The sequence below is a fragment of the Oryx dammah genome, unplaced genomic scaffold, assembly GCF_014754425.2.
Source record: "Oryx dammah isolate SB20612 unplaced genomic scaffold, SCBI_Odam_1.1 HiC_scaffold_6, whole genome shotgun sequence".
NCBI classification, from domain to species: domain Eukaryota; kingdom Metazoa; phylum Chordata; class Mammalia; order Artiodactyla; family Bovidae; genus Oryx; species Oryx dammah.
In genome coordinates, this window is record NW_024070190.1 from 30,634,932 (window position 1) to 30,779,110 (window position 144,179).

The window sequence follows — 144,179 nt, forward strand, 5'->3', positions numbered from 1 at the left end:
CCACCCAGAGATTGAACCTGCATCTCCTATGTCTCTGCATTGCAGCCAGATTCTTTCCCGCTGAGCTACTGGGTCAGCCAGTGGAGGTTTACCTCCACTCTAATGTTTGACCATTCAGAGGGAATTCATGTCTTTTCTACCCCACAAAGTATCTGCCTCTTCATTTTAACTAAGCAAGGATGACGATGTGGGTGGTCTTATGTAGACTTGATATGAAGTATCCTTTTTGGGCAACCAAATGATAATTGATAGGGATAGGTAAGAAGTTTCAGCTTCATAGTTCTGATAATGTCATGTAAATTTTTAGGATTGTTGTCACATTTGGGAAAACCCCAATAAGGTTATTTGTATGACTTTAAAGTGTTCAGGGCACATCAGTTTTCTTTAAACTGATGACATTCTAACCAGTTCGTTATGGATATCCTAATTAAATTCTGCCCCCCCAAAACCCACTTACTTACTTTTATTGGTTAAGCATTGATAAGCACTAAATCTTTAATTAAAAATTTATACATCCAAAAATTGGAAGAATTTCTCACTGTTTAGTGTCTGACCCTGTACCTTTGTTTTATAGTGCTGGGCGGGTCAGAACAATGGGTGGTACGAGTATTCTTGGATGCCACTCCTACAATGGGACAGCTGAAAATAGCTTAACTATACATGGGAGTGACTGTAAATTACAGAAATAAATCCCACTAAACTCAAACCAAATGTATTCTAGCTGAAGTTCCCTTCACTTAAATTATAAAAATGCCTTCTAGCCACTCCAACACTAGACAAGGGGAAGTGTGACGGAGGGAGATCAGTGAGAAAAGAATTAGCAGTCTAAAGATTGCAGTTTAAATTTTTTACTTTCACAAATTTTACAAAAGTATAAGACTGTGCGAGCATATTGCTAAGTCCCTTCCAGGGTCTTGGAAAGGGCTACTGCAAATGAAGTCCCCCTAAAGCTGAGACTTCTTAGCTTCACTAAATCTGCCTCAAGGTCTGGAGCCATTTTATTTACAGGGTAAATTGCAGTTTTCAGGATTTTCTGCTCTATATAGGGCCAGTGGATACCACTGATTATAGCTTTACTTGAGACCAAGATTTAAGGAAAAGATCTTTGCCTTGCCCTTAAGGTCAAAGGGCTCCCTGCTTTTTGTTTAGACTAGTGGTTCTCAAACTCTTTGATCTCATAACCACTTCATACTCCTAAAAAGTACTGAGAACTCCAAAATGCTTTTATGTGGATGTCTATCAAAATTGACTATTTCAGCAGTTAAAACAAACATGCAAAATATTTGTTTATTTAATTCATTTAAAAACAACAATAATAAAGTGGTTACATGTTAATGGGAGACCTGGGCTTCCCTGGTGGCTCAGAGGTTAAAGCGTCTGACTCCAATGCAGGAGACCTGGGTTCGATCCCTGAGTCGGGAAGATACCCTGGAGAAGGAAATGGCAACCCACTCCAGTATTCTTGCCTGGAGAATCTCATGGACAGAGGAGCCTGGTAGGCTACAGTCCATGGGGTCGCAAAGAGTTGGACACGACTGAGCGACTTCACTTTCACTTGGGTTGGATCCTTGGGTTGGGAAGATACGCTGGAGAAGGGAAAGGCTACCCACTCCAGTATTCTGGTCTGGAGAATTCCATGGACTGTATAGTCCATGGGGTTGCAAAAAGTTGGACACGACTGAGTAACTTTCACTTTCACTACATGTTAACAGGGTTTCCACCCACTCCAGTGTTCTTGCCTGGAGAATCCCAGGGACTGGGGAGCCTGGTGGGCTGCCGTCTATGGGGTCACACAGAGTCGGACACGACTGAAGTGACTTAGCAGCTAACAGGGTTTCCAGGTGGTGCAACCCACCTGCCAGTGCAGGAGACAGGGATTCGATCCCTGGGTCAGTAAGATCCCCTGAAGGAGGGCATGGCATCCCACTCCAGTATTCTTACCTGGAGAATTCTATGGACAGAGAAGACTGGCAGGCTACAGTCCATACAGGTTCAGAGTCAGACATGACTCAAGCAACTTAGCATGTACATGTTAAAATACTTTTAAACAAAAAATAACTGTTTTCCAGAGCAAAAAGAGTTAGTGAGAAGAGTGGCATTACTTTACATTTCTGCAGATCTCTTTAAATATCTGACCTAATAGAAGATTCTCATTCTTCTGTGTGCACTCTGTTGCAATATCCCAGGACATGTAGTCTCTGGAAAACTCCACTGTACTTTCATTAGAGTGAAACAGGCAAATAAACTTTTACTATGAAGTGATTTTTTTCCTGTGAATTCCCTGACCACACTCTGAGAACCACTGATTAGTGGTTCACTATATTTTTCACTGTATTTCCTTTGGGTTGCCTAATGTTCCCTAAGGACCGTGTCTATGATTATTTCTGTATCTGTATAATCAACCCCACCTCCTAGATAAGAGTTAAATTTTAATTATTGCTGTGCCGTTTATCATTCATGGAAAACTTTAGAAACAATTTTTAATGACTAACAAGTCTTAGAGAAGTCTTTTTTCCTTTCACTGACAAGGGAAAAAATATTTCTTTCATTGTCTGCTTCCAGATATTTAAGACTTCTTTTAGGAATATAATAGCTAAGGGAAATGTTAAACGAAGACCAGACACAAGCCTGGGTTCCTTATATACTACAACACCATCTAATAATTACCAAGTCCTTTCTGTGTGCTGCTGCTGCTGCTGCTAAGTCGCTTCAGTCGTGTCCGACTCTGTGCGACCCCATAGACGGCAGCCCACCAGGCTCCCCGGTCCCTGGGATTCTCCAGGCAAGAACACTGGAGAGGGTTGCCATTTCCTTCTCCAATGCATGAAAGTGAAAAGTGAAGCGAAGTCGCTCAGTCATGTCCAACCCTTAGCGACCCCATGGACTGCAGCCTTCCAGGCTCCTCCATCCATGGGATTTGCCAGGCAAGAGTACTGGAGTGGGGTGCCATTGCCTTCTCCGTTCTGTGTGCTAAGCATGTTCTAAGTGCTTTACATACATCATCTCATTTAATCCTCACAACTACGAGGTAGGTACTATGAGGTACCTATTTGTCATTCTCATTTTGCAGGAAACTGAGATACAGAGACGGAGAAGCCTGGCGGGCTGCCGTCTATGGGGTCCGCACAGAGTCGGACACGACTGAAGCGACTTAGCAGCAGCAGCAGCAGCAGCAGAGATACAGAGAGATCAATGACCGAGCCAGAAATTGAACCCAGAAAATCTCCAGAGCGCGCAGTCCGTTATCTGTTAAGTATAAAGATGTGCGATGGAACAAGATACACATAAAATGAGTGTAGGTGACGGAGGTAGGTAGGTAAAGCAAACAGCCTCAGGGCCAAGACACCAAGACAGAATATACTGTTATTTTCCACCCGATACTTATTCTTTTCTGCTTTATTTTCTACGCTTCCATGTTCCTCTTCTGACATTTAAGACATTTCCTCGCTGGTGGTTTCGTCGCTCAGGCCTGATTGAGGGGCTGATCCCAAAATTCAGGCTCTAAACAACCTGTTGAAAGAAGCAGCGCAAATCCCAGGTAACCATGGAGACGGTGGCGTGGTGAGAGCCCCGCGCAGGCGCGTTACATCCCAGGCCCGCCCGCCGGTCCCTCCTCTCGGCCTCAGACTCCACAGGCTGGTGAGGAGTCCTGGGCGTGGGCCGTGGGCCACGGGCAAGGGCGGAGAGGGCCGGGGCTGGGCGCCTGCGCAGACGCCAGGCCGCTGGTGTGATCGAGCTCACGTAGCGAGGGTTGCAGTCGCCTCCTCCTCAGCGCAGCCGTCGCAGTCTGGAGGTTATAAAAGGGCTAACTGGCTCCCTCTGCTGCCCAGTCGCGCCGCCAGCGGGCTGAGGGAAAGGAGTAGGTAGCCGGCCGTGTGCAGGAGACCGGGTACTGAAGAACGCGCAGCTCTCGCGTGCCACTTCCCAGGTGAGACATTCACCCGACCTTGGGGACTGAGGCTGCAGTCCTTGGGCAGCCGTGGCCTTTCTCGATGGCTCTGCTGGTCTGGTCCCTGCCCCCTCTCGTGGTATGGCGGGGGGGCGGTGCTCCCCAGTTTACTACTGTTGCCTCAGTATCTTCTTTGGAGACTCGCCCTGAGCCCCGTTTCCCCTGGGAGCCCCAGAGGCCCTTTAGCAGTCCTCCGTGCTCCCCTTTCCACCGCCTCGCAGGTTGGCGCCCCCGACCGCTGGGGCTGCGGCAGCCTCAGTCTCCGCCCCGGGGACCAGCACTTTCTTGAATATTCCTTCCTGGGGAGGAATCACCCTGTTGAGTTTTCCAAGCGCCTCGCCTACGTGGGTCCCTCCCGTCAAAGCTGAGAGGTATGCAAGGGTTTTCGGCCTCCACAGCCGGAGATGGTTAGCATGTGGCAATAGAGAGCGGTTTTTAAAGCTTAGACCCGAGGCTGAAGCGCTCGGGCATTTTTATTCTGCCGGAGTCGTGGGTCTGGGAAGCGGACCTACCCGGGAAAGTTCAGGTTTAACTCATCTGTTGCGCGCCGCGGGCTGATTGAGCAGCTGGAGGTAGGTAGCCCCGGGCGGCGACTTTCGGGCAGCTAGGTTGAGGAAGTCGGCTGTCAGATCCTCCAGTGAACTGGGAAGCTAGTCTTCTTCCTTCCTTCTTCTGCCACAAAAATTTTTAAAGACACATGAGCTTCTCCCATCCCCCTCTCTTTCTCTCAGCCGAGTTTGCAGCTTTTAAAAGTCCACATCAGTAAATCAAATTCGGTGGCTGTGTGAGAAGTTTGAGTTGAGTTACATGGATGGCCCGCAGCTGCATGTTTTTAAGGGGGCGGGGGGAATGGTTTCATAAGACCATTTCTCCTAAATAATCGAATGTATTAAATGCAGTCAGGTCGTAGACACTAACAACATAGGCGTTCCGGATAGAATGGACAGGACTTGGAATTTTGCACTGTTTGCTTTAAGAAAGGGATGAAGCAGAAGCTGGATCTCCTTTTAGGAAATTGATCTAAAAGGCCAAAGAGGCTTGCCAGTTTCAACTTAACTGTTTCTGGTTTCTCTTGAGAGCTGTGGCTCTTGGACTTTCCCTTGGAATGCACTCTGAAGGAATGGAATAGCCACTACTGAGTGGGGGAAGGGAAAAGACGTGGCAGCAGTGTTCTTTCATCAACTTTTGCCTCTTCTTTTTTTTTAATAGGTTCTGGCAAGAAACGTATTTCCCCTTTTAGAGTTATATGTAGCTTATGAATGAGGCTAGTCTTTTCCTTAAAATAATCTGATGAAATATTCAAGTCTTCATAGCGGGAATACTGGAATTTATGAAACACTTAAAAGGGATTTTTCTGATCAAATATCTATGGAAAAAATGGATATGATAAGCAAGAAATATTTAAGAAGCTGAAAGTGAACAACCTTGAATATCCCTTGATTTAAAATTTAGACATTCAGTGATTTTTTTTTTTAAACTTTGACTTTTAGCCTGTGAATGTAATTCCTAATCTTAACGATGAACTTCATATTTTACCTTCCCCCCACCCCCCGTGGGAAGCGTAAGTTTTATTACTTACCTTAAAACTTTTTTGTTTATTTATTTTTGGCTGTGCTGGCTCTCCCTTTCTGCCCATGGGCTTTCTTTAATTGTGGTGAGCAGGGACTACTCTCTAGTTGCCTGCACAGTCTTTTTATAGCGGTGGCTTCTCTTGGAGAGCACAGTGCTTTGCAGGGGTTTAAGTAGTTTGGCACATGGGCTTAGTTACTCCTCCACATGTGAGATATTTCCAGACCAGGGATCAAACCCAGGTCCCCTGCATTGGTAATCGGATTCTTAACTACTGGACCACCAGGGAAGTCCTTTTATTTAGCTTTGAAAGTCCTGTCAGTTTTGGTTTTAGTACATTATGCCTTAAGTCCTGTCAGTATTTTAGATGTCTGATGGCAAATGATTCTTATAGATTTAACATAGTTACTAAGAAAAGGACTACTTTGTGTCTTTAGGTGAAGAATGCTATTTCCTTTGATACCTTACAATGAGTTTTATTTTGAAGTACTGAAAATGAAGGATTTTGGTAAGCGGATAATTGTATTTGCCATTTTGGTAATTAAAATAGTGAAAAAAGTGAAAATGTACTTTTAATTATTGCAGAAAAAATTAGTGTAAAAGACTAATGAAAAAAAAGCTGTGTATTACCAGAGTAGTGCAGGTTGTTGCAGGTGAATCTTGGCTTTTTGGTAAGGAGATGTTAACCTTTTCTATTACCTCAGAGTGGGTTGTATACTGACAAGCAGTATCTTTCATAGGGCAGATAGGTTTGAGCTCCAGCTTTTATTCCATGGATGCAGCCTAAAGCTTGTGAGCCTTCACTTCTGTGAACAGAATGCCTTATTTTACTTAGCAGTTATCAACTGGGAGAAATATAGTTACATCACTTAGATTTGAAGTGTCCCTGTTTGATTCATAGTAGTAGTTCTCAACCTATTTTGTGGTCGTGAAGTCCATTGGAAATCTGATAGAAGGTGTGGACTTTGGGTCTGAAAATGCAAGTACACATATTAGTGTGGAATTTTAATCACCATTTACAGAAATTCTCTCCCTCCGTAAGTGCATCTGTAAATTCTAAAAACCCTAACCCTGCTAAGAACTAAAAAGTAAAGAGAGATACGAAATAAAGGCACCTAGGTATCTTGAGGCAGGATTTCTTGAGTATTTTTGAAAATAGATCTAGGCTTTATGTCTAACTGGCCTTGACTGTATAGATTACCCTAGTAAACTTTGGCTAAAAGAGTTTTTAGGGCTTCCTGGATGGCTCAACGGTAAAGAATCCGACTGCAGTAAGGAGACAAGGGTTCATTTCCTGGGTTGGGAATGATCCCCTGGAGGAGGAAATGGCAACTCGCTCCAGTATTCTTGCCTGAGAAATTCCCTGGACAGAGGAGCCTGGTGGGCTAGTCCGAAGGGTCACGAAAAGTCTGACATGACTGAACAACTGTGCAGAGAAGAATTTTTAACAAAGTGAATAAGTTGGTTGGAAAATTGTTGAATTGCTTAATTGCCTGGGTAATTATACATCATATTGGCCTCCCCTCACCCCCTTACATATTGTAACATATCTTTGGTTCTGCTCTAAAAGTGGGAAATGCTTGAAGGTAAAGAAAAATAAATTGCGTAGACCCTTGGCATTACATTTTATTGCTCTTCTTACAGTGAGATCTTGAATCTTTTTAAAAAATATTTGTGTATTTGGCTGCACCAGGCCATTGTGCCATGCAAACTCTTGGTTGTGGTATGTGGGATCTAGTTCCCTGACCACAGATGGAACCCAGTGGGCCTCCTGCATTGGGAGCTTGGAGTCTTAGCCACTGGACCACCAGGGAAGTCCTAAGATCTTGAATCTTACATTATAAGGTACAAATGTGTGTGTGTGTGTGTGTGTGTATAGTAAATGAATATATGAGACAAGCCAAATAAAGTGGGTATGTGGTTTTGTGAAAGCTTCATTAGTTAAAGCTTCGTTTATGTTTCTACCCAATGAAATTTATTTGTATAAATTAAAGCTATTCTCTCATTAGTTTTTTCTAGCCAAATAATTGTGCTTCAGTAAAAACTAATGAAACTCAAAGGATTTCATTACGTTTACTCCAACAGTTTTGAACTTGATATAATGAAAAACATTCCTTTTCCTGATGTTGTTTGGATGATCAGTGTGACTATTAGTGCATTTGGTTGTGTATTGACAAAAGCAATATAGTGTAGAGATTTATGTTTCTTACATAGTTGTCATCAGTGAATGAGTACTCTCTTGGACTTCTTAAACTTCCTGCTTAGTGTTTTATATAAATGTCCATGTTTTGGTTTGCATATTTTTCATTTAAATAGTGATGTTGTATCAAGTTAATATACTGTCTTTTTTTCTTGCTGGGCACTTGAGCTATTTCTTCATTGTAAATATTGTGAAGAAAAGCCTGAAATTTAGTGGTTTATTTTATCTACCTGTTTAGCAAAACCTTAACTAGTTTTCTTTCTACCTGTACTTTTTTTATTTTGGAAAAGAAACACAGTAAAAATTCTTATACCAGTCATTTTTTCTTCCCACTAAGAATTTTCTAGGGGATTGAATTGGGCTTTTTTAATCAGATTAAAGATTTTTAATCAATCTGATAACAATTAAAGGACTTTCAGTTCAGTCATTAATTGGGCTTTTAAAATCAGATTAAAGATTTTTAATCAATCTGATAACAATTAAAGGACTTTCAGTTCAGTCATTCAGTCGTGTCCGACTGTTTGAGACCCCTCATATAGTATGTATTTCTTGTGGTCGGGGGAGGATGTCTGGCTTCTTAAACTCAGTATTAGTGCTTTGAAATTCATCCATATTGTTATGTGTTTGTGTCTTTTTATTGTTGGGTAATATTATATTGTATAGATACACTGTAAAACTTTGTTTTTGTCCATGTTCTAATTGAGGTTTTTAGCTTTTAACTATTATAAATAAAGCTACTATGAGCATTCACATATAAGTCTTTGGAGGAATATATACTTTCTTTTCTCTGACATAAATGTCTAAGAGTAGAATAGCTGTATATGCGATAGGGAAATATTTTTTCCCAGACTGTGGCTTGTTTTAATTCTTTTAACAGTGTGTTTCAAAGGGCAGCAACCGGCTCTAGTCACGGACAGAATGTCTGTGCAGAAAATCTTTTTCTGTGCAGAAAGATTTTTTTAAAAAAACTCTAAAAAAAAAAAAAAAACCTCTATATCTAATAAGTGAATTCTGCAAGGTTAAAGGATAGAAGGTCAATATATAACAATCAGTTGTATTTCTATATAATAACAAAGGACAATTGGAAATAAAAAATTTTAAGTACCATCTCAATAGCACCAAAACTTATAAAATATTTAGTATTAGCTTTACAAGACATGTGCAAGATTTGTATAATGAAAATTACAAGACACTAATGGAAGAAACCAAAGAAGACCTACATAAGTGGAGAGAGATACCATATTCATGTATTGGAAGAGTTAATGTACTTCCCTGGTAGCTCAGACGGTAAAGCGTCTGCCTACAATGCGGGAGACCTAGGTTCGATCCCTGAGTCAGGATGATTCCCTGGAGAAGGAAATGGCAACCCACTCCAGTATTCATGCCTGGAAAATGCCATGGACGGAGGAGCCTGGTAGGCTACAGTCCATGGGGTCACAAAGAGTTGGACACAACTGAGTGACTTCACTTGGAAGAGTTAATATTGTTAAGACAACCATTTGTCCTGAGCTCATCTAATAGAGTCGGTGCAATTCCAGCCAGATCTCAGGAGGAGAGGATTTCCTATAGAAAGTAACAAGCTGATTCTAAAATTGATATGGGAAAACAACGAAACTAGAAAAAGGTAAAACAATTTTGAAAAAGACAAAAAAGTTGAAAAACTCATGATTTCAACTTATTGTATTACTGCAATACTCAAGAGTAAAGATAGAGAAAAGACAAACTTACAGATCAATGGAACAAAATAGAGAATTCAGACATGCAAAATGGTCAGTTTGTTTTGATGAGGGTATTAAGGCAATTCAGTAGAGAAAGGATAATCTGGAATAGTTGGATGTTTATATATAAAAAAACTCTGTCTTATTTGAGCATCTAATATCCTCTGTTGGACACTGGGCAGCCCCTTGCTGTATAAATGTTGGAACAGATGACAGAAAGGTGCCAATGGATATGCAATAGGAAATAAGGTTTACTCACCGAGTCAACTGCAAAAGGATTCCTTAAGGAGAGGTCTTAGGTTTAGTCCAGAATGAAGCAAAAGTGAAGTAGGGTGGTTGATTTAATTTTCATTGTGACTGGTAGTGTGATAGTTCCCATGTGTGGGATTTTCATGGTTTTAGCTTCCCTTTGATAGTGGAGAGAATGGCCAGGCTTTCATACTAACTTATCCAGATGTGGGGCAAAGGGAAAGGAAAGTGGGCTTTAAGGCAGTTAGCTTTCAAACATCAAAACAGACAATTTTTCTTTATTGTAGCCTCAGTGCAAAAATTCCCCATAGTCTATGCAAAAACTGGTTCAAGATGGTTCATAGATCTCAAAATAAGACCTAAAGCTAGACAATAACTTGAAGAAAATATAAGACAATCTTTTGGACCTTAGATTGAGCAGAGTTTTTTTTTTTTAATTTTAAGCAAAAAGACACCAAAAGCATGATCCATAAATGAATAAATCAGTACTATGTTCAACTTCATCAAAATTAAGAACTTATGCTGTTTAAAAGAGTGTTATGAGAGTGAGAAGACAAGTCACAGACTGGGAGTTAATATTCTCCTATCACATATCTAACAAAAAACTTGTATCCAGGATATCTACAGAAAAAAATTCAATAGTAAGTGAACAACCTAATTAAAAATTTGACAGAGGATTTGAGTAGAAACTTTACCAAAAAAGGAATATGGATAGCAAGTAAATATACCAAAAGATATTAAACATCATTGATAATTGAAGAATTATAAGTTAAAACCACAATAAGAAACCAGTAGTGAGAAAATTAAGACATTAAGAAAAATGAAGGAAGAAGGGAAAAATAAAAAAACAATACCACATGCTGATGACACCATGGGGCATTTGGAGCTTTCATTTGTTGACACGGGCAATGAAAACAGTATAGCGACGTTAACATTTGGCAGTTTTTTATGAAGGTAAACATATATATAGTTGGGCTTCTCTGGTGGCTTAACCGGTAAAGAATCTGCCTGCAATATGGGAGATTAGGTTCGATCTCTGGGTTAGGAAGATCCCCTGGAGAAGGGAATGGCACTCCAGTATTCTTGCCTGCAAAATCTCATGCACAGAAGAGCCTGTCAGGCTACAGTCCATGGGATTGCAAAAGAGTTGGCCATGACTTAGCGACTAAACCACCACCACCATATATGCTTACTGTAGAACCTAGCATTCCTACTCCCAGATTTACCTAGTGAAATGAGAGTTTATGTCGATTTTTAAAAATAATTTTATTCATTGATTTTATTTTTGGCTGTGCTGGGTCTTTGCTTTGGGCAGGCTTACTCTGGTTGCTGTGAGCAGGGGCTACCCTCTAGTTGCCATGTGTGGTTTTCTTATTGCTGTGGCTTCTCTTGTTTAGTTGCTCTGCAGCAGGTTTGATCTCGGACTAGGGATCAGACCTCTGCCCCCTACATTGGCAGGCAGATTTTTATCCACTGTACCACCAAGGAAGTTCTTGATTTCTTTTTTTTTTCAATAGCTTTATTGAGATATAACTCACATACCATATAATTTACCTCTTAAAGTATACAATTCAGTGGATTTTAATACATCTACAGAGTTGTGTAACCATTATGACAGTTTTAATCCTTTTTAAAATAAATATCTCCAAAAAGAAACCCTAGATCTATTGGCAGTCACTCTCCTCTCTTTCCCCCAGCTCTAGACAATCACTGATATGCTTTTTACGTCTGTAGATTTTTTTCATGTAACATAATGTTTTCGAGGTTTATTTGTGTTGTAGCAGTATCAGTACTTCATTTCCTTTTATGGGCAAATAAGATTCCTAGGTATGGTTAAATCAAATTTTTTTTATTCAGTCATCATTTGGGTTGTTTCCACCTATTTGCAATTATTAACAATGCTGCTATGGACATTTCTGTACAAATATTTCTGTGGATATGTGCTTTCATTTGGTTTGGGTATAGACATAGTAGTGGAATTGTTGCGTCATATGGTAACTCCATGTTTAACTTTTTTAGGAACTGAAAAGTTCCTAAAACTTTTTAAGGAAAACTGTTTCCCAAAGTAGCTACACCATTTTACATTCCTATCAGCAATGTATGAGTATTCCAGTTTCTTCACATCCTTGTCAATACTTACTCTTTTTATTACTATAGCTATCCTAGGGGCTGTGAAGTGGTATTTCATTTACATTTCCAAAATGACGTAACAGAACCTTGTGTGCACCAGGGCCTGGGAGAAAGGAGCAGTGACCCCACAGGACACTGACCCAGACTTGCCTGGGAGTGTCCAGGAGGCTCCAGCCAAGGCGTGGGTCAATGGTGGCCTGCTGCAGGGTTGGGGGCACTGAGTGTAGCAGTACACACATGGGATCTTTTGAGGGAGGTCACCATTATCTTCATTACCTCCACCATAGTTTGGCCCCAGGTAGATAGCAGGGAGGGAACACAGCTCTACCCAGCAACAGAAAATTGTTAAAGATTTACTGAGCATAACCCCACCCATCAGAACAAGACCCAGTTTCCCCTTCAGTCTCTCCCATCAGGAAACTTCCATAAGCCTCTTATCCTTCTCCATCAGTGGGCAGACAGGTTGAAAACCACAATCATAGAAACCTAACCAATCTGATCACCTGGACCACAGCCTTGTCTAACTCAATGAAACTATGAGCCATGCTGTATAGGGCCACCCAAGACGGACGGGTCATGGTGGAGAGTTCTGATAAAATGTGGTCCACTGGAGAAGGGAATGGCAAACCACTTCAGTATTCTTGCCTTGAGAACCCCATGAACAGTATGAAAAGGCAAAAAGATAGGACACTGAAAGATGAACTCCCCAGGTCGGTAGGTGTCCAATATGCTACTGGAGATCAGTGGAGAAATAATTCCAGGAGGAATGAAGAGACGGAGCCAAAGCAAAAACAACACCCAGTTGTGGATGTGACTGGTGATAGAAACAAAGTCCAATTCTATAAAGAGCAATATTGCATAGGAACCTGGAATGTTAGGTCCATGAATCAAGGCAAATTGGAAGTGGTCAACAGGAGATGGCAAGAGTGAATATCGGCATTTTAGGAATTAGCGAACTAAAATGGACTGGAATGGGTGCATTTAACTCAGATGACCATTATATTGACTACTGTGGGCAAGAATCCCTTAGAAGAAATGGAGTAGCCATCATAGTCAACAAAAGAGTCCGAATACAGTACTTGGGTGCAATCTCAAAAATGACAGAATGATCCCTGTTTGCTTCCCTTGCAAACCATTCAGTATCACAGTAATCCAAGTCTGTTACCCAACCAGTAATGCTGAAGAAGCTGAAGTTGAATGGTTCTGTGAAGACCTACAAGACCTTCTGGAACTAACACCCCCCAAAAATGTCCTTTTCATTATTGGGGACTGGAATGCAAAAGTAGGAAGTCAAGAGATACCTGGAGTAACAGGCAAATTAGGTTTTGGAGTACAGAATTAAGCAGGGCACAGGCTAATAAGAGTTTTTCTAAAAAGAATGCACTGGTCATAGCAAACACCCTCTTCCAGCAACACAAGAGAAGACTCTACACATGGACATCACCAGATGGCCAACACCGAAATCAGATTGATTATATTCTTTGCAGCCAAAGATGGAGAAGCTCTATACAGTCAGCAAAATCAAGACCAGGAGCTGACTGTGTCTCAAATCATGAACTCCTTATTGCCAAATTCAGACTTAAATTGAAGAAAGTAGGAAAAACCACTAGATCATTCAGGTATGGCCAAAATCAAAACCTTTATGATTATACAGTGGAAGTGACAAATAGATTCAAGGGATTAGATCTGATAGACAAGAGTGCCTGAAGAACTATGGACAGAGGTTCATGACATTGTACAGGAGACAGGGATCAAGACCATCCCCAAGAAAAAGAAATGCAAAAAAGCAAAATGGCTATCTGAGGAGGCCTCACAAAGAGCTGTGAAAAGAAGAGGATTGAAAAGCAAAGGAGAAAAGGAAAGATATACCTATTTGAATGCAGAGTTCCAAAAAATAGCAAGGAGAGATAAGAAAGCCTTCCTCAATGATCAGTGCAAAGAAATAGAGGAAAACAATAGAATGGGAAAGACTAGAGATCTCTTCAAGAAAATTAGAGATACCAAGGGAACATTTCATGCAAAGATGGGCTCAATAAAGGACAGAAATGGTATGGACCTAACAGAAGCAGAGATATTAAGAAGAGGTGGCAAGAATACACAGAAGAACTGTACAAAAAAGATCTTCACGACTCATACAATCGCGATGATGTGATCACTCACCTAGAGATAGAAATCCTGGAATGCAAAGTCAAGTGGGCCTTAGGAAGCATCACTATGAACAAAGCTAGTGGAGGTGATGGAATTCCAGTTGGGCTATTTCCAGTCCTAAAAGATGATGCTGAAAGTGCTGCCCTCAATATGCCAGCAAATTTGGAAAACTCAGCAGTGGCCACATGACTGGAAAAGGTCAGTTTTCATTCCAATCCCAAAGAAAGGCAATATCAAAGAATGCTCAAACTATGGCATAATTGCACTCATCTCACATGCTAGCAAAGTAATGCTCAAAATTCTCCAAGCCAGGCTTCAGCAATACGTGAACTGTGAACTTCCAGATGTTCAAGCTGGTTTTAGAAAAGGCAGAGGAACCAGATATCAAATTGCCAACATCTGTTGGATCATCAAAAAGGCAAGAAAGATCCAGAAAAATATCTACTTCTGCTTTATTGACTGTGCCTTTGACTGTGTGGATCACAACAAACTGTGGAAAATTCTGGAAGAGATGGGAATACCAGACCACCTGACCTGCCTCCTGAGAAATCTGTATGCAGATCAGGAAGCAACAATTAGAACTGGACATTGAACGACAGACTGGTTCCAAATTGGGAAAGGAGTATGTAATGGCTGTATATTGTCACCCTGCTTATTTAACTTATATGTAGAGTACATCATGAGCAACACTGGGCTGGATGAAGCACAAGCTGGAATCAAGATTCCTGGGAGAAATATCAATAACCTCAGCTATGCAGATGACACCACCCTTATGGCAGAAAGTGAAGAGGAACTAAAGAGCCTCTTGATGAAAATGAAAGAGGAGAGTGAAAAAATTGGCTTAAAGCTCAGCATTCAGAAAACTAAGATCATGGCATCTGGTTCCATCACTTCATGACAAATAGATGGGGAAACAGTGACAGACTTGATTTTTGGGGGCTCCAAAATCACTGCAGATGGTGACTGCAGCCATGAAATTAAAAGACACTTACTCTTTGGAAGAAAAGTTATGACCAACCTAGACAGCACATTAAAAAGCAGAGACATTACTTTGCCAACAAAGGTCCGTCTAGTCAAGGCTATGGTTTTTCCAGTAGTTATGTATGGATGTGAGAGTTGGACTGTAAAGAAAGCTGAGCACAGAAGAATTGATGCTTTTGAACTGTGGTATTGGAGAAGACTCTTGAGAGTCCCTTGGACTGCAAGGAGATCCAACCAGTCCATCCTAAAGGAGATCAGTCCTGAGTATTCATTAGAAGGACTGATGCTGAAGCTGAAACTCCAATACTTTGGCCACCTGATGCGAAGAACTGAGTCATCTGAAAAGACCCTGATGCTGGGAAAGATTGAAGGCAGGAGGAGAAGGGGACAACAGAGGATGAGATGTTTGGATGGCATCACCGACTCAATGGATGTGAGTTTGAGTAAACTCCGGGAGTTGGTGATGAACAGGGAGGCCTGGCGTGCTGCAGTCCATAGGGTCGCAAAGAGTCAGACATGACTAAGCAACTGAATCACTAGTGATGTTGAGTTTTTTCATGTACTTATTGGCCATTTGTAGCTTCTTTGGAGAAATGTCTCTTCATATCCTTTTCTCATTTACAAAGTGGATTATTTTTCTATTGTTCAGTTCTAAGAATACTGTGCTTCCCTCATAGCTCAATTGGTAAAGAATCTGCCTGTAATTCAGGAGACCTGGGTTCAATTCCTGGGTTGGGAAGATTCCCTGAAGAAGGAAATGGCAATCCACTCCAGTATTCTTGCCTGGAGAATCCCATGGACAGAGGATCCTGGCAGGCTATAGTCCATGGGGTCGCAATGAGTCGGACACGACTTAGCGACTAAACCAACCAACCAAACTAAACTTTTGTTAGAGATATGATTTTTAATTTTTTTTTTTTTACCATTCTTTTGGTTGTCTTTTCAGTTTCCTGAAAGATGAAAGTTTTAAATTTTGATGAAGTCCAATTTAATTTTTTCCTTGGCTTCTTGTGCTTTTTATGTGTCAAATCTAAGAAATTATTTTCTAGATATTAATGTTTAAGTGCTTAATCAAGCACTTACCCCTGTTTTTTTCCCCAAGAGGTTTGTAGTTTTAGATTTCAAGATAATCTTGGATACATTTTGAGTTAATTTTAGGGTCAGTATAAAGTTTTCTTAAGTTTATTCCCAGGTAATTAACATATTGGTTGCTGTTGCTTCCGGTGGTTGGTTCTTGTTTCTATGGAAAGGTCTTTTTCTAAAGGGAATGCTGCTTTTTTGTAAATGATAATTTTTAAGTAGTAGTAGCTTGCTTTAAAAAAAAAATCACGACAACCCAGAGGGATAGGGTGGGAGGGATTTGGGGGGGGGTTCAGGATGGGGGGACACGTGTCCCCATGACTGATTCATGTCAATGTATGGCAAAAATCAGAATATTTTAAAGTAATTATCCTCCAATTAAAATAATTTAAAAAATCAATCTTTAAGGAAGTTTCATTGAAAGTACTTCTTTTGGAATAGTTTGCTTTACCACATGTTGCTTGTTGTTGTTTTACTGGCTATGTCATGTCTGACTCTTTTGCAACCCCATGGAGTATAGCCCACCAGTCTCCCCTGTCCATGGGATTTCCTAGGCAAGAATACTAGAGTGGATTGCCATTTCCTCCTCCAGCGGATCTTTCTGACTCTGGGATCAAACCCAGTCTCCAGCATTGGCAGGTGGATTCTTTACCACTGAGCTACCTGGGAAGCCCACATATTCCTTGTTTAAGTTGAATAAATCTAAAATGTGTATTGTACAAGATTTTATTTTCCACTTGTATCCTAAGGGTGGCAAAGACACTGCAGTTGCCTTATCAGGATTTTTTCTGTAAATCAAATATACATACAATTTGTTTTTGAGCAGAAGGGATTGATGGTGGTATTATGCCCTAAGTAGAAGTATGGAGTTGCTCATTTGAATTTTACTGACCCAATGATTTGACTTGATCTTTTCACTTCAGTGCTACTTTGACTTCATTTGTTAGCTTGCATATTTGTTTATTTATAGAAATACAAATTTTCTCTTAAAAGTGTTTATTAAAATGCAGAAATTGTGTAGAGAGAATTAAATTGTGATTCCCTCTCAGAGAGTTAACATTTTTTGAATTTTTTAAATTACTGTATAAAATTTTAAGCTTTTTACATGTATATCCAAGTATATTCTTTAAACTTAGAAATTAGGCTTTAAACTTTCTCATGTTTATATTTAACACTCTTTAAACTAGAAAACAAACTTAAAGTTTAAAGTTTAAAGAAAGTTTAAAGAATTGCTGTTTTATATTATTGCTGTTTTTAATATCCTAATCAATATTTATTGACACTCATGAAACACATAGTTTCATTAATAAAGAGAAGATACTGCAAATTCGTCAGATGAGAAATATATATACTATGTTAATTTTTGGAAATACCAGCATTTTTACAAGCCACAAGGACAGCATGTATAATTTAATGTTTACTTCTTTTACTTCTTTCCTTCCACTGTCTCTGTCCACTTTTTTCTCCCACTCAGATTCCTACATTATAAACCCTGTGCGTCCGTTTGCTAGTCGATTGGGCTTCTTGGTCCTTCTCACTGCCTTAGCCCAGGGTTGAGGTTGCCTGGGTTTCCCACAGTTCTCCAAGTCACCTCTTTTTCCACGTCCTTTGAGACACTCTTGGCAACAAATCCATTTATTCTTGTGCTCTTGCCCCACATCCAAAAGTAACATTTCTTAAGAGTCTTCTAGGTGTCAGGCATTGTTCAAGGCACTTTCATCTGAAGTACTGCTGATTTTTTATTATTAGCTGGTGGTCAAGTTTGGCTGCATAGTAGATATCATACCTTTTTGCTTATTCTGCTTCCCTTTAAAGGGACCGCCAAATAAAAGTCAACATTGCTAATGAAATTTTACTAAATTGCAGGACTCCTAGTCTCACGTATGGTAATTTTTGTTTTTTTTCCTGTTCTGAGAAAAAGAATCGTGATACTTTATCCTATATTGGGCAATGTATGCATTGCTAACTAAAGTGTTTGAAATAATTGAGAGGTATATTATACAATTTAAAAAACACAGTTTAAAAATCATTGAAGAAGGGTACCATTTTAATTATAAATAAGATTTTTTTCTTTCTCAAACTTTTCCCTCAGCCTACAATTATTATTAAAATGTTTCTAGTTTAGGGGAACTTGACTTTCTTAGAAATAGAAACTTTAAATATTGAGCTTAACTTCGATTTTGAATCCAGTTTAAATATTTTTTAAATGGATTAAAATCATATTTATTCTTAAACTTTGTATCTCACATATATTCATTGAATTTCTAAAGTTAAGAAAAACATTTAAAAGATCATTGAAAAATATTGCTCTTTGGTGCTAGGGAATAGAGAGTAGTAAATACATGAGAATTATTTACCTTTTTTAGTTTGCCTTAAAGAAGTAGGGTTGATGAGTGAAAGTGTGTATGTGTGTGTATGTATATATATATATATTTTTAAATTTAGTTTTTTAGATCTGATGTTAGATCTTATTTGTCACTCTTGAAACACCTCATTTCTGACTGGACTCAGAAGTTCTCAGGACAGCCTCCATCTCTTGGTAATCTGTTATTGCCATTTTTCTTTGGCTTCCTGCATTCTCTTGGCCAAAAGTTTAGCATATTCTGCAGCCTCTTCCTTATTTTTCTTAGTACACTGTTTCTTCAGAGCAATAGGCCAGCATTTGTGTTGCAGAATACGTGGAGTAACATGACGCTGAATCTTGGGTGCTTTGGTAGTGGGTTTCTTACCTTCTTTGTTTAAGGGCTTTCTCACAATATATTGGTGGACATCTTCTTCTTTAGAGAGGAGAAAAAGTATATTAATTAGGACTCTGGGTTAAACAGAAATCTTAACTCATACTAGTCCATAATGGAATTTAAGAATTGTGGCGATAGGAAGTTGTCTTAGCAACAGAGGTCAGGAGTATGATTAAATTTCCAGAATAATAGGAACATCAGCATGTTTTCTTCTGTCTCTTGTCTGTCTTCCTCTCTGTGTGTGTGCCTCATTTTTAAATCTTTCTAGATAAGCTTCATTCACTTGGTTCCTAACTTTTCCCAAGCTTTATTTATAAAATAGTTCAGACATTCAAAGAGTGCCTGCCACCTCTTTTCTCAGTTTCATTTTCAAATTTTCTGACAAAAAACTTTGAATGGCCACTTGGTCAGGGAGAAGTAACATGACTGGTAAAATTATGGGAATGAATTAAAGGTGAACTGGGGCAGTTAAAAATTGTCCCCTTCTAAAGGGGGCAATTTCCAGAAGAAAGAGTAGGGAAGATTGAGGTGCCATGTAGGGAAAAACAAGTGTGTGTTTTTGAAATGATCTTACCTTCAGATTACTTCTGACAGGGACGACTGAGCTTTGGAAGAACCTTTGAAAGACAGCCTACATAGCACTTTCAGTTAAGGGCAGTATCTTGGTTTAGAGGTTCTCTCCAGTCATATCCTAAACTGCTATTCCATTGGAATGATGCCAAAGACTGGGGTTCACTGCTCAAATCTAGAAAATTGTGGCAAAGAGGCTAGAATGACTTCTGGGTTTTTCATTGAAAAGTTGGTCATACCATTGAAGCGCTCATCCCAGATTTTATGTATGTACCAGAGATGCAGCTCACTCTCTTTGGGAGCAGAAGTATGACTGGGATTCTTAGAGTTAAGTTAAAGCAAATGGCAACTGGCAGAGCGATTACAGGGCAGAACAGAAATATAACTGGTTCTATTAGCAATCACTCTTAGTTGTCTTGGAAAATCCATCCTGCTTATATGAAAGAGACATTCTGTCTAGATGTATATACCACGTTGCAGTGGCCTGAATTAGCAGCTTGAATGTGTGTTGATATTTTGTGCTGACCATAAAACCTGTCAGAAAGATTAAAGTCTAACACAGATGTCAGGAAAACCAACAGTTGAGTATGGAATTTGTATGAGGAAAAATAATCTTAAAGTTGGAACCCTCTAAAAGAGGGTTTGGAACAAGTTGTGGAAGATGTGGAGAGACTGTTAGAAGGAGCCCTGTAAAAAGTTTTTCATGTCAGAGAAAGATTAGAATATCAAGCATTCTTTAGTTTGCCTAATTTTTGAGTGATTTGTTTGGGAAAGACAGACTTGTTAATGTTGCATTTTTTTTCTTGGAAGAAAAATGTTAGATGAAAAGGCTAATAGAATTATTTGCCAGATGCCCTGTTCTAGTAATCCACTGAATAACAAACATATACAATTCAGTGAATCCTGATAACTCAGAGTCATATTTACAATGTAGTAGAACTGTTTTAAAATCTGTTCCCAGGTTTGGTTTATCTGTGAGTATGTGGGACTGGACTTTCCTAGAAGAAGGACAGTAGGAAAGTTTTAGATAAACAGTACACTTTGCATTTTATTTTTGTCCAGGTCTACCAGAGAATATGTTTCCCAGGTTTTTGTTTCTTTATAGTTTTTAAAATATTTAAAATTGAAAAATTTTTTAAATTTAAGAATATTCATGCATTTCAAACATTATATGTAATATATATATATAGATTATTTATAGATTAATAGACACTCATGAAACTGCCATCCAAATAAGAACCAAAATATTATGAGTAACTTACCCATACTGTTTTAGTAATAAATTTTATTCCTGTATAAATTTGTCTTTGTATCTGCCTCTTCCTTGTCTTTCTTTTCCTCCTTTCTCCCTTCTCTTCTTTTCCGTCTTTCTTTCACTGTGTCTTCTCTCGGATCTGAGATTTACCTTCTTTTGAAGAAGATTGCATCCTCTTTAACCCATTTGAATTCTATTTCAAGCTTGTTTGAGGATTTAGAACAGAAGGCATTTATCTTACTGTTTTTGATAAAACCGTAATGTCTTTTGGGATGCTTTACTCTTAGTTGTACATAATGATTGCTTTGCATGCTGCTAACTGAACAAAGGTGGTAATAAATGGAAGTGAGACATCGTAAGTAAAGAAACCATTATGTTTTAAAAACCTGTGATTGATAAGGATATGCTTGTCTATAAACATGCCACTTAAGGTTTCTAAAGAATGTGCATGAGGCATAGTATTCATACAGATCAGAGAAACCATTCCCTAGAGTAATTAGAAATTCTGTGACATGTTCTAAAAAATAGAGGTAAAATATATTTTAAAGGCAGAGAGCACCTTGTGTATGATTTCAAGAGGTAGTCATATCCTGTGGTTCTCAAAGTGTGATCACCAGAGCAGCAGCAGCATCACCTGAGAACTTGCATATGTGATCTAGGTACTTTGACCTTTGGGTGAGCTGATTCAGCTACAGTTTAGAACCACTGCTCTATACTCTATCTTCATTTCTATTAACTAGTTTAGGTTGGGATGGTAATTTGGAGTAATGCTGTGAGAGGGTCTGAATTTTCTATTGCAAGTGACAGAAATCCAACTTAAATTAGTTTAAGAAAAAGGGAATTTACAGGCTCCCTCAGCTGAGTTGGAAGATTATTGGGGAAGTTCACAGGTTCAGAGCAGAGACTATAAGAATCAGGGCCATGGAGCTTGTAAAACTGCTTGTTTCTGCATAACTTTGTCATTTTTGTAGATTAGGTTCCTATGTATGCTTGTCAGGTGGCACAGATGGTAACAGGCAGCTCCAAATTCACGTCCTCTGAGTGTAGCAATTCCAGAAAGAGCTGCTTTTTATCATTTCACAAGCCCACTCTTCAACAGTTAAATTCATAGGAATGAGGGTCAATGACTGGCTTAGCCTGGGTCATATGTCTATTTCTGGGAGAAAGGAGAATAGAACAGTGTGCCACTACATTGTCAGGAGTGGCACACTTTGGGTTGCTTTCAAATAAGCTTAACAGTCTTTGAAGCACAGCAAGAAATCTAGAGGATTATAGAGTTAGAAAATGGGACATACGTCAACATGTTAGCTACTTTTCTGTGTTAGAGTGTGGTTAACCATTTCATTAAAGGCTTACGGTGCCACAATATGGAAGTTGATGTTTTAGGTTTTTTATTTTGTATAGAGTTAATTTTCGTCATTATAAAAGCAAATATAATTAGAGAAATGCAAATCAAAACATTCCATTCCAGTGGAATGGCATTCCATTCTTTTTCATGACTGAGTGGTATGCTGTTTTCTATAGGTACCACATCATCTTTACCACAGAGAGCTACCATCTCACACTGAATGGCCATCATTAAAAAGTCTACACATGGAAAATGCTGCAGAGAGTGTATGGAAAAGCGAACCCTTCTACACTGGTGGCAGGAATGCTGGTTGGTATAGCCACTGTGAAATACAGTGTGGCAGTTCCTCAGAAAACTAAAAATAGAACTGCCATATGATCCAGCAATCCCACTCCTGGGCATATACCCAGACAAAACTATAGTTCCAAAAGATACATGCACCCCTGTGTTCATAGCAGCATCACTCACAATAGCCAAAACAGAGAAACATCCTAAATGTTCGTTGACGAATGGATCAAGGTGATGTGGTACCTATATAAAATAGCATACCACTTAGTCATGAAAAAAAATGGAATGCCATTTGTAGCAACATGGATGCAACTAGAGATTATCATACTGTGAAGTAACTCAGAAAGAGAAAGACAAATATCCTATGATATCACTTATATGTGGAATCTTAAAATATGGCACTAGTAAACCTGTCTACAACACAGAAAAAGACTCACGGAACAAACTTGTGGCTGCCGAGGGGGAAGGGTGTGGAGGGAGAGAAAAACGGGGAGTTTGGGATCCACAGATGTAAACCGTTATATATGGGATGCATAAACAACATGGTCCTACTCTGGAGCAGGCTACTATATATACAGGGAACTATATTCAATATCCTGTGATAAACCATGATGGAAAAGAATATTTTAAAAAAAAAGAATGTATGTATATACCTGAGTCACTTTGCTGTGCAGCAGAGACTTGCACATTGTAAAACAACTATATTCAATAAAACAATTAAATCATAAAAACCTATTACATGAGAGTATAAAAGTAAATATACCCTGTGTTGTTTAGTTGCTAAGTCGTGTCCTACTCTTATGCTAGCTCATGGACAGTGGACCACCAGGCTCCTCTGTCTGTGGGATTTCCCAGGCAAAAATACTGGAGTGGGTTGCCATTTCCTTCTCCAGGAATCTTCCTGATCAAACTTGTGTCTCCTGTACTGGCAGGTGGGTTCTTTACCAATGAACCACCAGGGATGCCCAAACCCTTGACATCTGGAAAATACTGAAAAATAGGAAGAAAAAAAAATCACGTAATGTTCTGCTCTCCAGAGACAACTACATTTTGGTGAATTTCCTCTGCGTTTTTTCTTGAAAAATTATGATCGTATCATAATGTTGTTTTTTCTTTGTTTTGATTAGTATTTATTTATAACTTTCTATCAGAGTATAGTAGAAACTTGATCTTCTTCTTCAGTATAGATTCCACCAGAGTTGTATACTGTTTATTTTTTTTAAGACTTAATTTTTTAGAACAGTTTTAGCTTCATAACAAAATTAAGAGGATGGTATGGAAATGTTCCATGTACTCCCTGGCTCCCAATATGTGTAGCCCCCCACCAGAATGGCATATTTTTTTAAAATTAATGAATCTACATTGACACATCATAATTGCCCAAAGGCCACAGTTTAACGCTACCCCTTCACTCTTAGTGTTGTAAATTCTGTGAAATTGAACAAATGTATAATGATATGTATTCATCATTATGATATTACACAGTATTTTCACTGCCCTAAAAATCCTCTGTGCTCCGTTTGTTCATCCCCCCTCTTCTTCTACCAACTACTAATCTTTTTATTCTCTTCATAGTTTTACCTCTTCCAGAATATTATATAGTTGGAATTATACAGTATATAGCCTTTTTAGATTGACTTCTTTCACTTAGTAATATTTTTAATTCCTCCATGTTTTTTAATGGCTTGATAGCTCATTTCTTTTTTAGCATTGAATAATAGTCCATTGCCTAGATGTATCACAGTTTTCTGTTCAGCTACTAAAGGACATCTTGGTTGCTTCCAAGTTTTGCCCATTATAAATAAACTTGCTATAAATATCCATGTGCAGGCTTTTGTGGACATAAATTTTCAACTCCTTTGAGTAAATACTAAACATGATTGCTGGATCATATGGTAAGAGTGTATTTAATTTTTTAAGAAATTGTCAAACTGTCTTCCAAAGTGACTGTACCATTTTGCAATCCCACCAGCAATGAATGTTGTAGGATTGATGTTAATTTTTAAATCTTGTTTTTCATCTGAATTTATGAGTAAGGAATATGTTTATTTTAAGTTTCTTGACATATAGCACTATCATTAGGTATTTTAAATTTAGTTGTTAAATTTGTTTAATTGTTCGTTTGATAGGTAAAAACTGGCTATTTTATTTCAACTTCTTGTGTCCTTGATTACTGATGAGTGAGTTTTTGTTTTGATGGATTTCGTTAACTATAGTTTCTCTTTTGTGGCTTTCTGTGTTCTTAACCCACTTATTGGGCTTCCCTGGTGGCCCAGATGGTAAAGAATCTGCCTGCAATGCAGGAGACCTGAGTTTAATCTCTGGGTTGGGAAGATCCTCTCGGTAAGGGAACAGCTTACCCACTCCAGTATTGTGGCCTGGAGAATTCCATGGACAGAGGAGCCTGGTGGGCTACAGTCTATGGGGTCACAAAGAGTTAGATGCGACTGAGTGACTTTCACTTTCAGCCCACCTATCGGTTGATGCCTTGGGTTTTTTTTATTGATTGGCAGGAGTTCCTTAAATGAGCTCTGTTTTCTTTAGTTTTCTAGTTTATAGTTTAGTTTTTATAAAACAATATATAAACCTAAATTATTTTGTGTATTTTAATTCTATCTGGCTTTTGATAGATTGTCTTATTTTTAAGTTTAAAAATTCTTTTTTCAGAGGTCCAGTAACTTTTGTTGTTTTGTCTTTTGTTATTAAGACTCTATCTCATCTAGAATAAAGAAATTTTCAAGCTTTTGGGGTAATTTCTGTAGGCCAGTGTTTCGTGATTCATTGTAAGGTTTAAGGACAATGAAAGATGACAGAGACACTTTAGTGACAAAATACATTTTAGCAGTGAAAAAAATGATAACTTCTTATCTGACAGATCTAAACTTTCTCATCAGAGTTAATGTTTAGACAACATTTCTGGTTAGCCTTCTCTTGGTACAGCAAAAGCATTTGTATTTGCTGGAAATAACATTCATTTATGAAGAAATTATGGCAGAAATCTGTTTAAACAGTGAGAAAATTCTAGACTGTTCAGACAGCCCAGGATTTTGAAAAAACCTTCGGCTTTGGCAAGAGCCCAGGACAGGAAGTGTCTGCATCTGCTACATTCTAGAAGCCTTCCCAAAGAGTTACTGTAAGGCAGCCAAGAGAACAGTGTATTTCACTACTGTGTGGTTCTGGAGGAGGAGACTTAGGAGGACTTCCAGCATGTCAGTTTCTGCAGTGATCTATTTTTATTGATTCAAGTTAGGTGGAAAATGGTGTGTGTGTATGTTTGTTGGTGTGTGTGTGTGAGAGAGAGAGATTGGGAGTTTTCTAATGTGGAAAATGTGTGTGTGTGATAGGGAGTTTTCTAATGTGGACTTGAACCTGTTGCTTTAGGTGAAGTCTCTTGGGGAGAATCGGAGGTGCCTGCACAAAGGAATAGGGTGACAAGTGAGAATAAGCAATGGGTGTCTGTTATTGGGGTAAACAGTATTACAGGAGTAACTTGTTTTCCTGTAACGTAATAAAGAAGAACTTAGAAGTCCATGTTTATGTGGTAAAGAAGGAGCAAGAGTGCAAACAGGGCCTTTGGGAAAGCAGGGTAAAATCTGCTGGTTAGTTGAAAATCTGCATCTGCCATGAAGAATCCATTCCAGAAAAGAAAGAGACAGAAGGGCTTTGCTGCCAGTTTTTTCTTTTTTTTTTCTTTTTTCCTGAATGCTACAGCTATGTACTGGGCTAAGGATTTTTTACATAGAACACAGTAGATAAGAGAAAAAGCTCAACATTGGGTCCTTTGAGAGAGATTACTAGCCTAAATAGACAGCTTGCTAGCTTAAATACCACACTGTTCACCTATTTAATGTTCATGATTGGTTGATTTTGAGTAGTTCTTCAGCCATCAATCCCCACAGTATATTTTGGAACATATTCATCACCTCAAACCTACAACTTTTAATTGAACTTTTTTAAAAATTTAAAGCCATTGTAGGGAAAAGATGGACCAAGTTAGGAATTAAGGGGATTTTAATCAGAAAGCTCTGAAACATTTTGTCCCTTTAAATACATTCTAACATTTTAGAATGTATTTTGGTAGTATTTAGATTGAGTTACTATAATAAAGTGGTATATTTTAATGGGAAATTCATGACTTAGATCTAGATCGCAAAGTAAACGTAATGAAAAAGTGTACTACTATCCGGTTGATCTAACTGTAGAAGTAACTAAAGAGAAAACAAACAGCATTTTAAAGCATACATTATCATGGTGATAGCAAACATGTATAGTTTTCTTTTAACATGAAATATCAAGTGAGTACTCCTCTATGAAAAGAGAGTAGCTCTTACTAGGTTATTAAATCAGTTTACTAGAATTAACAGTGTTCTATAGGCAATCTTAAAGTCTGACTTACATTTTATTCATAGGAAAAATAGGTTAGGAACTTGTCCTATCCTTCTTTTTTTAAATAATGGCCATGTTTCTCTTGTAGGTGTGTGAGCCTGTAAAATTAAACCTTTGAAGATGATCTGGTATATTTTAGTTGTAGGGATTCTACTTCCCCAGTCTTTGGCCCATCCAGGCTTTTTTACTTCTATTGGTAAGTCTTAGTTATTTTGTTGTGTTTGTTTTTTGTATTTAAAATATTCCTTTTTTTCATATTTTTAAATCGGTAAAAACAAATACACTTTATTCTCAGGGACTGAAACATTACTTCAGTCCCTACCCCTCTAAAAATCTTTCTTTTAAAGTCATTTTTTCCTTCATATTTAAATATTTAATTTTTTCTGATTGCTAAAACTTAGTAAAGCATACAAAAGAAAATTCTCTGGTAGAGTCTACCTGGAAAATCACTTAATATATATACTTAGTCTTTTATATTTTCTTATATGCATACTTTATATGTTTTAAAAGAGGTGTTTTCCTTCGTCCTGTTGACCAGTTTTATGTGATTGTGTGATAATTAAATTTTTTTAAAAATTTAATTATCCTTATGTGATTGTGGAGCTAAATAAAACACAAGCAAATATATTTATGACACTTAATTTTGGAATGTAAAATGATGAGTTTTCTCATCCTATTGGGGCTTGCCTAGTGGCTCAGACCAGAGAAGGCAATGGCAACCCACACCCTTGCCTAGAAAATCCCATGGATGGAGGAGCCTGGTAGGCTGTAGTCCATGGGGTCGCTAAGAGTCAGACACGACTGAAGCGACTTAGCAGCAGCAGCAGCAGTGGCTCAGACAGTAAAGAATCTGCCTGAAATGCAGACCTGGGTTTGATCCCTGAGTCAGGAAGATCCCCTGGAGAAGGGAATGGCTACCCACTCCAGTGTTCTTACCTGGAGAATCCCAGGGACAGAGAAGCCTGGTGGGCTACAGTCCATGTGGTTGCAAAGAGACACAATTGTGTAACTTTCTTCTCTCATCCCATTAGGAATAACTAAATACGGATATTTGAATTTCAGTTGTGAAGTTTTTAACTTTAAAAGTTAAACTTTCAAAGTTTTAACTTTTTGTTAGTGTGGTCTTTGTTAAATTGAATAAAATTTTAATTATCAGTAGTCTCAAAACCCAAAAAAGATGAGGGAGGAGGTAGGGAAGAAGAAATGTTGATCCTTGGAAAGTAACGTTTTGAAATTAAAAAATAAATTCTTAGATGAACAGACAATTTGTCAATATGGTCCAAGCTTGCAGAATTAAGTAGCTTGAAAATTAGAATTGGACCACATGCTTAGAAAGTTTGGGGCTTAATTTTTATTTATTTGGTTTTAAAAAGAGAAAGAAAAATGATGCTCTCTTCAACATATCTGGTTCATGCCAGTTAAGTCCTTTCATTAAATGAAGCATTCTCAATCATTCTTAAATTATTCTAGAAAACTTGTTTTGATAGTATGGGTATTTGATAACTTTCTTCTCTTTTCTTCTTTCTAGGTCAGATGACTGATTTGATTCATACTGAAAAAGATCTGGTGACTTCCCTGAAAGACTATATAAAGGCAGAAGAGGACAAATTAGAACAAATAAAAAAGTAAGCCAAGTGTTTTACTTACTATGAGTGACTCCACCTGGATGTTTTCTTCCTGGCTAAAACATTCTTTAAGTGAAAATGAAAGCCCTCTGTCAGTCTTAAAAGGCCAGATAAGGGCTAAAATAGGACCACAGAAAACAAAAGTTAGGCCCAATTAAAGACTTCATGTGGAAGAATATGGATTGAGATGAGAATGTAAATGGATACAGGTAATTGACTGACAGTTTTTTTTTTTAAATAGTTGCTCATATCTTCTGTCCTCCCTAATCAAGCAATTTTCCAGTGCTATTTAGCCTTTAGTTTTATGGTTGCATTCTAGAGATTACAGTGGTAAGTATAATATTATTTAATTGATATGGTTTTTCTTCAAATACTAATTTATCTTTAATTGACTCAGGTTCATAGTTGATCCTGACCTGAGAGTTCCTAGCCTTTGTTTAATGAGTAGCTAAGTAGTCAGGTTTTTTTTTTTTAAGATTTATTTATTTACTTATCTTTGGCTGTGCAGGGTCTTAATTGCTTTTCTCAGCTGTCTCTAGTTGCACTGCACAGGCTTCTTGGTGTGGTGGCTTCTCTTGTTGCGTCCCTGGGCTCTAGGTGCATGGGCTTCAGTAGTTGTGCATGGGCTTCAGTAGTTGTGCATGGGCCTAGTTACCACTGGGCATGTAGGATCTTCCTGGTGTAGGGATCGAACCTGTGTCCCCTGCATTGGCGGGCAGATTCTCAACCACTGGACTATCAGGGAAGCCCCATTTTTTCTGTTTTAAAACATAGTTTCTAAGTACTGAGTACAAAATTTTTCTGTAAGTGTGATTTAAATGAATATGTAACTGAATTTGGATTGGGCTTGTTTGTACTTTGTAATAATTATTTGGACTTGTAGGGAAATAAATTTTTAGATTCTTATTGCTGCTGCTACTGCTGCTAAGTCGCTTCAGTCGTGTCCGACTCTGTGCAACCCCATAGACGGCAGCCCACCAGGCTCCCTGTCCCTGGGATTCTCCAGGCAAGAACACTGGAGTGGGTTGCCATTTCCTTCTCCAATGCATGAAAGTGAAAAGTGCAAGTGAAGTCTCTCAGTCGTGTCCGACTCTTAGTGACCTCATGGACTGCAGCCTACCAGTCTCCTCTGTCCATGGGATTTTCCAGGCAAGAGTACTGAAGTGGGTTGCCATTGCCTTCTCCGAGATTCTTACTAGAGGGGTCCAATCAACTTTTACTAAGATATGTTACATTTACTGTAACCATTTGGGAGAAACATAAAACTAAAAAAGTCTTATATTTTAATTTTTCCAAATTAGATTTTATCTGTAAGAGAATCTTGCTTTTTAAAAAATCTTTATAATTTTGCTTAAAGAATTTTTTATAGTTTTAACTCAAAAACCTCTAATCTTTTTTGAGTGCTTTACTAAATTATGTTCTTCCTCATTAAGTGTGTATATACTTTATGTATATTTCATTTATGTCTTAATGGAATATACATGTCTACATATACATACATATACATATACATCCTTATGTCTTATGTTCCATTTTAGATGGGCAGAGAAATTAGATCGGTTAACCAGCACAGCGACAAAAGATCCAGAAGGATTTGTTGGACACCCTGTAAATGCATTCAAATTAATGAAACGTCTGAACACTGAGTGGAGTGAGTTGGAGAATCTGGTCCTTAAGGATATGTCAGATGGTAAGTCAGATGGTAAAACTAACGAGCCAAAAAAAAGAGGCATTTTTGGTACAACCTGTAGAAATGCCAAAAGAAGTGATAAATTCAGTTCCCAGAACATCAGGTGTTCAGTCTTATAACTGAATTATTGCTGAAATGTGTTTGATTTGACTAGAGTTAATTTAGTCTAGATTCTGAATTCTTGATTAAAAAAAAAAAAAACTGAAAACAAAGAAAAATAAAATTTTATTTTTAAAAAAGTAATTTCTACTCATTTACTTAACACTGTTCGTTTTTACTCTGAAATATACTAAAGTGAATCAATTATTGGCATATAGCTTCATTTCTGAGGGTAATCATTTGCATTTTAGGATTACCTTCAGATTTTAAAAATTTATGGCTAGTTGTTTATCTTCTAATCAATTATTAATGTACTGGGAGAGGTACTGATAAGGGAAAACATTAGCTGTGTTTTAGTACTTTGAAGCTTAGGATTGTTTTGTTTAACATAAATTTAAAAACTGAGACTGTAAACAGTAATAATGAATGTCCTTTTCAATGAAACAATGAAATTGTAGTTGGAGTAATGAGATGTTTTAGATATTTAAGTAACATATACAGAAAACTAAGTCTGAAGTTTAAGAAAGTAAAGGTATTATTATGCTTAGTACATAGTATTTATTTGTTGAATGATTGAAGATGGCAAAAAAAGAAAGAAAAAAAAAGAACTGAGCCAGCTGTGTAGGTGAAGTACTCCAAGGGTGCTTTCAAGTGTTTGTGAGCAGTAAACTAAACTGTTCTGCATAGGACAGGAAAACCTTGCTAAGAAAAATTCAGGCAAGCACTTATAAATATTTTGACATGAGAAGGAAATACCTATGATCATTTGCTCTGTTACATAACACCATGAGAATATTTTTAAGGTCATAGATATTCATATATATATGCGTTTGTATACATATACACACGTTTATTTATTATTAAAAAAAAAAAACCTCAAGTAACGACCTGTATGATCTAAGTGTTTTTAAAATAAGATAAGCCTTAAGACTTTGGTATTTTAATCCATGGTAGTACCCCATAATGCCATAGTAGATATACATTTTCTCTTATTGGAGAGGATTTTAAGCAACTTCTAAGAGATTTTTTTTTTTTTTTTTGAGGCATAAAAAACATTACAGTTCTCTGTAAAACTTGCTTGTAAAAATTGTGTGGATTTTGTGACTTAAAACTAAAGAATATGCTTAATGTGAACTTAGACCTCTTCAGCTAGTTGTTCGTTTATACATTTCAATTAACATAAAAATACCCGGCCTTTTGATGATCAGAGTACGTGCATAGTTGATTATAAGTAAATGAGAATGGAGGGAAGTCTCATACCTTTGACCTGCAAATGATGACACATATATTATTCAAATTTTAAATCACTTTTTGTTTCTGTTGGATTGATTTATTAAAGGAGTATTTAGCATCCGTTTTCCTTCTGAGTTATATGTATGTACTTGTGCTTAGTTGCCCAGTTGTGTCCAGCTCTTTACAACCCTTTGGACTGTAGCCTGCCAGGCTCCTCTGTTCATGGGATTTTTTTCCTTAATATATATATATTTTATTGAAGTATAGTTGACTTACAGTGTTTCAGGTACACAGCAAGGTGATTCATTTATATATATGCATATGTTATTTTTGAAATTATTTTCCATTGTAGATTTTTACAAGATATTGACTATATAGTTCCTTGTTTTATACAGTAAACCTTTGTTGCTTGTTGTATATCTGTATTTTTTTAATTAGAAATTTAGCATTTTATTTATAGTAAGTAAAAAAAGTGTAATCAAAATGTCATACATTTTTTAATTAGGCAAAATTTCATAAGTCTTCTAAAATATATATATTATATATGTATACAAAAACTTTACTACTATGCTTGATAAAGCCTTGAGAACATCAAAAAAAAAAAAAAGAGATGGGGAAATTGGAAAACATAAACTAAGTGAAATGAGAGCACTGAATATAAAATAGAAAAAGTGAAACAAACTAAATAAAAGATCATCATGTGGGTCCATGGAATGTTTTTTAGGCAAACATACTGGATGAGTTGCCATTTTCCTCCTCCAGGGGATCTTGCTGATCAGGGATCAAATCTCCGGTGTCTCCTCCTTTGAAGGCAAATTCTTAACTTGCTGAGCCATCAGGGAACCCCTAGGAGTTACAGTTATCAGTAATTAGTTTCTGAATTTGATTTTTGCTATATTTTATGTAAAACATTGTAAAATTAATATTAGGATTTATGTAGAGCAAACCTGGATTGATGAACACTATATTTGATAATTAAATAGATCTAAATATATTTTAATAAATGAGCTTATGCAACACTCTGAAATACGTAATTATTTCTTCCTTCTCCTTAAAGAATTCCACCAAACTTTATATATTTACACATTTATGTGATATGTGGGACATGGAAGAATAAAATAGAATGTTAAGAACATACATTTTATCTGAAAATATAATTTTTGCCAGTGAATATGGTTTTCAAGTCTTTAAATCTGCTTTTCAAGCTTCAAGCTTAGCAGAGGCTGTACTGTGTAACTAAAGCCTATTCATATAGGTATAATTTATGCAGTGACCTCATATTACATAAGCAACATTAAAAATGGTTTGGGAAGATTTAACAAGTTAGAGGTATATCAAGTCTTACTCAACATTTAATTTTTTCTTGTTATACATGATATAGTGGAAAATTATAATAACATAGATTAAAAAAACTTTATAAGACTTATGTTAGAAATTAAAAGTCTGTGAGGGTCTAGAGTCTTTTTTCTTCCAATTTTATTGAGATCTAATTGACATATGGTACTATAGAAGTTTAAAGTGTACAGTACAATGATTTTACTTACAGTATGGAATGATTATCACAGTTAGTTAGTGAACATTCATCATCCCATGTAGTTACAAAATTTAAAAGATAGAAAAAAATGTTTTTCCTTGTAATGAGAACTTTTAGGGTGTACTCTTTTTTATGTAGCAGTGTTAATTATATTTATCGTGTTATAGAATTGCATCCTCCGTACTTATTTATCTTATACCTGAAACTTTGTGCCTTTTGCCTGCCTTCCTCCAAATCCCTTATACCCCTACCACCTGCCTCTGATAACCACAAACCTGATGTCTTTTTGTATGAGTTTGTTTTTGAACTATAATTGACCTACAACACTGTTAGTTCCTGTTATACAACATATTGATCCTATATTTCTGTGTATTTCAAAATGACCACCATGAGAAGACCAGGTATGAAATGTCATCACCGTACAAATATATTACATAGTTATCAACTATATTCCCTACATTGTACATTTCAAACTTGTGTTTAAATCTTTTTTTGCTCTCTATTTTAAGGTTTTATCTCTAACCTAACCATTCAGAGACAGTACTTCCCTAATGATGAAGATCAGGTTGGGGCAGCCAAAGCTCTGTTGCGTCTCCAGGACACCTACAATTTGGATACAGATACCATCTCAAAGGGTGATCTTCCAGGTAAGAATTCTTGTAGCCTATGAAAAAACCCATCTCCTGGCTTCTCTGTTTAGTCCATTAGGACAATATTAATATAAGAAGACTTCAGTTATTTAAAAATTTTTAACTTTAGTTTGTTTCATAGCCTTTGAGGTCAAAACAACCTTTTCTCTAGTTCTTAATAGTTGTGGATAAGCTGCTAGCTTGTTAACTGTGAAAGCCTGTGATTATAGGGACTAACTTAAGCAATTTTAGCATGAAAGAAAAAGAAATTTTTTCCAAATGTCTTTCTTTATAATACCAATGTTTGTATGTAAAGTTATAAGGGAATTGATAAAGTTTGTATGTTCAGTAATTTAAAACCAAGACATGTTGAGTGTGTGCTGATTTTTAGTATTCTATAGTATGAAACATCCTGCTTTCTGACTTCTTTTTCGCAAAACGCTTTTTAAAATACTTTTATTTATTTTTGGCTGCGCTGGGTGTTGCTTCATGTGGGATTTCTGTAGTTGCAGAGAATGGGAGCTACTGGAGTTGCGGTATGCTAGCTTCTCATTGCAGTGGCTTCTCTTGTTGCAGAGCACAGGCTCTAGAGCACTCAGGCTTGAGTAGTTATGGAGAATGGAATCAGTAGTTGCAGCTTTCAGGCTTAGAGTGTGGGCTCAGTATTTGGCACACATGCTTGTAATAGCATCCCTCATGGGATGTGGGATCCTCCTGGACCAGGGATTAACCTGATGTCCGTGCATTGCAAGGTGGGCTGTCGACCACTGGACCACCAGGGAAGCCCCCAAACCTCTTTTTTTAAGTTACAGCTGATTTCATGACAATCCTTTTTTTATTGTGAAAAGAAAATAAAAACAAAATTTACCATGTTAGCCAATTTTAAATGTGCAGTTTATGGCATTAGGTGCATTTGCATTTTTATGCAACCATTATTACCATCCATCTGCATAGCTCTTTTTATCTTGTGAAACCGAAGCTCCGTAACCATTAAACAATAACTCCCCAACCCCCACTTTCCCAGCCCCAAGCAACTGTCATTTTGCTTTTTGTCTCTGATTTTGACTACTCTGAGTCCGTCATGTAAGTAGAATCATACAGTGTTTGCCTTTTTGTGACTGGCTTATTTCACTTAGGATGATGTCCTTCAAGGGTAATCCATGTTGTTGTATGTGTTGAAACTTCCTTCATTTCTAAGGCTGAATAATATTCCATTGTATCTATCCATATTTTGTTATGCATTCATCCATCCATGGAAACTTGGGCTGCTTCCACATGTCAGCTATTGTGAATAATGCTGCTGTGAACAAGGGTATGCGAATAGCTCTTCAAGACACTGCCTTTCATTCTTGAGTATATACCCAGAAGTGGAATTGCTGGATCAGATGGTAATTCTATTTTTAATTTTTGAGAAGACACCATACTCTTTTCCATAGTAGATAAACCATTTTACATTCCCACCAACAGTGCACAAGGATTCCAGTTTCTCTAGACCATTGCCCACACTGGTTATTTTCTTTTTTTAAATTATTTACTTGTTTACACAAATTTCATATATACAGAAAAGTATAGAGAATAGCATTCATGAACCTGCCACCTAGGATTCATATTAATATTGTACCTTATTTGCCACATAGTTATGTATTTATTTATTTATGTTTAATTGGAGGATAATTACTTTACAATTGGAGAAGGAAATGGCAACCCACTCCAGTATTCTTGCCTGGAGAATCCCCATGAACAAACCTGGCTGAGCGACTAAGCACAATTACTTTACAATACTTTGATGGTTTTTGCCATACATCAGCATGAATTGGCCATGGGTACACATGTCCCCTCCTTTTTGATAGCCCCTCTCTCCTCCCTTCTACCCCATGCATCTAGGTTTTCACAGAGCACCGGCTTTGGGTTCCCTGCATCAAATATCAAACTCCCACTGGCTATCTGTTTTCCATATGGAAATGTATATGTTTCAAGGCTATTCTCTCAAATCTTCCCACCCTCTCCTTCCCCTACTGTGTCCAAAAGTCTGTTCTTTATGTCTGTGTCTCCTCAGATGCCCTGCACATAGGATCATTGGTACTAACTTTCTAGATTCCATATGTATGCATTAATATACAATATTTGTCTTTCTCTTTCTTATTTACTTCACTCTGTGTAATAGGCTCTATGTTTACTCATCTCATTAGAACTGACTCAAATGCATTCCTTTTTATAGCTGAGGAATATTCCATTGTGTATATGTGCCAGTTTCCTTATCCATTCATCTGTCTATGGACATATGGGTTGCTTCCACGTCCAGTTCAGTTTAGTCGCTCGGTCATGTCTGACTCTTTGCAATGCTATGGATTGTAGCACACCAAGCTTCCCTGTCCATCACCAACTCCCGGAGCTTGCTCAAACTTATGTCCACTGAGTCGGTGATGCCATCCAACCATCTCATCTTTTGTTGTCCCCTTCTCCTCCCACCTTCACTCTTACCCAGCATCAGGGTCTTTTCCAGTGAGTCAGCTCTTTGCATCAGGTGGCCAGTTGGAGTTTCAGTTTCAGCATCAGTCCTTCCAATGAATATTCAGGATTGATTTCCTTTAGGATTGACTGGTTTGATTTCATTGCAGTCCAATGGAGTCACCAGAGTCTTCTCCAATACCACAGTTCAAAAGCATCAATTCTTCAGCATTCAGCTTTCTTTATAGTCCAACTCTTAACATCCACACATGACTACTGGAAAAATCATAGCTTTGACTAGATGGACCTTTGTTGGCAAACTAATGTCTCTGCTTTTCAGTATGCTAAGTTGGTCATAGTTTCCTTCCAGGGAGCAATTGTCTTTTAATTTCATGGCTGCAGTCACCATCTTCAGTGATTTTGGAGCCCCCGGAAATGGTCTCTCACTGTTTCCATTGTTTCCCCATCTATTTGCCATGAAGTGATGGAACCAGATGCCATCATCTTAATTTTTTGAATGTTGAGTTTTAAGCCAACGTTTTCACTCTCCTTTTTCACTTTCAAGAGGCTCTTTAGTTCTTCTTCGCTTTCTGCCATAAGGGTGGTATCATCTGCATATCTGAGGTTATTGATATTTCTCCTGGGAATCTTGATTCCAGCTGGTGCTTCATCCAGCCCAGCATTTCATATGATGTACTCTGCATATAAGTTAAATAAGCAGGGTGGACAATAAACAGCTTTGACATACTCCTTGCCTGACTTGGAACCAGTCCGTTGTTCAATGTCTGGTTTTAACTGTTGTTTCTTGACCTGCATAAGATTTCTCAGGAGGCAGGTCAGGTGGTCTGGTAGTCTCATATTTCCACAGTATGTTGTGATCCACACAGTCAAAGGCTTTGGCATAGTCAATAAAGCAGATGTTTTTCTGGATCTTTCTTGCTTTTTTGATGATCCAACAGAAGTTGACAATTTGATCTCTGGTTCCTCTGCCTTTTCTAAAACCAGCTTGAACATCTGGAAGTTCACGGTCCACATACTGTTGAAGCCTGGCTTGGAGAATTTTGAGCATTACTTTGCTAGTGTGTGAGATGAGTGCAATTGTCTGGTAGTTAGAGCATTCTCTGGCATTGCCTTTCTTTGGGATTGGAATGAAAACTGACCTTTTCCAGTCCTATGGCCACTGCTGAGTTTTCCAAATTTGCTGGCATATTGAGTGCAGCACTTTCACAGCATCATCTTTTAGGATTTAAAATAGCTCAACTGTGATTCCATCACCTCCACTAGCTTTGATCATAATGATGCTTCCTAAGGCCCACTTGACTTCGCATTCCAGGATGTCTGGCTCTAGGTGAGTGATCACACCATCTGGGTCATTAAGATCTTTTTTGTATACTTCTTCTGTGTATTCTTGTCACCTTAATATCTTCTGTTTCTGTTAGGTCCCTACCATTTCTGTCCTTTATTGAGCCCATCTTTGCATGAAATGTTCCCTTGGTATCTCTAATTTTCTTGTAGAGATCTCTAGTCTTTTCCATTCTATTGTTTTTCTCTATTTCTTTGCATTGATCACTGAAGAAGGCTTTCTTATCTCTCCTTGCTGTTCCTTGGAACTTTGCATTCAGATGGGTATATCTTTCCTTTTCTCCTTTGCCTTTCACGTCTCTTCTTTTCTCAGCTATTTGTAAGACCTCCTCAGACAACCATTTTGCCTTTTTGTATTTCTTTTTCTTGGGGATCGTCTTGATCACTGCCTCCTGTACAATGTCACAAACCTCCATCTATAGTTCTTAAGCCACTCTGTCTAGTAGAGCTAATCCCTTGAATCTATTTGTCACTTCCACTGTATAATTGTCAGGGATTTGATTTAGGTTATACCTGAATGGCCTAGTGGTTTTCCCTACTTTCTTCAAGTCTGAATTTGGCAATAAGGAGTTCATGGTCTGAGCCACAGTCAGCTCCTGGTCTTGTTTTTCTGACTGTATAGAGTTTCTCCATCTTGGGCTGCAAAGAGTGTAATGAATCTGATTTCAGTATTGACCATCTGGTGATGTCTATGTGTAGAGTCGTCTCTTGTGTTGTTGGAAGAGGGTGTTTGCTATGACCAGTGTGTTCTCTTGGCAAAACTCTGTTAGCCTTTGCCCTGCTTCTTTTTGGACTCCCAAGGCCAAATTTGCCTTGTTACTCCAGGTATCTCTCGACTTCCTACTTTTGCATTCCAGTCCCCTATGATGCAAAGGACATCTTTTTGTGGTGTTAGTTCTAGAAGTTCTTGTAGGTCTTCATAGAATCGTTCAGCTTCTTCAGCATTACTGGTCGGGGAATAAACTTGGATTATTGTGATATTGAATAGTTTGCCTTGGAAGCAAACGGGATCATTCTGTCATTTTTGAGATTGCACCCAAGTACTGTATTCAGACTCTTTTGTTGACTATGATGGCTACTCCATTTCTTCTAAGGGATTCTTGCCCACAGTAGTAGATACAATGGTCATCTGAGTTAAATTCACCCATTCCAGTCCATTTTAGTTCACTGATTCCTAAAATGCCAGCGTTCACTCTTGCCATCTCCTTTTTGACCACTTCCAATTGGCCTTGATTCATGCACCTAATATTCCAGGTTCCTATGCAGTATTGTTCTTTTCAGCATCAGACTTTACTTCCATCACCAGTCCCATCCACAACTGGGTGTTGTTTTGCTTTGGCTCCATGTCTTCATTCTCTCTGGGGTTATTTCTCACTCTTCTCCAGTAGCATATTGGGCACCTACCAACCTGGGGAGTTCATCTTTCGTGTCCTATCTTTCAGTGTGTATCCATGTCATCTTTCAGTGTCACGCCCATGTCCTAGCTGTTGTAAATGCTGCTGCAGTGAACACTGGGGTACATGTGTCCTTTTCAATTAAGGTTTCCTTAGGGTAAATGCCCAGTAATGGGATTGCTGGGTCATATGTTAGTTTTTTCCTAGTTTTTGAAGGAATCTCCGTACTGTTCTTCATAGTGGTTATATCAATTTGTATTCCCGCCAGAAGTATAAGAGGGTTCCCTTTCTCCACATCAAACAGCATTTATCGTTTGTAGATGTTTTGATGTCCATTCTGTCCAATGAGAGGTGATACCTCATTATAATTTTAATTTGCATTCATCTAGTAATGAGCAGTGTTGAGCATGTTTCATGTATTTATTGGTCATCTATATGTCTTCTTTGGAAAAATGTCTGTTTAGGTCTTCTGCCTACTTTTTGATTGGGTTGTTTGTTTTTCTGGTATTGAGCTGCATGGGCTACTTGTATATTTTGGAGATTAAATCTTTGTCAGTCATTAAGTTTGCTGTTATTTTCTCCCATTCTGAGTGTGGGTTGTCTTTTTACCTCGCTTATAATTTCCTTTGTTGTGCAAAATTTTTAACTTTAATTAGGTCACAGTTGTTTATTTTTGTTTTTATTTCCTTTCTTCTAGGAGGTGGGTCATAGAGGATCTTGCTGTGATTTATGTTAGAGAGTGCTCTGCCTATGTTTTCCTCTAAGATTTTTAAGGTTTCTGGTCTTACATTTAGGTCTTTAATAAATTCTGAGTTTATTTTTGTGTATGGAGTTAGGAAGTGTTCTAATTTCATTCTCAGTTGACCAGTTTTCCCAGAACCACTTGTTGAAGAGACTGTTTTCTCCATTGTATATTTTTGCCTCCTTTGTCAAAGATAAGGTCCACTGGGGCATGGATTCATCTCCAGGCTTTATATCTTGTTCCATTGGTCTGTATTTCTGTTTTTGTGCCAGTACCATACTGTCTTGATGACTGTAGCTTTGTAGAATAGTGTGAAGTCAGGAAGGTTTATTCCTGCAGTTCCATTCTTCTTTCTCAAGTTTACTTTGGCTGTTCAGGGTTGCTTGTGTTTCCATACAAATGGTGAAATTATTTGTTCTAGTTCTGTGAAAAATGCCACTGGTAGTTTGATAGGGATTGCATTGAATCTATAGATTGCTTTGGGTAGTATAGACATTTACACTATATTGATTCTTTAAATCTAAGAACATTGTATATCTCTCCATCTTTTGGTGTCATCTTTGATTTCCTTCATCAGTGTCTTATAGTTTTCTGCATACAGATCTTTTGTCTTTTTAGGTAAATTTATTCCTAAGTATTTTACTCTTTTTATTGCAATGGTGAGTGGGATTGTTTCCTTAATTTCTCTTTCTGATTTTTCAATATTAGTATATAGGAATTCCAGGGATTTCTGTGTATTAATTTTATATCCTGTGACTTTACTATATTCATTGACTAGCTCAAATAGTTTTCTGATGGCATCTTTAGGGTTTTCTATGTAGAGAATCATGTCATCTGCAAACAGTGAGTTTTACTTCTTCTTTTCCAATCTGGATTCCTTTTATTTTTCTTCTCTGATTGCTGTGGCTAGGACTTCCAAAACTATGTTGAATAATAGTAGTGAGAGTGAGTATCCTTGTCTTGTTCCTGATTTTAGAAGAAATGCTTTCAGTTTTTCACCATTGAGGATATTTGCTGTGGGTTTGTTGTATATGGCCTTTATTATGTTGAGTTATGTTCCTTCTGACGTTGAATTTTGTCAAAGTCTTTCTCTGCATCTATTGAAATGATCATATGATTTTTGTCTTTCAATTTTTAATATGGTATATCACATTTATTTGCATATTGAAGAATATTTGCATCCCTGGGATAAAGCTAACTTGTTCATGATGTATGATCTTCTAAGAGTATTATTGAATTCTGTTCACTAGAATTTTGTTGAGGACTTCTGCATCCATGTTCATCAGTGATTTTGGCCTGTAATTTTCTTTTCTTGTGACATCTTTGTCTGGTTTTGGTGTCAGGGTGATGGTGGCCTTATAGAATGAATTTGGGAGTTTTCCTTCCTCTGCATTTTTCTGGAAGAGTTTGAGCAGGATAAGTGTTAGCTCTTCTCTAAACTTTTGGTGGAATTCACCTATGAAGCCATCTGGCCCTGGGCTTTTGTTTGTTGGAGATTTTTTATTTCAGTTTTGATTTCCATGCTTGTGATTGATCTGTCCATGTTTTATTTCTTCCTGGTTCCGATTTGGAAGGTTATACTTTTCTAAGACTTTGTCCATTACTACCAAGTTGTCCATTTATTGGCATATAGTTGCTCATAGTAGTCTCTTAGGATCCTTTGTATTTCTATGTTGTCTGTTGTAACTTCTCCTTTTTCATTTCTGATTTTTTTTTTAATCCCTTTTTTCTTGATGAGTCTGGCTAACAGTTTGTCAATTTTATCTTCTTAAAGAACCAGCTTTGCTATAGTCTTTCATTTCTTTTTCACCTATTTCTGCTCTGATCTTTATGATTTCTTTCCTTCTACTAACTTTGGATTTTTTTTGTTGTTGTTGTTCTTTTTCTAGTTGCTTTGGGTGTGAGTTTAGGTTATGGGTTTGATGTCTCTTCTTTCTTGAGGTAGACTTACATTGCTGTGAACTTCCCTCTTTAGGTGTAAGTTTAGGTTGTGGGTTTGATGTCTCTTGTTTCTTGAGGTAGACTCACATTGCTGTGAACTTCCCTCTTTGCACTGCTTTTACCACATACCATAGATTTTGAGTTGTCAAGGTTTCATTGTCATTTGTTTTTAGGCATATTTTACTTTCCTTTCGGATTTCTTTAGTTATCTCTTGGTTATTCAGAAGCGTATTGTTTAGCAACCGTGTGTTTGTGTTTCTTAATGTTGCCTGTAGTTGATATCTAATCTTACAGTGTTATGATCAGAAAAGATGCTTGAAATGATTTCAGTTTTAAATAAATTTACCAAGGCTTGATTTGAGGCCCAGAATGTGATCTGTCCTGGAGAATGTTCCATGTGCACTTGGGAAAATAGTGAAATCTATTGTTTTTGGTGAAATGCCCTGTAGATATCATTTAGGTCCAATGGGTACAATGTATCATTTAAAGCCTGTGTTTACTTATTAATTTTCTTTCTGGATGATCTTTTCATTGGTGTGAGTGGGATATTAAAATCCCCCACTATTATTGTGTTACTATTTGTTAGCATTTGCCTTATGTATTGAGGTGCTCCTGTGTTGAGTGCATATTTATTTGAAATCATTATGTCTTCTTGAATTAATCCTGTGATCATTATGTAGTATCCTTCTTTGTCCCTTCTAACGTTCTTTATTTTAAAGTCCATATTGTCTGGTATGAGCATTGCTATTACCTCTTTCTTTTGGTCTCTATTTGCGTGGAATATCTTTTTCCAGTCCCTCACTTTCAGTTTGTTCACGTCCCTAGGTTTGAGGTGGATCTCTAGTAGACAGTATATATAGGGGTCTTGTTTTGGTATACATTCAGCCAATCTGTGTCTTTTGGTTGGAGCATTTAGCTCATTTACATTCAGGGTAATTATTGATGAGTATGATCCTGTTACCATTTACTTTATTGTTTTGGGTTTGTTTTTATAGGCCTTTTCTGTGTTTCTTGTCTAGAGAAGTTCCTTTAGCATTTGTTGAAGGGCTGGTTTGGTGGTGCTGAATTCCCTTAGCTTTTGCTTGTCAGTAAAGCTTTTGATTTCTCCTTTGAATGAGATTCTTGCTGGATAGAGTAATCTCAGTTGTAGGTTTTTGATTTTTATCACTTTAAATATATCCTGCTGTTCCATTCTGGCCTGTATGAAAGTGAAAGTCACTGTCATGTCCGGCTCTTTGTGACCTCATGGACTATGCAGTCCATGGAATTCTTCAGGCCAGAATACTGGAGTAGGTAACCTTTCCTTTGTCCAGGGGATCTTCCCAATCCAGGGATTGAACCCAGGTCTCCCGCATTGCAATCAGATTTTTTACCAGCTGAGCCACAAGAGAAGGCCAGGAATACTGGCCTGTCCCTTCTCCAGGGGATCTTCCTGACCCAGGAATTGAACCAGGATCTCCTGCATTGCAGGTGGATTCTTTACCAATAGTTTGTTTAAAGATCAGCTGTTAGCCTTATGGGGATCCCCTGCAATGTTGTTTGTCTCTTTTCCCTTTCTGCTTTTAATATTTGCTCTTTGTGTTTAATTTTTGTTAGTTTGATTAACATGTGTCTTGTGTTTCTCCTTGGGTTTGTCTTTTATGGGACTCTCTGGGCTTCCTGGTCTTGGGTGGCTATTTTGTTCCTATTTCTTTTCTTTTTTTTTTTTTTTGATAGTAGCCAACCTAGTGCATGTGAGGTGGTGTCTCACTGAAGTTTTGCATTTCTCTCATCACTGATGTTGAGCACCTTTTCATGTACTTATTAGCAGCAGTCTGTATGTCTTCTTTGAAGAAATATCTGTTCAAGTCCTTTGCCTATTATTTAATTGGGTTATTCATTTTTTTGTTATTGAGTTTTAGAGATTCTCTATATAATATTAATGCCTTATGAGATACGTGATTTGCAAATATTTTCTCCTGTTCTGTGGGTGCCTTTTTACTCCACTGATAACTGTATTTTGTATCCAAATTTTAAAATTTTTATGAAGTCTGGTTTTTTGTTGTTGTTGTTGTTGCCTGTGCCTTTAGGGTCATATACAAGAAATCACTGCCCAATCCAGTGTTATGAAGCTTTTGTCCTGTGGTTCTTTTAAGAGTTTTACTGTTTTAGGTCTTATATTTAGGTTCTTGATTTATTTAATTTTTACATGTGGTATTTGGTAAGGGTTCAGCTTCATTCTTTTGCTTGTGAATATTTGGTTTTCCTGGCACCATTTGTTGAAAACATAGTCATTTTCCCATTGAATGGTCTTGCCATGCTTGTCAGAAATCATTTGACAAGATAAATACAAGGGTTTATTTCTGGCTCTCTATGGCATTGGTCTCTGTTTTTATGCTGGTCTATAAGTTGGTTTTTTACACACTACTTTATTATTGTAGCTTTGTATTAAGTTTTGAAATCAGGAAATATGAGTTTTCCAGTTTTGTTCTTTTTTAAGATTGTTTTGATTATTCTGGGTTCCTTGAGATTCTGTATGAATTCTACGATGGAGTTTTCTATTTCTATTTCTGTCTTTTGCATTGAATCTGCAGATCACTTTGGGTAGTATTGACATTTTAATAATGTTGTCTTCCAATCCATGAACATGACATGTGTTTTTCATTTATTTATGTCGTCTTTCAGTAGCTTTTTGTAGTTTTCACTGTATGTCTTTCACCTCCTTGGTTAATTCCTAAGTACTTTATGCTTAGATTTGTTTTTGTAATTTTTTATATTTTTCATTATTGGTACATAGAAATGCAACTTATTTTTGTGTGTTGTCTTTGCATCCTGCATCTTGGCTGAATTCATTTATTAGTTCTAACAAGTGTTTTTGCAGGAGGATTCTTAGGATTTTCTAGTATAAGATAATGTTATCTGTGGGGAGTGTCCTGGTAGTCCAGGGGTTAGCACTCTGAGCTTTCACTGCTAAGGGCTCAGGTTCAATCCCAGGTTGGGGAACTAAAATCCCACAAGTTGTGTGGTATGGCAAAAACAAAAAACTGTTATCTGCAAATAGAGATCAATTTACTTCTTCCTTTCCAATTTGGGTACCTTTAAGCTTGTTCTTGCCTGTTTGCTCTGGCTAGAACTGTAAGTACTAAGTTGAATACAGCGGCAAAAGTGGGCATCCTTGTTCTCATTCTCAGAGAAGCTTTCAGTCTTTTACCATTGAGTGGGTTTTTCAAATATATCTTTTATTATGTTAAAGTATTGATAGTTAAACTTCTGATCCTAGTTTGTTGAATGTTTTTTTTTTAATTATGAAAGAATACTGAATTTTGTCAGTTGCTTTTTTTGCATCAGTTGAGATGATCATGTGTATGTTTTTTCCCCTTTATTCCATTTATGTGGTGTGTTACATTGATCAATATTCATATGTTGAAACATTCTTGCATTATAGGAGTAACTTCCACTTGGTCATGGTGTGTAACCATGTAATCATGGTGCATAATCATATGCTGCTGGATTCTGTTTTCTAGCATTTAAAAAAAAAACATTTATTTATTTGGCTTTGCTAGATCTGAGTTGCAACACATGGGCTCCTTAGTTGTGGCATGTGGGATTTAGTTCCCTGACCAGGAGTTGAATCTGGGACTCCTGCATTAGGAGGGCAGAGTTGTAACCAGCGTACCATCAGGGAAGTCCCTGTTTATTAGTGTTTTGTTGAAAATTTTTGCCTCAGTGTTCATAAGTGATGTTGGTCTGTAGTTTTCTTGTAGTGTCTTTTTCTGGCTTCAGTATGAGGATGATTCTGGCCTCATCAAATGAGATAAGTATTCTTTCCTGTCTTTTTGAAAAGTTTGAGAAGGATTGGTATTAGTTTTTTTTTTTTTTTAATGTTTGATAGAATTCTCCAGTGAAGTTAATAGTCTTCCAATCCATGAACATGGCACGTGTTTTCCATTTATTTGTGTTAATAACAGAGCTTTTCTTTTGTCAAAAGACTATTGATAACTGATTCAGTTTCCTTACTCAGTTCAGTTCAGTCACTGAGTCATGTCTGACTCTTTGCGACCTCATGAACCTCAGCACGCCAGGCCTCCTTGTCCATCACCAACTGCCAGAGTCTACCCAAACCCATATCCATTGAGTCGGTGATGCCATCCAACCATCTCATCCTCTCTTGTCCCCTTCTCCTCCTGCCCTCAATCTTTCCCAGCAACAGGGTCTTTTCAAATGAGTCAGCTCTTCTCATCAGCAGTTTCCTTACTAGTTAAAGGTCTATTGAGAATTTCTATTTTTTTCTTAGTCATGGTGGGTTTTGTGTTTTTAGGAATATGTCCATTTCATCTAGGTTATTCAGTTTGTTGGTGTACAATTTTTCATAGAATTCTTATAATCCTTTGTTTTTCTATAGAATCAGCTGAAGTATCCCCACTTTCATTTCTAATTTTAGTTATTTGGCTTTTTTTTCTTGATCCATGTAGCTAAAAGATTGTCACTTTTATTGACAAAATTCTTTTCAGAGAACCAGCTTTTGGTTTCATTAATTTTATCTGTTATTTTCTATTCTGTGCTTCAATATTTCCTTTCTTCTGCTAGCTCTGGGTTGTTTGTTCTTGTTTTCTAGTTTCTTAAATTGTAAAATTAGGTTGTTGATTTGAGATCTTGTTTTTTTAATGCAAGAGTTATAACTATAAATTTCACCCTTAGCACTGCTTTCATTGTGTCCTGTAAGTTTTGTTATGTTATAATTTCATTTTCTTTTGTCTTTTAAGTATTTTCTAATTTTCCCTGTGATTTCTTTTCTTTCTTTCTTTCTTTTTTTTTTCTGTTAGCTGTTAGAGTGTGGAGTGTGTTGTTTAATTTTTGCAAAATTTGAAAATTTCCAATTTTACTTGTGTTACTGATATCTACCTTCACGTGATAGTTTACTATTGCCATCTGTCATTTATTCTATAAATATACCATTACTATCTTCTTGTCCTTATCAATTGAAAAAATAAAATATGTTACCTCTGTCTTCATACTGAAATTGACTTTCTCAGTAAGAAAATACAGTGAGATGAATGACTTAAGATGTTTTTCTTGCTTATCTTTCTAAATTTGGAATGAAGTAGCAAGTGGAAAAACTAACCATGGTGTTCCATTAAACTGTAATGTAATTCCATTAAGTTGGATTTCCAAAAAAGTATACATTTGCAAATTTTATTTTCTGTTTCTACTGTTATAACACTTTTGATAAGATCACAGCCTTGCTTTTTAATTTGCTTCTGGTTTAAAACATAATTTGTTTAATAGATATAAGCCACTTAGTATCTATTTAATATCTATTTAACATAACAACCATTATGTATAAGTATTAGAGATGCAATAATAAATAACACTGCTTTTGCCCTTAGGGTACTTATAGTCTTATGCTATGGTATGATGAATGCCTAGCTGGAGATAACTTAGGAGACCATGGAGCACATAGACAGAAATCTAATTCTGAACTTGATAAATGAGAGGTATAAAGTAAGATTTCCTGGAAGACAGAATATGTAAAAAAAACTGTGAAATAATGGACAAGGAATTAGCCAGGAAATAGAGGGTATGAAAAAAGTACTCCAAACAGAACATGTATATAGGCCAGATAGGAGAGAACATTTAAATCAGATAGCTAACAGGTAGTTTGTTTAAGAGCTAAGTGCATGAACTAGGGGCACAGGATGGTGTAAGAATAGTGAGAGATGAGGCTATGTAGGTAAAGCTGAAGCCATCTCTTGAGGGACTTTGTAAGTTATGTAGAGAAGTTTGAACCATTCTGAGTATAATGTGTAGTTATTGAAAAGTTTTAAACAGGGAAATTATATGATTTTCATTTTAGAGATATCATTCTGGCTACAGAATGGTTTGAGACCCGAAGGTAGAGACAAAGAAATCAGGGAGGAGGCTGTTGTAAAAATTTAAGAGATGACAGTGGTAGCTTAGGTTATTTCCAATTTTTGCAGGGCCAAGGCTTCAACAAACATTTTCATTATGTTTTCTTGTGTCCATTGCACACATGCAAAAGTTTCTCTAGGATATAAGATTCTCAGATTTTACTAGATGTAGCCAGATTATTGTCCAGAGCAGATGTACCCAAGTACAGTAATATTCCCTCCAGCAATGTATGGGAGTTCTCATTTCTTAATGTCCTGCTAACACTTAGTTTTGTCAGATTTAAAATTGTAGCAGTTGAGATGTAAAGCCTTAAGGATGAGGACTGGAGGGAAGGATGATTTGCCTTTTTAAATTGCCTCACCCCCCAAAAATCAGAGAAATGCTTTTTTCAGTGGATTTATATTGATGTGATGTTACTCCTTGATTAATTTTGTCTGTTTCTCCTTTTTTGAGCCTACCTTTTGAAATGTTTTCTTGATATTTTAATATAAAATCTGATAAGTTATATGTATTTTGGCATCGATGATGCCTTTATAGTTCATATGGACTGTTCCTTTAGTTTCAGGTTGTTCCTAACCCTAATTTGTTTAATAGATTCATAGCTTCCAGAGATATTACACTTTTTGAGGGGAGGTGGTAAAGTAGAAAAGAATGGTGGTATTGCTTTGATAGGCAAAGGGGACAACAGGGAGCTAATGCCCTCAAAACTGTGTCCTCTACACTTTTTTTGGTATAGAATATGTCATATATAAAACCTGAGTTACTTCAGGTAGAAGGTGAATGTTCTTATTGGTCATTTGCTTCATTATCTTGGTGAACTGATAAGCTTACGACACCAAGCAGTAGATTCTCTGTACATCTCTGAAGTGCACTCAGCTATGAGTGTACCATATTACCTCTGATGCAAGACATCAGCTTCCCAGGTATGCACATTTTAAATGTATTTGTTCCTTACAAATCAAGTTTTTATCCAGTAAGTGTTCCTATAAAGTGTAAGAATTTTAAAATTAAATCTTGCAGTTTAAGGGTGAGCCAAAAATTTCTAAGTAAATTTTCCTATACTGTCTACTGTCACATATTATTATAGTTTATACTGTGATAATACATTTAAAAGACTTTTGTGTTTTAACTGTGAATTTGGGTTACTACATTCAGTTTTTTTTTTTAATTGGAAGATAATTGCTTTACAATGTTGTGATAGTTTCTGCTGCACAACATTGTGAATCATCTGTAAGTATCCATATAGCGCCTCCCTCTTTAGTCTCCACCCCCGCCACTCCTCTAGGTCATCACAGCACCGAACCAAGCTCCCCTGTATTATACGGCAGCTTCCCACTAGTTATCTATTTTACACGTGGTAGTGTACATATGTCTGTCAGTGCTCCTCTCTCAATTCATCCTATCCTCTCCTTCACTGCATTCAGTTTGACATGCTAATGTCAATCATCTGTGCCATTTGCTTTGAACCGAAAGAATTTGCCTTTTTTTGTCATCAAATTCTAACTATTCATGCTTTGTATGAATGCTTTTTATGGTTTTTTCCTGCCAACATCACTTCCCTTATGTCATTTTATTTGTCTTCTTGTCCATTACTTTTTATTCTCATGTTCTCTGCTTTGGAAGCAGCCTTCCCTTTCAAATGCTACATCACTTCTCTTTCATTTTCTTTAATACAGTTCTCAGATATTTTGCCTTTGATTTTTGTGAATAGATCAATAGGTAAGATAACCAGAGATACTTTACCAAGGCAGAATAGCTCAAGATCCTCTACTGTCTCCATTATGCTTTCAAATAATATTGCCAGAATATAAGGTCATGTGAAAAATTTTACTGGTGCTGTCTACATTTATTAATAGCATACTGTCCTCTTGTGTCTTTTGTATGTCCCTGAGAAAAGACATTCTTAATTTCTGCACTGTAAAGCCCGTCTTAGAACTGTATTCCAGTTCTCGTAACTGAAAAATAACAGTCAAAATTCAGGATGTTTCTTTTGTTTCTGAAATTGCATCGTGTTAAACTATTAATAAGTTAGTTTGTTGGTATCCTTTTCTAGACTAGAGTGTGAAGTAGAGAGTAACTGTCACAATATGGATCTTTATCTTCATTTTAGTAGTACACTGATAATCAGTTATGGACTTCCTGGGTGGTACAGTGGTAAAGAATCCACCTGCCAATGCAGGAGATGGAAGAGACTTGAGTTTGGTTCCTAGGTTGGGCAGATGTCCTGGAGGAGGAAATGGCAACCCACTCTAGTATTCCTGCCTGGAAAACTCCATGGACAGGGGAGCCTGGTGGGCTATGGTCCATTGGATTGCAGAGTCAGACATGACTGAGGGACTGAGCATGCAAGCATGATAATCAGTTACTATCCATAAATGACTTAGGCAAAAAAATATATATACATATAGTAAATGGAGGTACTTGTATGATTTGAATATTTGATTGTATTGGTCCATGTGATCCTCCAGGACATATACTTCTGTATTAGGATTCTGCTTTGTACTGAAATCTAACATCCTCAGACCAGAGCATGTTATCCCCTAGACAAAGAATCACTAGCAAAATGTGTCCTAGATTTTATTTCTTCTTAATTTTTCATGAACCTTTTCTGCTAGCACTGAAAAAAAAAAGTTGACACCATTGGGTAGGTTAGAGCTAAGTCTGATTCTAGCCAATATACTGATTCGTTAAAGTATATTCAATCAGAAGTTTTTAAGGAAAACACCATTATGTTCCTTTTTCTATCTATTTCCTTTGTGCTGTCATCAGACATATTAGGCATGTGTTTCTTTTGGTTAAATACCTAGAAGTCAATTGGCTGGGTTGCATGGTAGGTATATATCTGATTTTTAAAGTAAAATAATTGGTAGGTATATATTTGATTTTTAAGAAACTACCAGATGGTAGTACCATTTTATACTCTTGTGATTAGTATATGGGCATTTCAGTACCTCCACGTACCTGCAAACACTTGTGAATAAGTCCTTTAAATATGTTCTTTGTTTAAAATTGCTTTGGCTATTCTAGATCCTTTGAATTTCCAAATAAATCTTAGAATTTCCTTGGTAGCTTCTACAAAAATGCCTGTAGGAGTTTTAATTAGGTTTATTTTGAATCTTGGGGAGAATTTGGGCAACATTTGTCATTTTAACAAGACAATTTTCTAATCCATGGACATGCTATATCTTTTTGTTTTGATATAGGAAGTAAGATATTTTGACATTAACAGTAAACCACCAAGAGCTTCACATTTATTGTTTGAACATTGGTATCAAAAGTTGGAAAATATACCCCTCCTTTTCTTTCTCCCCTTCCTTTTTCTTCTTAGTCTATATCTTCTTCACTGAAAGCAAATTTATCACAGGGTTGTTTTTTTTGGTTTTTTTTTTTTTAGATTTATTTACTTGGCTGTGGTGGATCTTTGTTGCTGCACTTGGGCTTTCTCTAGTGGCGAGCAGAGTCTGGTCTTTGTTTGGTACACAGGCTTCTCGCTGCAGTGGAGCGGAGCACAGGCTCTAGGGGTGTGGGCTCAGGAGTTGCAGCTCACAGGCTCTAGAGCATAGGCTCGGTAGTTGTGGTGCATGGGCTTAGTTGCTCTGCTGTGGGATCTTCCTGGACCAGGGATCGAACCAGTGTCCCTTACATTGAACCGGTGTCCCTTGCGTTGCAAGGCAGATTCTTAACCACTGGACCACCAGGAAAGCCCCACAGGCTCAGTTTTTAATTTATATCCTATCTTTGTCCTCTTCTATTATTAAAAAATTTAATGTTTTTATTTAAAATAGGTGCCCAAATTTTTAAAAAATTGAGATGTGATTCACATATAACTTTGTGTTAGTTTTGGGTGTGCAGTATGACTTGGATGGAGAAGGCAATGGCACCCACTCCAGTGCTCTTGCCTGGAAAATCCCATGGATGAAGGAGCCTGGTGGGCTGCAGTCCATGGGGTCGCTAAGAGTCGGACACAACTGAGCGACTTCACTTTTACTTTTCATTTTCATGCATTGGAGAAGGAAATGGCAACCCACTCCAGTGTTATTGCTTGGAAAATCCCAGGGACGGGGGAGCCTGGTGGGCTGCCGTCTATGGGGTCACACGACTGAAACAACTTAGCAGCAGCAGCAGCAGCAGCAGTATGACTTGGATATGTATTTGTTGCAAGATGATCACCACAATATGTTTAGTTAACATGCACCATCACATCACATCACATAGTTACAGAAATTTTTAATTTTAAAATATATCTACTCTTCCAGCAACTTTAAATATACAATACAGTATTATTAACTACAGTTAACATGCTGTACATTACATCCCCAGGACTTACCATATAATTGGGAGTTTGTACCTTTTGACCACCATCACCATGTCTCTCGTATTAGTTTTAGTTATGCAGAACTTCTTTTATTCATTCCAAGTCCAAACTGTTATTAATAAGGCCCACTTATAGAAGTTCTACTATCATTCTGTACTTCCCAACCTGTTGTTTTCTTCTTCCTGTATGAACTACCACTTGATTAGGTTTTTCATTTCCACTGTGTCTTTAAAATATAAGCAAATGTGTATATATACATATTCCTATTTCCTCTCAGCTTCAGCAGAGAAGGCAGCATAGTATACTTTCTGTATTTTGGTATTTTAATTTATTGATATGCTCTAGATATTACCTCATATGCTATGTAGAAATCCTCATTTCTTTTTACAGCTATCTGTTACTGTATTTTGTGAATTTACTATAGTTTATTTAACTGGGGCCCCATTGATATGGACACTTGTTTTGTTTGTAGTCTTTTACTATTATAAAAATAATATTGCCAATAACCTTGTGCATATGTTTTTTTTTTTTTTTGCCAAGTGATCTTTGGGGTATTTTTTCTAGAAACGATGCCACTGATTCAGAGTAGATGTATAGGACATTTTGCTAATATTGTTCCAGTTTCCCTCCATAGTGGTTGTGTCATTTTTTCTACCAGTGATACATGAGAGTGCCTATTCCCCACAGCATCACAAAAAAAATTTCAGACTTTGAAATTTTTGCCAATCTGATAGCTTACTTTTCTTTAAATGTATACCAGTTTCTTTATCTTTTTTTTTTTTTTTTTGTACCTCAGACTTTTCTTTTGGAATTATTTTCCTCCTCCTCGTTGAAACCAATCCTTGAGAATCCCTTGCATGTACTTTGGCTTAGGAGTCTCTGTGCTTCCTGAATCTTTGGTTTCATGCATTCTAATTCTAGAAAATTGTTCACTGTTATTTCTTTAAATAGTGCCTTTTCCACATTCTGTGGTCTTCCTAGTTTTTCTTCCTTATCTTTTAACTAGCACTTTATATGTATTCCTCCTCTCTGCTGCATTCTGAGTAGTTTATCTTTGGTAATTCTTTCAGTTCTCTCTTCTAGGTATGTTATTCTCTTTTTTGTTGTGTCTAACTTGCTGTTTGACCTGAGCAATACATGTTTGTCTCTTTGATAATATTTATAATTTCTGAAAGTTCTATTTTTTTCTCCTTCTCACATCTTCCTGGTCTTTTTAGGGAATCTTACATGTTCATATTTTCTTTTTTTTAGAAATTCTTTAAATGTTTTAATCATAGTTATTTTGTATTCTTAATCTGATAACATCTGAATATACTGGGTGATGTCTAATACTGTTTTTGAATTGTTGCTGCTGATTTTGCTCATAGTGGCTTGTTTCATCCTGTGCTTTGTGATTTTGAATTGTGTGCATTTCTTCAGATTGTGTGTGGGAATATTGCAAAACCTGAGGTGAGGGTGGGTTTTGCAGAGTATAAATGTTGCTTCTGCCAGGTGTCCTTTGACCTTACCATCCTCCAACCACTTTAAGTTAAATTCTTAGCTTTAGTTTCCCAGACCATGGAGATAGCGTATATTTGAAATCAAAACCTCCCAGAAGGCATCCTGTGGAATTCTTAAGAGATTGTTTCCTTACCTACAGTGCAGGATGAGAAAAATAAGTTCTTTTGTTGTTTCTCTTTGCCAGCTGACAAGAGTTTTTTTCTAGCTCATTTTTTAATTGAAGATGTAGTTTTTCAAGGGTCTGTTCTGTCATTTTGCATGGGCCTAAGGCTTTATCCCTTTCTTTTAAAAAAAATTTTATTTATTTATTTGACCGTGCTGGGTCTTCATTTCTGTGCAGGCTTTTCTTTAGTTATGGCAAGCGGGGCTACTCTCCAACTGGAGAGTTGCAGTACGCGGGCTTCTCATTGAGGTGGCTTCTCCTATTGTGAAGCACAGGCTCTAGAGCCTTGGGGTTTCAGTAGTTGCACGCACAGGCTCTAGAGCCTTGGGGCTTCAGTAGTTGCACATGGGCTCAATAGTTTGTGGCTGGCAGACTCTGGAGCACAGACTCAGTTGTGGCATACAGGCTTAGTTGTCCCTTAGCATGTGGGATCTTCCCGGACCAGGGATCAAACTCATGTCTCCCACATTGGCAGGCAGAGTCTTTACCACTGAGCCATTAGGGAAGCCGCCTTTATCCCTTTCTTGATGGTTAAAAATCATGCTTCTAGTTTTCTCATCTGATGACTGCCTCCGGAGGAGATGCAGCTTCATCCTCTACTTACCTCTGTAGGTTTCAAGTTCCTTTTTGGTTTTGACCTCAAAAAATTTGCTTAATTCCTGTGAATCTGGCCATGGTACAGATGGATAAATGGATAACTGTTACATTTTATCCAGCATTTCTAGGTAGAGTAGTTAATCCTGCAAAAATGCTGGTGTTACAGCTGCTGAACTTCTGAACAGTTGAAAATCTGCATGTAAATTTTGACTCTCCCTAGACTTAACTACTAATAGCCTACTGTTGATCAGAAGCCTTACTGATATTTTAAACAGTTGCTTATTAACACAATTCATATGTTATATTATTGTATGCTACATTTTTACAATATAGTTAACTAGAGAAAAGAAAATGTTATTTAGAGAAGCATAAGGAAGAGAAAATACATTTATAATACATATATGTATTTATTGAAAAAAATGCACATATAAGTGGACCCATGCAATGCAAACTTTGTTGTTCAAGGAACACCTGTGTTTTATATCAGAAGCAGTTCCCTTCCCCACCCCCAGAATATGTGGTCCAGATGCAATTTTCTCACTATTGCTTACTTAACATGCTGTAAACAAAGAACAGCATAAAATACTCAGGCTCTTAAAGTCTCTACTTAACTCATCTGATTTACTGTTTATAAAATGGAATGTTACATGGTTGCTATCATTCAGAGAATATTTTTTACATTTATATCTTTCTGTAGTTATTTATCTTTTCCTTATTCTTATAAAAGTAATGGTGATTATACAACATGTGAAACATAATTAGTCAATAGTAAAAAGACAACCAAGTTTTTAAATGGACAAAGGATTTGAACAGACATTTTCCCAAAGATGATATATAGATGGACAATAGGCATGTAGAAACATGTTCAACATCATCATTAGAGAAATAAAATTTAAAAACCACAATGAAATGCTACTTCATACCCTCAGTGGCTATAATAAAAAAGATGAGCAGTAGCAAGTATTGGTGAGAATATAGAGAAATTGGAACCCTCATACATTGATTTATGTATGAGCATACACACAGGATTGTAAAATTGTAAAATGGTGCAGCCACTTTGGAAAACAGTTTGGCAGTTTCTGAGCATAGTGTTGCCATAAGACCCAGCTATTTCACTGCTATGTATATACTCAAGAGTAATGAAATAATATTTCCACACTAAAACTTGTGCATGAATGTTTATAGTAACATTATTCATAGAAGTCAGACAAGTAGAAACAATTCAAATGTCTATCAACTGATAAAGCAAAATGTAGTCTGTCCTACAGTGAGCTAGTATTTGGCAATAAAAAGAACCTTGAAAACATTATGCTGATTAAAGCAGTCCAGTCACAAAAGACTACCTGTTGTCCAATTCCATTTATGTGCGATAGCCAGAATAGACAAGTAGATACAGAAAGTAGATTAGTGGTATCTGGGGATAGGGCAGGAAAGGGGAGATATAATGGGTAGTGACTGCTTATAGTTACAGCGTTGCTTTTTGGGATAATGAAAATGTTCTAAAATCCTGTTATGGTAACGGTTGTACAGCTCTGTGAATATAGTGAAAAACTGTTGAATTCCTTAACTAGGTGAACTTTATGGTATGTAAATTACATATCATTAATATTTTTGAAAAGGGGAATGGTAGGGGAAGGAGTCAATAAACAGGTTTGTTTCTCTTCCATGTATCCCTTTATCCTAAGTTGTTGGTTAAGAGTTAGATATATCTCATATGGTGATTCCCACTGTGTTGGAAAATTGCATACTTCAGCTTAATTGGTGCGTCTTTTTGGTATGATGACTGATAATTGAAATCTTGGGTTCTCTAGGTCCCACGTCACCTATTAGCTATGTGATCCTTGCCATGTTTCATTACCTTGTACTTTGTTCCTTTATTTATAAACCTAGGGTAATTCCTGCTTTTCCTACCTCAGAAGGTTGTTGGGAGGTTCAAATGAGAGTGAGATAGTACTTTGAAAGCCATATAGTCCTAAATAAACATATAATAGTATAATAAACATATAATAGATTCCTAAAGTTCTCTGTATTTTCTTTCCATAGGGGTAAAACACAAATCTTTTCTAACAGTTGAGGACTGTTTTGAGTTGGGCAAAGTGGCCTACACAGAAGCAGATTATTACCATACAGAACTGTGGATGGAACAAGCACTGAGGCAGCTGGATGAAGGCGAGGTTTCTCCCATTGATAAAGTCTCTGTTCTGGATTATTTGAGCTATGCAGTATACCAGCAGGGAGACCTGGATAAGGCGCTTTTGCTCACAAAGAAGCTTCTTGAACTAGGTATGTTAATTTGACCTAATTCAAGGTTAAGGATATATTGGGGGATATATAGACACACTAATTATAATTATGTGTGAGTATGTATATTTCTCATATAGTTTTGGTACTTTTTGTCACAAGTCAAGAGCTCATCTGTCAGACATACTTTATCTGTTTATCCTCTAAATAAATAAATGGCAACTGATCTTTCTCACCTAACAGTACTATAAGAGTAACTGTGTTTCTCTGCTGTGTACTTCTTAGGAACTTCAAAATTGAATCGAACATAGCTAACTCAGTCAAAACTGTTTATTTGCCATGTTGCCGTATTAAATATTAACCAGTATCCTTTGAAGGAAATTTTTGGTTTACTGAATTTCCTATTTGGAAATAGTGATTTGAAATGTCAACCTAAATAAAAAGGTTTAGCAAACTCATAATTGTCAAAAAGATGAGTTTATTCAGGAATAGCAGAGGAACTGCATTTGGGACATGCAAGCTATAGGAAGCTACAGGTAAGTCCGTTGAGGGTTTGGAGAAGGGCAGGGAATATAAAGAGGTGAGAGTTCAGTTAGAGTTTGTTGAAATCAAAACCAAATGGGGACCAGCATTGAACATTCCCTAGGCAGACAAAACCCTCCAGTCATACAGACAAAGCTCAATTTAGCTTACTTTGTAAGACCATCTCAAACTGGGTCATTTCTTGTTCATGCCCTTGGAAACTGTAAGCAAAATTTCCCAAGATTGATATGAGGCAACCCCTGGCCGATTCCCTGAAATTTAAGAACATTCCAATATTAACAGCTTTCTGAAAATCAGGCATTTATGGGAAATCTGTCTCTCAGTCTTTAATTTTTGTGTTCCTGAGGGCACATGCATGAGATTTTCCATTTAATATCTTCCAGTTCCATCGGAGATTGAAATTATTTCACAAATAAAAAGAATGAAAATATATTTGATTGTCATATTTAAATATTAGGAAAATATGATACAAAGATTTTACCACTAGTATTTTTAACAGGAATGTAGTGTTTCTCTTGGAGAAGGAAATGGCAACCCACTCCAGTGTTCTTGCCTGGAGAATGAATCCCAGGGACAGCAGAGCCTGGTGGGCTGCCACCTATGGGGTTGCACAGAGTCGGACACGACTGAAGCGACTTAGCAGTAGCAGTAGTGTTTCTCTAAGTATGATCCAAAGGCCCATGATCAGAATTACTTGGATGCTTATTAGAAATGAAAATTCTTGATCTCACCCCAGACCTACTAACTTAGAATCTGTGATGGTGGAATTGTATGCTAAAAAAAGTCATGTGGCCTTTGGTATATAATGAAGCTTTAAAACTTAAATTCTTTTTATGAATAGGTAAATATGTGTATGTTAGGAGAGTCAAATAATTCAAAAGGATTGGTCATCTGAAAATAAGCTTTTGAAATTAGGTTATTTCTTAGTTGAATGAATTGATAAATTGAGATATTCAATTAGCCCTTTCCCCCAGTATTTTAAGTGATTTTTTTTTCCTCCTGACTTAAAAATACTTCATTTTAGAAAAAATTTTAAAAGTAGAAAAAGATGAAGAGTCACCATAAACCAATCACCCAGAGATACCTACGAATTTTTTTGTTTCCTTGTAGCATACCCTCTTCTCCCCCCATTTTTCCGTTTCTTTTGTAAAATTAGCCTCATATTCTGTACATCACAACATAAACAGTTTCTCAAAGACAAGAAGTATTTGACAAATCCAAGGCTGGATTTTTAAAAACACTTTAATTAATGTCACAAATGAACTTTCTGTGTCCTAGTCTGTCTTTTTCATTTGTGTGTGTGTGTGGGGTGGTTTATATTTTTTTTCTTCCAGATGGGTGGAGTAGTCCTCCTTCCCCCTACTAAAAGATAGCTAAAAATTATGACTAGCAATTCTGAGGCAGTTAGTGGATTCCAGCTTATTTGAAAATTATATTTTTAGTTTCTCTTTTTTGTCTCACTTAGAATTTGGGGACTGAAATGCACTCAGCCCTCAGAAGTAGGCTGTGTTCGGCATTTATAATATTATCTGTGGTAAAGGTTACCTTTGAACTCTATACCCTGTCTTCCCCATGGTCATTACATTTCAATCTCAGAAAAATCTTTTCTGTTGCTTAAAATAAGTTTAATCAGTAATACTTTAAAATTCATTTGACATCAAATTGATCATAGTTCCTTTGGCTGCTTAATAACTTGTCACATGGAACATTCTCAAAGTAAAAGCAATAATTACTACTTTGAAATAGATGGCTGATTCTGTCTCCAGAACTCTCTTTATATGGGGCGACTGTACATCTTGATTTGCTTGGGGCAGTACTGATTTACACCTGTTGTTTTGCTATAATTTTCATTAATGCCTCCTTTCACTCTCATAAAGCAACCTGGTTTGGAAGGTAAATTACATGTTCCTCCACTGGTATCTTACACTCATGCTTGAACAAATGTAAACTTACTCATGGACATGCTTTCTTTCTTTTGTAATAGATCCTGAACATCAGAGAGCTAACGGTAACTTAAAATACTTTGAGTATATAATGGCTAAAGAAAAAGATGCCAATAAGTCTTCTTCAGATGACCAATCTGATCAGAAAACCACACTGAAGAAAAAAGGTGCTGCTGTGGATTACCTGCCAGAGAGACAGAAGTACGAAATGCTGTGCCGTGGGGAGGGTATCAAAATGGTAAAGTGGAAAAGCCAATTGTGTGTGTGTGAATGTGCATGTGTGTTTGTACACAGTTCTGGAGAGAGGCAGAATTTTTTTAAACTTCTGTGGTAAAAATCAGAATTATTCCTAAAGTATTACGTTATGTCACATCACTTTATTGTTGGTGTTGCACTTAATGTGTTCCAACTTCTAGTAAAATAGCTTTAAAATAAAACTTGTGACTCATATACCATTACATGCATTTTTGGTAATTATTACCCTTTTCTTAGATTAGAAGAGGCTTTTTAAGGTGAAGGATCAGATTATTTAAGAGAAGTGATATAGTTTTTTCTTATATCTTAATGCAAAAGAGATTTCAGCAGTCTTACATAGAAATAATATACCATTCTAATTATCCTATGAAACGATGGATTTATCTATACAGTGATATCTTGTGGTTTTGCTCCTAGTCAGCCTTGATAAGACTGCCTAATGTAATGTTTTAGTCTATTTAAGAAATATTAAAAATGCATAAAGACTTTAAATAGATTTTGGCTTTATAACATTTATTTTTTAAAATACTAAAATGTGTCTGTAAATATCCCTTTGTTTATTGTATATCTGTATTAAATATTTATACTCAGTTTACCAGAATACTAAAAAGGTAATAGGCCAAAAATAATACGGTTCAAGACTTGGGAACATAGGTTTCTTTGTTCAGCTTTAGGACTTTTCAGATCCTTTTTATGGTGATTATGAGTATGATATACTTTGTTTCTCAACATTAATTGATCATAGAACCCTTTTTAAAGGAGTATCATGTGGTACTAGTGTTCAGTTGAACGCTGGTGTATATAGAAGGATTTAGTACATTTATGGAGTAATTTTAAGTGAAAGCATTTGAATAGTGTTTAACTTTTCTCTACTACCGATAAACTTAGGCTGGGTTTTATGTTTTGATATTGATGACTTCTTGATATTTGGTGATTTACTGTTGACAGCCTAACCTCTACAGCAAATAAGTAGATCTTAGCTATGTTGACACTTTTGATAAGTTCATGGATTCCCAGAGAACATGTTTACGTTTGCTTTTACCTAATGAATAAATACAAATTAGACTCATGAAACTTTTTTTTTAAATTTCACATCTAAATATTTTAGTGTATATCATTTAAAGATAAGGACTTTTAAATGACCACAATACCATTATCATGATATTTCCAATATCCTTAGTAGTTCCATAATATCATTAAGTACCTAGTCAGTGTTCAGATTTCCAATAGTGAGGAGATATTTTGTATTGCCCTTAGAAACTCTTAAATAAGAGAGCAAAATAGAACTATAGGTATATAACAGAAGTCTGTTAATTTGCCAGTTTGTTGATGTGACACACATGTAAACTCAGCCCAAAATCAAAGGAGCATGCTTTTTCTCGGAACAGTTAGATTGGTCTTATCATCATATAAAAGATATATTTAAAACCTTGTATTTGATTCTTGGTAAATGCAGAACAAGAATAAACATAAATCATTATTAGTTCCACCTCATAATATGAAATACTTGTTTAATCAAGAGAAGAATCAGCAATGGCATAACATTGGATTGGCCAAAACATCCCATGTGGGGTGTTTTTTGTTTTTTTTGTTTTGGTAAGATCTTTTTGGTCAACCCCATATTTAGTTAATGTGATACATAGGTGATTGAAAAGTACATTTGTTGATTTTTGCTGACTTTAATACCTGCTACTAAAAGCACCTGGCTTCTTTGTTTAATAACTAATTTTCTCTTTTTCAGAGCTACTGCTTTTCATCTTAAAAAAAAAACACTTAAATTTTTAAAAATTGGGAGGTACTTGGGAAAACCTGGTTAGGTTTTTTTCTTTAAGAAACTTTTCTGGGTTCTTCCCAGTTACTTTGTGAAGTTTGGAGCAGGGTTGGTCATTCATTTCATATTTCTATAATCATTTTATTATTTTTTTCATATTTATAAGGCCTGAACTTTATTTTGATGAGAGAAGGGTTAAAGAGAAACCTCACCATCTCTTCCAGAAAAGAATCATTAATAAATCTTTTAAAATTCTGAAGGTCCTGTTTGATGCAGAGTATTTGCAGAGTACTATTTCTTTTGCATGTTCTTCCTCAAGTACTCTGTCTATACACCAGCATGATTATTGCTTCTTGTCTTCATAGGAACAAGCATTAAAAATATTATTACTCTAATATATTTATAATTTTTTAAACTTCTTGTTCAGACTCCTCGGAGACAGAAAAAACTCTTCTGTCGCTACCATGATGGAAACCGGAACCCTAAGTTTATTCTGGCTCCAGCCAAACAAGAGGATGAGTGGGACAAGCCTCGTATTATCCGCTTCCATGATATTATTTCTGATGCAGAAATTGAAATTGTTAAAGATCTAGCAAAACCAAGGGTAAATAATTTTCCCTTTTTTTCTCTCCTCAGTTTACTTGTGTTTCAGCTTTTCCTTTGTAAGATTATAAAAACGATAATGGACATGACAATAACCCCATAGATAGTTTTAGATATTATTGTTGCAAACTAATGGAATTAACTAAGCTCTACTTATACCAGTTTTTCTCTTTTTGTTACCAACACATATTACATACTTTGTATGTAACCTTGCAACTAGGTTTTAAGCACTGAATTATGAAAATCATAGGTGATATTTTTATTCACACTTAACAGATTCGTGTTTCAGCATTTTCCTGAAAAAATTTCTACGTACTTTGGAGCCCTTTAATCTCAGAGACTAATCAAAGGCCAACTTTTTATATATAACTTCTATAGTTTTATCTGAAATAATACTTGAAGTATTTTTATTCCTGTCTAGGTACATTATTACTTGGAGAATATCATTGGGCACGAACATCTTGCTAATCTGAAATAATGACATCATTGTTTTCTGGCTTCAGCCTACATCATTTATCTTAATAAGAAAGAATTTATTATAAACACAATCCTATAAGCTTTAGAGTTTAGCATAGAAATTCATCTTTGGTGAGCAAGAATGACCTTTATGCTCTTGCCTTTTTCCCCATCAGCTTGTTCTTAAAATCTGTTTGGTCTTATTGACAGCAAAATACAAACTATGATTATTTTCATAAAGAGGCTGTTAAGTAAACACTAGAAATATTTTTGCTCAGTTACTATACAGGAACTGGAAAATTTTTCTGTAAAGGTCCAGATAGTAAATCTTCTTAGGTTTTGCAGGCTGTACAGTCTATTATAACTACTCACCTCTGCTGTTGTAATGCAAAAGCAGTCATAGAAAATACATAAACCAGTATGGCTATATTCCAGTAAAACTGTTATTTCTAGAAGCAAGTGGCTAGATGAATTCAGCCCACGGACCATAGTTTGCTGTTCCTTGTCCGGATATCTATACTGCAGAATAAACTTGAAATCAGAATGTTTGTTGCTGTTAAGTTTTACTACTTTTCCAAATGAGTACTTTTTTTTTTTTTTTTTTTTTTTTTATTAAAGATTATGAGCTTCTCTGGTGGCTCAGATGGTAAAGAATTTGCCTGCAATGCAGGAGACTCAGGTTCAATCCCTGGGCCAAGAAGATCTCCTGGAGAAGGGCATGGCAACCCACTCCAGTATTTTAAATGAAAAGACTTGTCTAATATGTATGGGTGTTGTCCAAGGGAGCTCTTAAGAGATCAAAGATAGTGATGTCCTATTCTGTCTTTTTTTTTTTGGATTTTAGTCTATTATTTGTGTCAGTAAACCAAAATTATTGTGGTAGAATATTAATTAGGAATTAATTTCCGCTTGGAGACTGTCTTATATCTCTGAGTTTGGAGACCTCAGTCTTAAAAGGGATGCCTCAATTAGATATTTGATCAAAAAATACAATGACAAGGAAAATTTTATATTCTTGTTAACCTCCAAACCATCTTTCATTTTTAGAAAAAAGTTTAAAATCATTATCTTGGCTGACATCTCTGTGTTTTTTTTAAATAACATGAGTTCTTTTCATCAATCTTTGTGCTTAGTCTAAGATTATTTCACTATTTACTTGAAATACATGAGCAAATATCTTGAAGGAAGAAAAGATTGACCTTGAAGCTGATTTTTTTCTTTTTATTTTTTTATTGAAGGATAATTGCTTTACAGAATTTTGTTGTTTTCTTTCAAACCTTAAGATGAATCAGCCATAGGTATATATATATGCCTTCCCTTTTGAACCTCCCTCCCATCTCCCACACCATCCCACCCCTCTAGACTGATACAGAGCCCCTGTTTGAGTTTCCTGAGCCATACAGCAAATTCTCATTGGCTATCTATTTTACATATGGTTGTGTAAGTTTCTTCCATACGTCTCATCCTCTCCTCCCATCTCCCCATGTTCATAAGTCTATTCTGTATGTCTGTTTCTCCATTTCTGCCCTGTAAATAAATTCTTCAGAACCATTTTTCTAGATTGCATATATATGTGTTAGAATATGATATTTATCTTTCTGACTCACTTCACACTGTATAATAGGTTCTAGGTTCATCCACCTCATCAGAATTGACTCAAACGTGTTCCTTTTTAATGGCTGAATAATATTCCATTGTGTATATGTACGACAACTTCTTTATCCATTCATCTGTCGATGGACATCTAGGTTGCTTCCATTCATCTGTCGATGGACATCTAGGTTGCTTCCATGTTCTAGCTATTGTAAATAGTGCTGCAGTTAACAATGGGGATACATGTGTAATTTTCAATTTTGGTTTCCTCAGGGTATATGCCTAGGATTGGGATTGCTGGGTCATATGGGTGGTTTTATTCCTAGTTTTTTAAGGAATCTCCATACTATCTTCTGTAGTGGCTGTATCAATCTATATTCCCACCAACAGTACAAGAACATTCCCTTTTCTCCACACCCTCTCTAGCATTTATTGTTTGTAGACTTTTTGATGATGGCCATTCTGACCAGTGTGAGGTGATATCTCATCATAGTTTTGATTTGCATTTCTCTAATAATGAGTGATGTTGAACATCTTTTCATGCGTTTGTTAGCCATCTGTATGTCATCTTCAGAGAAATGTCTGTTTAGGTCTTTTTCGCACTTTTTGATTGGGTTGTTTGTTTTTCTGGCATTGAGTTGTATGAACTGCTTGTATATTTTGGAAATTAATCCTTCATCGGGATTAATTTGGTATTATTTTCTCCTATTCTGAGGGTTGTCTTTTCACCTTGCTTATAGTTTCCTTTGCTGTGCAAAAGCTTTTAAGTTTAATCAGGTCCCACTTGTTTACTTTTGTTTTTATTTCTTTTCCTCTAGGAGGTGAGTCATAGAGGATCTTGCTTTGATTTATGTCATTGAGTGTTCTGCCTATATTTTCCTCTAAGAGTTTTATAGTTTCTGGTCTTACATAAAGATCTTTAATCCATTTTGAGTTTATCTTCGTGTATGGTGTTAGGAAGTGTTCTAATTTCATTCTTTTACACGTAGCTGTCCCGTTTTCCCAGCACCATTTATTGAAGAGGGTGTCTTTGCCCCATTGTATATTCATGCCTCCTTTGTCAAAAATAAGGTACCCATAGGTGCATTGGTTTATTTCGGGGCTTTCTATCTTGTTTCATTGGTCTGTATTTCTGTTTTTGTGCCAGTACCTTACTGTCTTGATGACTGTAGCTTTGTAGTATAATCTGAAGTCAGGAAGGTTGATTCCTCCAGCTCCATTTTTTTCTCAAGACTGCTTTGGCTATTCAGGGTCTTCTGTGTTTCCATATGGATTGTGAAATTTTTTGTTCTAGTTTTGTGGAAAATGCCATTGGTAATTTGTTAGAGATCACATTGAATCTGTAGATTGCATTTCGTAGTATAGTCATTTTCACAATATTTGATTCTTCCTGCCCAGGAACATGGAATATCTCTCCATCTGTTTATGTTGTCTTTCTTTCATCAGTGTCTTACAGTTTTCCGTGTACAGTTCTTTTGTCTCCTTAGGTAGGTTTATTCCTAGATATTTAATTCTTTTTGTTGCAGTGGTGAATGGGATTGATCCCTTAATTTCTCTTTCTGATTTTTCATTGTTAGTGTATATAAATGCAAATGATTTCTGTGTATTGATTTTGTGTCCTGCAACTTTGCTAAATTTACTGATTAGGTCTAGTAATTTTCTGATACTATCTTTAGTGTTTTCTATGAACAGTACCATGTCATCTGCAAACATTGAGAGCTGAGCTTCTGTTCTGATCTGGATGCCTTTTATTTCTTTTTCTTCTCTGATTGCTGTAGCTAGGACTTCTAGAACTATGTTGAATAATAGTAGTGAAAGTGGACACCCTTGTCTTGTTCTTTATCTTAGGGGGAGTGATTTAAGTTTTTCACCACTGAGAATAGTGTTTGCTATAGACTTATCATATATGGCCTTTACTATGTTGAGGTGGGTTCCTTCTGTGCCCATTTTTTGAAGAGTTTTAATCATAAATGGGTGCTGAATTTTGTCAAAGGCTTTTTCTGCATTTATTGAGATTATCATATAGTTTTTATCTTGCAATTTGTTAATATGGTATATCACATTGATTGATTTGCATATATTGAAGAATCTTGGCATTACTGAAATAAACCCAAGTTGATCATGGTGTGTGAACTTTTGGATGTATTGGTGAATTCTGTTTGCTAAAATTTTGTTGAGGTTTTTTGCATCTATGTTCATCAGTGATATTGGTCTGTAGTTTTCTTTTTTGTGTGTTGTCCTTGTCTGGTTTTGGTATCAGTGATGGTGGCCTAGTAGAATGAGTTTGGAGGTGTTCCTTTCTCTGCAATTTTTTGAAAGTTTTAGAAGGATAGGCATTAGCTCTTCTCTAAATGTATGATAGAATTCTCCTGGGAAGCTATCTGATCCTGGGCTTTTGTTTTTTTGGGAGATTTTTGATCATAGCTTCAATTTCAGTGCTTGTAATTGGATTGTTGATAATTTATATTTCTTCTTGGTTCAGTCATGGAAGATTGAACTTTTCTAAGAATCTGTCCATTTCTTCCAGGTTTTCCATTTTATTGCCGTATAGTTGTTCATAATGGTCTATTATAATCCTTTGTATTTCTGTAGTGTCTGTTGTAACCTCTCCTTTTTCGTTCCTAGTTTTGTTGGTTTGATTCTTCTTTTTTTCTTGATGAATCTGGCTAAAGTTTTGTCAGTTTTATCTTCTCAAAGAACCAACTTTTAGTTTTATTAATCTTTACTATTGTTTCTTTCATTTCTTTTTCATTTATTTCTGCTCAGATCTTTATGATTTCTTTCCTTCTACTAATTTGGGGGGTTTTGTGGTTCTTTTTTCAGCCGTTTCAGGTGTAAAGTTAGGTTGTCTATTCGATGTTTTTCTTGTTTCTTGAAGTAGGATTGTATTGCTATAAACTTCCCTCTTAGAACTACTTTTGCTGCATCTCATAGGTTTTGAGTTGTCATGTTTTCATTGTCATTTGTTTCTAGAAATTTTTTGATTTCCCTTTAGATTTCTTCAGTAACCTGTTGGTTATTTAGAAGTGTGTTGTTTAATCTCTGTGTGTTTGTGTTTCTTACAGTTTCTTTTCTTGTAATTGATACCTGGTCTCATAGTGTTGTGGTCGGAGAAGATGCTTGATACTATTTCAATTTTCTTAAATTTACTGAGGCTTGATTTGTGACCCAAGATGTGGTCTGTCCTGGAGAATGTTCCATGTGCACCTGAGAAGAAGGTGTATTCTTCTGCATTTAGATGGAATGTCCCGAAAGTATCGATGAGATTTATCACGTCTAATATATCATTTAAAACTTGTCTTTCCTTATTAATTTTCTGTTTTGATGACCTGTTCATTGGTGTGAGTGGGGTGTTAAAGTCTCCTGCTATTATTGTGTTACTGTAGGGTTCTCCTTTTGTGTCTGTTATTGTTTGTGTTATGTATTGAGGTGCTCCTATGTTGGGTGTGTAGATATTTACAATTGTTATGTCTTCCTCTTGTTTGATCCCTTGATTATGTAGTGTCCTTCCTTATCTCTTGTAATATTCTCTAAGGTCTATTTTTTCTGATATGAGGATTGCTACTTCAGCTTCCTTTTGCTTCCTATTTGCATGGAATATATTTTCCCATCCCCTCACTTTCAGTATGTGTCTTTAGGTCTGAAGTGGGTTTCTTGTAGACAGCATATATATGGGTCTTGCTTTTATATCCATTCAGCTAGTCTTTGTCTTTTGGTTGGAGCATTTAATCCATTTACATTTAAAGTAATTATTGATATATATGTTCCTATTGCCATTTTCTTAATTGTTTGGAGTTATTTTGTAGATCTTTTTCCTTCTCTTGGTTTTTTGACTATTAAGTCTGTTTAACATTTGTTGTGAAGCTGGTTTGGTGGTACTGAATTCTCTTATCTCTTGCTTGTCTGGAAAGCTTTTTATTTCTCCATCAGTTCTGAGTGAGATCCTTGCTGGGTACAGTAATCTTGGTTGTAGATTTTTCCCTTTCAGTACTTAAAATATATCCTGCCATTCCCTTCTGGCCTGTAGAGTTCCTGCTTAAAGATCAGCTGTTCAGCATATGGGGTTTCCTTTGTATTATACTTGTTGTTTCTTCCTTGCTGCTTTTAATGTTCTTTGTGTTTAGTCTTTGTTAGCTTGATTAGTATGTGTCTTGGCATGTTTCTCCTTGGGTTTATCCTGTATGGGACTCTTGGAGCCTCTTGGACTTGACTGATTATTTCCTTTTCCATGTTGGGGAAATTTTCAACTATAATCTCTTCAAAAATTTTCTCATACACTTTCATTTTCTTTTCTTCTTCTGGTACCCCTATAATTCAAATGTTGGTGCTTTTGATATTGTCCCAGAGGTCTCTGAGACTATCCTCAGTTCTTTTTGTTCTTCTTACTTTATTCTGCTCTTCAGAAGTTATTTCCACCATTTTATCTTCCAGCTCACTGATTCATTCTTCTGCTTCAGATATTCTGCTATTGATTCCTTCTAGAGTATTTTTAATTTCAGTAATTGTCTTGTCTCTGAATGTTTATTCTTTAATTCTTCTAGGTCTTTGTTAATTGATTCTTGCAGTTTCTCCATTTTGTTTACAAGGTTTTTGATCATCTTTACTATCATTATTCTGAATTTCCAGGGAGTTTGCCTGTTTCCTCTTCATTTATTTGGGCTTCTGTGTTTCTAATTTGTTCCTTCATTTGTGTAGTATTTCTCTGCCTTTTCTTTTTTTTTTCTTCTCCCTTTTTTTTAACTTATTGTGATTGAGATCTCCTTTTCCCAACTTCAAGGTTGAATTGTTTCTTCCTTTGGTCTGCCCTCCTAAGGTTGGTCCAGTGATTTGTGTAAGCTTCATATAGGGTGAGATTTATGCTGAGTTTTTGTTTGTTTTTCCTGTGATGGGCTAGGCTGAGTGAGGTGGTGATCCTGTCTGCTGATGATTGGGTTTGTATTTTTGTTTTGTTTGTTGTTTAGATGAGGCATCCTACACAGGGTGCTCCTGGTGGTTGGGTGATGCCAGGTCTTGTATTCAAGTGGTTTCCACTGTGTGAGTTCTCACTATTTGACACTCTCTAGGGTTAGTTCTCGGGGAAGGCAATGGCACCCCACTGCAGTACTCTTGCCTGGAAAATCCCATGGATGGAGGAACCTGGTGGGCTGCAGTCCATGGGGTCACTAGGAGTCGGACACGACTTCACTTTCACTTTTCACTTTCATGCATTGGAGAAGGAAATGGCAACCCACTCCAGTGTTCTTGCCTGGAGAATCCCAGGGTCGGGGGAGCCTGGTGGGCTGCCTGCCCTCTATGGGGTTGCACAGAGTCAGACATGACTGAAGCGACTTAGTAGTAGGATTAGTTCTCTGGTAGTCTAGGGTCTTGGAGTCAGTGCTCCCACCCCATAGGCTCAGGGCTTGCTCTTGGGATTTGTGTGGCTCTTTATATTCTTTTCCTCTGGTCGGGTTCTCCTGTTTGCCCTCAGCTGGTGTTCTGCATGCACTTCTGTGTCTGAAGGTGTGTTCCTGATTTATCCATGGAGAAAGATGTACTCCCCATCCACCTATTCTGCCACCTTCTCTTCAAACTGATTTTGAACATTAGCTTTGCAAGCATTTCCATCGCTGAAAAAAATTAAAACAAAAGTTTGTAATGAGTTATTGAATGCATATAACGATTCTTGTAACTATAATGTCAAGTTTTAGAAATTTCTTTTCCTTATTTCACATCCTGTAACCTTTCAAGGAAATTTAATTCCCAGTCTGTTTTGTGTACATTACATTCATGCAAAAAAAATTTTTTTTTAATATAAAAAATTTAAAAGTCAACTGGCTTTCAAGGCTCAACACAGGTGACTGGAAGTCTATGGAGTTATTTTCTCTTTTTAGCCTCCTTTGTAAAAATCCCAGATTTCTGACTGATTGGATAAATGTGATTCATTTTTTTTTTGTTTTGTAATGCACCTATTTTGATGGTTGGCTTCACAGCTGAGGCGAGCCACCATTTCAAACCCAATAACAGGAGACTTGGAGACGGTACATTACAGAATTAGCAAAAGGTAAGAGATGTGTATGCTGCATATTTTGCCCTCTAATGAGTGTTTTGTACATCCTACAGGAATTATTCATTTAAGGGAAGTAGGTCATTTTCAGTCTCCAGTCAAGTCACCGCCTATTTTTAAGCATGGAAAAACTGCTTTGTGTTTCACAGGTCTCTCTCTTTAACTAGAAGTTCTGTTTTTAATATTTAATTGGTCTATTATTTTTAGGGAGTTAATATGCTTTTCATCTTTCTTCAGGTTAGGAATCAAATCAGGTTAGGCCAGTCCAGGAACTGGCCTAATACTTGTTTTCTTATTCCTTTTTCTTTTTTCTTGCCAAAGATGGAAAAAAAAAAAAAAAAAAGGCAGCAGCCTGGATTAATCTGGGAGTAGTCTTTGTTTATGTAGTTCTCTCATATTCATAAATATGCTGCAGTGAATTCACATCATTCTTCATGATGATTGTGTTGGCATTTGTTCATGCGTCTTATAAAATAACATTGTCATTATGGAGTAATCTGTATTTCTCCTGTTGGAGTTTTTATTTTTAAAAACTTGCTGACTTAAATGTTGGCAATGGAAAGAACAGAGTTATGCTTGAGATCTCAGTCTTCCAAATGCTATTACTTATGAGTTTAGTTGCCTTTTACTTCACTAGAGAGATTTAACAACAGTTATAGCTTGGTGAGAGTTTTTAAAAATGAATTTAAAGAGGCTACTAATTATTCTTTTTTCAAATAATTTGAAGAACATTAAACTTCTAGATCTGAGAAAGAACCTGTGAAACCCAGTGCTATAAATCATTTACATACAGCTTCAAATGATTTAAAAAAAAAAAAGTGAAAGGACAATCTGCAACAAAAATCTGTCAACCCATTTTTTTCTTGATTTGGAAGTGGCTTTTCTTATCGCCACTTTTCTAAATGTTTCTGCTGATTTGAAACCATTGCCTACCATCCAGACCAATCTGAACCCTTCCAATCACCTGTGGCTTGGCAAAACAAAACAAAAGCCCCAAATTGCCTGCTACGTGAGTAAGCCCTTGTCCTTTCTCTTTTTTTGTAGCTGAGCCGAGCTACAGTACATGACCCTGAGACTGGAAAATTGACCACAGCCCAGTACAGAGTATCTAAGAGGTAAGGGAGTAATGGGAAGAATTTTAGTCATATTTGGACTATTTTCTTTCTTGTGAGTCTAGTTTTCATAAAACCCATCTTAGTTTCTAAGACCTCGGCTATTAGGCATAGGTATTTGATAACTGTGCATGACTTTTCATGATGGACATGGTTATGGGGAAGTTGATAGAGGTTTTTCAAAGTGACTTGCTAGGTTTTAAAATGCCTGCTGAGATAGCCCACACCCTACCTGGTAAGTGAATTTGTGTTCTCATGTTAAAGTAACAGACGTTCCCAAAGACTCTTCATAGAACAAGGCCTAATTTAATTTGTAGTAAAGCAGGGGCTTAAAAATCTCAGGGTGACTCAGTAGCTATAGGTAGTGAGAATGACACCTTGAAAGATTACCTGAAAAGTCCTCTGTGAGTCAGTTGGTTTCAAATTCTTTAACAATATTTAAGAGAATCTCCTAAGTTATTGGCTGATAGGTCACTGAAATAATTTTTAATAAAACGTCACTATGTAACTTGTAAGTATATATAACTTAATAGAAGCTCACAAAATAAATGACGTTATTTCAACAGAACTCTTTTTCCATTTACTTATTTGTATAAAGTTTCTCCGCTCTCATGAAAATAGAAGTGTCATTGAGCTGAATTCTGTCTCATTGTAGCAACAAGTAATATTTATTCACATATAATACTTAATTGAAAATAGACTAAGCTTTATCTCCTCAGGAATATTTTAATATATTTTCATTTTTTATATTTGATGATTGTTTAATTATGTTCTTTAGATTGCTATTGTTTAGTCGCTAAGTCATGTCCAACTCTCTGGAACCCCATGGACTGCAGCATGTCAGGCTTCCCTGTTTTTCACTATCTCCTAAAATTTGCTCAAATTCATATCCATTGAGTCAGTGATGCTATCTCACCATCTCATCCTCTGCCACCCCCTTTTCTTCTTGGCCTCAAATCTTTCCCAGCATCAGGGTCTTTTCCAGTGAGTTGTCTCTTCACATTAGGTGGCCAGAGTGTTGGAGCTTCAGCTTCCAATGAATATTCAGGGTTGATTTCCTTTAGGATTGACTGATTTGACTTCCTTGCTGTCCAAGGGACTCTCAAGAGTCTTCTCCAGCACCACAATTTGAAAGCATTGTAATAACCCATTCTAGGAGACATGTTTTTTTTTTTTTTTTTGAATAGTTAGGCCTTCATGTTATAGGAAATTTATATTTTTATCAGTTTACGTAAATATTTTGTTGAGAAGTATAATGTGATGAATAAAAGACTTTAAATCATAAAAATATATCCCTCTTGGAGAGGGCTTCTCAGGCTCAGCACTGTTGACATTTTGGATCAGATGATTGTTGTTTGTTGACTGACCTGAGGCTTGTAGGATATTTAGCAGCATCTCTAGTGGCTGCTGAGTGCCAGCACCCTTCTGTCACCAGTTGTGACAATAAAATATGTCTTCAGACATTGTCACATGTCCCCTGGTAGGCAAAATTTCCACCGCCATCCCTGGGAATTCTACCTCCTACCCCTGTTAAGAACCACTCTTTTAAGATAGGAATGGAATGAAAATGCATGTTCAAGGAAAAAAAGGGAAGACTGATGTAAAATTTTCAAGCATTTAAAAAATGTTTCATTCATGTATTTTCTTAAGTGGATGATGATGGGCATAAAGTCATCATGGTATTTAGAGTCCACTGGATAAATGAAAAAATCATCATTTTTCAGAAATTACCACTGTTTTCAGTATGAGAGAGTTAAATTTTTTGAAACTCTTGGGATGAAAAATTTCATTTGTCAGCTAAAAATTGTGTAAAGGAGTACATAGATTTTAACAGCCAATTTAGGAGGCAGTCAAACAAGAAATAGGATTGCTCTGTAAGTCATAGCAGAAGTGCTATAAAGACTATACAGAACGCATTGATTTGTTTTCTTAATTACTTTTTTAAGGCAAAGCTTTATGTTCTTTATGTATTAACCTTCAGTATCCCCACACACATATTCTGGTATACTAACTGTCTGTCCTATACCGCTAGCTATCCCCTTAACCCTAATCCCATTCCCGCAATGTGATTTTGATGTTTGTTAATACTAATACAAGGTAAGGATTTGCAGTAAATAATTTGGATAGACATGTTAAACCATGATTGTTAAATCATGCTTCTGTGCATTGTATAATAATTAACCTTCATTTGAAGTTAAGTAAGCTAATTTTCCATTTATAGAACCTTTTCATGTCTAAAAAATGAAGTCATCTATTTAAAAAAAAAATCTATTATATATTTTATCAGAGATTATTACATGGTTTTAGGCTTTTTTTTAAACTGTCATAAAGCTAGTAAGTTTCTAAATTATCCAGATTTGGATGATTTTAGGAAGCATTTAAAACAAAATTTTATGAACTCAGTGTTTTCGAAGTCATTTTTGGAAATTTTCTATATATACAGTGGACTTTTTGACAAAATATTCAGCCCACAGAGTCACTGGACTCTTACCAAAAGTCAAATTACTTTTGGAAAGGTGATCCAAACCTTTTTTTCCCCTCTTTGGAGCTAAATATTTCTAAACATTTTGAGCTTATTTTTGAAAATACTAAAATTTCATAGCTCTGGATTTTTGAGAAAGGCACAGCCATACTTTATATTTAACAGTGGAAGATACTTAGCCAGTAACATTAGACACATTGAAAGACTGAATAACACCACAGTAAATTCACACAGACTTGGCAAAGAATGCAGTGTGAGTGTGTGTGTGTGTTCAAAACAACCTAGTAAAAAAAGAATTCCATAGCACAGCGGTTTTCATTTTTACTCTAAAGGAAAAATTTTCATCAGCCCTTTAAAAAATAAAATCTTTATGTGAGAGGTCTTAATAGTTAAGGAAGGAATTTGCTCCTTGAAATGTCCAATACATTTCATATTTTAACAAATAAAAAGTTTTTGCTATTTTGAAAATTTAATATCTATTGAGACATTTTCTACCCATCACTGTAAATCTGAAATTTGGAGATTTCACAAGTGAAATAAATGAGTGTTTTATGTTTCCTTCATATTTTATCACTGGAGAAGGAAATGGCAACCCACTCTGGTATTCATGCCTGGAAAATCCCATGGACCAAGGAGCCTGGTAGGCTACAGTCCATGGGGTCACAAAGAGTCGGACACAACTGAGTGACTTCACTTTCATATTTTATACCTTTGAAGAAGTCATCTCCAATGCAAAAATAGCAGAAAAAGTTTGTGTGTACTGATGTCAGTTAAAGAGATCCCCCTTTCTCTGGGAACATCTGTATTTTGAAAGAGTCAGAAGGGAATTTCAAATATCTGTACTCTGAGACATTTCTAAGTGATTGCATCACCATCTGTGAAAGTAAAAATATGTTCATCTTCTAGCAAATAGAATTTTCTTTGGGCAGAGTATGTGTAGAAATCCATTACTGTTTAAAAAACAAAATATTTACTTTATTGACTACCTGTGAACTTTTGGCAAATTATTTTTTGTCTTTCCAGTATTTAAAAAAAAAAAACAAAAAACCTAAAATTTTACTGTGTGTGTGTGTGCTCAGCTGTGTCTGACTCTGCAACCTCGTGGACTGTAGCCGCCAGGCTCCTCTCTCCATGAAATTTTCCAAGCAAGAATACTGGAATGGGTTGCCATTTCCTTCTCCAGGGGATCTTCCCAACTCAGGGATTGAACCTGTGTCTCCTGCATTGGCAGGCAGATTCTTTACCACCACTCCACCTCACCTTGTTACTGGAGAAGCTAATAGTTTGGCTAAATCAAAGTAATGGAATTTTAGTTTTTGAGAGGTAATCATTCAGTTATAGATGGTGCAGTGATAAAAGAATCCATTTGTCAATGCAGGAGATACAAGAAACACAGGTTTGATCTCTGGGTCGGGAAGATCCCCTGGAGAAGGAAATGGCAACCCACTCTTGTATTCTTGCCTAGAAAATTTCATGGACAGAGGAGCCTGGTGAGCTACAGTCTGTGGGGTCACAAAGAGTTGGATACAATTGAGTGACTGAGCACCCATACGCACGTACACACATTCAGATGTATACTCTGAGAAGACAGTTATGTGAGTTCATAAGTCCAGTTAAAGTAATCTATGCAAATAAACAGTTTATTGAGTGTGGTAGAAAAAGCTTCTTTAATTCTGGTGGAATCAATATCACTTCTTGGAAGTGATTTCATTTTTTACTTTGAAGTACAGATATCCTATAATATTTTATTATGCTTAGGATTTAATTTACCCCATGTTAAAAAGGAGCAAATGGAGTGTAAAAATGTATTAATATTTTTACAGTTTAGAGGCCAGTGTAGATAGCTTTGAGTGATACCAAATTTTTTTTTTTAATTGGCATAGCTTGTAACAACAACATCCCCTTCTATTGGCTAGAACAGTCGTTCTCAGATTGAGATAAATGGATAGATCCAGATAGATCTATAGTGTTATTGTATAATCGTCCCACTGAGAACCAAAGGGACTGGATAAATTCCAACTCTAGATGATTAGCCTTTCTTTGTTAATTGTGAGGCACTTATGGAAGAGTTATTGAAAGTTTTGCCCTCTGTAACTTGCACTTTGGAATTATATTTTGCCTTTGCAAAAAAATCACATAGTGATATGCAGATTACATTAATCATGTTTTCTTTGGCCTTTTTGTAACAATCTTAATTTTCCCTTGTGCTTCAGCGGGTAAAGAATCTGCCTGCAATGCAGGAGACCTGGGTTTGATCCCTGGGTTGGGAACATCCCCTGGAGAAGGGAAAGGCTACTGACTCCAGTATTCTGGACTGGAGAATTCCATGAACTGTACAGTCCTTGGGGTTGCAAAGAGTTGGACATGACTGAGTGACTTTCACTTAAAAACCTCCAAAGTGGTGGTGTTTGTTTACTTAAGCATGCATTCCTTAGTATTAGAAATATAGTCATGCAACGTGAGACTGTTTCTTCTTACTTAAATAAAACATTCCAGTGACATTTTTTAAAGTATATAGTAAAAGGATAATGAACTTTTTTATAGCAGAAACTCATTAGAAATGAAAAAAATGTTAATGTTACTCTGCATGTACAACTTAACTCTCAGGTTCCTGTCATTAAGACCAAAAGAAATATATTTGGGGTTATCTAAAAAAGAGGACACACAAAAAGAGTTCTGTTTTTCTCCTAGCACTAAACTATGTTTTGTGGAAAAAACACTGTATAACTTAGTTGACATTTTCAATTATAATTGTACAAAAGATAATGTTCTTCAAATGATTTTTTTCCAGGTTACAGTAAATGCTGTAATTTTACATTCTAACTCAGTAAAAGCACTGAGTACTAGAAGAATGTTGATATCTGATTATTTAATTTAATGTAGGAGTAAGACTTCTAGATCCTAAAGAACAGACAGTTATCACATTACAGTATCGTCTTGTCATTTTTAGTAGTGTTAAACAACCCAGCTAATTTCAACTATCCAATAAGTCTATAATAATGTTCCTGAAGACAGATTAGCAGTAATGCTTTTAAGGATGGGATGAGTAAAATGTTTTAAATGTGTTCTCCAGCTTAGGAGAATAAGTCACAAATATTTTTGGAGGGCAATTTGATATCATTTATCAAAATGTAAAACTCATGTAGTATTTCCACATCTAGGAAATTATCCTACAGAGATATTTACAGAAGTATGCAAAATGTATACAGAAATTTGTTACAATATTGTTTGTAATAGAGAAAAATTAGGAACAACCTTTTTTAACCAGTGCTTTATTGACAGACCTTTGTGGTCATCTTGGAATTAAAGATAATTTTAATATTAAAAATAAAAAGCAGTAATTAAAAAAAGGTGACAGATTGAAATGTAAAGTGGTATAGTTGCTGTGGAAAACAGGCTGGCAGTTCCTCACAAAGTTGAACATGGGATTATGATGTGATCTAGAAATGCCACTTCTAGGTATATATCCCCCAAATTGAATAGACATCTCAAACCGATTACTTGTACATCCATGTTCATAACAGCCTTATTCATGATAGTCAACAGGTAGAGGCAATTCAAGCATCTATTAGTGGATGAATGGAGAAATAAAATGTGGTATAAACAAATTATGGACTGTATTCAGCCTTTAGAAGGATTGAAATTCTGATACATGCTGTAACATGGATGAACTTTGAGGATATTATACTAAGTGAAATAAGCCAGGCACAAAAGGACAAATACGGTATGATTCCACTTACAGGAGGTATCTAGAATAGGCAAATTCATACAGACAAAAAATGGACTAGAGGTTACCCAGGACTGGGAGGAGAAGGAAATGGCAAATTGTTGTTTCAGAGTATACAGAATTTCAGTGTGGGATGGAGAAAAAGGTTTGGAAATAGAGAGTGGTGATGCTTGTGCAACTTTGTGAATGTATTTAACACCCCTGAATTGCACTCTTAAAAGTGGTTAAAATGGTTAATTTTATGTTGTATATTTTTTACCACAATAATTTTTTTTTAATGAGATAGCATTATGTGTATTAACTAGGAAATATGTCAGAAGTATTTTTAGGGAGAAAAAAGTACATGTGTATATTAAGGTGTAAGGTTGAAGGGTGGATTCTTTTTTTTTTTTTTTTTTAATTCAGTAAGTTTGTTTACACACAGGGAAAAGCTATTGAGAGGATATATATCTATATATTAGTAGTGTTTTGAGACTAGGAAAAGGACTTCATATACTTTTATACTCTTCAAAATTTTTGTAATATTTCTTTTAAAAATAGCTTTATTGAGGTACTTGCCTTGCAGTCCAGTGGTTAAGACTTCAAGCTCCCAATCCAGGAGGCATGGGTTCAGCCCCTGGTTGGAGAACTAAGATCCTGCAAGCTGCTTGGTGTGCCCCCAAAACAGCTTTATTGAACTATATACCATACATTTCACCCATTTGAAGTGTGTAAGTCAGTGGTTTTTAGTATAGAGAATTGTGCCTCCATCACCACAATTAATTTTAGAACATTTTCATTACCCCAAAGGGAAGGTGTACACTCCTCAGCCATAACTACCCAATCCTTAATCCCCTACCTGCCCCAACCCTGGGCAACCACTAATCTACTTTCTGTTTTTAATGGATTTGCCTATCCTGAATATTTTGTTTAAATGGAATCATAAACGTGACCTTTTAGTGTCTGGCTTCTTTTGCTTAGCATGTTTTCAGGGTATGGTTGAGCAATACTCTTTTGTATAGATATGCCACATTTTATCTATCTATTGATAGATATTTGGGTTATTTCTACTTTTTGGCTATTATGAATAATGCTGTTCTGAAATTCATGTCTTTTGAAATACAGCTTATTTTGATGATGTCCTGTTTGTTGTTGTTTCTACTTTTGGGGTCATAGCTAAAACAATGACTAAGGTCACAGAGATATACATTGTGTTTTTTTCCAAAAAGTTTTGTAATTTTAGCTCTTATATTTAGATCTTTAATCCCTTCTGAGTTAATTTTTTTTTTATTATAAAGTGAATGAGGTAGGGGGTTCATCTTCTTTCTTTTGCACATGGTTATCCTGTGTCCCAGAACCATTTGTTGACTATAACTTTGTTATAGTCTCGTTAAGTAAACAAGCATATTATAATGTTGAATATAACAAGCTTTTATAATTTTAAAACTATAAAATGAAAGATTAGACTGATAGTTTGCTAAAATGGTAAAAGTGAAGGTGTTCTTGATAACAGGAGACTTCAGGCTAAAGAGTTAGTAAGCAAGGAGTACCTGGAGAATGGATGAGTGAGGAGGAGAGTTTCAAGAGGGATGAACATTGTGAAATGTTACTAAAAGAGCAAATAACTGTGAGAAAAATCAGAAAATCTTGTTAGATTTAATAACAGTAGGATTATGGGTGATGTTAGCAAGAGCAGTTTCGATGGAGTGATAGAGATTAAAGCTAGATTGAAATGGATTGAGAAGTGAGGAGTCTGTGAAAAAGTTGACTTGAAGAGGGAGGAGAAAGAAGTTGGTAGCTGGAGAGAGAAAGAATTGAGGGAAAGAATTTGAAAATTTTGCTTATTTGTTTAATGGGAGAGTCTTAAGCGCTGTTAAAAGCTGTGGGAGGAATTATTGAGAATGGATGTTGATTATGTAAGACAGACGGGCTAATCAATGATTCATGATTTCTGAAATGGCAGGAGATAATAGAATCTAAAGCAAAGGATTGGCCTTAGATAATGGAGAGAAATCTCCTCTTGGAACTGGAATGAACTAGAATGAACTGTATATCAGGAATAGATTGTATGGTTTCTGTTTTGTCTTCTAAGTAGGAGATATGTTGTCCACTGAGTGAAGGGGGAGTCATGGGTAGGCTGGTGTTCAGAATAAAGGAGAGGGTAAGGCCCACTTAGAGTTAGCGTTCATGAATTTTGAGTGGAATGTATTTGCCTTATTTCATTATTTTCTCCAGTAGAATTTGGTAATACAGGTATAAGCTTGGAGAAAAGAAATTCATTCAGGATTGTCTTTTTGGCAGAGAGTTGAATTTAGGCTTTTATCAAGAATGCTGTTGAAGGACTTCCCTGGTGGTCCAATGGACACCACGCTTCCATTGCAGGTGGCATGAGTTCAACCCCTGTTTGAGAAACTAAGATCTTGCAGCCATGGCACTACTAAAAAAAATTGCTGATGCTGTAGAAATGATGGGACCATAGCTTGATGAGAGAAGTGAAGAAAGAAAAAGTCTATTAGACGGGGAAAAAGCCTACATAAAGGAGAGAGTTGAATTTTGCAGTACCATTTTATTGAACTATAGTTTCCATACCATAAAATTCATCCTTTAAAGTATACAGTTCAGTGGTTTTCAGTCTTTTTAGCTGTGCAGTCATCACCATTATCTAATTCCAGAACATTTTCACCACCCAAAAGGAAATCACCCATTAGCAACCATTCCTTAATTCCCCCTTCCCCTGGCAACCACTAATCTACTGTCTATCGATTTACCTGGACATTTCATGTAAATAGAATCATAATGTGTGACCTTTTGTGTCTGATTTATCTTTAACATAATGGTTTCAAGGTTCATCCATGTTGTGGTATGTATCAGTACTTCCTTTTCATGACACAATAATCCATCTTATGGATATATCACATTTTATGTATCTGGCCATCAGCTGATGGACATTTGGATTATTTCCACTTTTTGGCCATTAACAATGCTACTGTGAACATTTGTGCACAAGTTTTGGTATGAACACACATTTTAATTTCTCTTGGATATACATACCTAGGCATGGAATTGCTAGGTCACTCTATGTTTAACAATTTGAGGAACTGCCAAAGTGTTTTCCAGAGTGACTGTACTAGTTTACATTCCTACCAGCAATATATGAGGGTTCTGATTACTTCACATCATCACCAACACTTGTTATTGTCCATCTTTTCGATTATAGCCATCCTACTGTGTGTGTTGGGTATCTTTAAAAAGTTTTTTTATTTATACAATCAGTACATGAATTCTTTTCCTTATAAAGGATTAGCATTGTATAAATCAAGCTAAAATCCCTAACCTCCACCCTGGCCAGTTCCTATACCTTACCTAGAAGGGACAGTTGTTTTCAGTTTGATGTATATATTTGTTTGATATATATTTTTTTTTCAAAACTAACAAGAAATTCTCAGTATAGATAGTCCTTTACAGCCTTCTTACATTAACCCACCTATTTTCATGAAAACTCTGTAATAAATGATACTAATTTTTTCCCTTTCCAACCTCCAACTGTTGAATGTAACATCCTTTAACATCAGTAAAAATCATACCAAAGAAGCAAATCAACTAAATGGTTATAGATAAAGCCATAATATTATGGCTGTATATTATGGCTTTTAAAATGGCCTTTATATATTGAAACTTAATCAGTAAAACTAGTATTTTCTTCATGTTTTTAGTGCCTGGCTGTCTGGCTATGAAAACCCTGTGGTGTCGCGAATTAATATGAGAATCCAAGATCTAACAGGACTAGATGTCTCCACAGCAGAGGAATTACAGGTAGGTAATCACAATATTCTTAAACTTCTTCAAAAGATGCTGCACGTAGAGAACTCTCCTCAATGTTATGTGGCAGCCTGGATGGGAGGGGAGTTTGGGTGAGAATGGATACATGTATATGCATGGCTGAGTCCCTTTGCTATCCATCTCCAATTATCACAACACTATTAATTGGCTATACTCCAATACAAAATAAAGTTAAAAAAAAATTTTTTTAAAAGATGCTTCAGATGAGATTTTTCTGTCACTGTACAGACAGTATTCAATTTGCAATATACTTTGTGACTGTAAAAGTGAATATATATGCTAAGTGAATATATAGTGAAACCATGTACACTGATCTTAATAATCAGTGGGAAAACTTGAAATTGTTCTGGGACCTTTAACATTTTTTCTCAAAACGTTAAAAACTCTTACTGTTGAGTATAAATTTCTAGGGAAATGAAAAATATGCAATACTAATATTTATTAGTACACTGTTATTTATAAATAATTTTTTTTTCCTGTTTTCTATTCATATACCATAAAATTTACCCTGGTTTTAGTATTCACATGGTTGTACATCATCACCACTATTTTCATCACACCAAAAGAAACTCCACTGAAGTAATAAGTCTCCATTCCCCTGCTCTAGTGCCCCTGGCAACTGCTTCTCTACTTTCTATGAATTTGCCTATTCTAGATATTTCATATAAATGGAGTAATACAATATGTGGCTTGGTATATTTGGGTTATTTCACTTAACAATGTTTTTAAGCTATATATTTGTTGTAGCATGAATCAGCACTTCATGCTTTTTCGTGTCTGAATAATACTCTCTTGTTGGATATACCACATTTTATTTATCAGTTGAAGAACATTTGTTTCCACTCTTTGGATATTATGACTAATGCTATGAATATTAGTCTACAAATTTTTGAACAGATAACATTTAAATTCCTCTTGGGTACATATCTACTTAAGGAAGTGTGCTGCATCATGTGTTATCTTTAATATTTGAGGAGCTGACAAACTGTTTTCCCAAATGGCCAAGTGATTTTATGATCCCACTAGCAATGTACAGGGTCCCATTTTTGTCACATCTTTGCCAACACCTGTACTTGCCCATTTTTTAAAATTAAGATTATTCTAATATGTTTGAAATGCTATTTCATTATGGTTTTTATTTGCATTTCCTTGGAAAACCACTAGACCATTCAGGTATGACCTAAATCAAATCCCTTATGATTATACAGTGGAAGTGAGAAATAGATTTAAGAGACTAGATCTGATAGAGTGCCTGATGAACTATGGATGGAGGTTTGTGACATTGTACAGGAGACAGGGAGCAAGACATCCCCAAGAAAAAGAAATGCAAAAAAGCAAAATGGCTATCTGAGGAGGCCTTACAAATAGCTGTGAAAAGAAGAGAAGTGAAAAACAAAGGAGAAAAGGAACGATATACCCATTTGAATGCCGAGTTCCAAAGACTAGCAAGGAGAGATAAGAAAGCCTTCCTCAGCAATCAATGCAAAGAAATAGAGGGAAACAACAGAATGGGAAAGACTAGAGATCTCTTCAAGAAAATTAGAGATACCAAGGGAACATTTCATGCAAAGATGGGCTCAATAAAGGACAGAAATGGTATGGACCTGACAGAAGCAGAAGATATTAAGAGGTGGCAAGAATACACAGAAGAACTGTACAAAAAAGATCTTCATGAACCAGATGATCACAATGGTGTGATCACTCACCTAGAGCCAGACATCCTGGAATGCGAAGTCAAGAAAGCATCCCTACAAACAAAGCTAGTGGAGGTGATAGAATTCAGTTGAGCTATTTCAAATCCTGAAAGATGATGCTGTGAAAGTGCTGCCTTCAATGGGCCAGAAAATTTGGAAAACTCAGCAGTGGCCACAGGACTGGAAAAGGTCAGTTTTCATTCCAATCCCAAAGAAAGGCAATGCCAAAGAATGTTGCCAAAGAATATTCAAACTACCGCACAATTGCACTCATCTCACACGCTAGTAAAGTAATGCTCAAAATTCTCCAACTCAGGCTTCAGCAATACGTGAACCATGAACTTCCAGATGTTCAAGCTGGTTTTAGAAAAGGCAGAGATCAAATTGCCAACATCTGCTGGATCACTGAAAAAGCAAGAGGGTTCCAGAAAAACATCCATTTCTGCTTTATTGACTAAGTCAAAGCCTTTGACTGTGTGGATCACAATAAACTGGAAAATTCTGAGAGAGATGAGAATACCAGACCACCTGACCTGCCTCTTGAGAAACCTATATGCAGGTCAGGAAGCAACAGTTAGAACTGGACACTGAACAACAGACTGGTTCCAAATAGGAAAAGGAGTACGTCAAGGCTGTATATTGTCACCCTGCTTATTTAACTTCTGTGCAGAGTACATCATGAGAAATGCTGGACTGGAAGAATCATAAGCTGGAATCAAGATTGCTGGGAGAAATATCAATAACCTCAGATATGCAGATAACACCACCCTTTTGGCAGAAAGTGAAGAGGAGCTAAAAAGTCTCTTGATGAAAGTGAAAGTGGGGAGTGAAAAAGTTGGCTTAAAGCTCAACATTCAGAAAACTAAGATCATGGCATTTGGTCCCATCACTTCTTGGCAAATAGATGAGGAAACAGTGGCTTACTTTATTTTGGGGGGCTCCAAAATCACTGCAGATGGTGATTGTAGCCATGAAATTAAAAGATGCTTATTCCTTGGAAGGAAAGTCATGACCAACCTAGACAGCATATTAAAAAGCAGAGACATTACTTTGCCAACAAAGGTCTGTCTAGTCAAGGCTATGGTTTTTCCAGTGGTCATGTATAGATGTGAGAGTTGGACTGTGAAGAAGGCTGAGTGCTAAAGAATTGATGCTTTTGAACTGTGGTGTTGGAGAAGACTCTTGCGAGTCCCTTGGACTGCCAGGAGATCCAACCAGTCCATCCTAAAGGAGATCAGTCCTAGGTGTTCATCGGAAGGACTGATGTTGAAGCTGAAACTCCAGTACTTTGGCCACCTGATGCGAAGAGCTGACTCATTTGAAAAGACCTTGATGCTGGGAAAGATTGAGGGCAGGAGGAGAAGGGGATGACAGAGGATGAGATGGTTGGATGGCATCACCAACTCAATGGACATGAGTTTGGGTTAACGCTGGGAGTTGGTGATGGACAGGGAGGCCTGGCGTGCTGGGGTTCTTGGGTCACAAAGAGTTGGACACAACTGGTGACTGAACAGAACTGATTGCTAATGATGTTGAGTATCTTTTCATGAGCTTATTAACTATTTTTATATCTATGAGAAAAATTTCTATTCAAATCCTTTGCCTGTTTTTTTAATGTGGTTATTTGTCTTTTATTGAGTTATAAGTGTTGTTCATATGTTCTGAATACTGGACCCATATTAAGTATATCATTTGCAAATATTTTTCTCCCATTCTGTGGGGTGTCTTTCACTTTCTTGATGGTGTCCTTTGGCAAAAATTTTTAATTTCTATGAAGTCTGATATGTCTTTTTTTGGTTGCTTTTGCTTAAGGTGTCTTAAGAAACCATTGCCTAATCCAAGGACATAAAAAATTTACACCTGTGGTTTTTCCTATAACTTTCATGGTTTTGTTTCTTACATTCAGGTCTTTGATCCATCTTGAGTCATTTTTATATATGATATAAGGTAGAGGCACAACTTCATTCTTTTCATGTGGTTATATAGGCAGTTGTCCCAGCATCATTTGTTGAAAACTAGTCTTCACTATTGAATTGTCTCAGTAATTTAAAATATTAGAAATATTGAGGATTACAGTGTTTTAAATCTTTGTAAGGACTTATGACTTTTGACTATGCCAAAGCCTTTTTCTGTGTGGATCACAATAAACTGTGGAAAATTCTGAAACAGACGGGAATACCAGACCACCTGACCTGCCTCTTGAGAAACCTATATGCAGGTCATGAAGCAACAGTTAGAACTGGACATGGAACAACAGACTGGTTCCAAATAGGAAACTCCGGGAGATGGTGATGGACAGGGAGGCCTGGCATGCTGCGATTCATGGGGTCGCAAAGCATCGGACACGACTGAACTGAACTGAAGCACTTATCAGGGGCTTCCCTGGTGGCTCAGAGGTTAAAGCGTCTGTCTGCAATGCAGGAAACCTGGGTCGGCAAGATCCCCTGGAGAAGGAAATGGCAACCCACTCCAGTGTTCTTGCCTGGAGAATCCCGTGGACGGAGGAGCCTGGTGGGCTACACAGTCCATGGGGTCGCAAAGAGTTGGACACGACTGAGCGACTTCACTTCACTTCTTCAAGCACTTATCAACAGTAGTTTCCTTTCTCTCACTGTGAAACTTACGATACAGAGCGAGCGTCTTTTCTCTTTCTTTGAAAATTGTCCTGCTTCTAAGTTTGGTTCAGCTTTTAGTGTTTTATCCTTTCTGCCTTTAATGTTGTTAAAAATCTGAGAGATCTATTATTGATGATTTTTTTCCAGAGTCACTTCCTCCAATATATCTTCATTCTTTTCATCATGATCACTTTCTTTATGTTAATAAGTTTACCGCCAACAAAATTCTTCTGACCTTCACCTGTGCAGGAGATGTGGGTTCAGTTCCTAGGCTGGGAAGATCCCCTGAAGGAGGAAATGACAACCCATTACAGTATTCTTTCCTGGAAAATTCCATGGACAAAAGAGCCTGGTGGGCCACAGTCCCTGGGGTCACAAAGAGTCAGACACAACTAAGTGCGTGCACACACACAGTCTCCCCCAAACTCCCCTCCCATCTTGGTCCTTGTTGGTTATCCATTTTGAATAAAGCAGTGTGTTTATGTCCATCCCAAGCTCCCTATCTGTCCCTTTCTTTTAGTCTTTCCCCCACCCCCAACCATAAGCTTGTTCTCTGAGTCTGGTTTCTGTTTTGTAAGTTCATTTGTATCATTTTTTTAGATTCCACATGTAAGTGATCAAATGATATTTGTCTTTCTCTGACAATCTCTATGTTGTTGCAAATGGAATTATTTCATTCCTTTTTATGGCTAAGTAATAGTCTATTGATAAGTATATACTACATCCTTGTCTATTCCTCTGTTAGTGGACATTTAGGTTGCTTCCTGAATGTCTTAGCTGTTGCAAATAGTGCTGCAGTGAACATCGGGGTGCATGTATCTGTTAGAATTATGGTTTTCTCTGGATATATGCCCAGGAGTGGGATTGCTGAATTATATGAAAGCTCTGTTTTTCGTTTTTTAAGAAACCTCTATACTGTTCTCTGTAGTGGCTCTGTCAGTTTACATTCCCACCAGCAGTGTAGGAAGTTTCTCCTTTCTGCACACCCTCTCCAGCATTTTTTGTTTCTAGACTTTTTGATGATGGTCATTCTGACCCTTGTGAGGTAATACTTCATAGTTTTGATTTGCATGCTTTTGAACTGTGGTGTTGGAGAAGACTCTTGAGAGTCCCTTGGACTGCAAGGAGATCCAACCAATCCATTCTGAAGGAGATGAGCCCTGGGTGTTCTTTGGAAGGAACGATGCTAAAGCTGAAACTCCAGTACTTTGGCCACCTTCTGCGAAGAGTTGACTCATTGGAAAAGACTCTGATGCTGGGAGGGATTAGGGGCAGGAGGAGAAGGGGACGACAGAGGATAAGATGGCTAGATGGCATCACAGACTCGATGGACGTGAGTCTGAGTGAACTCCGGGAGCTGGTGAAGGACAGGGAGGCCTGGCGTGCTGTGATTCATGGGGTTGCAAAGACACAATGGAGCAACTGAACTGAATTGAATAATTAGTGATGTTGAGCATTTCTTTCATGTGATCTTTGGTCATCTGTATGTCTTCTTTGGAGAAACATCTATTTAGATTGTCTGCCCATTTGTTGTTAGGGTTTCTTTTTTGATACTGAGCTGTGTGAGCTGTCTGTGTATTTTGGAGATTAACCCCTATCAGTTGCATCGTGAGAGAGGTGAGCTCAGGTCCCGCTCATCTTTTCCCATCTTGTCTCAACCAAGTCCACTTCAGTTTGATTCAGTTACAGCATTACTGCTTTCCATTTCTCTGCTGCAGTTACCTTTGTTGGCCAATTTCTTCTAATTGTCTATTATTGTAAAGTATCACATAGATTTTTACTGAGGAATAAGGAGGCATATGCTTCGCTGTCTGTACAAGAACTGAATAACAGATATGCAGTGGACAATCACTGATACTTTAAAGAAGTGGTTGGTCAGTGGTCATGTTGTGTAGCTGTTATTTATGTAGTAATTTGTGGACTGAAGAGCTAGTAGCAATATTTGCTACTACATATAGTGATCAATGTAAAGAAATAGAGGAAAACAACAAAACTGGAAAGACTAGAGATCTCTTCAAGAAAATTGGAGATACCAAGGGAACATTTCATGCAAAGATGGGCTTGATAAAGGACAGAAATGGTATGGACCTAACAGAAGCAGAAGATACTAAGAAGAGATGGCAAAAATACACAGAAGAACTGTACAAAAAAGATCTTCATGACCAAGCTAATCACAATGATGTGATCACTTACCTAGAGCCAGACATCATGGAATGTGAAGTCAAGTGGGCCTTAGAAAGCATCACTATGAACAAAGCTAGTGGAGGTGATGGAATTCCAGTTGAGCTATTTCAAATCCTAAAAGATGATGCTGTGAAAGTGCTGCCCTCAATATGTCAGCAAATTTGGAAAACTCAGCAGTGGCACAGGACTGGAAAAGGTCAGTTTTCATTCCAATCTCAAAGAAAGGCAATGCCAAAGAATGCTCAAACTACCGCACAGTTGCACTCATCTCACACGCTAGTAAAGTGATGCTCAAAATTCTCCAAGCCAGGCTTCAGCAGTATGTGAACCATGAACTTCCAGATGTTCAAGCTGGTTTTAGAAAAGGCAGAGGAACCAGAGATCAAATGGCCAACATCTGCTGGATCATGGAAAAAGCAAGAGGGTTCCAGAAAAACATCTATTTCTGCTTTATTGACTATGCCAAAGCCATTGACTGTGTGGATCACAATAAACTGTGGAAAATTCTGAAAGAGATGGGAATACCAGACCACCTGACCTGCCTCTTGAGAAACCTGTATGCAGGCCAGGAAGCAACAGTCAGAACTGGACATGGAACAACAGACTGGTTCCAAATAGGAAAAGGAGTACGTCAAGGCTGTATATTGTCACCCTGCTTATTTAAATTATATGTAGAGTACATCATGAGAAACACTGGGCTGGAAGAAGCACAAGCTGGAATCAAGATTGCCGGGAGAAATATCAATAACCTCGAATATGCAGATGACACCACCCTTATGGCAGAAAGTGAAGAGGAGCTAAAAAGCCTCTTGATGAAAGTAACAGAGGAGAGTGAAAAAGTTGGCTTAAAGCTCAACATTCAGAAAACGAAGATCATGGCATTTGGTCCCATCACTTCATGGGAAATAGATGGGGAAACAATGTCAGACTTTATTTTTTGGGATTCCAAAATCACTGCAGATGGTGATTGCAGCCATGAAATTAAAAGGCGCTTACTCCTTGGAAGGAAAGTTATGACCAACCTAGACAGCATATTAAAAAGCAGAGACATTACTTTGTCAACAAAGGTCCATCTAGTCAAGGCTATGGTTTTTCTAGCAGTCACATATGGATGTGAGAGTTGGACTGTGAAGAAGGCTGAGCACCGAAGAATTGATGCTTTTGAACTGTGGTGTTGGAGAAGACTCTTGAGAGTCCCTTGGACTGCAAGGAGATCCAACCAGTCCATTCTAAAGGAGATCAGTCCTGGGTGTTCTTTGGAAGGAATGATCCTAAAGCTGAAACTCCAGTACATTGGCCACCTCATGCGAAGAGTTGACTCATTGGAAAAGACTCTGATGCTGGGAGGGATTGGAGGCAGGAGGAAAAGAGGACGTCAGAGGATGAGATGGCTGGATGGCATCACTGACTCGAAGTACGTGGGTTTTGGTGAACAAGGAGGCCTGGCGTGCTGCGATTCATGGGGTTGCAAAGAGTCAGACATGACTGACTGACTGAACTGAACTGAACTGACTGATAGTAATTACTGCAGTATTGTATATAATTACTCAGTTAATGTAACATGGTAACTGAAATGTCCACTGTGCTGTTGGGGGTCTAGTGTTAATGGTTAGCTAAACCATGATATCTGAGATGTGTGCATTTTAGAACTGTGCAAAACAGGACTGCCTATATTTAAGTTTGCCTAAGTAAGTTATAATTTACTCCATGGTTATCTACAACTTCCTTGGTACTCATTTGATTATTAAAAAAATAAAAGCTATGATGTGTCTTTTCTTTCCTAATTTGTATTTATTCTTACCTGCCTAACCGTACAGGCTCTTTCTGGCCTCTTGATATTTCTGTCTGAATAGTCTGATCCAAACCAAGGTATCTACAACATGAGAAGTAAATTATCCACAGTAATAATAATTTACATAACACCTGGACTTTGCTGTGAGCAAAGTTTTAATTATGTACTCATTTTATCAACAATGCTCTTTAGCATTATGTAGCATTATGTACTCATTTTATCAACAGTGCTCTTTAGCTCACATTTTCCTTTCATTTTGTTAGCATTTTGTCATATTGGGGTGAAATGAGGTAGTTAACATTATCTTTATTTTACAAACAAGAAAACTGATTGTATCCAAAGTTACATATGCTGTATTTTAACTAAGAAATCTGGACCGTGAACTCAGACCAAATATTTTTCTTACTTTCTTTTGCTTCTTCTCACTGTGACATTGTCACATCCAGATGAAGTTGTCAGGGCCTTCCAACAGGAATAATTAAATTGGTGTTAACTTCTTCCCTTTTTTTTTACTTCAGTAGGGAAAAAATACATATCCAAAGGGGATTTCATTAAAGTAGATCAGGAATTTGCCAGTATTTGGGGCTTTGGGAAACATGTATCCTGATTTAAATTCTCAAGGAAAGTGTTTACTGACAATAATAAAAATTGTGAAAACTAATTCTAAAAGTCAAAGTTTGTTATGTATTAGGAAAATCATGTGTTCCAAACATTTGCTAAAGAAAAGCATATTAACTAAGATTCTAAAATAGCGTATAACATCTCTTAGTTTTTCATCCTTGATTTCTTAGAAACTCTCACTGATTTAAAAAAAAAATGCTTTGCTTCTCATTTATTTAGAAGTACCTAACTGTGATATGTAAGAGATCAAAATGGGAGTCAGATTTTTTTGAATAGTAATCTTAATAGTTCTTTTATTCTTGCCTTGTTTCTCATGCAGGTAGCAAATTATGGAGTTGGAGGACAGTATGAACCCCATTTTGATTTTGCACGGGTAAGTAAAAAAATAACAAATGGAGAATGTAAGACCCCATTTTGATTTTGCACAGGTAAGTAAACAAAAATAATGGAGAATGTAGGAGTTCCACTGAAGCTTAGGCATGACATGTTAATTCTTTTATTTTAGTATTATAAATTCATAGCTTATTTTGGAAGAGATGTGTAGCTCATTTGTAGAAGCATGGTGGTATAGATACTCTATACATTTTAGCAATAAGAAACAATGAGAGACATGGAAAAGAATTTAGGATACTTTTAAATGCATTGCTGAGCTTTGGGGAAAGTAAAGGAAGTTCTCAAAGGCAAACTGAACAAAGAAAATCTAGAGACTAAAATTAGAGAGTTAAAAGGAAGCAAAAAGGCTGAAGCTGAAGGCATATACCTCCAGGAATGGAGAGCTTTGAAGATTAACAGCTCTGTGAGAGGACCTGCATAAATGTAGGCTACTGACCTGAGATCCCTGCATAAAACCTAAATCTCTAAAGGCATACACCTTCAGAGAAAGAAAGGATGGCCTAGAAAATGATCTGCTTTGAGTCAGGACAGTTCAGGAGTTTCCTTCTGTATCCTGGCTTCTTTGGGCAGTTTGAAAGCATAGGCCTGCCAATAGCTATAGATGCCCCCAGGGTGTTGCTACCTCAGTGATCAGATATAGAATATAAAATAACTGTACAATACTTAATTCATTTTTGTCTTTTATATTTAAATTCTCAAAATGATTTAACTGAAATAGAATCTTCAGGTTGAAAAATTTTTTGAAATTTTAAATTTAGTGGATAAAGTTAAACAGATTAGAGACAGCTATAGTGAATTGGCCAGTAAATCTGCAGGAATTACAGGAATACATTTTGAAAGAAAAAAAAAAAACAGATGCAGAGACTGGAGGAAAAATAATATTAAAGCAGTTTGTTAAAAAGCCATCCTTGCCCAAGTACTCTTGCTTAAGTATTTAACCTTTTAAATTAATTTTAACATATTGAGCTATGAATTATGTCATTACCAAATCTTAATTTAAGCTTTATTATAATTACATGAATTCTAAGAAATGTGCCAAGTATTCTAATAAACTTCTTGATCTATTACCATTTTAAAATAAGAGTATATTCTTCGGAAAGAAAATGCAGTCTGTTAATATATTGTGTTATATTCCTTGACTGACTTAATCCTAAAATCCTAGATACTTTCTATGTATAGGCTAGCAAAGAATATATTTTTAGTCTATTTTCCTTCTATTTTCAATTACTGAAAAATGTCTTAGGATCTTGGATGATGTGAAAGACTACAGTTTAAGTTCTGACATTAATGTAACTAAACTTTTTTTCTTAGATTTGTATTTTGAAATAATTAGAGACTCCTAGGAAATTTCCCCCAAAAAATGTACAGGAAGATCCCATGCACCCTTCACTCAGCCTTCTTCAGTGTTAACATCTTGCATAACTATAGTTCATTATTAAAACCAGAAAATTGGCATTGGCACAAGCAACAGAGCTTATTCATGTTTCATCAGTTATACTGGCTCTCGTGTGTATATGTGTATAGTTTTATTACACGTGTAGCTTTGTGTAACTACCAGCACAGGTCAGGATACATAACTGCACCATCACTGTAAGACTCCCTTGTATACTGCTCTGTAGCTCCACATACCCTTCTGCTATCCATAACTGCTGGTAATCGTTAATCTGTTCTTTACGGTAATTGTTATTTCATAAATGTTGTATAAATGTTATATACAGCATGCATCCTTTTAAGATGGTTTCTTTTCACTCAGCATAATTCCCTTGAGATTCATCCATGTTTTTGCAGAACATATTGATAGGGTGTTTCTTTTTATTGCTGAGTAGTTTCTCGTGGTATGGAAATACCAGTTTAGTCATTCATCCTTTGAAGGATATTAAGGGACATATTTTTGGGGGCTCCAAAATCACTGCAGATGGTGACTGCAGCCATGAAATTAAAAGACGCTTACTCCTTGGAAGAAAAGTTATGACCAACCTAGATAGCATATTCAAAAGCAGAGACATTACTTTGCCGACTAAGGTCCGTCTAGTCAAGGTTATGGTTTTTCCTGTGGTCATGTATGGATGTGAGAGTTGGACTGTGAAGAAGGCTGAACGCCGAAGAATTGATGCTTTTGAACTGTGGTGTTGGAGAAGACTCTTGAGAGTCCCTTGGACTGCAAGGAGATCCAACCAGTCCACTCTGAAGGAGATCAGCCCTGGGATTTCTTTGGAAGGAATGATGCTAAAGCTGAAACTCCAGTACTTTGGCCACCTCATGCGAAGAGTTGACTCATTGGAAAAGACTCTGATGCTGGGAGAGATTGGGGGCAGGAGGAGAAGGGGACAACCCAGGATGAGATGGCTGGATGGCATCACTGACTCAGTGGACGTGAGTCTGAGTGAACTCTGGGAGTTGGTGATGGACAGAGAGGCCTGGCGTGCTGCGATTCATGGGGTCACAAAGAGTCTGACACGACTGAGCGACTGAACTGAAGGGACATATTGAGGATATGACAGAGGAATGTGTATAAATTTCTTTATGAAAAATAAAATTTTTTTTTTTTGAGAAAATGCCAAGAGACTATTTTGTGTTTTATTAGCTTTAAATAGCCAGATGTAAATTCTCTAGCCAGATTAAAGTGCTGACGATCAAAAGATGAGTAGTAGCAGTGTGAATATTTGAATGGATCATGAGTTCAAAGTAAATCTCAAAGTTAGTTTTTTTACCCACAGAGAATTGATTTAATGAATGGGGTTGAAAGTCTCTCATGTCTTGCTTGTTTGGAAGCTAAAACTATAGTTGTTAATTGTGGATAGTAGATATTGGTTTTCATTGTATAGACTAACACATCTGTTTTTCCCCCCAAATGGTCTTATCAAAAGTATTCAGTGTACTAGTTGAATCAACAGTCAACAAATATTTGAGAGCCTTTTGTATATAGTGCACTGGATATTACAAAGGAACCTTTAGGGGCTATTTTTAGCATACTGTTTAGCATGTTACTGATGTTTAGTTGCCCGTGGAGAACTTGCATTACTGAATTTTACATCACTCAATTGTATTTTATTCACAGAAAGATGAGCCAGATGCTTTCAAAGAGCTGGGGACAGGAAATAGAATTGCTACATGGCTGTTTTATGTAAGTTATAGCTAAAATTTTCATTTTAAGTTGGGATTTGATCACATGACTTATTTTAATGTGTTTAGATGTTTGCTTTGGTTAGCTCTTAACATCTTAGTTGAATGTTTCTTACAACTGAGTAAAGAGGGTTAAGGTTTTTTTTTCATTTATCACTTTTTCAGATTGTACTTACTACAGCCTGAGGAAGAAAGTTAAAATGATCATATCAGAAAAGTGTACAAATCATAGGTATTAACTTGATAAATTTTCACAAAGTGAACATATCTAGTGTATTCGGCCCTCAGACCAAGAAATAGTACATTATAGCACCCTAGAAGCCCTTTCCTCAAGGGTAACCATTCTCACATTGTTCATTAGTTTCAAAGCAGTATGATCTTTTTAAAAATTGTTTATCTATTGATACATATAGAAAAAAGCAAGCTTTTATCATATAATATTTGCCCCAGTGTCTATTGCTGCATAACAAATCATGCCAAAACTGAATGGTTTAAATTAATAATTTGATTTTTACCTTTCATGGTGGTGAGATTGGGCTTTATTCATGGTTCTTGCTCTGAATCTCTCATGATGGCTGGCACTTGGGGTCATCTTGAAGACTGAGATTGAAGCTGACCAAAATACTGACTTTTGGCCTGGGCTTCCTCACAGCATGGTGACTGGATTCTAAGAGCAAGTATCCTCCCACAAAAGGCAGTATGTGACATTTTTATTAGCCATGCTCCAAAGTCAAATAGTGTCACTTCTGCTGTATTTTATTAATTGAGACCATTATAGATGTCTGCCATGCTTCAAGAGGGAAGGAACATAGACATAGATTCTACCACTCAAGAAGCATGTCCCTGTTATGTAAAAAGAACACATGGGACAGGACATTTTGGGATATATCAGATTTAGCAAGTACAATTTTCTGCAGTGTTGTAACCTTCATTAACTTTAAAAGATGTATTTTATATTGACTTAGTTTTGCTTATTTCATTGTTATTTCCATCCCCTATCCTCCTTTGATTTATATGAAACTGAATCTTTTTGTTACCTATTTTATTTCATTCCCTACCAGATCTGTGTCTCCCTACTCCATCTGGTTTCTTTTTTCCTTGCTCCCTGCTCCCTTCTGTTTGTCTTTTGCCCAGGTTTTTTTGATCATTCTTCTTTCCCTCCTTTTTTTTTTTTTTTTTTTAACAGACCTCTTTCCCTGTATCCAACCTACCTTGTCACTCTCCTGATTGCTCTCCTCATCCCACTCACAACTCCATCTGGTTTGCAGAAGGATCTAAGACACCATAAAAAAAAAGGGTTTAAGATGTATAAGATAAATTAAGAATGAGAGAGGGAAAACCAGGGGAGAAGCTGATAACATTATGCAAAAATTCATGTTGTGAAGTCTTTGTATATTTTCTAGAGGTGAGATCTGTAGACTTGTACTAATTTATATACCATCTTTAAGTGTGATGCTTGTCAAACTTTTGATCTGTACATCTTTTACTTCAACAGATTAGCAGTTATTATGGTTTTAATTTGCATTTCTCTTATTAGAGAGGTTGAGCATCTTTTCAGATATTTAAGAGCCATTAAGCATTTGCTTTTGGCTGTATTTGTTTCATAAAAGCAGGCATACATGATGCTGTATTATTTGGTCCAGTATTCATAAATGTTAGATTATTTGTAACTATTTAGATTATATATTAATTGTACCTCCCTTTAGTTAGATATGGCATTTTTATTAATTAGTTTTCATTTTTTCCCACTATTTGAATGCTCTTCCCAGATGGGCCCATAGCACAAAGTTTAAATTTCTCCAAAGTTAATTTTTCATTGCTTAAGAGCGATCCGGTCTTTGATGCTGATTATACATGTATCACAGTAAAATGCACTTCTTTATATCACTCAGTGCCTTTAACTTTAAACTGTTTGATATTGAGGTCAGACTCTCTTTTATTTGGTACAGCTTCCCTGCTGTCTTGGTACAGCTTTTGCCTATATATCACTGATTATAGCATATAGATGGATTTTGCTCGATGACACACTACATTATACTTATTTTTTTGAAAAAAATCACTCTATGATCTGTGTTTCCTTTGCCTCATTTTGTGCATACTTCTTCAATTTATTTGGAAGATTTGTGTTTTTATTCTGGTTTACCTTTAAGACTATAACTTTATAAATCTCTTTTCTAATTTTTAGTTACTATGTGTTGATACCCTACATGAGAAATGACAAAACTGGTTGTAGTTTGTTACTTTTCTCTTAGTGTTTATTTCTATTTTGTTTGAATTCACTTATTTAAATATTTCTTGAATACCTACTATTTTGAGGTACCATTTTAGACACTGAAGCTCAGCAATAAAACAGGTGAAAATTCCTACCCCCATGGAGGTGATATTCTAGTGCTATATAATATATATTTATACCCTTATGTTACTCAATTTGTCAGTTTTAAATCCTCTCTTTTTACCTCTGTCTATAAAAGAAATAGCTATCTCCCAAATCCTTTTCCAATCTCCCTTGCTGACTTTATCTTTCTTTTGCTTTTATATATGTATGTAAACCCAAATGGCATCTTGTTTTTTAAAAACTGACCAGCATGCACCAACCCATCTATGTAATTAGAAGTCCAGGTATTCTCATTCTAGTATTCAGTATCATATCTATCTCACAGTAGTATGTTTAAAATTTTTTTTTTTAAGATCTGGCAGTTTATTAACCAATGGAACATACTGAACAACAAACTGTTACATCTTTCAGGAAGAAAAAACACTAAATTTGAAAACACATCACCACTGAATTCAGACACAACACCTCTGCTCAATTAAGTGAAACATTTGTACAGTCTAGATCTTTATTTTTACACCCATCAGGCCATGAATTCATAGGGAATGGGCTCCAACAGTTGGGGTTCCTTTCCATTGGTCCTCATGAAGTGTGCGTCTCTGGGTGGAACAGGCTGGTACTTCAGCTGAACTCAAGTCCCTTTCTCTTTGGTTTCCTTCTTTTTCTGATCATTTTCCTTCACACGTTTCAGGAATCTATCTTGGCACATTAATTGTTTTGGCAAGAATCTTGTCCTTGTTTGTTTACAGCGATGCCAGCAGCATGCTGGGTAACACTGTAGGCTCTCCCAGTTTTGCCATGGTAACATTTGTGGGGCATTCCTTTTTGAACAGTACCCATTCCCTTGATATCTATAATATCACCCTTCTTGTAGATTCGCATGTATGTGGCCAAAGGAACAACTCCATGTTTTCTGAAAGGCCTAGAGAAAATGTAGTGGGTGACCCTCCTTTTGCCCTTTGTAGTTTTGGTCATTTTGGTGAATTAGCCTGAGGGGCCAGGGGTGAGATGGGAAGCAGCGGGAGATACACATGGGCCTTAGTTGGAAGATGGAGGTTCCGGCCAAAAGGGGCATGTTTAATTTTATTCCACCAGCACTTTTGATAATACTCTGTCGTCTCTTATTAGATGAGTGATGTGTTAGCAGGAGGAGCCACTGTTTTTCCTGAAGTAGGAGCTAGTGTTTGGCCCAAAAAGGTAAGCTTGATTTGTCATTTTAGCTGGGGGTGTTTCTCTGTTTTTTTTTTTCCCCTCAGGAAGAGAGATACCTATAGTTATTTATCTATAAAAATAACATTTTAAAAGGTAGTATACTTAAGGAATACATTATCTATAGGAAAATCTTTACTTTTTTTTTGGTACAATTTACCATGGGTACCCAGAGGTATGAACAACCAGTGATTAGTATTTAGAAGTTTTCATTTTTAAAATGGGTTCCATATGATGCTTGCTATTTATAAGATGTGTTAGCTTTGGCAAACACACTTCTTTGTTAAACAACTCTGATGTTAATGTTTTCATGTCATTGCCAAAATTTTGTAAGTTACGTCATCCTTTCAGAATTCTATTAGAGGAGATATAGCGCTGCCATGGGGAATTATTTCCATAAAACAGAGGAAATTTTAATTACTGTAAAAGTGATAACCTCATACTTTATTTGGGAATAATTTTGTATTGTTCTCCTCAGGGAACTGCTGTTTTCTGGTATAATCTGTTTGCCAGTGGAGAAGGAGATTATAGTACACGGCATGCAGCCTGTCCAGTGCTGGTTGGAAACAAATGGGGTAAATATTTCCTGTACTCTCTGAATAGAATTTATGATTTTTGTCTCTTATTTTGGAATTATTTTTTATGACATTTTAAATACTAGTTCCACTTGTTACTCTGAGAAACACTAAAGGACTCAAAATTAAGTTAGACAATATCTTCCTCTCATGGGATTCACAGTTGTCTCAGACACATTAGTGGGTAGAATATAATGTAGTATATGATAATACACAGATGTAAACAGAAGACAGTAACTACTTACATTTAGGGAGGCTTCTTTGAAGTTTTAATTTTTCTTTTTGGTCTTGAAGATAAGCAGTTGTTTTCCAAGCATGTTAGGGACCAGGGCCAGGACTCGTATGAGGCTGGAGAGGTACTCTCAAGGGTCATGCAAGTATAGAACTGGCCAAGTTAAAAAAAGGGAATAGAAATGGGTAAGATTATTTTAATAAAGATTCATTTAACCCCATAACTATTTTAGTATGTGTCACTTGGCCACACTTCAAAGATATAAAAGAAGTGATGTTTATATTTGTGAACCACTGGACTAGAATAAAGAGGCTAGCACAGGAGAGATGAGTTTAGAAGGCTGTTTCCTGTTGTCTAAGTGGGTGATGATAAAAGGCTGGACTAAGGCAGCTGCAGAAGATTTGGAGAGCAGTGAACAGATTGAAGAGATCAAAGAAGGAAAAAAATGACAGGGTTTAATGAATGAAAGATTGGCTACACAGGTTAAGAAAGGTAACAGATTAGTTAAGAATTAGTAAGGAATTAGTAAGAGTTAGTTTAGATATTTTGTACATGTTGATGCCATGTTCTATAATATAGGAGAAGAAGGAAATTAATTCCTTTTGGGGTATATTAAACAGTATCTTGGAACACAGGAAACTTAATGAGCACATAATAGAAATTAATCATAGAGTTGCTCCTTTAGCGTGGAGACTTTATGTTCATCTTTTAAATGTCTTTGTATTAGAAGTTGTATTTTGCGAGCAGGTAAAACAATGTTTTGTTCTGTCTATACCTACATCACTTCCCTAGTAGCTTAGATGGTAATGAATCTGCCTGCAATGCAGGAGACCCAGGGTTTGATCCCTGGGTCAGGAAGATCCCCTGGAGAAGGAAATGGCAATCCACTCCAGTATTCTTGCCTGAAGAATTCCATGGACAGAGGGGCCTGGTGGGCTACAGTTTATGATGTCGCAGAGTCAGACATGACTGGGCGACTAACACATACCTACATCACAAGCCTTAGATTGAACGTTAGAAACTTCAAGAAATGTACATTTACAGATTCTCAAATGTACGTACATATAAAATCTTCTGTGTCCATCATTTAGTGAAGTTCTTGAAAGACAGCCTCAGTAGCATGCATCTTTGTCTGGTTTTGGTCTTGAATTTTTTAACCCATGTTGAAACTTCATTATAGAGCTATATCTCAGAAGTTAATTCAATACTAGTTAGATAGCCGGATACATTAATATATTCTTTTCTTTCACAGTATCCAATAAATGGCTCCATGAACGTGGACAGGAGTTTCGAAGACCATGCACCTTGTCAGAATTGGAATGACAAATGAACTTTCTTTCTCTCCTGTTGTACTCTAATGTGTCTGATACACACAATTCCCAGTCTTAACTTTCAAGAGTTTACAATTGACTAACACTCCGTGATTGATTCAGTTATGAACCTCATCCCATGTTTCATCTGTGGACAATCACTAACTTTGTGGGGTTTTTTTTCTTTTAAAAGTAACACTAAATCACCACATTGTACATATAAAAAACCTTAAAGTTCAGTTAGTATCACAGAGGACAAAAAGGCAGGGTTAAAAATGAGGAACTTTTACCTTTATATTAAAAAAATTTTTTTTGGTTGGAAAAAAAAATTCAAGTCAAGCATCTGATTATAATATTTCAGTATATCTCTGTCGGTGGGTGGTGAACTAAAATGGTCCATCTGATTAAGGAACAGATGCCTTACAGTTTATACCTAGATACTATGTTTACCTAGTCTTAACTTTCTTCTGGATATGCCTGACGACTAGGAATAAATTAGCCCTCTAAACTTGGTTCAGTTTAACGTTTGCCCCTATGTTTTTTTAAGTAGATTTTTTCTTCTCCCAAGTCCTTTTTAAAGTATTTTTACCAATCTGCTCCTTTCATAGCTCCTCTGTGGTGAATTAAATTTGAGTTAAATTTTTTTAAAATCAAAGTATTTTAACAGAAGGCCCTACATTAAAAAGTTTTGGCCTTCTTAACAGAAACGATCATGACTTCGTCTGTTTCTTCTTTTTCTTAAATGACTCATGATTTTGTCCAAAAATTTTTGTTGTTTTCCTTAGTGCTAATTCCTTGCCTCTTATTCCAGCTATAGACAGTGGGGGGATGATGGTGTTGGCATTCAGATTAAATAAATATTGTGCCTTAGGAGACTGGAAATTTTAAAACGTACAAGTTCTTTCAATGATGAGGGGATTGATTTAAAAAAAAAAGTTTTTCCTAAACAGTCAAAATGTTTGTTTCAATTCTGAAATGTGTTGTGACAATAACGTATTTATGATCTTAAACCTTTTTTTAAAAATGTTTCTGTTTTCTGTGTGGTATTTTTCATATTTGAATGTGAATGTATGCTATTGCAATAACAGGTTATTTCTTTTTATTTAGGACCTAGACTTAGTCTCGATGTTCATTCATTCTAAAGTCTCATTGTTATGGTAGAAAATGTAGGCTCTCTAAACCTTCAGATATTTAATCAAATACGTTACCTTCAAAGGGAGCTCTGATCTTTAATACTATGGTTATGGAATTTTTACAATAATGTTATATAAGACTTTATTTTATTCAGATATATGGTGTGGTAGTAGAAAGCTCTAAACCTAAGGAAGTATGTTATTTGACCCTTTAAGCTAACCTTTACATTTCTTATGGTGAATCCTAGTTCATTAAAGGGCTCTTTATCCTTCACACAGTATTCAAATAGGAATTTGGTTAATTCTTTGGGAAACAGGGTATTCAAAAACAATTGGTAAAAAGTAAACTGAAGTTTCTTCTACCTATCCTTTCTTCCACTACAAGTATTTTAGTAAGAAGTTGAGAATTAAATTCATTAACCTACTCAGATTTTTTCTGACCACGGATGATTTTTAAAAAATCTTTTTTAGATGGAAGCAATGTAAATTCAAAATTGTAGAAATAAAATGGGGGTTCAAAGAATGGATATAACCTTTATTGCCACATGTGTTTTAGCTAGTAGAAAGGAATATGATATATTCCATAATCTTAACAGTTTCATTATATTTAACCCCAAAACCCCACACAGGAATTGGTAAACTCTCTTCAGTTAGTTAGGTCTTACAGAAACCTCCCAAGTTTTATAATTACCAACTATTTTTCTTTATAAAAAAATTCCAGCATAAAACTTTGCAGTTTTTTAATGATGAACTTTAAAATAAATGAGAGCTAGAGCTATCTTGGAAAATGTAATTTCCTCACCAACCCTAATTGTCCATCCTTTAAGATTGGAAATTTCATCGTTCATTAACTTTAACCATAGAATTTTCACGTATCATCAAGTTGACAGGAGTGAACGGGAGAGTTCACCAGAACACTCAATCGGGGTAAGTAAATGTCGTAACTAGTAGGATTGTTTTAAAAGACAATGAAATGACTTTAGGATTCCTCAGAAAGCTAGATGGTAAATGCAGTAGTGAAAGAAGCAACCAACCATGTACTTTGGTGAATTTATAATAAAATGGTTACTACACCATAAAAAGGGTTCAGTTGTAAGCAGTAAACACACACACATATATAAAAATAATACCTTATATGTGTATGTGTGTTTATGTCATTGTAGCTGAAGAGAATCTGAATATCCTTATGTAGTCATATGATTGGTTATATGTAAATTCTATGCCAGGTTTCCACTTAAGTCCATACAAGGTAAAAAATGAACAAATGTGTAGGGCCCCGTGAGCTAAACAACTGAATGACTAAATGCTTGCCATTAAGAATCTTAGTTTAATACCAAAATAGCACAACCACCACCATAGTCATTAAATACCTAAGTCACTTGAGCAGGAATAAACAGAATTATGAAATGGAGATTTGCAGAGAAAAGGGAGAAAAATGGTATCTAAGTCTGGATGGCCAGCAACACAAGAACCAGTCCCTTCTCTTGGTGCACTTATTTCACTCTGGTTCAGTTCAGCTCAGTCGCTTAGTCGTGTCTGACTTTTTGTGACCCCATGGACTGCAGCACTCCAGGCTTCCCTGTCCATCAGCAACTCCCGGAGTTTACTCAAACTCATGTGCATTGAGTCGGTGATGCCATCCAACCATCTCATCCTCTGTCATCCCCTTCTCCTCCCGCCTTCAATCTTTCCCAGCATCAGGATCTTTTCCCATGAGTCAGTTCTTTGCATCAGGTGGCCAAAGTATTGGAGTTTCAGCTTCAGCATCAGTCCTTCCAATGAACACTCAGGACTGATCCCCTTTAGGATGGACTGGTTGGATCTCCTGGCAGTCCAAGGGACTCTCAAGAGTCTTCTCCAACACCACAGTTCAAAAGCATCAATTCTTCGGTGCTCAGCTTTCTTTATAGTCCAACTCTCACATCCATACATGACTACTGGAAAAACCATAGCCTTGACTAGACAGACCTTTGTAGGCAAAGTAATGTCTTTCCTTTTTAATATGCTGTCTAGGTGTTCATAACTTTCCTTCCAAGGAGCAAGCGTCTTTTAATTTCATGGCTGCAATCACCATCTGCAGTGATTTTGGAGCCCCCAAAAATAAAGTCTGACACTGTTTGCCCGTCTATTTGCTGTGAAGTGATGGGATCAGATGCCATGATCTTCGTTTTCTGAATGTTGAGCTTTAAGCCAATTTTTTCACTCTCCTCTTTCACTTTCATCAAGAGGTTCTTTAGTTCCTCTTCACTTTCTGCCATAAGGGTGGTGTCATCTGCATATCTGAGGTTATTGATATTTCTCTCGGCAGTCTTGATTCCAGCTTGTGCTTCTTCCAGCCCAGCATTTCTCATAATGTACTCTGCATATAAGTTAAATAAGCAGGGTGATAATATACAGCTTTGACCTACTCCTTTTCCTGTTTGGAACCAGTCTGTTGTTCCATGTCCAGTTCTGACTGTTGCTTCCTGACCTGCATATAGGTTTCTCAAGAGGCAGGTCAGGTGGTCTGGTATTCCCATCTCTTTCAGAATTTTCCACAGTTTATTGTGGTCCACACAAAGACTTTGCCATAGTCAATAAAGCAGAAATGGATGTTTTTCTGGAGCTCTCTTGCTTTTGTGATGATCCAGTGGATGTTGGCATTGATCTCTGGTTCCTCTGCCTTTTCTAAAACCAGCTTGAACATCTGGAAGTTCATGGTTCACATATTGCTGAAGCCTGGCTTGGAGAATTTTGAGCATCACTTTACTAGCGTGTGAGATGAGCGCAACGGTGTGGTAGTTTGAGCATTTTTTGGCATTGCCTTTCTTTGGGATTGGAATGAAAACTGACCTTTTCCAGTTCTGTGGCTACTGCTGAGTTTTCCAAATTTGCTGGCCTGTTGAGGGCAGCACTTCCACAGCATCATCTTTCAAGATTTGAAATAGCTCAACTGGAATTCCATCACCTCCACTAGCTTTGTTTGTAGTGATGCTTCCTTGATTTCAGATTCCAGGTTGTGTGGCTCTAGGTGAGTGATCACACCGTCATGATCATCTGGGTCATGAAGATCTTTTTTGTACAGTTCTTTTTATTCTTGCCACCTCTTAATATCTTCTGCTTCTGTTAGGACAATAGCATTTTGTCCTTTATCAAGCCCATCTTTGCATGAAATGTTCCCTTGGTATCTCTAATTTTCTTGAAGAGATCTCTAGTCTTTCCCATTCTATTGTTTTCCTCTATTTCTCTGCACTGATCATCGAGGAAGGCTTTCTTATCTCTCCTTGCAATTCTTTGGAACTCTGCATTCAAATGGGTATATCTTTCCTTTTCTCCTTTGCTTTTTGCTTCTCTTCTTTTATAGCTATTTGTAAGGCCTCCTCAGACAGCCATTTTGCTTTTTCACATTTCTTTTTCTTGGGGATGGCCTTGATCCCTGTCTCCTGTACAATGTCATAAACCTCCATCCATAGTTCATTAGGCCCTCTGTCTATCAGATCTAGTCCCTTAAATCTGTTTCCCACTTCCACTGTATAATCGTAAGGGATTTGATTTAGGTTATACCTGAATGGTCTAGTGGTTTTCCCTACTTTCTTCAATTTAAGTCTGAATTTGGCAACAAGTTCATGATCTGAGCCACAGTCTGCTCCTGCTGTTGTTTTTGCTGACTGTATAGAGCTTCTCTATCTTTGGCTGCAAAGAATATAATCAATCTGATTTCAGTGTTGGCCATCTGGTGATGTCCATGTGTAGAGTCTTCTCTTGTGTTGTTGGAAGAGGGTGTTTGCTATGATCAGTGTGTTCTCTTGCCACAATTCTATTAGCCTTTGCCCTGCTTCATTCTGTACTCCAAGGCCAAATTTGCCTGTTACTCCAGGTGTTTCTTGACTTCCTACTTTTGCATTCTAGTCCCCTATAATGAAAAGGACATCTTTTGGGGGTGTTAGTTCTAAAAGGACTTGTGGGTCTTCATAGAACCATTCAGTTTCAGCTTCTTCACCATTACTGTTCAGAACATAGACTTGAATTACCAAGACTTGAATTACCGTGATATTGAATGACTTGCCTTGGAAACAAACAGAGATCCTTCTGTTGTTTTTGAGATTGCATCCACATACTGCATTTTGGACTCTTGTTGACTCTGATGGCTATTCCATTTCTTCTAAGGGATTCTTGCCCACAGTAGTAGGTATGATGGTCATCTGAGTTAAATGCACCCATTTCAGTCCATTTTAGTTCTGATTCATAAAATGTTGACGTTCACTCTTGCCATCTTCTGTTTGACCACTTCCAATTTGCCTTGATTCATGGGCCTAACATTCCAGGTTCCTATGCAATATTGCTCTTTACAGCATCAGACCTTGCTTCTGTCACCAGTCACATCCACAAATGCAGGGTGTTGTTTTTGTTTTGGCTCCATCTCTTCTTTCTTTCTGGAGTTATTTCTCCACTGATCTCCAGTAGCATATTGGGCACCTACCAACCTGGTGAGTTCATCTTTCAGTGTCCTATCTTTTTGCCTTTTCATACTGTTTTTGGGGTTCTCAAGGCAAGAATACTGAAGTGGTTTGCCATTCCTTTCTCCTGTGGACCACATTTCACTCTGGTAGAAGTGTATTATTTAGCAGGAATGGTACTGGATAACTTAGAGAAATAAGAATGAATTATCAGTACTACAGAGTACCATTTGTTTAATTACAAGATTTATCAGAATGAAATAGACTTCATAGTCCAATTTCCTAGTGTCCTTGGATATTATTCTACCACACTAATGAGTTTTGCAAAAGTAACTGTAGTGGAACAGTAAAGTTCTTGGGTGCCTGTTTTATTAACTTGTTTTTGAGGACTTCAAAGTCTCCTTTGTGTGTGAATGTAGCCTTCAGTTAAATATATGTTTTGATGCAGGAAGACTAAATTATAAAAAATTAATAGTCTTATCAAATGTAAAAGTTTATATTCTGCTTTTTGAAGCCTTGTTGAGTTCCTATTGCTGCACTATTCAGCTGAGATTAGTTGTACAAAAAATGATAATCACAGGTAAAATGAGGTCTAAAATCTGAAAAGGAAACCCTTAGATTTTTCTCGTTTGGTTGTTCCAATTCCTACCAGATTTGTCATACAGATCTGTTTTAGGCTAAGTACTTTAAAAGATTCAGAACAGAACATCTTAAAGAGAATATGTAGAGTGATGTGCACATTTCATGACTTTTTAGAGAGATGAATTTTATCCTTAGTTGTAGAAAAGGCATTCACGTAAGTCTGCAAAGAGCCAAAATTATTATTTTATTATCTTCCTTAAAACCATAAATGCAATTAAGCTCCATTGCAATTTAGGTTTTATATGAGTTTGGATATATCGAGTTAAATCATTATGTATAATAACCCTATAGTTGTTAACTCATAGATGAAGAAATACTTAAATTTACCTATGTATTCTATTTTTTACTTTACATTTAAAAAGCAGAAAAGTTTAAGGCTCTGTACCATGAAACACTTTCAGATTTTTATGATGAAAGGAAAAAAGTCCAATAATGTGTTATCTTTCCCACATTCCCTTACAACAACGTGAATCAGCCATACGTATACATATATCTTTTCCCTTTCAAGCCTCCCTCCTGCCCGAAAACACCTGTTCCCAATATGTTCAAGGAGCTGAAGGAGAGCATGGACAAAGACCTAAGTCAGCAGGTGATATATGAACAAAATGAAAATCAGTTTAAAAGAACCAATTCTGGAACTGAAAAATACACTAGAGGGATTCAACAGCAGGTTCAAGTAGGCAGAGGAATAAATCAGGCAACTTGAGGACAAGTCATTACAAATTATCAAGTCTGAGGAGCAGAAAGAGTATAGAAAAGTGAACAGAGCCAGAAGGACTTTACATGACACCATCAAACAGCCTAGTGCATAACATATGAATTCTTGAGGAAGAAGATTTCTGGCAGATACTTTGAAAAAATAATGGTCAGTAACTTCACAAATTTGTAGTCATGTCAGTCAGTAGTCTGACAAATTCCAGAAGCTTAAAGAATCCCAAGTAGAATAAACTCAAGAGAATGACCCTGAGATATACTATAATCAAACTCTTGAAAGACAAGCAGCAAGAGAGGGCTGAATTACTGTCCAAGGAATTCTGAATAAGATTATCAGTGGGTTTATTAGCAGAAACCTAGGACGTCAGAAGGCAGTGCTTTACATTTAAAGCACTGACAGTCAAGAACTATGTACATAGTAAATCTGTTCTACAAAAATAAGGGAGAAATTAAGACATTTGCAGATAGACAAAAGCTGAAGGAGTTCATTACCACTAGACCTGCCCTGTAAGAAATGCTTCTAGTTGAAAGGGCTCTAGACATTGACTTGAAGCCACAAGAAGACATAAAAATCTATAATAAAGGTAAATGTATGGGCAATAGAAAAATCAACATTGTGATTTTGGTTTATATCTCTTTTCCTAGAGAATTTAGAAGACAAATGCATAAAAGTCAATCTGTTAGTGGGTACAATATATAAAGTTATAATTTGTGACTTCACTAACAAATGGGAGTAGATCTATACAGGGGTAGAGTTTTCATTTGCAGTTACAGAAACTTATTAATTCAGATTATTATAACTTTAGGATGTTATATGTAGTCCACATGGTAACCACCAAGAAAATATCTGAAGAACATATGGAAATAGAAATGAAAAGTAATCAAAATGTGTCATTACCAAGAAAAGGCAGTAATAGAGGAAAGGAGAGGGGAAAGCTCTTAAGATACAAAGAAAAGAATAGCAAAAGTAGTTTTGCCATCCCTAGCAAAGAATGTTCACACATTGCTTGTGGGAATGTAAAATCATTCAATCACTATACATTCCTCTTTTGAGTATGTTTCCAAAAGTAATGAAAGTAGATGTTCAAAGAGATATTTATTTGTACAGTCACTTTAATAGCAGCTATATTTACAATAGCCAAAACAGAAGCAATCCAAGGGTCCATTAATAGACAGATGGATAAGTAAAAGATAGAGGACAGTTTTTAAAATAAAAATAAGTAAGAAGAAAATGACACTGAAAATAAGCAAAGAAGATCTAGGAAAGATAATGAGAATCTCTAAATAACAAAACCAAGTAAAGAGAATCATGCTTTAAAATATTTCAAGAAAACTTTCTGTAGTGTGAGTGCCTGACAAGAAGCTGTCAATTGCTGACACATCCATTTCAAAGGCGTCCATCTTAAACATACTGTCAGCTGTATGACACAGCTACAAGCAAAACAAACAGATAAGCCATCAGGCTGTCCCACCCCTGGAATTCCCCTTTTATCAATAGAAAGTCCTGTGTCCTAGATCAGCTGTCCCCAACCTTTTTGGCACCAGAGACTGGTTTTGTGGAAGATTATTTTCCCATAGACCCGGGGCGGGGGGATGGTTTGGGGATAATTCAAGAACATTACGTTTATTGTGTAGTTTATTATTATTACACTGTGATATATAATGAAATAATTCTACAGCTCACCATAATGCAGAATCAGTGGGAACCCTGAGCTTGTTTAACTGCAACTGGATGACCCTACCTAAGGGTGATGGAAGAGTGATGGGAGTGGCAGATGAAGCTTCGCGCTCATTCACCTCTGCCCTCCTGCAGTGCAGCCTGGTTCCTAGTAGGCTGCCAGGGACCTCTTTCCTAGATAAATGACAATTCTGCCATATCTGTTTTTCCCTCCCCATGCCCTGGTCCCACTCTTATACTTGCAATTTGCCAGTACTGAGGCAGGCACAAAATCTCAGGCACCCTATCCTGGGAACTTAATAAAGGCAGAATCCTCCAGATTTGTGCTCCCCCCTACTCTGCTGCTAAGTCACTTCAGCCTACCCATGACCAACTCTGTGGCCCTGGATAGTGCCGTACCTTGTAGGATCTTTGAGTAATCTTGTTCTTTAAAGTTCCCTGATGGTTTTTGCAGTCATAGTTAAGAACCACAGGGCTGTTCTGGCCACAACATTGGCTCTGGTCCAGGAAATGTCTGTGGGGGCTCTCCACAAGTAACAGGGACCCAGGCAAGTGTCTCAGGTATTCCTATCCAACATTATCACTATGAGTAGGCTAAGATGGACACAACACTTTCCTAAAAATGTTTAAAACTATATATTGAAAGAGCAGAGACTTCTGGACCAGAGAATAACAACTCAGAATAACCAACATCAATACGTAATTACCAGATTTTAAAGAAGGAAAAAATTCCTTTGAGTATTTTGGCAAAAAGACCACATTACTTATAAAGGAGAGGGAATTAGGTCATTATTAGATGTTGACAGTGACACCGTATCCTAGAAGAAAATGGGTATAAAATATATTTAAGATAGTCAAGGAAAGAAAATGTGAACAGAAGGTTTTATATATAGCATAACTAACCTTTAAAGGCACAGACAAATCTATCAACATGCAGGAACTCAGAAAATATTGTTCCTATGACACCTTCCCAAGAAATCTAGAGAATGAACTTCTGATACCAGAATGGAAAGTATGAAATAGATATGAAAGATGATGAAAATACTAATTATCAAACCCATAGGATAGAGCAGCAGCTACCAAAAAAAATTAACTTTTATAGTATAAAATAAAGATTTAAAATTAGTGTACTTTTGGTGTAGCTACTCTGGAAAACAGTGTAAAGTTTCTTCAAAATGTTAAAAACAGAACTGTGATCCAGCAGTTCTACTTCTGGCTTTTTAATCAGCAGAAGTGGAAGCACTAACTTGAAAATATACGTGCACCCCCATGTTCTTTGCAGCACTGGACATGGAAGCAACCGAAGTGTCCGTCGATGAATGAATGGATAAAGAAAATGTGATATACACACACAATAGAATATTAATCATCCATTAAAAAGTTTTGTCATTTGTGACACCATGAATGGACCTGGAAGATTATCATGCCAAGTGAAATAAGTTGGATGGAGAAAGATAACTACTGAGTACAATATGATCTTACTTGTATGTGGAATCTAAAAAGACAAAATGGTAAAAAACCTAAACATACAGATACAGAGAAAAGATTTAGTGGTTTCCAAAGGTAAAGGGTTAGGGAGGATAAAAGGTAAAAAGGGTGAAGGTGATCAAGAAGTACAAACGTCCAGTTATAAAATAAGTCACATCTAGCTGCCAGCTTGCATCCCCACATGTGTGTGCCTAATCTCAGCTGGTCTGCCCAAGACCATCTGAGCACCAAACCTAGTCCCCAGTGCAGCCCCATTTCTGCTCCAACAAGATGAAAGAAACTATCATGAACCAGGAGAAAGTTGCCCGCACAAGTGTGCATTGGAGGGAAAGGAACTGCTTGCAGAAAGAAGAAGGTGGTTCGTAGAACCACCACGGTAGATGACAAAAATTTAGTTCTCTTTAAAGAAGTTAGGGTTAGACAATATCCCTGATATTGAAGAGGTGAATAGGTTCACAAATCAGAACATTGATCCACTTTAACAACACTAAAGTTCAGGCATCTCTGGCAGCAAACACTTCCACCATTACAGGCAATGCTGAGACACAGCAGCTGACAGAAATGTTACCCAGCATCTTAAACCAACTTGGTGCAGATAGGATGACTAGCTTGAGGAGACTCGTCAAGCTCTGCCCAAACAACCTGTGTACGGAGGCACCACTTGCCAGAGAAGAAGATGATGATGAAGGTACAGATCTAGTGGGTAATTCTGATGAGGCTTCCAAGAATGCAGCAAACTGAATTGAGTCAACTTCTGAAGAAGATAAATCTTAAAGAAGTTACTGGGAGCTGCTATTTTGTGTTATGACTGCTTTTGAAATTTTGTTTATGGATCTGATAAAATCTAGATCTCTAGTGTCTTTAAGCCCAGCCACTGGACACTGCAGCTCTTTTCAGTTTTTGCTTATATACAGTTCATTCTTTGCAGCTAATTAAGATGAAAAGCCTAAGAATAAAGTTTGAAATGAAGATTAATAAAGTTCTTTGCTTAGTAAAAAGTCACAAGGAAAAAATGTAGCTATGTGTGGTGATGGGTGTTAATGATTATTGTGATGATCATTCTGTAATATAAATATTGAAGCATTATATTATACGCCTGAAACTAACACAATGTTATGTGAAGTATAACTCAAAAAAAAATTATCACTCCCAAATGTCAGTGGTGCAAAGGTTGAGAAACCCTGATTTCAGTCACTTGATTAAAAATAGCTGAAAGAAATGTACTCATTGTGGTGAAGTGCTTGTTTGAAGAAGCACTTCCTTTAAAGTTTTCAGGTTGTATTATAGTTGAGCCTGATAGATATATTGATCAGATATCATGTTCTTCATCCTATTCACTTTTTCTTGGAACATTAAAGGTCTTTATAAAAACCAAATAATCTGGTTTCCACCTTAAGAAGCTGGAAAACTATACAATAGAGAATACTAGCAATAAAAATAAATGAAGTAGTGATACATGCTACAAGGTAGATGAACCTTAAAATATACTAGGCAAAAGAAATTAATCACCAGGGGCTGAATATTGGTAATACGATTCCATGTATTTGAAATGCCCAGAATCAGTCAGTCAGTTCAGTTGCTCAGTCGTGTCCAACTCTTTGTAACCTCGTGGACTGCAGCACTCCAGGCTTCCCTGTCCATCACCAACTCCTGAAGTTTACTCAAACTGATGTTCATCGAGTTGGTGATGCCATCCAACCATCTCATCCTCTGTCATCCCCTTCTTCTGCCTTCAATCTTTCCCAGCATCAGGGTCTTTTCCAATGAGTCAGTTCTTTGCATCAGATGGCCCAAGTATTGGAGTTTCAGCTTCAGCATCAGTCCTTTCAATGAATGAATATTCAGGACTGATTTCATTTAGGATTTGACTGGTTGGATCTCCTTGCAGTCCAAGAGACTCTCAAGAGTTTTCTCTAACACGACAGTTCAAAAGCATCAGACAAATCTAAACAGAAAGAGGATTAGTGGTTTCCTGGGGATAGGGGTATTAGAGAGTGATGGTATTAGATTTCTTTTTGGATTAATGAAAGTGTTCCCAAGTTGATTGTGACAATGAATACACAATTCTTTGAATATATTAAAAGTCATCAAGTAGTACATTTTAAGCTATAGAATTGTATGATATGTGAATTCTGTTTTAGTAGAAGTGGTTTTTTTTTTTTTTCCTGTTTAAGGCAAGAAAGGAAGAACAAATTAAACCAAAGAAGAAAACTAAGAGCAGAAATAAATGATATAAAAACAGGCAAATTATAGAGAAATTCAGTAAAGCCAAAAAATATTTTCTTGAATGCATCGATAAAAATTGATAAATCCTTAGCTAGACTGATAGAGTCAAGAGAAAAGAAACAAATTACCAATATCAGGCATCAAAAAAGGGATGTTACAACAGTTTTTACAAGTATGATAATGATAATGGAATATTATGAACATTTTTATGTCAATAAATTAGACAATTCATATGAAATTGACAAATTTCTTAGAGACAAATTACCAAAATTTACTCAAGAAGAAATATCCTGGACAACCCCATATCAAGTTAAGAAACTGAATTAATAATTAAAACCATTACCACACAATCCCAAGAAATAAAAATGGTTCAATATTTTTAAAATCTGATGGCCAAAAAGCAGATGGAAAGATGTTCAACATCACTAATTATCAGAGAAATGCAAATCAAAACTACAATGAGGTATCGCCTCACGCTGGTCCGAATGGCCATCATCAAAAGATCTACAAACAATAAATGCTGGCGAGGGCATGGAGAAAAGAGAACTCTCCTACACTGTAGAGGGAATGCAAATTGGTATAACCATTATTGAGAACAGTATGGGTGTTCCTTAAAAAGTTAAAAACATAACTACCATATGATCCAGCTATCCCACTCTAGGACATAGATCCAGAGAAGCCATAGCTAAAAGATACACACACCCCAGTAATCACTGTAGCGCTGTTCACAGTCAAGACAAGGAAGCAACCTAAATGTCCATTGACAGAGGAATGAATAAGGAAGATGCAGAACGTATATATAATGGGATATTACTGCCCTACTAAAAAGAATGAAGTAATGCCATTTGCAACAATAGAGATAAACACAGAGATTATCATATTAAGTGAAGTCAGACAGAAAAAAATGATTTCACTCAAATGTGGAATCTCATTCTTTAAAAATGGTATAAATGAACTTATTTACAAAATAGAAGCAGGCTCACAGATTAAAAAAAAATAATTTAGGAACTCCTTATTGCAAAATTCAGACTTAAATTGAAGATAGTAGGGAAACCACTCAGCCATTCAGGTATGACCTAAAGCAAATCCCTTATGATTATACAGTGTAAAGGATGAATAGATGCAAGGGATTAGGTCTAATAGAATCCCTGAAAAACAATGGACAGAGTTTTATAACATTGTACAGGAGGCAGTGACCAAAACCATCCCCAAGAAAAAGAAAGGCAAGAAGACAAAATGGTTGTCTGAGAAGGCCTTACAAATAGCTGAGAAAAGAAGGGAAGTGAAAGGCAGAGGAGGAACAGAAAGGTATACCTATCTGTATGCAGAGTTCCAAAGAACAGCAAGGAGAGATAAGAAAGCCTTCTTACGTGAGCAATGAAAAGAAATAGAGGAAAACAACAGAATGGGGAAAGACTAGAAATCTCTTCAAAAAAATTAGAGATTCCAAGAGAACATTTATGGAAAGATGGGCACAATAAAGGACAGAAATGGTATGGACCTCACAGAAGCATAAGAGATTAAGAAGAGGTGGCAAGAATACACAGAAAAACAGTACAAAAAATGGTCTTAATAACCCAAATAACCATGACAGTGTGGTCAGTATAGATATCCTAGAGTGCGAAGTCAAGTGGGCCTTAGGAAGCATCACTACAAACAAAGGTAGTGGAGGTGATGGAATTCCAGCTGAGCTATTTCAAATCCTAAAAGATGATGCTGTGAAAGTGCTGCATTCGCTCTGCCAGCACATTTGGAAAACTCAGCAGTGGCCACAGGACTGGAAAAGTTCAGTTTTCATTCCAATCCCAAAGAAGGGCAATGCCAAAGAATGTTCAAACTATAGCACAATTGCACTCATTTCACATGCTGCTGCTGCTAAGTCACTTCAGTCGTGTCCAACTCTGTGCGACCCCATAGACAGCAGCCCACCAGGCTCCCCCGTCCCTGGGATTCTCCAGGCAAGAACACTGGAGTGGGTTACCATTTCCTTCTCCAATGCATGAAAGTGAAAAGTGAAAGTGAAGTCACTCAGTCGTGTCCAACTCTTCGCGACCCCATGGACTGTGGCCTACCAGGCTCCTCCGTCCATGGGATTTTCCAGGCAAGAGTATTGGCGTGGGGTGCCATCGCCTTCTCCGCATTTCACATGCTAGCAAGGTAATACTCAAAATCCTTCAAGCTAGGCCTCAACAGTACATGAACCAAGAACTTCCAGATGTACAAGCTGAATTTAGAAAAGGCAGAGGCACCAGAGATCAAATTGCCAACATCCACTGAATCATAGAAAAAGCAAGAGAGTTCCAGAAAAACATCTACTTCTGCTTCATTGACTATGTTAAAATCTTTGACTGTGTGGATCACAACAAACTGTGGGAACATTTTCAAGAGATGGGAATACCAAACCACTTTACCTGCCTCCTAGGAAACCTGCATGCAGGTCAAGAAGCAACAGTTAACTGGACGTAGAACAACAGAATAGTTCATAATTGGGACAGGAGTACCTCAAGGCTGTATATAGTCACCTTGTGTATTTAACTTATATGCAGAGTACATCACACAAAATGCTGGGCTGGATGAATCCCAAGTTGGAATCAAGATTGCCAGGAGAAATATCAACAACTTCAGATATGCAGATGACACCACTTTAATGGCAGAAAGTGAAGAGGAACTCAAGAACGTATTGATGAAGGTGAAAGAGGAAAGTGGAAAAGTTGGCTTAAAACTCAACATTCAAAAAACTAAGATCATGGCATCCACTCCCATCACTTCATGGCATATAGAAGGGGGGAAAAATGGAAACAGTGACAGACTTTTATTTTCTTGGGCTCCAAAGTCACTGCAGACAGTGACTGCAGCCATGAAATTAAAAACTTTCCTTCCAAGGGGCAAGCATCTGTGACAAACCTAGACAGTGTATCAAAAAGCAGGACCATCACTTCCCGACAAAGGTCCATATAGCCAAAGCTATGGTTTTTACAGTAGTCATGAATGATGTGAGAGTTGGACCACAAAGAAGGCTGAGCGCCAAAGAATTGATGCCTTCCAATGGTAGTGCTGGAGAAGAACTCTTGTGAGTCCCTTGGACAGCAAGGAGATCAAGCCAGTCAATACTAAAGGAAGTCAATCCTGAATCTTCACTCGAAGGACTGATACTGAAGCTGAAGCTCCAATACTTGATCCACCTGGTGCGAAGAGCCAACTCATTGGAAAAGACTGTGATGCTGGAGAAGGTTGAGGGCAGGAGGAGAAGGGGATGACAGAGGATGAGATGGTTGGATGGCATCACCAACTCGATGGACATGAGTTTGAGCAAACTTGGGGAGATAGTGAAGGACAGGGAAGCCTGGCATGCTGCAGTCCAGGGGATCACAAAGAGTTGGATACGACTTAGCAACTGAACAACAACAAAAAAAGTTAACAAAGGGGAAATGGGGTGGAGGAGGACAAATTAGGAGCTTGGGATATATACACACTGCTGCTGGTGCTGCTAAGTCGCTTCAGTCATGTCTGACTCTGTGCGACCCCATAGATGGCAGCCCACCAGGCTCCCCCTGCCCCTGGGATTCTCCAGGCAAGAACACTGGAGTGGGTTGCCATTTCCTTCTCCAATGCATGAAAGTGAAAAGTGAAAGTGAAGTCACCCAGTGGTGTCTGACTCTTCATGACCCCATGGACTGCAGCCCACCAGGCTCCTCCATCCATGGGATTCTCCAGGCAAGAGTACTGGAGTGCTATACATAAAATAGATAACCTACCAGGACTTGCTATACAGCACAGGGAGCGCTACTGAATATTCCTTTCCCTGTATGGAAAAAGAATCTAAAAAAGTATGAATATATGTATATGCATAACTCAGTCACTTTGCTGCAAACCTGAAACTAACACATTATAAATCAACTATAGTAAAATTAAAAAATATAAAATAAAATTGACTAATTAAATCCACAGCTTTAATAAATATAATATTAATTGCTTGAGAAGGTGTTTGACATCCACATGATTAAAAAATAAAATAGGAAACTAAAAGTAGTAGGGAACCTACTTAATCTGTAACAGATAACCTTCTAGTAAATATCACACTTGATTGTGAAATTTGTTTTTAAGAATTTCAGTTAACACCAGAAGAAAGGTCAAATGCTTGCTAGTACTTCTTCCATTCAAAGTAGTGTCAAGCATAAATCACAGCAAGATCTTTTTTTTATCCACCTCCTTCAGAAATGAAAATAAAAACAAATGGGACCTAATGAAACTTAAAAATATTTGCACAACAAAGGAAACCACAAACAATGAAAAGGCAACACTCACAATGGGAGAAAATGTTTGCAAGCAAAGTAACTGACAAAGGATTCATCTCAAAACTCTATAAGCAACTAATGCAGCTCAACATCAAACAAGTAATTCAATCAAATAATGGACAGAATTCCTAAACAGAAATTTCTCCAAAGACGACCTGCAGATGGGCAACAAGCAATGAAAAGACACTCAGTGTCTTAATTATCAGAGAAATGCAAATCAAAACTACAATGCAGTGCCACCTCACACCAGTCGGAATGAATGACCAGCAAAAAGTCTACAAACAGCCTGTGCGCCACAACTACTGAGCCCAGGAACCACAGCTACTGAGCCCTCATGTTGCAAATACTGAAGCCGCATGCCCTAGAGCCTGTGCTTAGCAACAAGAGAAGCCACAACAATGAGAAGCCTGCACACCATAACTAGAGAGTGCCGCTGCCTGCCACAACTAGAGACAAGTCCACTCAGAAATGAAGATTCAGCACAGTCAAAAATAAATAAATAATGTTTAAAACTCTACAAACAATAAATGCTAGGGAGGGCATGGAGAAAAGGGAACCCTCCTACACTGTTGATGGGAATGTAAATTGGTACAGCCACTATGGAGATTTCTTACAAAACCAAAAACAGAACTACTATCTGACCCAGCAATCCCACTCCAGGGCATATACCTGGAGAAAACCACAAATCAAAAAGATATATGCACTCCAAATGTTCATTGCAGCACTATTTACAATAGTCAAGACATAAAGACAACCTAAATGTCAATCAACAGAGGAATGGATAAAGAAGATGTACATATATACAATAGAATATTACCCATAAAAGGAACAAAACTGTGCCATTTGTAAAGACATGGATGAACTGTCATACAGAGTGAATAAGTCAGAAAGAGACAAATACCATATGTTAATGTATATATGTGGAATCCAAGAAAATGGTATAGATGAACTTATCTGCAAGGCAGAAATAGACACATAGACACAGAGAATAAATGTATGGATACCAAGTCGGGGAGAGGGCGGAACGGATTGGAAGATTGGGATTGGCATATATACACTGTTCTGTATAAAATACGTAACTAATTAGAACGGACTATATAGCACAGGGGACTCTACTCAGTGCTCTGTGTGACCTAAATGGGAAGGAAATCCAAGGAAGAGGAGATACGTGTATACGTTTGGCTGATTCACTTTGCTGTAAGACAGAAACACAACATGGTAAAGCAACTATACTCCAATTTTAAGAAAATGGTGTCAAGGTCCTGAAACACAACAAGAAAAATAAGAGGTGCATGGCAGACAGTTTAGACAGACTCACTCTACCCATTCCAATTCTTATTCTGCTATACCAAGTAGACTGAAAGCTACAACAATTTTAAGACTTCCTGTCTGTAGGAATCCACTTAGGTTTTACCACACAAACGCACTTGAGAGCAACGTGTGGCGTCATTTGCACATGGATCTTTCTGCAAGCCTCATGATGGTGGCAGCTAGCTTTTCTGGGCCCTCTATGGCAGAGTTTCTGGCATCTAGTCACAAATACTGAGTGGCAGCATTTTTCTTTGCTGTGTTACATCCAAGCTCAGCATCTCCTACCCCTGTAGTTTTAGTAATCTAATTCACATAATGTAAAACAATCTACTTTTTGCTTAAATTAGATATAATTTAATATAAGCAGCTATGAGTCTTGGCCAAGGAAAGAAATTATGATTAAAAAGGGGAAATTTATTGTTATTTACAGGTTATATGATTAAATACATAGGAAAATCTGAGAAACATCCTATATACAAATAACTGTAATACCAGGTTAAAATATTATGAAAGTAGAGATAAAGTGATATTTAGGTTCAAAAGGGAAATTGAATTTCTAGCTTTGAGAGCCCAGTGGTGGTGGAATGAGCTAAGAGAAGGCATGCACAAGGTTATGGTATATAATTTCTTAAAATTATGATCAATTTAGTTGGCTAGTATTTTGATGAAGACATTTGCATCAATATTTATAAGGGATATTTGCCTGTAGTTTTCTGTTCTGGTAGTATCACTGTCTTGCATTGGTATCAGTGTGGATACCATCGCATTGGTACACTGGACTTATGAAACGAGTTAAAAATGTCCTTTCCTCTCCAGTTTTTTGGGAAGAATTTGAGAAGCACTGGTGCTAGCTCTTTGTACATGATTTATAGAATCAACAGGGAAGCACCTGGTCCAGGGCTCTCCCTGGTTGAGAGGGTTTTAATTATAGATTCAATCCCACACTAGTTGTAGGTTTATTCAGATTTTCCATTCTTTATTATTCAGTCTTCTTGATTGTGTATTTTTAGGAATTTGTCCATTTAATCTAGATCATCCAATTATTGGTGTACAACTGTTCCTAGTACTCTTACAACGCTTTTCATTTCTATAAAATTGGTAGTGATGTCCCCACTTTCATTTCTGATTCAGTAGTTGAATCTTGTCTTTTTTCTTGGTCACTGATGAAAGATTTATCCGTTTTATTGTTCTTTTCAAATGGGGTTTGTTCTTGAAATGCAAGGATGGTACAATGTATGAAATATAATACACCACGTTAATAATAGAATGGAAGAAAAACCCACATGATAATTTCAATTGCCCCTGAAAATCCATTTGACAAATTTTAACACCCTTTAATGGTAAAAACTCTTAACAAACTAGGAATAAAAGGCGATTTTCTCAACATGATTTTTAAAAACCCCATTGTTAACATATTCAAAGGTGAAAGGCTTTTCCTAAGACCAAGACAATTTTACCACTTCTATTTGCCATGGTATTGGAAGTCCTGGCCCGAGCAATTGAGCAAGAACAAGCAAAAAGGCATCCAAATTGAAAGAGAAGTTAAATTATCTCTGTTCACATGTGCTATGACTTTATATGTAGAAAAGCCTAATTACAGGCAAAACCCCCACTAGACCCAGTATGGAGTAAGAAAAGTTGCAGAATATAAAATCCATTTAAAAAAATAGTTGCAATTATATACAGTAATAACTGACAATTGAGAAAGGAAAGTAAGGAAAAAAAAGTCCATTTCCAAAACTGAGACAGGCTGGGACCTGGGACCCTTTCCTGCAGTGCTGCACTGCTTGCACCTGAATACACCTCTTCTCCAGCAACAAAATACAAACAGACTATATGGGACGGAAAATGACAGCATGCATGCACACTTGGGGCAAATTCTGGACCCCAAAATACAGAGACCAAAACCCCACTTGCCACTTTATAGGAGCCTAGAGGAAAAACAGCGTACTGCACATGCCCCCTGCACGTGTAAGAGACATGCCCCCTGGAGACACCCCTACCCTCACCCCATTAAGGAACAAGCTCAACCCCTCGCTTTCAGAGTTGATTGTTCTCATTTTCCCATGCTACAGCAGACGCCCCAATAAAGCCTTGTCTGGACTTTTTTTCCAGGCTCTGATTAATTTCTATTGACTAGGAAAGGACAAGAACCGTGGTCAGTAACAAACTTTGTGGTGCCCAACACAGGGCAGTTGTCTCTATCTGGGGAGAGGATATGGGTGCCTCCATGATCGCCATACACACGTTTCCGGTGGGTGACGAATGTCCACCTCAGCCTCTCGATACTTCAGCATCACCACGTTTGCTAAGCCTGCCTGCCAGCCCCCTGGGGCCTCCGTCCCCTCACTACGGCAGTGCTTTCCTCCTCCCCTTGTCTTTATTCCTTCATCATTTTCCCTCTGTCCTTCTGGGGCTTCCCTGGTGGCTCAGATGGCCAAGAATCAGCCTGAAATCAAATCAGGGTTTGATCCCTGGGTGGGGACGATCCCCTGGGGAAGGAAATGGCAAGCCACTGCAGTATTCTTGCCTGGAGAATGCCATGGACAGAGGAGCCGGGTGGGCTACAGTCCACGGGGTCACAAAGAGTCAGACACGACTGAGCGACTACCATTTTAACTTTGCCCTTTTTCACTCATCACTTTCCGTTTGTCCCTTTCCCTCTCCTGAAATCTACTTCTTCTCTGTCCTTTCCATCTGAGAGTGTGGACTTCGGTTAGCTACAGCATCACTCTTCTCAGCTTGCGAGACCTGCTCCCTCTGGCCGGCAATGGCTCAACTTGATGGGTGATGAGCAGAGGGGAGAGATACGCACCTCATACCTGGCAGACCTTCATCCAGGGGGGCTCCCCACTGACCAGAGATTTAGGAGACAGACTGAGGTGAAACCTCATATCATGTAGTGGCTAGAAGTCTGATCGTCCCAATGTTCTCACCTTTATTTTCTTGCCTCCAGGAGAAGTCCCATGGGGGTGGGCTGAAGTGACAGATTTCTAAATACTGGTGTACATGTGGGTGAGAGTTCCACCCGTGGGCTGCAGTCCCAAACATGATGGACAACAGATTGTTTCCCAGGCTTGATCACCCTGGTGGACAGTGGACAGGGTGCTCTCTCTCCTTAACGGGCCCTTTCTGGAAGCGTCTCCCACTTCAGGTTGGGATCTGAATAGACACCCACAGTGGGTGGGTGGAAATGGCAACCTCTCTATCTCTGTCCCATTTTCAGTCCTTTCTGTCCCTCCTCCTTTCACCTCTCCCTTGGTCCTCATCTCTCTACTCCAGTTCTCTTTGTCCTGAAAACTCCTGTTCGTGTCTTTAGGTTTTGTCATTGGTATCTTTGTATGTGATGTACTTTTGTCTGTCCTGCTGCCCCTGCGAGTCTCTGCAGATATTGTGGACACAGTGGAGCCCTGAAGCCTTGGACAATAAACAAGTCCCCATTGCCTGAGATTCCAGCTTTGGGTTACTAAGTGGGATTTTAAGAGCAGAAAGAAAAAACAAGAGCTTGCATTCTCCTCTCCTCTGTTCTTGCAATGTAACTAGCCTGCAGGGCTCTTAGGAACTACTTGATTCATCTGTAGTCTACCAGACTGAAGGGGAAAAGGGCCATTTTAAATACAAGTGGGGAAAATATGAGATTTCTGGTTGTATCTTTGTGTAAAAATTAACTTCTATATTTCTAGTTCTGCCGTTGTGTAAAATTTAACTTTTTCAGTAGTCACATATGGATGTGAGAGCTGAACCATAAAAAAGGTTGAGCACTGAATAATTGATGCTTTTGAGCTGTGGTATTAGAGAAGATTCTTGAGAGTCCCTTGGACTGCAAAGAGATCAAATGAGTCAATCCTAACGGAAATCAGTCCTGAATATTCATTGGAAGGACTGATCCTGAAGCTGAAGCTCCAATACTTTGGCTACTTGATGCAAAGAGCTGACTCATTAGAAAAGACCCTGATGCTGGGAAAGACTGAAGGCAGGAGGAGAAGGGGACAACAGAGCATGAGATGGTTGGATGGCATCACCGACTCAATGGACCTGAGTTTGAGCGAGCTCCTGGAGATGGTGAAGCCTGGAGTGCGGCAGTCCACAGCGTCGCAAAGAGCTGGACACAACTGAGCAGCTAAATAACAACAACAAACTTGTAAATGAGCTGTATTTAATTGGCTTAAAGGAAATCGAGTGCTTATACTCATTCTCAGAAATTTAGAAGAGGTTCACCAAACCTGAGAAAAGAAGTGAAGTGAAGTGAAAGCCGCTTTGCGACTATATAGTCTATGGAATTCTCCAGGTCACAACACTGGAGTGGGTAGCCTTTCCCTTCTCCAGGGGATCTTCCCAATCCAGGGATCAAACCCAGGTCCTCCTGCAAGTGAAAGGCAAAGGAGACAGGGAAAGATATACCCAACTAAATTCAGAGCTCCAGAGAATAGCAAGGAGAGATAAGAAGACCCTCTTAAATAAACAGTGCAAAGAAGTAGAGGAAAACAGTAGAATGGGAAACATGAGATCTTGTCAAGAAAATTGGAGATTATCAAGGGAACATTTCATGCAAGGATGGGCACAATAAAGGACAAAAACGGTAAGGACTTAACAGAAACAGACAAAATTTTTAAAAAGTGGCAATAATACACAGAAGAACTATACAAAAAAGGTCTTAATGATTGAGGTAAACACAATGGTGTGATTGACATCACCTAGAGCCTAACATCCTGGAGTGTGAAGTCAAGTGGGCCTTAGGAAGGCATTACTACCAACATGGCTAGTGGAGGTGATGGAATTCTAGTTGAGCTATTTAAAATCACACAAGATGATGCTGTTAAAGTGCTGCACTCTATATGTCAGCAAATTTGGGAACTCAGCAAAACTCAGCAGTGGCTAAAGGACTGGAAAAGGCCAGTTTTCGTTCCAATCTCAAAGAAGGGTGGTGTCAAAGAATGTACAAACTACTACACAGTTGTGCTCATTTCAAATGCTAGTAAGATTATGTTCAAAATCCTTCAAGGTAGGCTTCAGCAGAATGTGAACTGAGAACTTCCAGATGCACAAGCTGGGTTTAAAAAGGCAGAGGAACCAGAGATCACATTGCCCACATTCCCTGGATCATAGAGAATGTGACCAGATATCACTTTGCTGACAAAGGTCTATATAGTCAAAACTGTGGTTTTTCCAGTTGTTGTGTATGGATGTGAGAGTTGGACCATAAAGAAGGCTGAGTGCCAAAGAATTCATGCTTTTGAACTGTGGTGCTGGAGAAGACTCTTGAGAGTCCCTTGGACTTCAAGGTGTTCAAATGAGTCAATCCCTAAAGGAAATCAATCCTGAATAATCACTGGAAGGACTGATGCTAAAATTCCAGTACTTTGGCCACCTGATGTGAAGAACCGACTTGATGGAAAAGACCCTGATGATGGGAAAGATCGAGGGCAAGAGGAGAAAGGGGTGGCACAGGACGAGATGGTCAGATGGCATCACCCACTCAGTGCACATGAATCTGAGCAGAGTCCGGGAGATGGTGAAGGACAGGGAAGCCTGGTGTCTTACAGTCCCTGGGGTTGGTTGCAAAGAGTCAGACATGACTTGGTGACTGAATGACAACAGTTGCTTTACAGTGTGTTAGGGAAGTTAAATAGTCTTGTTTAGGCTTCAGAGACAAAGCAGAGCAGGCTTCTGTCTTTGCCTGGACACTGGCCTGTCTCTGAGTGCCCTGACTGCCTGCTGTGAGTGTAAGACTTGTGGCACCATAGATAAGAGAGGGGATATATCTTGAGACTGTTGACACCTTGGAGGGACCCTGACCAACCAAGCTCCAGGCTTAACAACAGTCCAAGTTTTATCAAAAACAAACAGCATTAACATGAAACCAGAGTTGCAGTTTGCTCACAGATAGATGATGATATCAGTTTGCGTCCTGGGATTATAAGCAGGAACCCAAAGTGCAATTTTTGAAGTCTCACCCACAGAGCAGACACACTGCCTGGGACCTTTTCCCAACTGGGATTCCAGATGTGCTGTGGCACAGGACTTCCCAGCACTGTTTGAGTTTGGATATTGGTCAAAAACCCAATTTTGTGATGTATCCTCTGCTGTTTCTATTTCTCTCTTCTTTTAATGTTAGTATACTGAAAGTAAGCTAGATAATTCTCTAATAAATATAGGTATTATTTATTTGTATATAACAAGTGGCTTATTTTGTTAACAAATCCTTTAAACCTGAGATAAAAGTGAAAACTTTCTGCAAAACATAGGTTGTGTTGGTTTCTGCTGTGCAACAATGTGAATCAGCCATGAGTATACATTCCCTGATGGCTGAGGTGCTCCCTGCAGACATATTAAGAACCACAGGACTGGGTCAGCCACAACACGGACTCTTGTCCAGAAATGTCTGTGGGGGCTCTCCACAAGTAACAGGGATCCAGGCAACTGTCTCAGGCATTCCTATCCAACAGCATCACTATGAGTAGGCTGAGATAGACACAACACTTTCCTAAAAATGCTTAAAACTATATATTGAAAGAGCAGAGACTTCTGTGCCAGAGAATAACAACTCAGAATGACCAACATCAATGCATACCTATAAAATTACTAGATTTGAAGGGAGAAAAGAATTCCTTTGAGCATTTTGGCAAAAAGGCCACATTACTTATAAAGGAGAGAGAATTAGATCATTATTAGATGTTGACAGCAACACTTCATCCTGAAAGAAAATGGATATAAAATATATTTAAGATAGTCAAGGAAGGAAATTGTGAACAAAAGGTTTTATATTCAGCATAATTTAGCCTTTAAGTACAAAGGGCACAGACAAATCTATCAATATGCAGGAACTCAGAAAATATTGTTCCTATGATACCTTTCCAAGATATCTAGAGAATGTACTTCTGATACCAGAATGGAAAATATGAAATAGTTAGATATGAAAGATGATGAAAATACTGATTATCAAACCCACAGGACAGAGCAGCAGCAACAGAAAAACATTTTAACTTTTAACATTTCTAGTATAAAATCAAAAAAAGATTTAAAATTAGTGCACTCCTGGCGTAGCTACTCTGGAAAACAGTATGAAGCTTCTTCAAAATGTTAAAAAGAGAACTACCAGATGATCCAGCAGTCCCACTTCTGGCTTCTTATCTACAGAAATGAAAGCACTACCTTGGAAATATACATGCACCCCCATGTTCTTTGCCACACTGAACATGGAAGCAACCTAAGTGTCCATTGATGGATGAATGGGTAAAGAAAATGTGATATATACACACAATTGAATATTAATCATCCATAAAAAGAAGTCAGTCTTGCTATTTGTGACACCATGAGTGGATGTGAGGATGTCATGCCAAGTGAAATAAGTGGGAGAGAGAGAGAACTATTGAATACTATATGATCTTAATTGTATGTGGAATCTAAAAAGGCAAAACGACAACAGAAAACCTACTCATACATACAGAGAGAAGAGTTAGTGTTTTCCAAAGGTGAAGGGTGGGTTGGGGGTGCAAAATGCGTGAAGGTGATCAAGATGTACAAACTTCCAGTTAATAAATAAGTCACTAGGAAAAAAATGTATGTGTAGTGATAGATGTTAATGATTATTGTGATGATCATTTTGCAATATATTTAAGTATTGAATCATTATGTTGTACATCTAAAACGAATATGTCATAAGAATTATAACTCAAGAAAAATGATCACTCCCAAATGGCAGTAGTGCCAAGCTGAGAAAACCTGATCTCAGTCAGTTGATTAAGAACTGAAAGAAATGTATTGATTGTGGTGAAGTGCTGTTTTGAAAAAGTTGCCTTTGAAATCTTCAGGTTATATTACAGGTGAGCCTGAAAAATATGTTCATCAGATATCATGTTCTTCATCCTATTCATTTTTCTTGGCACATTAAAGGGCATTATAAAAACCAAACAATATACTAATAAAATAAATAAATTCAATTAGGAAAATAGAGAAAAACTATAGTAAGTATAATGAAAACAATTACTGCTTAGATGCAAGTTTACAGCACTAATGTCTACATTAGAAAGAAGAAAGGTCCAGAATTAATCTGGTTTCCAGCTTAAAAAGCTGGAAAAGCTATACAATGGGGAATATTACTCAGCAATAAAAAAAAATGAAGTAGTGATACATGCTACAAGATGGACGAACCCTAAATATATGCTAAATGAAAGAAATTAATCACCAGGGGCTGCATATTGTAATGTGATTCTATATGTATGAATGTCCAGACTAGACAAACCTAGAAAATAAAGATTACTGGCTGCCTGGGGGTGGGGGAATTAGGGAGTTGTTGGCATTAGGTTTCTTTTCGGGTAAGTGAATGTGTTTCCAAATTGACTGTGATAATGAATACATAATTCGTTGGCTATACTAAAAGTCATCAAATAGCACATTTTAAGTTGTTCAGTTATATGGTATGTGAATTGTTTCAATAAAAGTATTGTCTTAAAACTAGAAAGGAAGAATAAATTAAACCAAAGGTAAGCAGGAGAAAACTAAGAGCAGACATAAGTGAAAATAGATAAGTCATGGAGAAATTCAATGAAATCAAAAACTATTTTCTTGATTACATTGATAAAAATGGATAAATCTTTACCTAGACTGACAAAGAACCATGAAAAAAGAAACAAATTACCAATGTCAGGCATCAAAAAAGGGACATTACTACAGCTTTTACAGGCATTAAGAGGATAATGGGGACTTCCCTGGTGACTCAGTGGTAAAGAATCCGCCTGCCAGTGCAGGGGACTGGGTTCCCTGACCCAGGGTCTCACATGCTGCAGAGCAGCTAAGCCCACGAGACCCAACTGTTGAGCCTCTGCTATGAAGCCTGGGAGCCACAACTACTGAGGCCATGTGCTGCCACTACCGAAGCCCCACGTCCTGGAGCCTGTGCTCTGCAGCAAGAGGGCCACTGCCATGAGAAGTCGACGCTGCAACAAAGAGAAGCCCCCACTCACCGTGACGAGAGCCCACACAGCCGCAAACACCCGGCAAAAACGAAATTTAAAAAACGGATAACGGAATAATATACACATCTGTATATCAATAAAGTAGACAGTTTATACATAACTAACAAATTCCTTGAGAAAGACAAATTACCAAAATTTACTCAGGAAGAAACGGTCTGGATAGCCCTGTATCAAGTAAAGAAATTGAATAATGAAAAACATTACCACTTTATCCCCAGAATGTAAAGATGGTTCAATATTTTTAAAACCTGATGGTCACATGAAAAGATGCTCAACATCACTAATTATCAGAAAAATGTAAATCAAAACTACACTGAGGCATCATCTCACACTGGTCAGAATGGCCATCATCAGAAGACCTACAGGCCTTCCCTGGCGGCTCCGTGGTAAAGAATCCACCTGCTCACGCAGCAGCAGCATCTCACAGGCTACGGAACAACCGAGCCTGCGTACTCCAACAGTTGAGCCTCTGCTCCGAAGCCTGAGAGCCACAGCTATGAGCCCATGCGTCAAAACTGCTGAAGCCCCTGTGCCATAAAAAGAGTGGAATAATGCCATTGCAGCAAGACGGATAGATGCAGAGATTATCATCCTACGTGGAGTAAGCCAGACAGAGAAACAGAAGTATCATATGATATTGCTTGTATGTGGAATCTAAATAAATGATACAAATGAACTTATTTACAAAATAGAAATAGATTCACAGATTTTGAAAACAAACCTATGGTTACCAAAGGAAAAATGTGTGGGAGGGATAAATTAGGAACTTGAGACACACACACACTACTATATATGAAATATATAACCAGCCAAATATATAACCAAATAGATAACCAACAAGGACCTACTGTATAGCACAGGGAACTCTACTTAATATTCTGTAGTAACCCATATGAGAAAAGAATCTGAAAAAGGATATTATGTATATGTATGGGCTTCCCTGGGGGCTCAGATGACAAAGAGTCTGCATGCAGTGTGAGAGACCCGATTCCATCCCTGGGTCGGGAAAACCCCCCGGAGTAGGAAATGGCAGCCCACTCCAGTATTCTTGCCTGGAAAATTGCATGGACAGAGGAGCCTGGAGGGCTATAGTCAAGGAGTTGCAAAGAGACAGACACGACTGAGCAGCTAACACACATGTATATGTATAACTAAATCAATTTGCTGTACAAACTGATGGTGAAGTCACTCAGTCGTGTCCAACTCTTTGCGACCCCATGGACTACAGCCTACCAGTCTCCTCTGTCCATGGGATTTTCCAGGCAATAGTCCTGGAGTGGATTGCCATTTCCTTCTCCAGGGGATCTTCCGACCCAGGGATCAAACCCGGGTCTCCCACATTGTAGACAGACGCTTTACTGTCTGAGCCATACAACATTGTAAATCAACTATACTCCAATCAAAAGTAAAATAAAAGCTGTTAATTGAATCCACAGCCTTAATAAATGTAATGTTAATTGTTGGGGAAGGTGTTGGACGTCCATAAATGATTTTTAAAAAAACTTGGAAACTCGAAGTAGAAGGGAACTTCCTTAATCAGATTATGGGTATCTACTATAAACTTCTAGTAGATACCACAGTTGATTGTGAAACTTGTTTTTAAGGATTCCAGCTCATGCTCATGCTCAGTTCATGTCTGACTCTTTGTGACCCCATCAACTATATAGCCCACCAGTAGCTCCTCTGTCCATGGAATTTTCCAGACAAGCATATTGGAGTGGGTTGCCATTTCCTACTGCAGGGGATCCTCCCATCTCAGGAACTGAACCCATGTCTCTTGCATTGGCAGGTGGATTCTTTACCACTGAGCCACCTGGGAAACCCTAGGAAGTAAGATCAAATGCTTGCTAATACTTTTTCCATTCAAAATAATGTCAAACATAAATTATGGAAAGATATTTTTTGACCTACCTACTAGAGTAATGGAGGGGAACAAGGGGACCTAATGAACATTAGAAGCTTTTGTGCAGCAGAGGAAACTACAAACAAGACAAAAAGACAACCCTCAGAATGGGAGAAAATATTTGCAAATGAAGCAACTGACAAGGGATTAATCTCTAAAATATAAATAGCTCATGCAGCTCAATACCAAAAAAATAAACAACACAGTCAAAAAATAGGCAAAAAACATAAATAAAATTTCCCCAAAGAAGACATACAAATGGCCAACAAACATGAAAAGATGCTCAACATCTCTAATTATTAGAGAAATCAATGAAAACTACAGAGGTATCACCTCACACCAGTCAGAATGGCCATTATCAAAATTCTACAAGTAATAAATGCCAGAGAGGGTGTGGAGAAAAGGTAACCTCCTACATTGTTGGTGGGAATGTTAATTAGTAGAGTCACCATGGAAATTGCATGGAGGTTCCTTGGGAAAAAAAAAAAACAAAACTGAAAAGAGAATTACCATACGATCCAGCAACCCCACTCCTGGGCATATACTTGGAGAAAACCTATAATTAAAGAAGATATGTGCACTCCAGTGTTCACGGCAGCGTTATTTACAATAGCCAGGATATGGAAGCCACCTAAATGTCCATCAACAGAGGACTGGATAAAGAAGGTGTGGTACCTATATAAAATGGAATACTATTCAGCCATAAAAAAGAATGAAACGGTGCCAACCGTAGAGACGTGGACAGATCTAGAGACCATCATACAGAGTAAAGTGGGTGAGAAAGAAAAACAAATACCGTATAATGATGCATATGTGCAGAATCTAGAAAAATGGTACAGATGAACTCATTTGCAAAGCAGCAATAGAGAAAAAGACATAGAGAATAAATGTATGTATGAAGGGTTGAGGAAGGGTGGGATGGAGTGAGAGATTGGGATCGTCACATATCCTCTACTGTGTATAAGAAGACAACTAATGAGAACCGACTGTAGAGCACGGAGTTCAATTCTCTGTAGTGACTTGAATGAGAAGGAAATTCACAGAGGAGATACGTGTATACATGTGGTGGACTCATTTTGCTGTACAACAGAAAGTAACACAACATTGTAAAGCAACTACACCGCAATGTTTAAAAAATGGTGTCAAGGTCCTGGTAAACATAACAAGAAAAATAAGAGGTGCATGGCAGACAGTTTAGAAAGACTCACTCTACCCATTCCAACTCTTATTCTGCTATACCAAGTAGACTGAAAGCTACAACAATTTTAAGACTTCCTGTCTGTAGGAATCCACTTAGGTTTTACCACACAAACGCACTTGAGAGCAACATGTGGCGTCATTTGCACATGGATCTTTCTGCAAGCCTCATGATGGTGGCAACTAGCTTTTCTGGGCCCTCTATGGCAGAGTTTCTGGCATCTAGTCACAAATACTGAGTGGCAGCATTTTTCTTTGCTGTGTTACATCCAAGCTCAGAATCTCCTACCCCTGTAGTTTTAGTAATCTAATTCACATAATGTAAAACAATCTACTTTTTGCTTGAATTAGACACATTGCTATGTGATAAGCAGCTACAAGTCTTGGCCAAGGAAAGAAATTATGATTAAAAAGGAAAAAATTTCTTGTTATTTATAGGTTACATGATTAAATACAGAGGAAAATCTGAGAAACATGCTATATACAATAACTATACTACCAGGTTAAAATGATATTATGAAAGTAGAGATAAAGTGATACTTAGGTTCAAAAGGGAAATTGAATTTCTAGCTTTGAGAGCCCAGTGGTGGTGGAATGATGCTAGGAGGAGGCATGCACAAGGTTATGGTATATAATTTCTTAAAATTATGATCAATTCAGTTGGCCACTATTTTGATGAAAACATTTACATCAATATTTATAAGGGATATTTGCCTGTAGTTTTCTGTTCTGGTAGTATCACTGTCTTGCATTGGTATCAGTGTGGATACCATCGCATTGGTATACTGGACTTATGAAATGAGTTAAAAATGTCCTTTCCTCTCCAGTTCTTTGGGAAGAATTTGAGAAGCACTGGTGCTAGCTCTTTGTACATGATTTATAGAATCCACAGGAAAGCACCTGGTCCAGGACTCTCCTTGGTTGAGAGGGTTTTAATTATAGATTCAATCCCACACTAGTTGTAGGTTTATTCAGATTTTCCATTCTTTATTATTCAGTCTTCTTGATTGTGTATTTTTAGGAATTTGTCCGTTTCATCTAGATCATCCAATTATTGGTGTACAATTGTTCCTAGTACTCTTACAATGCTTTTCATTTCTATAAAATTGGTAGTGATGTCCCCACTTTCATTTCTGATTCAGTAGTTGAATCCTATTTTCTTAGTCACTGGTGAAAGAGTTATCAGTTTTATTGTTCTTTTCAAGTGGGGTTTGTTCTTGAAATGAAAGAATGGTACAGTGTAAGAAATGCAATATACCACATTAATGGAATGGAAGAAAACCCCATGTGATATTTTCAATTGCTACAGAAAATCCATTTGACAAATTTTAATATCCTTTCATTGTGAAAAACTCTTTAACAAGCTAGGAATAAAAGAGAAATTTCTCAACATGTTTTTTAAAAGCCCCCCAGTTAATGTCATATTCAAAGGTGAAAGATAAAAGGTTTTTCCTAAGGCCAAGATATGTTTTACCACTTCTATTAACCATGGTATTGGAAGTCACGGGCAGAGTAATTCAGCAAGAACAAGCAAAAGGACATCCAAATTGAAAGAGAAGTTAAATTATCTTTATTCACATGTGCTATGACTTTATATAAGAAAATCCTAAGTAACACACAAAACCTCCCCCCACTAAAACCAATAAATGGATTAAGCAAAATTGGAGAATATAAAATCAATTAAAAATAGTTTGCAATTATATGTAACAATAACTGACAATTGAGAAAAGAACATAAGAAAAAAAAATCCACTTCCAAAACTGAGACAGGCTGGGACCTGGAACCCTTTCCTTCATGCTACAATGCTTGCACCTGGACACATCTTTCCTCCAGCAACAAAATACGAACAAACTGTATGGGACAGAAAATAACTGCCTGAGTGCGCACCTGGGGCAAATTCTGGACTCTGAAATACAAAGAGGTAAAAAAACCCAACTGCCACTTGACAGGAGCTGAGAGCAAGACAGGGTGTTGAGAGCAAAAGCAGGGTACTGCGCATGCCCCCTGCACATGTAACCACGACCCCTGGAGACACCCCTACCTTCACCCCATTAAGGAACAAGCTTGCCCCCCTCACTTGCAGAGTTGATCTCATTTTCCCAGCAGAGGCCCCAGTAAAGCCTTGCCTGGATTTCTTGTCCGGCCTCTGATCAATTTCTATTGGCTGGGAAAGGACAAGAACTGTGGTCGGTAACAAACTTTGTGGTGCCCAACACAGGGCAGTTGTCCCTCTCTGGGGAGAGGATCTGGGTACCTCCGTGAACACCATATGCAGCTTCCCCCTGGGCGACAACTGTCCACCTCAGCCTTTTGTTTCAGCATCACCAAGGCTGAGTCTGCCTTTCACCCCCTAGGGCCTCAGTTTCTTCCCTTGGGCAACGCTTTCCCCTCTCCCCTTGTCCTTTTTCCTTCATCATTTCCGCTTTGTCCCTTTCCCTCTGCTGAAATCTCTCTGCTTCTTCACTCTCTGTCCTCTCTTCCTGAAAGAGCGGATGTGGGGCAGCTACAGCATCACTTCCCAGCTCAGCCCGCTCGCCGTGACGGACGACAAGCAGAGGCGGGAAGGGCTCACCTCGCACCGTGCAGACCTTGGTCCAGGGGCTCCACTGACCTGAGGCTCAAGAGAGGGGTACAGGTGCAAACCTCATGTGTGCGGCGGCTCAAGTCCGAGCATCCTAATAGCCCACCTTTATTTCCTGCTGCGAAGAGAAGTCCCATAGGGGACGGGCTGAAGCAGCAGATTTCTGTACACTGGTACACGTGCGCGAGGCCCACCTGTGGGTGAGAGTCCCACAGGTGATGGGCAACAGGCTGGTTTTCTGGACTTGTTCATCTGGGTGGGCAGTGGACAGTGTGCTCCCTCCTTCACTGGCCCTTTCTGGAAGCGTGCAGTTGGTGCCTGAATAAACACCCCCGGGGGTGGGTTGCAATGGTAATCTCTCTCTCTCTGTCTGTCTCTTTCTCATTGGCAGTCTTTGTCCCCTACCGCTCACCTCTCCCTTGGTCCCCACCGCTCTACTCCACTCCTCTTTATCCTGAAAACTTCTCGTTTGGGTCTTTAAGTTTTGTCATCGGTATCATATATGATGTAGTTTTGTCTGTCCAGCTGCCCCTGCAAATCTCTGCAGTCATTGTGGGCATGGCAGAGCACTGAAACCTTGAAATAGAAACAGCCCACGTCGCCTTGGCCTCAGCCTTGTTGGGTTACTCATGGGATTTTGAAGAACAAAAAGAAAAGACAGGAGCTTGCATTTTTCCTTCCTTTGCTCTTGCAATGTAACTATTCTGCCTGGCCTCTCAGGAACTTTCTGATTCATCTGTAGTCCCTCAGACTGAGGGGAAAAGAGGGCCATTTTGGGAAAACTATGAGATCTCAGGTTCGGTAGAAATTAACTTGTCTAGCTTAAACCTGTGGCTTTAATTAATACAGATCTTTCAGAGTTATCAATATTAAGGATGATATTTTCACTCTACATAGAGTTATAAGAAGTCATAAGTGCATACTTTTTCTGTTATAAAACTTGTCAGCAGGGAAACATAACTTGATATGATCAAATTTTTAAGGAAATGTAACTTGGATAAGCAGTTTTTGGTAAACTATAGGAATAATTATGTTTAGGAAGCATCCATCTAAAACAGCATCTCCAAATTTTGAGAAATTTGAAACTGTGTGTGCTTAGTCTTACTCAGACGTGTCCAACCCAAGGACTATAGCCCTCCAGGGTCCTCTGTCCATGGGGATTCTCCAGACAAGAATCCTGGAGTGGGTTGCCATGCCCTTCTCCACGGGATCTTCCCAACCCAGGGATCGAACCCAAGTCTCCCGCACTGCAGGTGGATTTTTATCATCTAAGTTACCAGGGAAGCCAAATTTGAAACTAAATTAAGTTAAATGAGAGGAATTAATTGGATATTCAGGCCATTTCAAGTGAGATAAAATATTGCAACATTAATTGCTAAACAGGTCTTAGTTCACCTACTTTCGTCTTCTTGTGAGACAGAAACTAAAGATGTTTGGTGCCACCTTGACGTGTTCTCTACCAATGAACGGAAATGGTTGCTTAAGTAGGATGTGTTTTCAGAGCAGAAGGTATGAGGAGAGGAAATGTATTTTGTTGAAAGGAAAATGGGTGATTTTGTTCTGCTGCTGCTGCTACATCGCTTCAGTCATGTCTGACTCTGTGCGACCCCATAGATGGCAGCCCATGAGGCTCCTCTGTCCCTGGGACTCTCCAGGCAAGAACACTGGAGGGGATTGCCATCTCCTACTCCATGTTTTGTTCCAGAGCTGGCGATTTCTGAGTGGGGAAAGAACAAGGGAGAAAGTTTGGCTACAGAAAGTCATCTAAGGTTTGCAGAAGAGAAACATTGAGAAAAGAGTTTGTATATAGTCAGGATTTCTAAGGTTGGATTAAATTTAATTGGGCAAATGGATTTTATTAGAGAATGGGCTGATACAGGACTGGATTTGGTTCCTTTCTCCTGAGAGAACAATGTTGAGTCCTGGATGCTGCTTTTGAGAATAGATCATGTGAGTTCCTGTGTCTTTAACTGATCTACATTTACTTTTGATTTTTTCCCCCAACTTAGAGCAAGGAATAAGTATTATTTCACAGAAACCTATGACCCTATCTGGCAGGAAGTTTTTAAAACTTTTACAAATTTATGACAGACTTTCCAAATACCAAATTCAAATTGAACTTCTCTTGACTTCCATTTAACTTTGGGGTGCTTCAAAGGTCTCCTGTGCATGTGTGCGGCTTAGTAGAGTCCGACTATTATTGTTTTCTCACCAAGTTGTGTCCGACTCTGTGATACCATGGATTGCAGCATGCCAGGCTTCCTTGTCCTCCACCGTCTCTTGGAGTTTGCTCAAATGCCTGGCACATCCCAAAGAGAGACTCTAAATTAATTGGGTTAATCTGCAAGGAGAAGTTAGGCAGGTTCTCAGAGAACCCTGACAAGTTTAGGGATGAATTTGTCAGGCTGCGGTTGGCAGTCTCTTTCATGTGGCAAGATATCATGGTTATTCTGGCACACCTAGGATGAAAAGGAGCATATACCGAGAAAGGCTGGGCAACATGCAGATGGCCTGCTGGCCACCAGTCCACATTAAATTTATCAGGTGCGTGGGGATTCAATCCCAGAACATGACCCACACAAGGACTATGAAGATCATGTTGGCCAGGCTAGGATGAGACATTGTATTACTTGTCTAGCAGAAGGAATAAAAAGGTGTATGGTAAAGCCTTTAAATTCTAAGATCTAAGAGTTTACATTGGAAAAAGACAAAAACCAGGCAGTCTTCTTGAGCTGAGTGACAGAGGCATTCAGGAAGGACACCAATACAGACCCAGAGTCCACAGAAGGGAGGACATACTGGCCGTGCATTTTATCACTCAGGCTGCTCCCGACATCCAGAGAAAATTACAAAAGCTTCAGGCTGGGCCCCAAACCCATTGTCAACCTTGATAGCAGAGGCCTTTAAGGTCTATAACAACTGAGACTTAACAAAGGAGGCCAGTAAGGATGAGGCTAATTAAGAAAACGCAACTTTTGTCTGCTTTGGTTCCTCCACCACCTGAGGGGTGGTGAGGAGGAGTGAGAAGGTCCAAAAGACAGTCAAGAGGCCACCTGGGCTGAAACAGGTGTGCCTTTGTCTGAAAGAGGGACCTTGGAAGGGGGGATGTCCTGAGCATCCTGGGGTGGGATGCCCAAGGGGTATCCCTGACCAGCCTCAGTTTTGTGATAATTTCTCAAATGAGATTCCTGTATGCTGTATGGTGGACCCAAGTGCCTGCCTGTCTCCAGATCCTACTTGATCAACCTCTTGACTCCAGCAGAGCCTCAGGTCACTCTGAGGTAGGAAAACTGGCAGGTAGGAAAACTGAATTTCTTCAGACACCTGAGCCACTTGCTCTGTTCAGACTTGACCAGCCGGCCCCCTCTCCAGCCTTGACTGTAATGTGATGGGAGAGGATGGACAGCCAAAGGGAAGGTGGTTTATGTCTCTCCATGCCTATGGACTTGGGTCCATTATCACTATTCACTCCTTTCTGTATATGCCAGAATGCCCTGTCCCTCTCCTCGGGAGAGATTTGCTAAATAAAAATAAATTAGGAGCTATAGAGTCTTAAGTGAAATCCAAGGTGGTAAAGAATTCAAATAGAAAATGCTTTTGGTGGTAGCGGTAGCCCCAGATGATCCACCTCATGGTCATCAAGATATAGAGTAGGACCTCCTCTAAGAAATGAGAGAACAGGTGGATTGTGTAGTTTGGGATCACTTGGTGCCAGGAAGGACAAAATTCCCTCCCCTGATAAAAAGAAGATTAAAGCCTGGGGCACAGCAATCACACTACAGGGCATATACCCCGAGAAGACCGTCATTCAAAAAGACACATAGACCCCAATATTCATTGCAGCACTATTTACAACAGCCAGGATATGGAGGAAAACTAAATGTCCATTGACAGATGAATGGGTAAAGAAGCTGTCGTACATAAGATGGAATATTACTCAGCCATTAAAAAACCAAAATTGGGTCATTTGTAGTGATGTGGATGGACTGAGTCTGTGTGAAGTAGGTCATACAGAGTGAAATAGGTCAGAGAGAGAGAAACAAATATCATATGGTAATAGATATATATGGAATCTGGAAAAATGGTACTGATGAGCTATGTGCAGGTCAGGAATAGAGATGCAATTGTAGAGGACGGACATACAGACACTGTAGGGGTGGGGGAAGGACAACCTGGAACGCATTGGAGAGTAGCACTGACGTATGCACTACCATATGTAACACAGTTAGCTAGTGGGAAGCTGCTTATAGCACAGGGAGCTCAACTAGTGCTCTGTGATGACGTAGATGGGTAGAAGGGGGACCGGGGTGGAAGGGAGTCTCAAGAGGGAGGGGATATATGTATGCTTGCGTGCTAAATCAATTCAGTCATGTACAACTCTTTGCAACCCTATGGACTGTAGCCTGCCAGGCCCCTCTCTCCATGGGATTCTCCAGGCAAGAATACTGGAGTGGGTTACCATGCCCTCCTCCAGAGGATCTTCCCGACCCAGGGATTGAACCTGCATCTCTTACATCTCCTGCATTGACAAGCAGGTTCTTTACCACTAGCACCACCTGGGAAGTTGGATTATTGTTATTATTCAGTCGCAAAGTTGTGACTCTTTGCGACCCCATGGACTGCAGCATGCCAGGCTTCCCTGTCCTTCACTATCTCTCAGAGTCTGCTCAAACTCATATCCATTGGTGGTGATGCCATCCAACTACCTCATGCTCTGTTGCCCCCTCTCCTCTTGCCCTCAATCTTTCCCAGCATCAGGGAGGGTCTTTTCCAATGAGTCAGCTCTTCACATCAGGTGGCCAAAGTATTGGAGCTTCAGCATCAGTCCTTCCAATGAATATTCAGGACTGGTTTCTGTTATGATTGATTGGTTTGAAAGCCCAGACATGTATACATTTAGCTGATTCATGCTGTTGTACAGCAGAAACTAACAATAATGTAAAGCAATTATATGCCAATAAATAAACTGCAAGGATATACTGTTAGTTCAGGGAATATAGCCAATATTTTATAACTTTAAATGGAGTATAATCTATAAAAATTTTGAATTACTATGGGATACACATGAAACTAATATTATAAATCACCTATGCTTCAATTTTGAAAAAGGAAAGAAATATTTTAGACTCATGAAAAGATATAAAGAAAAATGAGCACCCACACACCAAGAATATTGCTTAACCCCTCCCTGTTTCATTTCCTTCCTTCCGACTTCATTCCCTAGAGGTTCTATATTTGGTGTTTATGCATACTATGTAATATATTAGCTGAAGTTACATATTCAGGGTGAGTTACCTTTCCTCACAGTCCAGTGGCTAGGACTCCACTCTGCCAATGCATGGGATGCAAATTTGATCCCTGGTTGCAGAACTAAGATCTCACATGCCATGCAGGATGGCTAAAGGATAAATAGATTATTTTAAATAAAGATTAAGGCCTGGGGCATATACATGGACAAAATTATAATTCAAAAAGACACATGCAGACTTCCCTGATGGTCTAGTGGTTAAGAATCCACCTGCCAGTGCAGGGGACACGGGTTGGATCCCTGGTCCAGGAAGAGTCCACATGACCTGGGAAACTAAGCCCATGTGCCACAACTATTGAGCCTGTGCTCTAGCCTGAGCTCTGCTGCAAGAGAAGCCACTGCAATGAGAAGCCTGAGCACTGTGATGAAGAGTAGCCCCCAGTAGCCAAGACTAGAGAAAGCACGTGTGCAGCAAGGAAGACCAAGCAGAGCCAAAAATAAACAAATAAAAAAGATACATGCACACCTATGTTCATAGCAGATTCACAATAGCCAAAACATGGAAACAGCCTAAATGTCCATCAATAGATGAATGTATAAAGAAGGTGTAGTACATATATAAATGGCATTCTACTCAGCCATAAAAAAAGAACAAAATAATGCCATTTGCAGAATGCAACTGGAGATTACTATACTAAGTGAAGTACAAAAAGAGAAAGAAAAATATCATGTGATATCCCTTATACGTGGAATTTAAACTATGACACAAATGAACATGTCTATGAAATAGACTCACAGACTAGTAAACAAACTCGTGGTTCACAGGTGGAGCAGGGGAGGAGAGGGATAGTCTAGGTTTGGGGCGGGTAGATGCAAGCTATTACATTTAGAATGCACAAACAGTAAGAGTCTACTGTATACCACAAGGAACTGTGTCCAATCTCCTGAGATAAACTATAATGGAAAAGAATATTTTTAAAAAGGAAAGTACGTATGTGTAAAACTGAGTCACTTTGCTGTACAGTAGAGGTTAACACACACTGTAAAAGAACTACACTTCAATTTAAAAAAAGAAATAAAAAGAATATCAATACATGAAACAAGAACAAAAACATGAAACATTGTCAAATTTTTTTTCTGATAGAGTTAAAAAAAAAAAAAAAGATTAAGACCTGGGGAAAGATACTACTGAAAGAGACAAATATCTTTTAAAGCCTGAGGCCTGAGGGGGATCCAACCACTGGTCAAAAAATTCCTACAAAACGGACTGTTTAGGTCCTGCCAGTCCCCTTGCAACACCCCTATCCTCCCCATTCAGAAGTCTAGCAGGGAGTACCTGTTTGTGCAAGACTTAGGAGCGGTGAGTGGGGCAGTCATCCCTGTTCACCCACTGGTGTCAAACCCATACAGCCTCCTTACCCAGTGCCACGAGCACCAGCGGTTCTCTGTTTTGAACCTCAAAGAGGCATTTTTTCCCCATAATCACCTCCATCCAGACTCTCAGTGACATTTTGCCTTTGAATGGAAGAGCCCTGACACCCTGAAGGATACCCAGTACACATGATAGCATTTCTGCAGGGTTCTGGGGACGGCCCCCATCTGTTTGGAAATGCGTTAGCAAGGGAATAGAGCCTTGAGAAGGGAACTTGCTACAGTATGTTGATAATTTATTGATAAATAGTAAGACCAAGCAAGATTGAGATCAAAATGCTGTTAGGTCCTAAATTTTCTGGCAAAAAGGGGGTATAAAGACTCTCTAACCAAGGCACAGATCTTATGGCAGTGGATCCAATATTTAGGATTTGTTTTGACTCCAGGAGCATGAGCCTTAGCCATAGATTGAAGAACAACAATTAGTACATTATCATCTCCAACCAGAACGAGGCAACTCCTAGGATTTCTCAGAATGGCTGGGTTCTGGGTTCTGTCTTATCTGGATTCCAAATTATAGACTTATAGCAAAACCCCTACACAAGGCACTAAAGGAAAGAGAAAGGGAACCCTTTCCACGGCCCAAGGATGGCCAGCAGGGCTCTGAGACTAGACAGTCGAGTAGAGCACCAGCACTGGGGCTTTCAAAGTTGTACAAGCCCTTTACTCTGCGTTCATGGAAGGTCAAGAATAGCACCAGGAGTCCTGACCCAAAAGCTGGGACCAGATCAGAGACAAGGGCCTTAGTTTTCAAAACAACTGGGCTCAGTGGTCCTGAGACAGCCAAGCTGCTTGCAGGCAGCCGCAGCCACAGTCTTGTTATGAGGCTTCCAAGCTCAAGGCTCTATATTGTCACCCTGCTTATTTAACTTATATGCAGAGTACATCATGAGAAATGCTGGGCTGGATGAAGCACAAGCTGGAATCAAGATTGCCGGGAAAAATATCAATAACCTCAGACACACAGATGACACCACCCTTATGGCAGAAAGTGAAGAAGAACTGAAGAGACTTTTGACGACAGTGAAAGAGGAAAATGAAAAAGTTGGCTTAAAGCTCAACATTCAAAAAACTAAGATCATGGCATCTGGTCCCATCACTTCATGGGAAATAGATGGGGAAACAGTGGCTGACTTTATCTTTTTGGACTCCAAAATCACTGCAGATGGTGACTGCAGCCATGAAATTAAAAGACACTTACTCCTTGGAAGGAGAGTTATGACCAACCTAGACAGCATATTAAAAAGCAGAGACATTACTTTGCCAACAAAGGTCCATCTAGTCAAGGCTATGGTTTTTCCAGTGGTCATGTATGGATGTGAGAGTTGGACTGTGAAGAAAGCTGAGCACCAAAGATTTGATGCTTTTGAACTGTGGTGTTGGAGAAGACTCTTGAGACTCCCTTGGACTGCAAGGAGATCCAATTAATCCATCCTAAAGGAGATCAGTCCTGAGTGTTCATTGGAAGGACTGATGTTGAAGCTGAAACTCCAGTACTTTGGCCACCTGTTGAGCTGAAGAGCGAAGAGTGAAAAGAGCTGACTCATTTAAAAAGACCCTGACGCTGGGAAAGATTGAAGGCAGGAGGAGAAGGGGACGACAGAGGATGAGATGGTTGGATGGCATCACCGACTCAATGGAGATGACTTTGGGTAAACTCCGGGAGTTGGTGATGGACAGGGAGGCCTGGCATGCTGTGGTCCTTGGGGTTGCAAAGAGTCGGACATGACTGAGTGACTGAACTGAGCTGAACTGAACTGAAGGTCACCCTGGGACATTACTTAGATAGGCCGACCCCTCATCAGGTACAATCTGTGCCGGCAGTCAAAGGACATCATTGGTTGACTGAAGGAAGGTTAACAAGCTATTAAGCCCTTCTGATGGACACACTGGACATTACCTTGGAGGTGTGCCATACCCTGACCCCAACAACTCTGCTCAGTGTTTGAGAGTGGAGACTTATTGCATCAGTGTGTAGAGATCCTAGAACAAAATTTACTCCAGTAGGTCTGATCTTCCAGGTGAGCTTCTTTACAGCCCTGAATTTGAATGATTCACCGATGGGACAAATTGTATAGAAATAAGAACCCAACAGGCAAGGTATTGCACAGTCAGTCTAGATGAAGTCACGGAAACCAAAGCCATGCCACACCCCAGACATTAGCCCAGAAGGCTGAACTAATTGCATTAATGGGAACTTTGCAATTCGGGAAGATAAAGAAATTTTTTAATTGACTCTTAATATGGGTTCCACATACTACACAATCATACTGCCATTTGGAAAGAAAGAGAAATATTAACTGCTAGAAATTCCCCCAGAAGACATCAAGATTTGGTTCTGGCTCTTTCAGAAGCAGTGAAGCTTCCAAATGACTAGCAGTCACTGTAGGGGCCATCAGAGGAATGAAATTTTGTGAGCCAAGGGAACAGCAAAACGAATCAAATGCAAAACTGGAAACTGGAAACCTGAGCAAGTTATGGCTCAGTGAGCGGCCCCCTGGACTCCCGAGCCTTCCCCAGTATCCCCCCCAGGAACAAGACAATGCTGAGAAATGGGCTATTAGAAGTGAAGCACGGACCAATGTGGAAAGGAGGTTAAGGTTCTAATCCCTGAGTCCAACAGGGGAAACTGTAACAACCTAACTGATGCCACACACTCTGGGAGGGATGCACTAAGGACTTGATGCCAAAGGCTTTTTTAGGAGGGGTTTCCCTGGTGGCTCAGAGGTTAAAGCGTCTGCCTGCAATGAGGGAGACGTGGGTTCGATTCCTGGGTCAGGAAGATCCCCTGGAGAAGGAAATGGCAACCCACTCCAGTATTCTTGCCTGGGGAATCCCATGGATGGAGGAGCCTGGCGGGCTACAGTCCATGGGGTTGCAAAGAGTCGGACACGACTGAGCGACTTCACTCACTTTCACTAAGAGAAAAGTAAAATAAGTAACGTTTCTCTGTAATTTATATGCTCTTAATAACCCACAGACCCATCCAACACCTTCCTTAGTCAGACCAATCCAGCACTGAGGGACATCCAGGGAAAGACTGGAAGTTAGATTTCACCCAAATTCCCCCATGATCAGTTCAGTTCAGTCGCTCAGTCGTGTCCAACTCTTTGTGACCCCATGAATCACAGCACGCCAGGCCTCCCTGTCCATCACCATCTCCCGGAGTTCACTCAGACTCACGTCCATCGAGTCCGTGATGCCATCCAGCCATCTCATCCTCGGTCGTCCCCTTCTCCTCCTGCCCCCAATCCCTCCCAGCATCAGAGTCTTTTCCAGTGAGTCAACTCTTTGCATGAGGTGGCCAAAGTACTGGAGCTTCAGCTTTAGCATCATTCTTTCCAAAGAAATCCCAGGGTTGATCTCCTTCAGAATGGACTGGTTGGATCTCCTTGCAGTCCAAGGAACTCTCAAGAGTCTTCTCCAACACCACAGTTCAAAAGCATCAATTCTTCGGCACTCAGCCTTCTTCACAGTCCAACTCTCACATCCATACATGACCACAGGAAAAACCATAGCCTTGACTAGACAGACCTTTGTTGGCAAAGTAATGTCTCTGCTTTTGAATATGCTATCTAGGTTGGTCATAACTTTTCTTCCAAGGAGAAAGCATCTTTTAATTTCATGGCTGCAGTCACCATCTGCAGTGATTCTGGAGCCCAAAAAAATAAAGTCTGACACTGTTTCCACTGTTTCCCCATCTATTTCCCATGAAGTGATGGGACCAGATGCCATGATCGTCGTTTTCTGAATGTTGAACTTTAGGCCAACTTTTTCGCTCTCCTCTTTCACTTTCATCAAGAGGCTTTTTAGCTCCTCTTCACTTTCTGCCATAAGGATGGTGTCATCTGCATATCTGAGGGTATTGATATTTCTCCTGGCAATCTTGATTCCAGCTTGTGTTTCTTCCAGTCCAGCGTTTCTCATGATGTACTCTGCATATAAGTTAAATAAGCAGGGTGACAATATACAGCCTTGACGTACTCCTTTTCCTATTTGGAACCAGTCTGTTGTTCCATGTCCAGTTCTAACTGTTGCTTCCTGACCTGCATACAGATTTCTTAAGAGGCAGGTCAGGTGGTCTGGTATTCCCATCTCTCTCAGAATTTTCTACAGTTTATTGTGATCCACACAGTCAAAGGCTTTGGCATAGTCAATAAAGCAGAAATAGATGTTTTTCTGGAACTCTCTTGCTTTTTACATGATCCAGGGGATGTTGGCAATTTATCTTCTGGTATTTGTTGATACATTCCCAGGATGGGTTGAGGCCTTCCCCACCAGATCTAAAAAGGTTATGGATGTCTGTGAGTCCCTTTTAAAAGAAATAATTCCTCAGTTTGAACTTCCAAAGTCCCTCAAGAGTGATTGATAACAGGCCGTCTCCTAGCCAGAATCACATAGGACCTCACAATGGGCCTAGGACAAGACCACAAGCTACACGCCCCCTGGCACTCCCAGTCTTCAGGGAATGTAGAGAGAATGAACCATACTTTAAAACAAACCTTAGCAAAGCTCTGCCAAGAAACTCAGGAACCCTGGACCAACTTGCTTCCTAATGTAGTCCTCAGGGTCCATGTAGCACCCAGGAGTGGTCAGAGACTTAGCCCATTTGAAATGACTTACAGGAGGCCTTTTCTTACTACTGACATCCACTAATGAGAAAGTGAATCAGGCTCTGAGATATATTACTAATCTAGGACAAGTTCAGAAGGCGACTCAGGATTAGGCCCACAAGGCAAGGCACTGCCAGCTCCCACTGAAAACTATAGTAACGGAGCAGTTCCTTCACAAAGAAACCAATTCCTTTTCAAAACCTGGAAAGAAAGGTACCCCTTAGATCAGCTATTGCCAAAATGGGAGGAGGTTGCCTGTAAAGTAATTTTAACCACTCCCACTGCTGCCAAATGCAAGGGATATCTAGTTCAGTACATTTGTTGAGATTAAAAATTGTATCCCCAGAAACCCCACAGGTCACGAGAGGAACAGTACTCCCGTGAGCCACTGGAATATCTGAGATACCTATTCAAAAGACAGGCACCAGGCTTCCTTGATGGTCAAGTGGTTAAGAATGTTCCATTCAATGCAGGAGACACTGGTTCAATCCCTGGTCTGGAAAGACCCCACATGCTGCAGAGCAACTAAGGCCATGTGCCACAACTACTGATCCCAAGAGCCTAGAGTCTGTGCTCCGCAACAAGAGAAGCCAGTGCAACAAGAAGCTGGCACGCTGAACCAACTACAGAGTAGCTCCTGCTTCCCACAACTGCAGAAAAGCCCAAGTACAGCAAAAAAAAAAAATAAATAATTTTTTAAATGCTTTAAAAAGAAAGACTGGCACCATCAACAGATAAGTAAAATGTTGTAGGGGGTTGGCTCCTGTTTGAAGCCTTCATGGGACTTGGGAACTCTCTTATTTCCTTGGCTGATGTGGTTCTTGACAATTGTCTGGCTCTTCAGTAAACCTTCTGGCAGCACTAGATAGAGTTTGTGCAATAACTAATACTTAATGCTGCACTTGGATCAATAGGACAGGGCATGTAAAACTTAATATTAAGGAAATATAAGCCTAGGGAGAGTGGCTTCATAATTTTGGCAGGGGCAATATTGCCTCCCTTGTCTGGTCATCAGCTAAGCAAGCCCAAAGTTAACTTGGTTCCTTCCCTTTCTAGGCCCTTATTGCCCATTGATGCTTCTCTCCATTTTAGCCCTTGTTTGTTGAACCTTTTGATTAAGTTTGTGTCTTTTATCCTCCGACAGTTTGAGGTAAGGCTCATGATGGCTCAAGGAATTCAGCCAATTCCAGTGGAGAGTGGCCCAGGTCCCTATAGGTCCTTGGAACAGTCACAAGAGTCTTCTACACCTCTTGGGTGGGCTAGGGTCTGCAGGAAGAAGACTTTTCAGAAGAGAACTTTGGCTCCCTTTAGAAAAAGGATGTAGACTCTTTCGGGGGGAATGACACAGCTGGGATCTGGGAGCCTTTGCTGCAGTGCACGATGCTTGCACCTAAACACACTTTTCCTAGAACAACAAAATACAAAGATACTGTATGGGACTAAAACTAACTGCCTGCATGCACAGTTAGGGCAAATTATGAACAAAAGGTACATACAGATGTAAAAACCCAAATGCCACTTTTGAAGAGCAAGGAGCAGAAGCAGTGTGTTGGGAGCAAAAGCAGGGTACTGCACTTGCCCCATGCACACAGCACCATCTAAGGAACAGGCAAAATACACAAGCCACCCTAGCCCTGACCACTCCCTTACCTTCACACCATACAAGCAACAAGTTGGCCTCCCTTAGGGAGTCAGTAAGTTGGGGAACCTATTGTTTGTTCTTGATCTCCTCTGCTGCTGCAGGGGCCCCAATAAAGCCTTGCCAAAAAGTGGGATTTTTGATACAAAAGTCCATGGCCATTTCCTTTCAGTCTTTCTAGACAGACACACAGACACAGACACACAGACACACACACAGACACACATACAC

General features: G+C 37.9%; 1 protein-coding gene and 2 pseudogenes across 2 annotated transcripts; 2 read left to right on the top strand and 1 right to left on the bottom strand.

The window, feature by feature from the left end:
- The first annotated feature begins 3,083 nt into the window (after positions 1 to 3,083).
- On the top strand, positions 3,084 to 99,464 carry P4HA1 (prolyl 4-hydroxylase subunit alpha 1). Of its 2 annotated transcripts, none has more exons than XM_040242457.1 (15): positions 3,084 to 3,928; positions 26,698 to 26,805; positions 28,138 to 28,234; positions 29,773 to 29,924; positions 33,300 to 33,437; positions 55,814 to 56,053; positions 58,539 to 58,735; positions 60,951 to 61,127; positions 70,263 to 70,333; positions 80,232 to 80,331; positions 89,584 to 89,637; positions 92,716 to 92,781; positions 96,241 to 96,309; positions 96,800 to 96,896; positions 98,381 to 99,464. In XM_040242457.1, the coding sequence occupies exons 2-15, from the start codon at positions 26,730 to 26,732 to the stop codon at positions 98,449 to 98,451; spliced, it is 1,605 nt and encodes a 534-aa protein (XP_040098391.1). In that variant the 5' UTR covers positions 3,084 to 3,928; positions 26,698 to 26,729; the 3' UTR covers positions 98,452 to 99,464. The 2 variants fall into 2 exon arrangements, with proteins under 2 accessions (XP_040098391.1, XP_040098393.1); XM_040242459.1 differs by lacking the exon at positions 70,263 to 70,333 and adding an exon at positions 69,145 to 69,215 and having other exon boundaries at positions 3,591 to 3,928.
- Positions 93,875 to 96,791, bottom strand: LOC120865305 (annotated as a pseudogene).
- Positions 99,465 to 108,694: 9,230 nt separating the features above from the next.
- On the top strand, positions 108,695 to 109,410 carry LOC120865304 (annotated as a pseudogene).
- Positions 109,411 to 144,179: the final 34,769 nt, after the last annotated feature.

Bases quoted from the DNA above. Each gene is read 5' to 3' on its own strand.
- P4HA1 (XM_040242457.1), top strand. From the start codon at position 26,730: ATGATCTGGTATATTTTAGTTGTAGGGATTCTACTTCCCCAGTCTTTG. The intron at 80,332-89,583 runs GTAGGTAATCAC...TTTCTCATGCAG, and splicing joins CCACAGCAGAGGAATTACAG to GTAGCAAATTATGGAGTTGG. The intron at 92,782-96,240 runs GTAAGTTATAGC...GTCTCTTATTAG, and splicing joins TTGCTACATGGCTGTTTTAT to ATGAGTGATGTGTTAGCAGG.